This window comes from Ostrea edulis, chromosome 1, assembly GCF_947568905.1.
Source record: "Ostrea edulis chromosome 1, xbOstEdul1.1, whole genome shotgun sequence".
NCBI lineage: Eukaryota > Metazoa > Mollusca > Bivalvia > Ostreida > Ostreidae > Ostrea > Ostrea edulis.
Window position 1 is genome coordinate 318,964 of NC_079164.1, and position 121,693 is coordinate 440,656.

At 35.2% G+C, this 121,693-nt stretch overlaps 6 protein-coding genes across 24 annotated transcripts; 5 read left to right on the forward strand and 1 right to left on the reverse strand.

Moving 5' to 3' along the window:
* Positions 1–11,816: 11,816 nt before the first annotated feature.
* On the forward strand, positions 11,817–14,956 carry LOC130048223 (uncharacterized protein F54H12.2-like). The gene is made up of 3 exons (XM_056144648.1): positions 11,817–13,118; positions 14,386–14,563; positions 14,742–14,956. The coding sequence occupies exons 1-3, from the start codon at positions 11,817–11,819 to the stop codon at positions 14,954–14,956; spliced, it is 1,695 nt and encodes a 564-aa protein (XP_056000623.1).
* A 4,258-nt stretch (positions 14,957–19,214) lies between these two features.
* LOC130051232 (uncharacterized) lies at positions 19,215–20,252 on the forward strand. Its single transcript, XM_056152833.1, has 3 exons — positions 19,215–19,419; positions 19,550–19,686; positions 19,811–20,252. Exons 1-3 carry the CDS (start codon positions 19,301–19,303, stop codon positions 20,128–20,130), a joined length of 576 nt encoding a protein of 191 aa, XP_056008808.1. The 5' UTR covers positions 19,215–19,300; the 3' UTR covers positions 20,131–20,252.
* A 202-nt stretch (positions 20,253–20,454) lies between these two features.
* On the reverse strand, positions 20,455–21,581 carry LOC125675260 (uncharacterized). The gene is made up of 3 exons (XM_056152832.1): positions 21,340–21,581; positions 21,083–21,210; positions 20,455–20,993 (listed from the first exon to the last, which is right to left on the reverse strand). The coding sequence occupies exons 1-3, from the start codon at positions 21,488–21,490 to the stop codon at positions 20,925–20,927; spliced, it is 348 nt and encodes a 115-aa protein (XP_056008807.1). The 5' UTR covers positions 21,491–21,581; the 3' UTR covers positions 20,455–20,924.
* A 16,324-nt stretch (positions 21,582–37,905) lies between these two features.
* LOC125672706 (uncharacterized) lies at positions 37,906–51,209 on the forward strand. Its single transcript, XM_056152831.1, has 10 exons — positions 37,906–38,023; positions 39,427–39,576; positions 44,322–44,372; positions 44,485–44,628; positions 44,744–44,842; positions 45,955–46,071; positions 46,888–46,939; positions 47,165–47,593; positions 50,330–50,525; positions 51,004–51,209. Exons 1-7 carry the CDS (start codon positions 37,987–37,989, stop codon positions 46,890–46,892), a joined length of 603 nt encoding a protein of 200 aa, XP_056008806.1. The 5' UTR covers positions 37,906–37,986; the 3' UTR covers positions 46,893–46,939; positions 47,165–47,593; positions 50,330–50,525; positions 51,004–51,209.
* Positions 51,210–66,026: 14,817 nt separating this feature from the next.
* On the forward strand, positions 66,027–93,742 carry LOC130051231 (uncharacterized). 8 transcript variants are annotated; one of them, XR_008799651.1, is made up of 12 exons: positions 66,027–66,186; positions 67,590–67,739; positions 72,512–72,562; positions 72,675–72,818; positions 72,934–73,032; positions 73,695–73,811; positions 91,322–91,438; positions 92,016–92,033; positions 92,258–92,330; positions 92,589–92,852; positions 92,983–93,095; positions 93,529–93,738. XR_008799651.1 is itself a non-coding variant. In XM_056152828.1 (10 exons), coding segments are annotated over exons 1-10 (807 nt in total). In that variant the 5' UTR covers positions 66,027–66,149; the 3' UTR covers positions 92,590–93,245. The 8 variants fall into 8 exon arrangements, 1 of the variants encoding a protein (XP_056008803.1); XR_008799650.1 differs by having other exon boundaries at positions 92,589–93,095; positions 93,529–93,742; XR_008799653.1 differs by lacking the exons at positions 91,322–91,438; positions 92,016–92,033; positions 92,258–92,330; ... (1 more) ...; positions 92,983–93,095; positions 93,529–93,738 and adding exons at positions 77,196–77,392; positions 77,483–77,534; positions 78,439–78,645; positions 82,276–82,465.
* A 5,796-nt stretch (positions 93,743–99,538) lies between these two features.
* Positions 99,539–113,277, forward strand: LOC125664559 (uncharacterized). Of its 12 annotated transcripts, none has more exons than XR_008799664.1 (10): positions 99,548–99,894; positions 101,298–101,447; positions 106,126–106,176; positions 106,289–106,432; positions 106,548–106,646; positions 107,761–107,877; positions 108,657–108,708; positions 108,934–109,377; positions 112,315–112,500; positions 112,980–113,272. XR_008799664.1 is itself a non-coding variant. In XM_056152829.1 (7 exons), exons 1-7 carry the CDS (start codon positions 99,858–99,860, stop codon positions 108,313–108,315), a joined length of 606 nt encoding a protein of 201 aa, XP_056008804.1. In that variant the 5' UTR covers positions 99,548–99,857; the 3' UTR covers positions 108,316–108,343. The 12 variants fall into 12 exon arrangements, 1 of the variants encoding a protein (XP_056008804.1); XR_008799665.1 differs by having other exon boundaries at positions 109,161–109,377; XR_008799661.1 differs by lacking the exon at positions 108,657–108,708 and having other exon boundaries at positions 99,547–99,894; positions 109,161–109,377; positions 112,315–112,511; positions 112,983–113,277.
* The last annotated feature ends 8,416 nt before the right edge of the window (positions 113,278–121,693 follow it).

Sequence of the window (121,693 nt, forward strand, 5' to 3'; positions counted from 1 at the left end):
CCATTGTATTATGATTTGTGCAGCAATCAATATCTGAAATCAATGCAACCCTTTATATCTTAAAAGAAATGAATATAGTTGCTGTCTTCTGGTTTCTTCGGGAAAACAGAGTGGATGATGATAATGCCTTATGTTTACTCATATTGAAGTGAAAATATGTACTGATGCAACAATATACTGTTCGTAAAGTTCACAGCTACTCGAAGTATGGAAAGTCAGAAAACATACACGTCACAAATTTGTCTCTATGTTGCCAAACTTCACGTCGTTACGTAGATGTTAATTTTATAGATATCTCACTTACCAGAGAGGATCCTTTTTTATTGTCCGACGTAACCTGATATTTATACAATCAAAAGGTCATAACATAAATCACTTATCACTGGTGAATGATCCGAAAACATTGAAATATAAAGTACAGTGATCCCCTGCTATATTGCCCCCCGTTATAATGCCAAAAAGTTCAAAGTCCCGATTTCCTCAATATGTAGAACCCCGTTATATTGCCATCCCCCGCATACGGTCATCCGCCAACCTACTTATATAGGTACAATTTGGTCAATTACCATTATAATCACCCCTGCTAATTATTGCCAATCAACTGCAGGAAAATTGCAATATTGTTTTTTTTAAATCTGAGAATGGCGGATACACCGAAGTCTAAGCGTGCTGGACATAAAACAAAAACTGGAAATCCTTAAATACCCCTACTATTACGAGTCATTTACGACCACTGGACGCCGGGATTATCCAGGCATACAAAGCACAATGTAGTAGATAAAATGTGTTTGATTTCTTATGACAGCTGTACACATACCCCCTCCCCCGATATAATGCCTCCCCCGTTATAATGCCAAAATTGCCGAGGTACAAATGTCGGCGTTATAATGGAGGATTACGGTATATAGAGCAGTAAATCTTAGTTACATTTACTTGAAAATTCCTTCGTTTATTAACATTCCTAGCATCTTCAAATATGAGGGTATTATTCCGCAAACAATCATTATTATTAGTGTGATACAGGATTTATAACTCGTTAGATATAATGCAAAATTATTTTTAGAGTGCTGTACAGGATTATAAAACATGTACAGGTAAATAAAATTAATCAAAAATCTATAAAAATTAAAATCAACAAATAATAATAATAATAATGATAATAATATTTATTTATATAGTGCCATATATGACTATAAATAACCACTCTAAAGCGCTGCACACAATAAAAATGATACAGCATGTTATAAAAGTAGTAAAAGGAAATTATAATAGCATTAAGACAGATAATATCAAAACAATGCTAGAAAAACATCAATAATGTGAAGTAAAATTACTAAAATAAAGAACATGATATTGTAGCGTGTATTCCTATTAATTCGCAAAATGCGGCGGTTGAGATCCCTCAGATAACTTGCTGAGGATTCTAGCAGTTCAATATATACATGTAAATGATTGAAGTAACGTATTTACAATTTTATTAATCAATTATGTACAAATTCCGGCTCTTGACTTTACTGTCGTGGCTCTGTTTGGTTCCCGGCTCTTGGCTCAATCCGGCTCTCGGCTCTGGTAGCTCGGCTCACTTTGGCTCCCGGCTCTTACAGCGAGGCTCAATTGGCTCTTTTGAGTCCCAGCTCTTACAGCTCGAGTTTTGATTATTACGATTAATTAAAACAGGAAAGACTTGTTCAGTCACGTCTGATTTTTAATCAAAAGAAATAAACAATATGAATATTACCTTTTATCTACGGTACTGCCGATCTTCTCACTCTGGAGTCAAGTGCAAAAATGATGTTGAATCCACCGTCTCGCTTCTTTATATACCCTTTAGCGAGACTAACGCCACCTATCGGTCATACTCTAAAATTAAATCCTACACGATCGGAATATCTTTCTCCGGATTGTCTCATTACCCACGCCTCAAAATTCATGCGACCTCGCATGATATATATATCTATATATTTTCTTTTTTTTTAAAAGGCATACAAAATTAGCTATCTGCTTTTATGAGCATAAATTCCACAATATATTTGAATATAACTTTCTCTCAAAGGTTCATTTATATCTTTATTTAAATCAACAGTATTTCTCTCAGTTCTGTTTAACCGCAGAACTATATGAAAATTCACAATTCAAACTATGTTCTCCTTGAACACGAATTAACTCTCTCATGCCTGTCGGATATCATAATTGTCTTATTTATCTTCCTCAATCATAACAATATGTTCAATGTCTTTGTCACCCTCTTTCCATTTTGTAATGGTCCACTCGACCTTATGCACGCTCCTCCCTTCTGTCTGAGTACCTGTTTCCGTCAAATGTTGTCTTTTAATAATAGGTCGGGCAGGAACTCCGGTAGAAGATGATAGAGGTTGCTTCCGTTTTGGAGTTGTGACCGGTATGGGTGTAGTTGGCTTTCTCAGTACCCTTCCAACGTATAAAGGGTTCTTTGCTGCTTCTCCCTCCGCGCTCAGCTTTTCATCCTTTCTAATGACGGTTACCTCCGCTTCAGATTCTGAAATTTCCCCTAATATACTCCGCAAATCTCCAAGATCAGCATTCTCCCAGTCATCATCTGAAAGTTTTCTTCCTTCTATTGTGTCTTTAGATCCATTCTTTCCATTATCGCTCTGAGAAGCATTGGACAACGAAATGGTAACTTTCTGTTGTTCCAAATCAAAATGTCTCTTCTTGTGTCTGTTGAGGTTCCCTAGCTTATTAGTATTAAAACTGCATTCAGCCCGATCACAAAGATATTTTTTGTCCATCTGTTTTAGTCAACATTCAGTAATGTGCTTTGTGATCTCCACCATATCAAAGCTCCTAAACCTGCACATGGGACACCTGTGTTCTTTACGTGGAGTTAACTTTGTTTGAGGCATCTTCTGAAAAACATTAGAAAAAAATACATAAAGAGCGTTACTACTTGGGGAATGTATAATATTTGTGTTACTGCATTTTGATAAAGGAAAACAATAAAATGGTTGCTATATCAGAGGTCGACAATGTAGTCTCTCAAGTATTTCGGCCTACGCTGTTTTTGTTTTCCCCGAGCATTTTCTTGATCATGCTCATTGTCTTTTTCAAAGAGCTCTGTATTTTCTTCACTGGCATCATCTGTCACTGAACAAGTAGTATCAGCAACTACTTGGCTTTCACCTCTCAGAAGTTAAGGATGCTTCATTCTCATACGGTCTACATGTATGATTTGAAATTTCCCATACGCACCACAGTTTACTTTGTAGGTCACTTCTGAACACCTTTCTTCTACTACAAAGGGTCCTCGCCAAAATTGAGTCAACTTAGGAGACTTCCCAACTGCATATCGTGGGAAGTGTACATAGACTTCATCTCCGTTTTTAAAGGTTTGCCAATTTAATCTTGTGTCATAAAGGCTCTTCTGCCTTAGCATGTAACCGATGGCATTTTCCCGCACAAATGAATGCGCCAATTCCAGCTTTTCCTTCAGTTTCCAAACCCACTGTTGGACAGGTATTTCATTCATTGCTGGTGGCATCTCAAATGCAATGTCAAGAGGTGTTCTGACCTCTCTTCCCAACATTAAATAATTGGGGCTGAATCCAGTGGACTCGTGTTCCACTGACCTATATGCCACCAGCACGTATGGTAACAGTTCGTCCCAGTTTGATTGGTATTTATCAACCAGAGTATTTAGCATTGTTAACAGAGTTTTGTTAAATCTTTCCACGAGACCATCACACTGAGGATGATAGGGACTTGTTCTGGTTTTCTTAATGTTCAAAATTTTACACATTTCAGTGAAAATCTTTCCCTCAAACTGTTTACCTTGGTCTGAGTGAATGGACACAGGCACTCCAAACCTTGATACCACCTCCTGAACCAACAACGAAGCAATGGTGATTGTCTCCACATTAGGCATTGGAAATGCTTCCACCCATTTTGTAAAATAATCACAAATAACAATTATATACCGGTTGCCATTTTCTGTTTCTGGAAGCTCGCCAACTATATCCAGAGCTTTTCTATCCATTGGCATTCCGGCTCCCAATGTTTGCATTGGAGCTCTTTTGTTTTGGGCTAGTGGCTTGGACCTGCAGCATACTTCACATCCTTTAATGTAATATCTCACATCTCTTTGCAATCCAGGCCAGTAGAATTTCTGTCTTATTTTGCTCAATGTTTTCCTGACCCCTAGATGTCCAGACGTCTAATATGCTGTTCTAACTCTGGAATGGATTCCGAAGCTCTTTGTCTGCGCTCTCTCAACTGCGTTCTGTATAAATCTATTTGATCTGGTGGAGCGAATCTATCATCCAAAGCAGATACAAGCTCATCATAGCTCATTTCCCTACCATCATATATGTTTCCGAGAATACCTTGTGCACTTCCTCTTAATGATACGGAGAGGTATAGATCTTTTGTCGTCTCATCCCATTGGCACAGCTTCGCACACGCTTCAAAGTGTGATTTGTAATCTAGCCAAAATGTAGAACCATCGTAAGTCGCTGGCTTTATGTTCAGGATGCTCTGTCGTCCCTTTGTTGCATAGGAGCTGTGCGTCTCATATTTTGGTCTTGCACTGGAATACGACTTATGAGCCTGAGGTCGTCTCATTGTTACATTTCTGTCTTCCTTATTAAGATAAAGGCTAAGGTCGTATTCATCGCGTTCTGTGTCTGTCTTGTGAATGTCGTGAGATGAATCTTCAAATCTCACAGATTTTCTCCTGGCTCCTGATTGCTCTTCTGGCTCACTGTCAGTAACTGTGCAAGTTGTTCTAAACCCGGAGTCCATTCCGATTTGGCTGGGTGCACTAACAGGTTTTAAAGGTGTCGAGTGGCTATGCCTAGAGAACTCCAGTTCATAAGAGGCAATTTGTTGCTCAAGTTCCCTTATCGTGGCATTTATATCATCCATGATATAAAAAAGATAATTGACACTGCTAGAATGTAATCCCACCGCTGCCACCAAAATTTGTAGCGTGTTTCCCTATTAATTCGCAATATGCGGCGGTTGAGATCCCTCAGATAACTTGCTGAGGATTCTAGCAGTTCAATATATACATGTAAATGATTGAAGTAACGTATTTACAATTTTATTAATCAATTATGTACAAATCCCGCCTCTTGACTATACTGTCTTGGCTCTGTTTGGCTCCCGGCTCTTGGCTCAATCCGGCTCTCGGTTCTGGTAGCTCGGTTCACTTTGGCTCCCGGCTCTTACAGCGCGGCTCAATTGGCTCTTTTGAGTTCCAGCTCTTACAGCTCGAGTTTTGATTATTACGATTAATTAAAACAGGAAAGACTTGTTCAGTCACGTCTGATTTTTAATCAAAAGAAATAAACAATATGAATATTACCTTTTATCTACTCTAAAATTAAATCCTACACGATCGGAATATCTTTCTCCGGATCGTTTCAATATGCATGGAAAACAAGCTTCACGCCTTAAAATCAAATGATATAAAATACAATAGTTGAAATAGATATACAATTATACACTTGAAAAAGTCATGTTAAAATGATGGTAAAGAAACCATAAAGATTTAATCACCTATAATAATATGCAAGTCTAAAAAGATGTTTTAAATGCTTTTTAAAAGTGTTCAAATTCTGACAACGGCGGAGGGTATCAGACAGAGGGTTCCAGAGTGTAGCTGCTGCCACAACCAAGCGTATGTTTCCATATGTGGAGGTTCGACATCTAGGTCTAACTAATGTCAGTGAATTTTCAGATCTTAGAGAACGATTTGGTTTGTAAACAGTGATCACCTCCTCCAAGTCTTCTGAATCACCTTATATGAGTAGATTATAGTTTTGTATTGGCTGCGCCTGTCAATGGGAAACCAATGTAAAGAAATCAGCACTGTGTTTTCCATCTTATTTTTCGGGCAATGCATTACCACATAGTAGCGGCAGGCACATGAAACCGCCTATTTCTGAATGTTTTGGTGTGTACGGACAAGAAACATCGAGTTTTCAGAACATAGTGATAGTGCTGGTGTATGCACGTTATCGTGTTCTTGATGAAAAAGTGGTGATCTTCCTTGTAAATCCTTAAAATATAGTTTGTACTAGGTTCATTGTTCGAGAGAGAGAGAGTGATGTCGTTAAAATATCTATACTTCAAAAACACTTTGCGTTATATAGTTCCGATTTATAACTAATCATAAAGTCAATCAAATTTAACGTACATTTTTTATTTCAATCATCATAATCATGTCACGAAATGTACATGGTAAATGTACATATAGTCGACGAATTTAGGATATTATTCTTTGTTATCTTTGTTATCAGTAACATTTACAAATCAAGAACAATGAAACATTGTCAATACAATTCATAAAACAAATGTAGATTCAGTCGAAGTACATACGGTGAGTTGGCATCATAAAACACTTTCGAAAATATTTCTTAAGTTATATGCACAACAATAGGTGATTTCATTGGTAAAAGCCAGGAGATTCCGGGGACTTCGTCCCCTGGGACCCCACCAAGACCTCCTAGTAACTACAGGTTGGATTTGTAAATTAGATCATTTTAATGACCATATAATTTATGAAATGAGGATTTTAAACGAAACTGTTGAAACCCCTGCATCATCAACATGTTTGTCAGTAGCTTACCTCGATTTAAAAACTGACTATACACAGAACAAGCTCCTGTGTATCGAATCAATTCAGATACATAAACACCGTATGCAGGTGATAATGGAATATTGCTACATAAATATGGAACGTTAACGACGAAGAAGTTGCAATTATCCCGTTTGTCAGAATGTTGAGTTATTAGTTTGCCGTTAATATCTATTTGCAATAAAATATCTAAGTACGAAGCAGAAGTGGTTGACTCTGTGGTGTCTTTTATTTCGAGCTCACAGGGATATATCGAATAGACATATGAATGAAATTTATTATTGTTAATATACAAAACGTAGTCGATAGATCTAAATGTCGAATTCAAGGCCACAACCTAGGTATGAAGTGACCGATGCACTAACAGTTGCAAAAGTAACGGTATATATGTACCAGTCCATCAGTCACACCCGACTAAATGCGTATGTCTTGATCAGTTAAACATAGTAATTTGTAGTCAAAATCAGTGTACCAAGAACTGCCTAGCAATCGGTATGAAACATGGCAGGAGCATTTGACCAAATGATACGTTGTAGTGGCAAACTAGATTATCATAACGACCACGTAATTGGCAAAATACGGACTTTGAACGAGACTGTTTCAACATCTATAACATCAACTTGTTTGTCTGTAGCCTGTCTCGATTTAAAAACTGTTCATAAGCAGACCAATCTCTTGTGTATCGAATCAGTTAAGATATATAAACACCAAAGGGAATTTGACGATGAAGAAGCTGACATCATTCCGTTTGTCATATAGTTAAGTTGTTAGTTTGCCATCAATATCCCTTTTCAATAAAATATCTAAGTATGGAGCAGTTGTGAAGGACTGAGGTGTCTTTTATCTCGTGTTCACGGGGATATATCGAACAACATATGAATGAAAATGGTTATTGTTAATAGCTAAAACGTCGTTGATATATCTAAATGTTGAGTTGAAGGCCTCAGCATTATATTTTTTTCTTCTCATGCCGAAACTTTTTAATAAACTCTGCCTCACAAGAATATAAGAACATGTCCTCTAACAAAGGAGCAAAATTCGTGTACATGGGATTTCAACACCGACTATTTGATCAGGCTAATATTCAGGGGATGCTTACTCCTCCTAGGCACCTGACCCATCTCTGGTGTGTCCAGGGTCCGTGAGTAGTAATAGAATGGCGGTACTAAAACAGATTAAACTCCTCCTACTTTACTATATAAGTTATACCAATTATGTAAATAACTTGGAAGGCTCAACAACCTCCACTATATAGCCATACCAATTATGTAAATAAATTGGAAGGCTCGCATTTAAACTCCACCCACTTTTACTATATAAGTTATACCAATTATTTAAAATAACTTGCAAGATTCAACAACCTCCTCTACACTAATTATACCAATTATGTAAATAAGCAGATGTCAATTACATATAGCGGTTAAATTAAACCCCGCTCACATTTAATATGCGTAAATAAATTGGAAGGCACATATATAAACTCCGCCCACCTTCATTTTACAAGTTATACCAATTATTTAAATTAACACGGAAGGTTCGACAGTCCTCCTACTTTACTATATAAGTTATACCAATTATGTAAATAACTTGGAAGGCTCGACAACCTCCACTATATAGCCATACCGATTATGTAAATAAATTGGAAGGCTCGGATTTAAACACCACCCACTTTACTATATAAGTTATAGCAACTATTTAAAATAACTTGCAAGATTCAACAACCTCCTCTACACTAAGTATACCAATTATGTAAATAAGCAGATGTCAATTACATAAATCGGTTAAATTAAACCCCGCTCACATTTAATATGTGTAAATAAATTGGAAGGCACAGATATAAACTCCGCCCACTTTCATTTTACAAGTTATACCAATTATTTAAATTGATATGGAAGTTTCAACAACCTCCACCACACTAATTACATATCAATTATAAGCATATGTTAATTAAATTGAAACGTTCAGATTAAACTCCACATTGAATATGTATATATGTCAATTATGTAAATAATTTGGAAGCTTCAACAACCTATATAAATTATACCAAGTATGTAAATAAGTGTATATGTCAATTACCCCAATTATGTAAAATAAATTGAAAGGTTCAACAATCTCCACTATACAGGTAATGTACACAATTTGTATAAACTTAGGAGGTGTGTACAAACTCATTCAATTATGTAAATATTCTAGAAGTCTTAATGAGAAGTGCCAAAGGCTTACAATAATATATATCAGTTTATGTTACACAATCAGACAATCATTTTGATTCAGTTTCTGCAAAGGGTGGTACACTGCGTAGGTAAAATAATGGAAAGTGTAACAGTAGTTTCTAATTTATTGGAGGTGGGATGTGATGATGAATGTAGAAAAACATTCAGGAAACAAAAGTTGGGCTTTATACTATTCTATTTTATTTCATTCACTGTTATAATACTTCTCTGTACGAATACGATTTTGTTGGATGATTTAGAGAGCAAAAAGAAGCTTAGAATGGGAGAACATATTCAACACAACAGCGAGAACTTAACATATGTTATACCAAAATGTCTATATGTAGACAAATATCCACTTGGAGATGAAGTTTACGTCAGAATATGTCAGTCCAATGATACACTAGATATTCGCCATTTCAAAGATGGAGAAGAGATGTTAAATGGAATTCAAATTACTAAAATGCAGTGGCAATATTTGAAGGGCTCAATGAACCATATCGATTCTTCTATACTGAAAACAACTAATGGAGGGAATTAAGCAATTGATATATTACAACACGATTTAGCAACGATATAAGCAAACTGCATTCCACATCAATCTGATAAACTACTTATCAACGATGGAAGTTACATACAGATATTACGAACTTCTTGTTTCCATTTGTGCTGAAACTATTTGGAATAAAATTCATGAACTATCTGAAGAAAGATGTAGCGGGTGTGAAACAGAACATCCTTCACAATGGGAACATTCATGTCTGATGGATTCAAAACAAATGAAACTGATAATGTTATTTGATTTGGCCTATATGAAACTGCACATTCGAGAAGTTCTGAACAACATGTTAAAGAATCATGACTGTGGTTGGAGTGAAATAGTATCATTATGGGAATATATGAAAACATATCGTTTTACAGATATTTGGAAGAGTGAATTATATTCACAATTGGAGAAGGAAGCAAGCGGTGAATAGTGTGAAAGATGAGTGAAAAAGAAAAAGCAGAGTATTTGGAGAATTACTACTACAACATTAGTAATCCAGCGGCATATACAACACCTGGAAAACTCTATCAAACGCTGAAATCAAACAAAGACTTTAAATTCAGCAAATATTTTATTTCAAAGTGGTTGAGAAAGCCAGATGCATACACTTTACAACGACAAGTTCGACGAACCTCAAAATTACCTAATATACGTGTTAGCGGTCTAAATGTTCAGTGGAGCATGGACTTAATGGATGTTCAGAATCTGTCAAAAGAAAATGATGACATTAGATTCCTGCTGATATTGATAGACACTCTTTCAAAATATTTGCGAATTGGTGTACTTAAACGAAAATCAGCAGGAGATGTTTTGAATGCTATTAAACTAGTATTTGAGTCTGGCATTAAGTGTAAGACATTAAGAAGCGATCGCGGGGGTGAATTTAGAAATCATCAACTACAAAATTATTTGCAAAAAGAGGGAGTTCGATTATTTTTTGCTAATCAGAACTCAAAAGCCTCTATCGCGGAGAGAGTCATTCGAACTATTCGTGGGAGATTATATCGATACTTTCAAAAAAATAGAACCAATAGATATGTAGATATCTTACCAGATCTTGTTGCAAATTACAATGCAACACCTCATAGAAGTCTTAAGGGTCTTGCACCGAAGGAAGTGACAAAGGATAACGAGGCAAACGTTTGGGCTACTCTGTATTTAAAAAAAGCTAAAACTATAGGTAAAAGAATTAAAACAACTAAGAAAAAGATTCGACACACAATCAAATATCGATATAAAATAGATGATTTGGTAAGACTTTCGCATTTAAAACATGTCTTTCAACGGGGATATAATCAACAATTTACCGGTGAAGTGTTTAAAATTGTGAAACGATTTCACTTGCAAGGAATACCATTGTACAAGGTAAAAAGACTTCAATGACGAATTGATTGAGGGAGACTTTTATGAAAGCGATTTACAAAAAGTTGATAAAGACGAAGATTCTCTGTGGTTGGTGGAAAAAATTATCAAAAGAAGGAGGCGGAAGGGGATGGAAGAGGTTTTAGTGAAATTTGAATCTTGGCCCAGCAAGTTCAATCAGTGGATTAAGGAATCAGATATCATTGATCTGCGCTCTAAGTAATGGAAAAGTACATATTTCTCCGTTCAAATGACTCTTTGAACTACTTTCCTGATAACAAACCCCATGATTTCAAAATTCATCTTGAGAATGCAATTGATTTACATGGATATTGGAAAATAGGAATATGCGAGTTTTTTACCTTGGCAACAAAAAAAAAAACTATCATTGACCAGGAAACATCAAAATCTATTAAGATATTAATCAATAAACCAGTATTTGTTCGAATGTGTGTGACTTCTCAACAGTCGGCGGACAGGAACAACCATTACTGTGAGTAATTCAAGCCGATCCTTCTGATGGATGGAACGAAAAATTTTATCCCGTGTACTATATTCCCCTTAGAGTCAAAAACCTGTCTGACATACACATGTATTTAAAGGATGATACTCACTCACCAGCCACATTTATAGATTCGGAGGTGTGGATGACACTTCATCTGACTCGCTATCCTTTTTAATCATGGATCTGAATAAAACACTCTATATCCCCGATGCAAGAAAATGGACAAACTTCTATAGAGAAATATATAAAGGAAATATGAGTACATATGCCGATCATACCATGAAAGGTTATCAACGTGGTGGTGGATTGCGAAATAAATCATCGCCATTTATGGTATCCATCGACAAATATGCAAAAATGGATGATAAAGATATTCACTTAAACGTGACTTCTCCTGCAGAACAGGTAGTAGAACAAGCAAAAAGTGAAATTAAAAGGGACAAAAATGTTGAAAAGGGAAAGCGTCCCATGAAGCGTGTCACTGAGAAATCATCATCCACGAAGGACGGACGTGTAGCAAAGAAGAGAAAAGTCGTTAAAATAAAATCGGACGTATTTGGATTATATTGAATCATGTCCATCTTATCAAATGAAATGTTTAAGGAGGCCATGCCTAGTCAGCTTTCTCTGTTTGACCTGCCACCAACTCAGACTGCCGTAGAAAATATTTACTTTCAGGATGTGAGCCCTATATCACAAATTTCAGACAGTTCACCAATTGAATTTCAACTTTCAGCTCAAAATGGAATGGATTATGTTGATCTCAAAAGAAGTAGACTGTATGTTAAACTAAAAGTAACGAATGGCGAAAAAGCACTTGCAAGCGAGGATATAGTGGGACCAGTGAATTTACTTTTACCATCACTTTTTAGTCAGCTGGATGTATCTATGCAAAATAAGCCCATTAACAGTTCAGGAGCGCATTATCCGTACTTGAGTATGTTGAGCACTCTCATCAACTATGGAGCTGATGCAAAGTCATCACAATTGACTTCACAGTTATGGGAGAGTGATACTGCCGGAGAATTTGACGATGCCAATGCTAAAAATGGGGAAAATGCTGGTCTTTTAAGAAGGGCTGTATTCGTCAAGGGAAGTAAGAGTGTAGACCTTGAAGGACCGATTATGCATGAGCTGTTTCAAATGGATAGATATATTCTTAATCAAGTTGGCATATCTCTAAATTTTTACCGTACACGAGCTGAGTTTTGTCTCATGTCAACCATCGCTAGTGGGAAAAATTATCAAATACAACTAGAAGAAGTTATTCTTCGCGTTTGTAAATGTAAAATAAATCCCGCCGTGATACTCAGTCATGCTAAAATGTTGGAGACAACAACTGCCAAATATCCATTCAAAAAGAGCATTGTCAAAATGTATAATCTTGCCAAAGGTCTTCTCAATGTTTCTCTGGAAAACATGTTTTCCGGAACAAGACCAGACCGTCTCTACATTGCGTTTGTATCATCACTGGCTGCGGCTGGAGATTATTCAAAGAATCCATATAATTTTCAACATTTCAACATCTCTCAAATTGCATTGTATAGCGATGGAAATCCAGTGGGAAATACCCCTATCAAATTAAATTTTGATGCAGCGAGTGGGAAGAACGTTGTCGCAGCATATGTAAATTTATTTGATAATGCCTCAAAATGGCTTTTCGATGGAGGAAATGCAATAACTAGAAAGCAATTTGCTGAGGGTGGGAATGTTATATTCTGCTTTGATCTTGAACCCACATTTGAGCAGGGTGAATATCTTACATTACTTAAACAGGGGAATGTGCGCATAGAGGCACAGTTTAGTGTAGCCCTACCAGAGACCGTGACAGCCATTGTTTGGGGACAATATTCCGCTCTTTTTGAGATAAATCAGGCAAGAGACATTATTACAGTGTAAATGATGTTTGCTCTTAGCAATGAACAATTGAAATGCATGATAAGATGCGATCCCCAGATGAGAAAAAACATCGTTGGAGTCTTTCCAGCAGATCACATAACGAAATTAAGTGATGGGCAGGGATTAATATTGAATACAAAACCACATGGACATGAAGGACAACATTGGATTGCAGTTTACAACGATAGAAATCGTGTGGAAGTTTTTGATAGCCTAGGAGTTTTTAGCGATAAAGGTCAAATTGACTTTTATACATTATCTAACAATTTATATTTCAATCAAACATCTATTCAATGTATTGATTCTCTTGTATGTGGTCATTATTGTATTTTTTATTTGTTTCTAAGAGTGCGCGCTCTTTCATTTCACGATTTTTTAAAGTTTTTCTCAGTCAATTGTGAAGAAAGCGATGCTTACGTATTCAATTTTATCAATCGCACATTTCCATTATGTTTAACACAACACATATGACAGAACGATGTGTAATGATTCAATAGTGCTTCATAATATGAAATAAACCATGCATAACATATATGTATATGTAAAGTAGATGGAATAAATATGTAACAACATCTTTCTTGCACTCATTTCATGATCAAATGCTTGGGAATAATGTTGGGTACAGAGATCGAGACGTTGAATAAATTCAAAGCTAACTCTAACATCATTGTGACTGGACAGTCACATGCGGGAAAATCTACATTTGTATTTGCGTTATTAAAACATTTGGATCTATTCGAATCGAGTATAAAACATATACTCTACGTATATGGAATATGGCAACCATTATTTGAGCGAATGGAGAGGGAAATTAACTCAATTACTTTTCTCAAGGGGATTCCAAATAAGGAAATTTTAGAAAGATTTTCTGGTGATTACGGAAACATTCTACTGGTGTTGGATGATGTCATGGGAGAGGGAACGAATAATGTAGAATTAATGAATCTATTTACAACATATTCCCATCACATGGGTATAACAGTTATCTTTTTGCTACAAAACATTTTCCCTCCAGGAAAGTATATGCGTACCGTCTCTTTGAATGCTCACTATATTATATTGTTTAAGAATCCGAGAGATGAGTTGCAGGTGAAGACTTTGGGTAGACAGATTTTTCCTAACCAATCAAAGTATTTCATGGATGCATATAAAAAAACGGCCGATATTCCGTATTCTTATTTGTGTGTGACGCTTTATCCAGGCACAGCAGAAAAATATCGTTTATCATCTAACATTTTTCCAGAGGAGGAGACCATATTATACCTACCAATGTAAAGGTATGACTGCATCTGTTAAAAAACATCGGGAGTTTCTCAGATTGTTGACGACAACCCACAAGATTCAGCGAGTGCACATGCTTCAAACCATCAGAAACAATCAATTTAACATTTTAGTGGAAATAGTGTACAACATTCTTCATGGTATTTGTCCTCTGACTAAAGACGAAGAAGTAAAACTTAAAAAATATAAAACTCTACTGCGAAAATTGATAGAAAAAAAATTGGCTAAACGCATTAAGAAGAATATCTTGCTTCAGATTCAACAAATCGTACCAACTTTATTATCATCAGTGCAACGATATTTATCTTGTAATGGCAGCTGAGGTTGTATTAGTTCCAAAAGAAAAATACCAGAAATTGTTAGAAAATCACGAACGAATTTTAAATGATGCAAGTGATAAGGATAGCTTGAAAATGTGTGGAGAGGGGGGAGGGACACAGAATAAGGTGGATGACGTGAATGATGGACAGAAAGAAATTAACATCGAGCGTGATGAAAAGTCTGACACAGATCTTGAGGACACGGAGATCTAGCTGCAATAATGTAGCCCTATCCAATTTTTTTTAATTCTGACGTTTTCGGGATAGGGCTACAATTCCATAGGATCTCCGTAATGGTGCAAAATAATTTTATAAATAACCGATAATAAACTCTGTGTATTAGTCCCAAATGTTGTTTACACCAAAAGGAGTACCAACTTTGTGCTCGGGCATGTCTAATAAAGGTGTTTTTCATTAAATATAATGTACAGCATGCAAAATTCTTCGTCTGCTCCGCCATGCTTGTTATCGCGAGATCTCGTAGGTGGATCTAATGAAAAACCTAAGCATTGACAATCAGCGCGAAAATGTAGTTACTCGAGCCACTTCGACAAAGAAAGTAAAATCATATTGTTGCAGAAAGAATTTACACTCGGCTGTTCGGTTTTTAACTTGATATTAAATTCAAACCTTTTCAATACCGACGAAATAGCTTTCGCCTCCATACTTTTCCATTGAAGTAAATACTACCTTATATGGCATATGCAAATGACTTGACAATCGGAAGTTTATACTTCAGTACATCAAACATGGCGCACAAATATGAATCGAGAAATTGGAATTTATCGAAATTGTTGAAAACGGTAGAATAGAGCCTCACAAACCTTAAGTTGCAGGTTGTAAATTTATATATTGACTAAGAAACATAGAATATCATTTTATTTACGTAAAGAAAGTCAGCAAATGTTTAGAATGAGCGCAAATGTTGCGGGAGTGAATCACTCCCGCATTTGCACCATTACGGAGATCCTAAGGAGTTGTAGCCCTCTCCTAAAAAAAAAAAAAAAAATCAGAGAGGGCTACATTATTGCAGCTAACGGAGATCCATCACCAAGTTAAACGAAAGTTCAGTGACATGCATGAGAATTACATTGAAAACACATTAAAGAATCCAAAAACAATGCAAGAGGATGGCAGTACCAGGAAATTATCAAACAAACAGGGCGTTTATAATGAGACAATAAATCAATTTGATGACATTGCTTCAGATTTGGCAGTCTATAAATCGACTAGCGCAATAACAAAACGTCAGAAGCCATCTTCTAGAAAACGAAGAAAAAAATGGCTAAAATATAAATGAGCAGCATGGATAACAGTGAGCAAAGATTTCAATGTGTGGATTGCAAAAAGTGTTATAAAAGGAAATCAGAATTAAACAGACACATTAGATCGAAACGAGAAAAAATTGTTTGTAACATTTGCAATCGTCAATTTAACAGGAAGGATAACTATAGAACTCACCATCGACGATTTCATGAATCAGCTTCTAATCTTCAAATTGGAGGTAATTCTAAGTCTTCATCATCAACAAAATCGACAGAGAGGGGGAGTGGAAGTGAAAATCCTTCTACATCGTTCACAGAGTCATCAGAGAGTGGAAGCGTTAATCATGAAATAACACAGTCAATTAATGCACATGTAAACTCAATAAAAATTAAACCGAGAGAAAATGAGAAATTTGATCTACTTGTTTTTTATGCAAACATTACAGACAAAATCACATCATTAATTGTCTCACACTCGCCAGAAAGGAAAGGATTAAAATGGTATCTTACTACAAGGGTTGAATTTACAAGAGAAAGAGATGGAGAAATCGAAAAAGTCATACCACATTTTCGAAGTATCACATATTGCCATTTAAGTTCTGAAGGATTTGAGTTTCAACATTTAAACGAGGCATTCCAAAAATTGTTTTCCGCTAAAGAAGAGTTTATCATGAAAGGTTCGGACTGGATTTTATCCAAAGTTATTTATGTTGAATTGTGTTATGTCATATACTCACCATTGAAGGGTGGAACTTGCATACGAGAACCAATCGAATTGAGAAATAGCAGATCGTTAGTGAATGTAAAGAGTAAAGATCAAAAATGTTTTTTATACTCTGTTTTAGCAAAATTGTATCCTGCGAAGAACAACCCTTCGAGAGTGAACCATTATCATGCATACCTGAACAAGGTGAATATGCGTGGAATCCAGTATCCAGTCCCTTTATCACAGATATCAAAATTTGAAAATCAAAATGACATTTCAGTAAATGTTTTCGGATATGAAGAAAAGGAGATATTTCCAATGCGTATTACAAAATCCAAAAAGAAATCCCACGTTGATTTGCTATATCTTAAAGAAAGAGATGTTTTTCATTACTGTTTAATAAAACATTTGAATCGATTTCTTTATCGAACAGAGGGTGGAACATCTAAACATCCCCATAACTATTGTCCATATTGTTTGCATGGATTTATAAAGAGACAAACACTGGATAAGCATATCAACTTTTGCATGTCCCTCGGTATGCAGAAAATTGAAATGCCAATACCAGGAGAAAATGATATAGTAAAATTTACTGAAATTGTGAAACAACTTAAAGTATCTTTCATCATTTATGCAGATTTTGAAACATTTGTGAAATCAATTCAAACTTGTGACCTCAATCCAAATTCTTCACATACTTCCAACCTTTCTGAATTTGAACCATGTGGATTTGCTTATCATATAGTTAGCACAGACAGAAGATATTCCAAACCGTCTTATGTTTATCGAGGTGATGACGTAGTTGAAACCTTCCTTATTCGATTACTTGAGGAAGAAGAAAGAATTATGGATTTGCTGCATAGAATAGAACCAATGCAGACTAGTATCGAAACGGAAAAAGATTTTCGCAAAGCCACACACTGTCATCTATGTGGATCAAGTTTTGAAAATGAACATGATAAATTAGAAATCATGATCATTTCACAGGTGAAATTTACGGTGCCGCACATAAAAACTGTAATTTACAATTTAAACAAGTGCATTTTATACCTGTTGTGCTACACAATTTGAGAGGATTTGATGCACATCTAATCATGCAAAGACTCGGTAAATTCAAGGAAAAACGTGTCGATGTAATCGCAAACACGAATGAGCGTTATGTTTCTTTCACAATTTCAAAACTTAGATTCATTGATTCCTTTCAATTTCTTTCAACGTCTTTGGATACTTTGGTGCAGAATTTGAAATCAAGCGTTGAATATCACTTCTACCAATTTAACGAACATTTCAAATCTGATCAACATAGAAAACTCTTATTGCAGAAAGGCGTTTACCCATACTCATTTGTTACAGACGCTTCAAAGTTTTTGGTTACCAAACTACCTCCCAAACATGAGTTCTACAACACAATAAGTAAACAACACATTTCAGATGAAAATTATGCACATGCTGAAGTTGTATGGGAAAAGATGAATATTCAAACAATGGGGGAATATCATGATTTATATCTTTTATGTGATGTTTTGCTCCTAGCCGATGTTTTTGAACGATTCAGAAGTGTATCTTTGAAAAGTTTTCAACTAGATCCAGTACAATACTACACCTTGGCTGGCATGTGTTGGAGTGCTTGTTTAAAGATGACTGGTGTAGAACTAGAATTGCTAACTGATATTGAACAGTATCAGATGATTGAGAAGGGTGTACGTGGAGGTGTGTCAATGATGACTATGCGCTATGCTGAAGCAAACAATCCCTACATTGGAGAATGTTATGACTCCACTAAACCAAATGTTTACTTAGGCTATTTTGATATGAATAATTTGTATGGGGGAGCTATGGTTGAAGCTCTTCCCACGAATGATTTTCAATGGCTTAGCGATGAGGAAATATCAGATCTTGAAGTGATGAGTGTAGAAAAAGATGCAAAAACAGGATATATATTGGAGGCTACATTGGATTATCCATCCCATTTGCATGATTTTCACAATGATATGCCATTAGCACCAGAGTCTTTATCCATCAAAGTTGAAGATTTGTCACCATACTGTCGCAACCTTTTTCAAAAGCTCAATAAACAGAAAAATACAGGGAAAATTTCAAAGAAACTTGTTCCCACGTTAAGAACGAAGGAGAAATATGTTGTTCACTACAGAAATCTGCAATTCTATCTTCAACACGGACTTGTATTAAGAAAAATACATCGTGTTCTTAGTTTCAAACAGACTCCGTGGTTGAAACCATACATTGAGTACAATACCAAAATGAGGCAGCAAGCTCAAAACGATTTCGAAGTTTCTCTTTACAAAGCATACAACAATATAGTATTTGGGTAAGTTCACACAATCGGTGGTCTGAGATGTATATGCGATATATTACTATATTTTATGAAGACATTTTTGTTCTTTCAGAAAAACCATGGAGAACATTCGGAATAGACTGAATTTCAATTCAGTGCATACGAAGAAACGTTTACAGAAGCTAGTCAGTAAACCTAGTTTCGAAACGTTTACCATATTTGATCCACATTTAGTTGGGGTGAAAAACAAAAAAATAAAACTATTACTTAACAAACCCATATATACCGGCATGGCAATATTGGACATTTCTAAGTTATTCATGTACCAAATCCATTATGATTTCATCAAGAAACAATACAAGGAAAAGGCAAAATTATTGATGACTGACACCGATTCTCTGTTTTACAGGTAAATTAATTCATATTGTAATACCTTCATACACTTATAACATAGCGCATCACTACATTTCTTTTTTCATATGTTTGCATCATAACATAGCACATCACTACATTTCTTTTTTCATATGTTTGCACCATAGATTTGAGGTCCAAGATCTGTATAATGAGATACATCAACATATGGATCTGTTCGATACCTCAAACTACCCAAGAGAGCACTTCTTATTTAGTGACAAAAACAAGAAGGTGGTTGGCAAAATGAAAGATGAAACAGCTGGTAAGTTTAACATATTACAAGTACAAATGTTAATAACCTATTCCAATGAAAATCTCCAAAATATTCATTATTTTCCCAGAACGTTGAATTCTTTTTTCCAAAATAATGTGGGATTCTTTTATAGGAACTGTCGTGAGGGGATTTGCGGGTCTACGACCAAAAATGTATTCCTTTGTCGTCAACGATGGAAAAGAAGTTAAGAAAGCTAAAGGCGTTTCAAAAACCGTGGTTAGCAAAGAAATCATGTACAAACAATATGTCGACTGCCTTTCTAACGGTGAATATGAAAGACATAATATGCGCTCTATACGAAGTGACAACCATAACTTGTATCTAAAATCCATCCATAAGGTATCTCTCTCATCATTTGACGACAAACGATATTGGCTAGAACCATGTGGAATTGAGGGTTATTCCTATGGTCATTATAAAATAAATGAATAAGTTTTCATGTTTGTATTCACATATTTATTGCAAACATTCTTGTTACAATGTATATAATGAATTAAAGGTTTTACAAATAATGATCTCTTTAATTTATTCACAAAGTGAGGTATGGTCTATATATGCTTTTGCGTGGAACTGGTTGGTGTAGAACTCTCATTACCCTATGATTGACAGAAGCAGAATTTAACGCTGTACTGTTTAAGACGTTCTATAATTATTCGAACCTGTTTCCCACCCTTTTCTATTTCTTGAAGTTTGCTGTCAATATCTTGAAACTAATAGAGACATTTCCGCTATTTCCTCTTTCTCTTTTTCACCATATTTTTCATTCCCACAATTCAGCGATTGGCAGAAACAGTACTGTTTAAAGCATAGTTGATTTAAATAGTTCATAATAATTAGAGTTTGCTTCTCACTCTTCTCAATTTCTTGGAGTTTGCTGTCAATATCTTGAAGCAAATGATGTACTAAGCGAAACATTTCCTCAACTTCCTTTTTCTCTTTTCCCTCCATTTTTTCTTTCCCACAATTCACAACCTATCAATTTTAATTTTTTTTTTTTAGAATAATTAGTTTCATCAATATACGAATAAGCCATTCTCCCACGTTACAAATAAAAAATTAGCCTCCTAGTTTCAATTTTTTAAAAATATATATGTGAATATACATTTGTTGATATAGAGCATCTTGAGTAAAAAGTTATTGCAATAAACCATTCCCCATATTACAAGAATAAATGTTCTTTTAAAATAAGATATCAAATGGCGAGAATTTCGTCCTCGTTGTCACCGTCAGAATCCTCTGCAACCATTTTTTTTCTTAAAAAACACCCTCCTTTTTTTGGCAGGAGGTAGCGCTATCTGCAACGTAAATTTATCCCGTTTAGAGAAGTGAAGCTCGTCGATTACCCACAGACAATGCAAAGATTATACATCTAACTATTACTCACCAATGGTGGGGATGGTGGACCTGCAAAATTCAGGAGTGTATCCGCTGCTGCCTGTATTTCCTCCCTAATTTCAAACAGACCATGCATGGCCGTCATGGGGAAGCTAGTCTGTGTCCCCTTCTTATTGTCTACCAAAGATAATTGAAACTAAAGTAAATTATGATGACCTTTTCTTCAGAAATAAAAAGATAGAGGTATAGAATATTTATAGATATTAACATCAAGATTTAAACAAAATTATCTACACATAAACTTACTTTGCAGATGGCAGTAGACTTTCCCCATAAATAGGGACATCTGTACTGAAAACTGTCCAGATTGTTGATCTGAGGAGTTCCTACTAACAAACTGCGGGGCAGCATCCCCGGATTTGGCAAATTTTAGTTCAAAATTTATTTTGGACGTCATTCTCCGGGTATGCAAATATCAATTGTTCAATGCGGCTGATGTGGAACTTCAAAATTAGTGGTGTATATATATACATTTTCACACTCTATAGAAAAACGTGTACAATGAATAGAGATCTTTGTCACATAAGGAAATTACTTTGTCACGAAAGAAATAATTTATTAAAGAAAATCACTCATTTTCCAATAAATCAATCAAAATAGACGCGAGTATGTACATTTTTCCATAGAAAATGGCATACAGTGAATGGTACTCTTTGTTACATGGGGGAATGATAAATACAAATGTAAAAATCAAGTCGATCAAAATAGGTGTATGTACATATTCCCATCATATGATAACACGGATCCTATGTAGCACAGTATTTTAGTTTTGCATGTCATGTGTGAACTGTGACATCTATCGCCAATTTATTTTTACATAATAAACAACTCTTTCACTCAATACATGTCTCAACTGAAAATATAAAGATGTTCAGAATTTTGCTAAGTGTGATCTTATTACAACTGAAAACTCAACATTATTTCATTACTTCTCTTAATTTTCGCTATGTTTTTGCTTTTAAATTTGAAACCTCCTAATTCGTTGCTTTAAAATAGTTGCATTCTATTTATTTCTGTCAGTTACAAACTGAACTCTGAACGGGATAACATTTTTTTCACAATTGTGGTAGCATTGGAACGCTGCAGGTTGTATTTCCATAAATAGTGTGACATCATAGTAACCCCATTTTCAAATATATATATATATATATGTGTGACGCTCTCACAACAGTGCTCGAGCTGGGCTTCGCCATTTTCGCAAATGGCGAATTTTTTTCAAAAATGGCGAAAAAAAATTGAAAGTGGCGAAAATCCCTTTTTGCAATAAATTGTATTTTTAATCCTTTGTCAGTGACACATTATCGCCTGTTTGTTTATGCAGTCAAAATCTGTTTATTCAGTCAACGCGTGCGACCGGAAATCTCGCGTCGCTCCAGTGCACACAGAGCTGGTCACAGCCTCAGGTAATTTATGGCTGCAAAAAAGTCGGTGATTATGTAATAAAGTACATCGGACAGCTGTTGACCCTGCTTTGGTCAATTGTTTAACATTTAAAGTCTTATTCATTACCGTGTTATCATCTCCACATTAATGTGAATTCTTAACCAGAGAACCGACCGGTAATTAAATTGGTCGTATTATTGTGTATAATGTATATATGAATACATCAATTGTTTGTTTTTGCGGCCAAACTCGTTGATTACAAGATTTTGATGTGCTTGATTTTAGTTCGAATATTTCATAAACAATGCGGTCGGTCACCATTGATATGGCCATAGCAATTTTAATAAATAATTTTCTTTGAAGTTTGGTGCGCAACAGTATAAAAATGCTAATCTCATAAGACTATGCACCCCATTCTATTTTGACACTAAACTTGTAGCTTCTGGCCCTAGTCAGTCTAAAATTTAAAAAAATATCTATGTTTGGCTTTACAGTCAACCCCACCTGCTCAAACATCTGATTCTGTCCAACTTGCAAAATCTTCCATACAAAAACGGAAATTTAATAGGGAATGGTTGAGATACGACTCTAAATTGGGCTTGATGTTTTGTGATATCTGCATTTCGGCCAATGTACACAATGTTTTCACTGAGAGGTGTAGCATCATAAAGTTTATATTTATATGATTTATTATCTGAATTTTGATTTCCATAATAGAATTTATCAAACAAATCAACTTTTTATTATTACAGAAAGAAATGTTTAGGTATGGTAGCTGGATATGAATAAGTAATGTAACTGATTCAAAATGCTAAAACAAGTGTAATGAATAAAATAATACATTATATGATGGAAATAATTGTAAAGCATGTGATTATTTGTGTCGCGCAGCTCCCCGAAAAAGTGGCGAAAGGGAATTCTGGTCCAGTGGGAGCACTGTCTCACAAGCGATCACTCATAAACAGATGGTCACATACATTGATATCTGTTTGTTTATTCATATTAACGAAAACATCAATTCATAAGATGCTTACAGAGCATTAAGAATTAAACAAAATTGAGTCTACAGATTTTTAACAAACCAACATTCCATCAAATAAGGAACTTTATTCCTCCCATGTATAAAATCTAAATAAATCGATGATTTGCAAATTTTGATGATGATGTATAGGATGAGGAAACTACTTTGACACACAATAAATAAATCCATGATTTGCAAATTTGATGATGTATAGGAGGAGGAAACTACTTTGCCATGCAATACCCATTAAACTTCATTTATGATTAATCTTAATTAATATCAATGTATGCAATAAACAGAAACAAATTAATGTATATGTCAATTATCCTAAAAAAGAAAAAATTAAACCATATTTAAATCGTAGGGGGATAGGAGCTATATATACTGAAGTGCATTGTGTAGTTTTAATCACTTTGAATTCATTGAGAAAAAAATGACTGCTAGTTCGAGCGATGCATATGTTGTGTGCTTCTTCGACAGATGTCATGTTATTTTGGCACATGCTGCTAATTTTGATGCATCAGATGTGCATTTTGACAAATAATGTCTCTTCAGTGATGTTCAAGTCTAAAACAGTGGAAATGTGCTAAAACTTGTAGTCATTATATTCTTAAGTAATTCAATATTTATTATTTTTCATGAGAGAAAGTGAGTATACATTTTTATATTTACAGCTGGTTTCTCTGTGAAGCTCCCACTTACAACTACATGTATTTACAGCATGTCTATGTACTCTTTATAACCTCACTTATTTACTTACTTTTGCGGGTTGACATCATCATTTTTTTTTTTTTTTTATTTTTTTTTTTTTTGCTAGAAATATATAAAACTTTTGATTAAGCTTTCATTCCAATTAATAATCATTTTACGTAAATATTTAATTTCTCCTGATTTGTATGAATTTATAGTTTTGATTAAGCATTCATTCCAATTAATAATCATTTCATGTAAATATTTAATTTCTCCTGATTTGTACAAATTTATAGTTTTGTCCAAGCTGCTTCATGCCATCATTGTGTGCTAATATTTTGGTTTGCATTTTTTATTCCTATTATTATTTTTCATGAGAGAAGGTGGACATACATTTTTATATTAACAGCTGGTTTCTCTGTGAAGCTACCACTTATAAAACTTTTGATTAAGATTTCATTCCAATTAATAATCATTTCATGTAAATATTTAATTTCTCCTGCTTTGTATAAATTTATAGTTTTGTCCAACGTGTTTCATGCTATCATTGTGTGCAAATATTTTGTTTTGCATTTTTTATTCCCCATTGCGTGGCTTTTGCTTTAAACTTAGATTATTTTCTTATCTAATCACTAGTTAATCAGCAATTATTTACCTTTTAATCATTTTCATCCTACTGAAGGTTTATTGATTTTAATTAATGATTTTCCACTATGATAATTTCCATTCTAATTAACAATTTTCGTTCTAATATATAATCCTTCACATTTTAATATCCCGTGAATTTATTGATTTGTGCCTAATGAGTGCTACTTCCTATGTTAGCAATCACTAATCATACTGTAATATATTGATTTATATTATGTTACATATTTTTTATTTCTTTAATAAACAAATTAAGAAATATCTGTTTTACCTTATTCTTCAATGATGTTGTATAGAAGAAATATTACACATTTTAGCATCATTTGCAATGGAAATGTGTGATGACCGCTGTTCAACGTTTCAAAGATTTGTTGAAAGTGAATAAATGTGTCATCTTATTTGTCACTTGCTGAGTTATCTCTCTTTACCCGATAGTCATCTTTACATTTTAATTGACATATGTTTATTTACATAATTGGTACAGTTAGTGTTGTGGAGGTCGTTGAACCTTCCGAATTATTCTAAATAATGTTATACTAATTATACCAATTATGTAACTAAGCATATATCATCTTTATAGTGGAGATTGTTGAACCTTCCAATTTATTTTACATAATTGAGGTAATTGGCATATATGTTTATTTACATACTTGGTATAATTTATATAGCTTGTTTAACCATCCAAATTATTTACATAATTGATATATACACATATTCAATGTGGGTTGAGTTTATTCTGAACGTTTCAATTTGATTGATACATGCTTATAATTGGTATGTAATTAGTGTGGTGGAGGTTGTCGAACCTTCTGTGTTAATTTAAATAATTGGTATAACTTGTAAAATGAAGGTGGGCGGAGTTTATATCTGTGCCTTCCAATTTATTTACACATATTAAATGTGAGCGGGGTTTAATTTAACCGCTATATGTAATTGACATCTGCTTATTTACATAATTGGTATAATTAGTGTAGAGGAGGTTGTTGAATCTTGCAAGTTATTTTAAATAATTGGTATAACTTATATAGTAAAAGTGCGTGGAGTTTAAATGCGAGCCTTCCAATTTATTTACATAATTGGTATGGCTATATAGTGGAGGTTGTTGAGCCTTCCAAGTTATTTACATAATTGGTATAACTTATATAGTAAAGTAGGAGGAGTTTAATCTGTTTTAGTACCGCCATTCTATTACTACTTCCGTGTTTGCCCAACTATCTATTTTGTATTGTTTATAGGAGTTATGAGATTGATCACTGTTCGTTATCTTCACCTTGCATTCAGTTGGGATAGCTCCTCCGGAATGCGAAATCGAGAGATCACGTATTGATCAATTGGTTGTTAGAGAAATAAAGCAACAAAAACTTATATTCCAAAAAAAATACTTCTTGTTGTCTTCTTTTTTAGTTGAAGGCCTCAGCATGATATTTTTTCTTTTCATGCTGAAACTTTTTAATAAACTCTGCTTCACAAGATCACTGGATCAGGACCCTATGCACTGCATTTCCATATGGATGTAATAATTATGTGTATGATGTGGGAAATTTGACTAGTCCACAGGGAAATAACGTGAATGTGACTTTTTCCCAATACCCAAAGACGAAAACGCAGTCATGGACATCGTTCATATAAAAGACCAAGTATAAATGATGTCACGTTTGATTCACTTTTGCCTTAAGTCAACAGATAATTATGTCCATATCATATTCGTACAAAACTTTACTGTATTCCATTGAGAGTTTTACACACGTTATTTGAAGAACCTATGGCTAGTCTATACTTAGATTTTTCAACACCTGAATATAGACTGAACTTTATGATTATGGATGTTGCCTACCACAGGCTCTATGAACCAGCATGGACCATGGGTGATATTCCTTCCAAATCATGCCACCAGTTCCTTAAGTTCCAATTTACAAATAAAGGAATAGATGCTGTCAACATAAGCAACATTCTTCGTCGTAAAAGGATTCAGTCGTGTATTCCAACTCATTTCAAGTTAAAGTCTACACCCTGTATTTCCTACAGCTATACTTCTACTATTGCATCCAAACTTTTTAATTATAAACAAGCTTTGCAGTGCCTAGATATAGACCATGTTATACGTAATCCACCAACATGTTCTTGTTCTTCATCTTCTTTCAACTATAGTCCAGCTGGACATGTCATTACTGGTGATGTTGATACAGTTGAAAATGAGGATCTGAAATCACTTATTCTAAAAGGTCCTAAATACAGAGAACCTCGGTCTTTTAATTGGCGACAGAACTTCATCTCTATTATGATTTCTGTCGAAGATTATGCCAGACGATGGGCTAAATATGAAAAAGAAGAACTTGATACATTGTCAGAATGGGTTAAAAGCATAGGAGGGATATCAAAATCCCGCATTAGACACATGAAAACAGAAGTACGTACCATCTATCCTTCTGTGTTTAGTAAACCAGAAGTGATAAAAGAATTAAATAGGTTACATGAGGAATATGTTTTGGTTCCAGCTGAAAAAGCTAGTAACAACATTGTCTTTGTTTGTAAGGCTCATTATTACAACTGTATTTTAAACGAATTTGGCATTAATGCCACTTTTGGTATTCATACTTATACTCCAACTGGCCTTTCAAAGATGAAACTACAATATCCATAGGTCTCTCTAATGAAACCCTGACGATATGTAAAATTACCTTTCACTTTACATGTCAAATACCGGTATACACAAATTACTGTTATTATATTGAGTCATGTAAGAAAACAATATACCAAGTCACATGTATGGGACTATCAAGTATATAGTTTACTTTAATATATTAATCAAATCGTTGGCAAAGGTGGGGTCCATTAGGGGTGCTTTGTTGTATGAAAATATACCATGTAGAACAATACAGCTACTAAGAATTTATCAATTTCTTATTAACGGCGGGTGTAACAGGTCTACATTGGATGCTTACTCCAACTACGCATCTGATCCCACCTCTGATATGTCCAGGGGTGTGTGTTTTCCCAACTTTCTATTTTGTATTCCTTATAGAAGTTATGAGGTTGATCACTGTTCGTTATCTTCACCTTTCCAACAACTCTCCGTAATGTTGTCTTTTATCTTGCAGGTGAAAATTCCAGTATTTATATCACCTTTTGTTTTTATGTGTATTGTAATGGTACAACACATACAGATATGGATTGTGTGGAATGTGACCCTCAAGAAAGCAATGGTGTCGAAAACGGTAAATGATAGTGAAATAGCCTGTTTCTGTAGATATTACTTAGATTTGAGCCTCTTTTGTGTGTTATGCAACGAATCAACTTACTATACTAACCTCAATGGATAGAAAAACATACTAACCTAAATAAATGTTTCTATATGGACTCTTGGGCCACTTCTCTAACGACTTGTTTTTGTAAACGTTTAACATTCACAAAGGATTGACCGTTGTTGAATGTGTGTGTTGATAGTGTGATAGTGTTATTTGATGTTGATTTTTTTATTCTATTTTTTTTTTTAGATGTTATTGAAAGTTATGAAATAACTTTCAATAATACGTAACTATTTTAAAAAACAATTAAGTCCTCTTAAAATTATAATTAAGCAGTCAGATAAATATATTAAACAAATTCATATTGAAGCATAGCCTACCAAATATAAACTTTAACTTTAAACTCTTAACCCTTGATTAAATATTCCAAAGCCAATCGGTTAGTTTTTTCCCGCCAAGGCTTTTAACCTCTTTGTCTATGAGTAGAGTTCTACATTTGATTAGACTGTACAGGTAATGGTAGAAGGATATTTCTTACAGGATTTGGAATCACTGACAGTAAGTTGAATTTGACATTTCATACTTTTAACATTTCAGATATAACTAATTTAATATTAATCTATGATTAATATTGTGAAAAGAGATTATGAGAGATATAAATTAGTTACTGTTTTAAACATGTTATTGTCATAGGGTTTCAGTGATCAAGGATATTTTTCTAAGTTTGTGTATACGTTTGTATTATAAGACACTGTAGTAAAGTCTATGGTATTGTTTGTAGATCGTATTACATATAGAGATTTATTACCAATATATCACTCGAATCTTCTGGGAAAGGATTCAGCCCATAGTTGGTATGTTACTTGTAAAATAATCATACACTTGTATCTTTGTATTTAATATAAAGGATGAAAGTTATCTCCAGATATAAGTTCACACTATAGTATTTCAATGATATTGTGTAAAGGGGAATAACTCTAGCATTACCGTTTGTATAGTAATGTATGTGTCTATGTTTTATATAAATTAGTCTAAAATGTACATATATATTTATAATGTTCTGTCCATATACTGATTGATATGCATGTACTTAATTTCTCTTTATATGATGTTTTGCAGAATCCAAATAAGTAAATGAACGACTATATGCCAGAATAAACCAATAGAAAATACCAATCCATCTTATCATTTACCACCACAACGCCGTTATAATGGTACAAGCGCATTAAGGCGTGTACTCAATTATGAGACCATATTTTACCCATAACGAAATGGTTCCAATAATGGAGACAGGATTTCGGATCTTTTAGGATTTATAGTCACATTTATGGGACCAAGAAATGTGAAGTTTATTTTAATATATCAATCAAATCTTTGGCAAAGGTGGGGTTCATTAGGCATGCTTTATTGCATGTTATTATAACATATAATACAAATCATCTACTAGTATTTGTACTACTAGTTCTCTAAATTATTTCTAAAACTTTTCGCATTATTGTATTTTTTCTTCCAGGTGAAAATTTCGGTGTCTATATCACTACTTGCTTTAGTGAATATGATACTCGTAAAACACAGACATGGATTTTGTAGAATGTGACTCTCAAGAAAGCAATGGCATCGGGAACGGTAAATGATAGTGAAATAACCTGTTTCTATACGATCGTACATCGATTTGAGCCTATTTTGTGTGTAATACAATGAATCAACTTAATATGCTAACGTGGATGTATACAGAAATATTCTGACCTTTGATACCGGTAACTCCTTCCACATGGATTCTTGGACCATTCTGCTTACAACTTGTTTTGTAAAGGTTTGACATTTACAAATGGTCAGTCGTTGTTGAATATTTGTTTCGACAGTACAACACGTGCATTAAGGTATATCACATTCCTTGACTGTGCTGAATCCCTACTGTGTAGACTTAATTAAGAGACGAGATGATGTAGAGACTATATCGAAATGGTTTTTTGTCCTGATTAGACGTTGTATATGGTCAAATGCAAATTTATTCATATCTTTTTAAAAGTTTAATAATTTTTCTCCATTCATATTGTAGCAAATTAAACTCTATCTTGTTTGAGACCTCTTAAAATTCAAATATCCTGTATTGAACCTCAATGTACTGAACCATTAAACCGCCAGTCCGTGCTTTCAGTAGGGTCCAGCGAGAATGACTCATTCACCTTCTCTGTACTGACTACATATATTAAAGTATTTATGATGTACCTGCTAACATACCTGCAAGATTTTACAGCAAGTTAAAGCCAGTATGCTGTAAACCATAACCATTCTGCTTGTCTAAGGTGAGTAATATATAATCATTTTATAAAGGTTCACACCAGAGATTTGGAGTAATGTCAATTCTTTGGGAAGTGTATTTTTGATTTCTACATTGAAGGATGATCAGAAAATTAAAAAGAATTTCGGGGGTTGCAACGCTTCTTATTGAGGTACAGTATTCTGAACATGACCTTTTTGCACTTAAAATTTATTCAATTTGACTTGATATGTCGTTGGTGTCAACACAACATAAGCACTACAAATCAATCATTACATGGTGGACTGTTAGTCCCCGAGGCTCTCTACAGCCCAGTAGCTAAGTACTTCGTTACTAGCTTGAAAATACGAATGTATATTTAATTGCTGTTATAAAATTTAGAAATTCATTTCAAAATTAAGGATCATCTCCCTCATGCATAGCTCTTATCCTTGGACGAATTTGGCTCCACTTGTTTGGCAAGCTGTTTTGGCTATATTTAGATCTAAAACTTCATAGTTGTTTCGGATTTCAAACATTTCAGTTGAGCATCACTGAAGAGACATTATTTGTCGAAATGCGCATCTGGTGCATCAAAATTGGTAACGTATAAGTTTTACATTATGACCCCTAGGTCGAGGCCTCTGCTGGTGGACTGTTAGTCCCCGAGGGTCTCTACAGCCCAGTAGCTAAGTACTTCGTTACTAGCTTGAAAATATGGATGTATATTCAATTGCTGTTATAAAATTTAGAAATTAATTTCAAAATTAAGGATTATCTCCCTCATGTATAGCTCTTATCCTTGGGCGAATTTGGCTCCACTTGTTTGACACGCTGTTTTTGGCTATATTTAGATCAAAAACTTCATAGTTGTTTCGGATTTCAAACATTTCGGTTGAGCATCACTGAATTTGTCGAAATGCGCATCTGGTGCATCATAATTGGTACCGTATAAATTTTACATACAATACATACATAACCTTTAACTCTACAGATTAATTTTTTTATAATAGTGATGCAATAATGACCTTTTTGCGCTTGATATACGAAAAACTTTATATCTAAATTGAGAGTTTCAAAGGACATATTAGGAGTCGTGTCAATTTCTAAATTTGTCGAGATCAAATTTTTGAATTTTTCGCGAAATACTTAATTTCTATACAAATTTTAAAGTAAATTAGTGATTTGTTTTTAAGAATCAGTGTTGAGTTTTTGGAAAAATATATCAACCAAGTTAATAAATTACAACAGTTCCAAGTCCCAACTACCAGTATCATAAATGATAAAACTAAGATAAAACTGAAATAACGTATAGTAGTATAAGAATAGACGATATATTAGATGAAACAGAAACTGTTATATCATGTAGATTTAGAACTTTTTGATTAATGAATCATTCCGCCACAAAATATAATCCCTGCCAAACCCTTTCAAAATTTGAAATGCCACCAAATTTTTCAACTGAATAGGGCTCGGTGAGAGATGTGTAATATGTTTGCACCAATAGGATCAGTATTGAACCAGTAAATACTTAGTTGTAGCATCCTGCACAATTGTGCTCGAAAGCTCAGGAGCTAACTTCAACGTATTTTCTTTGTTGAAATGGTTCTAAAGCTTCCAAGTACCGTTATGTGTACTTTATGCTTCAAAAGGTGTATGTTTAATGCTGGTTTAATTTTTGCATGAACACGTGTACGTTAGTGCTGACGTGCAGCATATATGCCATAATTATTATGGGTAGTTCTTTGAAAGTATTGTGTAAAATGTCGTCTATGTAATATATAATATAAAGTAACATATATTATATTACATTCTATAGTGTCCATGGAGAATTTAAAGTCAGAATTCAACCTCACAACTTGTATGTGTATATATATTTAGTGTATATTTAGTATGCACTTTATTTTGGCAGGTTCTGGCATACAGTTTGTACCAACAAGTACAATTGTAGTAACTAACATTTCAGCAGTTAAGGAGCATAAATATTAATGTGGGGTGTGTCCATGTGTACTCTCAATACATCAGCCAGCAGGAGGGTTGACAACAGTATCAAGGACGGATGCCAAATCTAGGGCAATCTACACATCATGTAGTACCGCAAAACAGGATAAAGAAACGAACTACATGTATTTTCATTTCATGTTAACAAAAATAAATATGTAATATTGTTAATCTAGTTTTATATTATCACATTCAAACACAGTAATCCGTGACTATTGTTAGACCGTTCTTGGCACACTGAGTCCGACTACGGATTGCTCCGTTTGGCTGGTTGGGATGTGGGGTGTACGGCGGGTGTGACATGTCGACACGGGACTCTTACTCCTCCTAAGCACCTGATCCCAACTCTGGTATATCCAGGGGTCCGTGTTTGCCCAACCCTCTGCTTTGTATTCCTTATAGGAGTTTTGATATTAATCACTGTTTGTTTTCTTCACCTTTTCATTTATAAAGGATAGCTTTCATTTAACAAGAAATCGGTAATCTGCATTCCAAGATCTAAACAAAAGTGTTGATATACATACAAGATGAATATCTTCTTGAGTGTGTAACTTAACTGGGCAGTTAAATTAGAGCAGAGGAGATAATTATATCAACATCAAACTAAATACTTTAAATGTGTTACAAAATAGTAGACCCTACACCTTATGATTATATGATGATTGGGTCAATCTCAGGGCTCATATAAGCAATACCAAATAGGGAGTTGGGCAAACACGGAGCCCTGGACACACCAGAGGTGGGATCAGGTGTCTAGGAGGAGTAAACATTTCTTCTCGATCGGTCACACCCACCGTGAGCCCTATATACTGATCATGTAAACGGGTTCATCTGCAGTCAAAATCAGTGTGCCAAGAACGGTCTAACAATCGGTATGAAACTCGTCAGACAGTATTTGACCCAATGTACATAGAACTTTCCTTGAACTAATCATGCTCCTACCGGATGTACTTAATATGCGTGTTTTAGGGCATGCGCCATACGTAAATAGGTAAGAAAATATCAACATCCGGTGTATTTTTAGAAGCGGAAGCACGTGTATGTAAATTTTAAGTAAACGATGTCTTGGCGATTTCTATCTTCCCTGAGCTGAGTCTAGTAATGCTACGTACATGGCGAAAAGTAGAGTTGGAAATTAAAAATTTTACTTATCCACCTCAAGAAGAAAATTCATATATGAAATTAAAAATAGAAGAATTATCATACGGTGAAGTAATCTAGTTACATGCTCAGAGGGGGCGCTAGGTGCCAAACGAATGAAAGAATCATCTTGACTTACAACAAATTTTGATTTCCTTGTTACGAAATCTGATGTCTCAATATAGGCCATGCCATTGGCAAAATAATCTCTTCAGGATTAGCATTCCCCCCTCTTCAGTCAACAGCTTGTAGTCTTTGTACAAAATATTGAATGCAGAGGGCTGGATAAAAACACATTTAGCTTAGCACATCAGATGATTTTTAAATTTTGATATAAATGAAAGCAAGTGGACAATAAACATTGTTGACTGTGGTGTAGGGGCAATAAGTAAAACAGTTCAGATAGGCACTGCCCCATCTGCCAGAACAAGTCATTATTGAATCTTGACGAAGATAACTGATGATTTTCTTTTATTGTATGGGGGTTTGTATAGAAATGGGAGCTAAAATCAAGTGTATTCCCTAAATTTGAAAACTTTAGAGATAAGAATGCATATTTGAATCAAATTCTCTTTGAAATATCATTTCAAAAGCCGAGAAAAATTTAAAAATCTAACGAAAAATTACGTTTAATAATGAAAACAATCAACCGGAAGTAGTATTTTTCTCAAAATTTGCTGTAAGGAAATATGATTTACCCAGAAAATGAGGAAAAAACTCTGAATCGGACTTACTGTAACTTAATCGTCAGAGGAAATTCAAGCTACTTACAAAAATCGAAGATTCAAATCAAAATATTCCCATAACAATTATTAGTTTAATCACCGAGTTGAGAGTATATCAATCTCTTTAATCACAACCAGTCGAAAATATTAAAAAATTCATTAAAAATTTATTTCTTGATCAATTTCTATAAATTTTTTCCCAACGAAGCGCTTATTTATATTCTCTCAATTTCAGATCAGTGCGCATGTGCAAAGGGAAAATCCCGTCTGAAAATAGAAATGCGCATACCTGATAGGGTCGTATCAATATACGGCCCGCTTCAATGTTGCGACGTCATAGGTCACCTAATTTGCATTAATTATTCATAGTTACAAGGAGCAAGGAAAGTTCTATGTGCAGTGATAGGTTGTATGATCAATGAATATCCTAAAAACTTTGTCATATATTTATCAAATTTGCGCAGCAATCATTATCTGAAATCACCGCAGCCCTTTATATCTAAAAAGAAGTGATAATTGTTGTCCTCTGGTTTGTTCTGCAAAAATGAGTGGATGATGATAGTCACATATGTTTACTCCTATTGAAGTGAAAATATGTACTGATGCAACAAAATACTGTTAGAAAAGTTCACAGTTACCCGAATTATGGAAAGTCAGTACAATATACACGTCACAAATTTGTCATTATGTTGCTAAAATTCACGTCGCTATGTTCATTATATAGATATCTCATTTACCAAAGAGGATCCTTTTTCATTCTCAGACCTGACCTGATATTTATACAATCTAAAGGTCATAAAATAAATCACTTAGCACAGTTGAAAGATCCCAAAACATTGAAATACAAAGTATATAGAGCGGTAAAGCTTAGTTAGATTTATTTGAGAATTCCTTCGCAAAATTATGAACATTCCTAGCATCGTAATATTAAACCACAATTGTCGAGCATCTTCAAATTTGAGGGTATTATTCCGCAAAAAATCATTATCATCAGTGTGATACAGGATTTATTTAGCGTTAGATATAATGCAAAATTATTTAGTGTTATACAGGATTATAAAAAATGTACAGGTAAATAACATAAATTAAAAATCTATAAAAATTAAAACCAACACAATGTGTTTCCCATCTTATTTTTCCACATAGAAGCGACAGACGCGCCTACTTCCAAATGTTCTGCTCCGTACGGACAAGAATCATCGAGTTTTCAAAACATACTGATCGTGCTGGTGCATACACATTGTCGTGTTCTTGTAGAAAAAGCGGGGATGTTCCTTGTAAATCCTTAAAATATAGCTCCCACTAGGTTCATTGTTCGATGGGAAGCTACCTATACGAAACTACACAATTTTGCGTACATATGCAAGGTGAAAATAACGAACAGTGATCAATCTCATAACTCCTACAAGCAATACAATAGTTGGGCAAACACGGACCCCTGGGCACACCAGAGGTGGGATCAGGTGCCTAGGAGGAGTAAACATCACCTGTTGACCGGTCACACCCACCGTGAGCCTTATATCCCCATCAGGTAAACGGAGTTATCCGCAGTCAAAATCAGTGTGTCAAGAACGGCTTAACAATCGGTATGAAACACGCGCGCGAACGCGAGAGAGAGAGAGAGAGAGAGAGAGAGAGAGAGAGAGAGAGAGAGAGAGAGAGAGAGAGAAAATGAACACCAAAGGGAAGTTGACGATGAAGAAGCTGAAATCATCCCGTTTTTCATAAAGTTGAGTTGTTAGTTTGCCGTCAATTTTCCTTTTCAATAAAATATCTTAGTATCAAGTAGTTGCAGAGAACTGAGGTGTCTTTTATCTCGTGTTCACAGGGATATATCTAACAACATATTAATGAAAATGGTTATTGTTGATAGATAAAACGTCGACGATATACCTAAATGTTGAGTTGAAGGCCTCAGCATTATATTTTTTCTTCTCATGCAGAAGTTGTTTTTTTAAATACACACTTCTTCACAAGAATATAAAAACATGTCACTTAACAAAGGAGCAAAAGTTGTGCCCATGGGAATTTAAGACCGACTATTTGATCAGACTTGGATCCAGATGGGATAGCTCCCCCCAGAATGAGAAATCGAGAGATCACCTGTTGATAAATTGGATGTTGGAGAAATAAAGCAACAAAACCTAATGTTGCAAACAAATACTTCTTGTTGTCTTAATTAACAGTTTGATCAAGGATTTAGAAATAATTTTAAAAAAGACATGCTTATGACATGTTTATTATCTACAACATCAAATTTCATTAGTATCTAAATATGGTTTACAAATTCTGTACAATGTAGATCCTTTATGGTAAGACAATTCATTTCATGACATGATTTGTTACCTTGTGAAGTTGTATTATGTCTATATTGTGGCCCTTCAGGAATAGGTTGGAGTCACAACATGAGGTAAAACTTTTCATGGAAATGAAGATTGAAAAACATCTTATGAAATGTACAACAGCTGAACAGCAGGACCAAGGTGACTCATTTGAGCGATGTAGCCCAGCGAATTATTGTTAAATCATTTATCATGCTTGTATTTTACAGGTAGTGTAATATCTATAATAAAAACGATGTTTAGCAACTCTAATTTTAACGTAGGTGGTTACTTGCGGATGCACTTGACGTATGTGCTGATTATTTTACAAGTACTTGAGAAAGAAAACAATCACATGACAACTGGATATGAGAACATGATGAAATGATGTGATAATATTTATTTATAGTTTTAATTAACTATTGCAGTGCAAACGGAGCTATAATGTAAATTGATCGATGAGTAATTTAATATTCAATTGAATCCTAATTGACAAATAAGTATATTTCTAAAGGAAATGTTCACTAGAAATACTGATTATATGTAACTGACACGTTCATTTAATTGGCAACTGTTGTACATTTAACCTGAACCCCCTTTTCATACATAGCGTCATTCTGACAACTTCTTTCTCTATTTAGATGGCGAAATGAAGATTTAAAGAACAATTGACACTGAATTGGCGAGAAAAATCTTAATCGCGGCAGGCTACTGACAAATACGTTGTTACAAGAGTTTCAACAGTCTCGTTTAAATGCAACATTTTACAAATTCTATACTCGTTATAACGATCTAATTTACAAATATCTGTTACTAGGTCGAATACTGTCTGATATGTTTAATATCAATTGTTAGTCATTTCCTTACACGCTGATTTTGACTACGGATTATTCCGTTTACCCCATTGAGATATAGGGCTCACGCTGGGTGTGACTGGTCAACAGGGGATGCTACTCCTCCTATGTACCTGATCCCACGTTTGATATGTACAGGTGTCCATGTTTGCTATACTCCTTTATGAGAGTTATGAGATTGATCACGTTTCATTATTTTCAATTGTTCATGTCAAATTCAGGAAATTGGGGCATGAATGATCATTCTATATATGGAAAGGAAATATGTGATGAAACACTTCATTGTGTGTCGATTGTTCAGTCTTGTATGGTGAGGGGTGCTTCAGAAAAAACAAAAGACATTTCAAAAATTGCAAGCCGTGGAGGAATGATCAGAATATTTGATTTGTTTACCGCTTACACCGGCCTTGAACCTTCTATTTTGATCTGGTATACGAAGAAAAGAGCGATCGAAACGGGAAGTTGATGACAGAAAAGCACATGTACATACACACACATTTTAGTGTTTCAGTCACATGTATATCCATCGTATGAATAGAAATAAGGACATTCTGTATTTCAGAACGGATGAAGAACATTCACCAGGATAAATAAAATTATCATCATAAATGGCTGGATTAAAACACACAATAATATGCATTACTGGTAAGTTTGTATCCCTGTGATGAATAAAGTCAAGATGATTCTACGAGATTCCTGTTTATATGATGAATTTATCAATTGTAGGATACATTACAACTACTTTTGATATAAAACTACATATTTATGTGATGCTTAAGTTGTAAAAGATAACAAAATTCAAATTTCTACAGATTTAGAAATAATCAAATGAATTTTTTTCTCGCGGTGATACTTTCGTTGTAAGAAAGAAAAATAAGTAACTTATATTCATATTCTTCTAAAGTAGAAATTTTACTTTTAAAACAATAAAAATCTATACACAGTTTTTATATGCAATTTATCAAAACAAATAAAGAACAAATGCATCGCCAAAATATGCCTAACGTATCGTCATATTAACTTAAATTAACATATAATCAATCACACATGCAAATTAATCCTCGGCAGGAGTGACCGATATACAGGGGATGCTTACTTTCCCTAGGTACCTGACCCACCTCTGGTATATCCAAGGGTCAGTGTTTTCCAACTCTTACTTTTGTATTCCTAATAGTTGTTATGATATTGATCACTCTTCGCTATCTTCACCTTTTCTTGCTTTAATTTGTGGAAATGACTTAATGACACAATTCAATTGATGTACGAAAGGCGAAGATAACAAACAGTGATCAATCTCATAACTCCTACAAGCAATACAAAATAGATAGTTGGGCAAACACGGACCCCTGAACACACCAGAGGTGGGATCAGGTACCTGGGAGGAGTACGCATCCCCTGTCGACCGGTCACACCCGCCATGAGCCCTATATCCTAATCAGGTAAACGGAGTTATCCGCAGTCAAAATCAGTGTGCCAAGAATGGCTTAACAATCGGTATGAAACACGTCAGACAACATTTGACATTTTATTTTTGTACCAAAACTGGTTATTTGTACATATAACAAATGTTTGATATCTCGAAGAATAATCCGAGAGGCACCAACCAATCTGTTAGACTCAATGTCCATTGTAGACTCCGCAGAGTGATAACGTATTATACAGGGCGACATCTATCGTGTGGTTATTGTTTATACTTAAATTAACATATAATTAATCATACATGCAAATTAATAGTCGGCGGGTGTGACCGGTCGACAGGGAATGCTTACTCCTCCTAGGCACCTGATCCCACCTCTGGTGTGTCCAGGGGTCCGTGTTTGCCCAACTATCTATTTTGTATTGCTTGTAGGAGTTATGAGATTGATCACTGTTCGTTATCTTCACCTTGCATTCATGGAACAACAACAATCCTCAGGGAAAGAGTATCCACCAGCAGAAATACGTGTTGAATCCTTAAATAAAACAGTAAAGATAACGAATGTTGATCAATCTAGTATCCAATGAGTATATCTTCACAGATGATTTAACAAATGTTTATTTATTTGTAGTTATCTGTTGGGGGTCAGTCGTATCCATAAATACCAATTGGAGAAACGCGATGGGCACCTGTATATTCAATAATCAACAGCCTTCATCAGAGGACAATGCTACAAAGAATGGTTCTTGGGTGGGCAAAGTGAAATATTCGTTCCCTTGCGGTAAACAAACTTTTATACTTCTTTCACATTCTTTGGTATATGAGTACTTTAGCAGAAACTGTCAGATGTTGATTGTAGTTGTAATTAAAAGATTTATATAGCGCCCTGTCAACATTAGTTCTCTAAAGTGCTTAACAAATGTTAGAGAAAAGATCATATAAAATCGATGTGCATATACATGTGAATAATATATTCATAATGTCAGAATTAAAATGCATAAATATTATTATTAATATATAGCGCCTAATGTACATGTAATGATATTATTACCCTAATAACATATAAAACAATTTAAAACAACCCTTGGGAATAATGAAATACATAGAAAGGACATAAGTATAATAACAAACTACAGTTCAAATAGCAACTGAAGGACTTTCTGTGCGGGTGTTTTGATTGTTCGGTTTTTTTTAATGAACCCTTTTCATTTTTCGTGGTTCAGGGTATCTCTTTGTATTGATTGTGTCATTTGTGTTCTTAACATTTCAATAATTTTTTTTCAACTTTTTAACAAAAAGTTAAATACTTTACATCATACTCAAATCTATCACTGTCAGTTGTAGGAAACAATAGTTTGATGTCATGTGTAAGAAATACTAAGTCGTACACTGTACATGATAAAAAAAAAAAGTTCTACGCACGATTTTTTGTTTACATTGATACGTTTTCGTAATATCATTATATTTTATAATTTGCAATACTGTAAAAATATAGATACTGAGCTACATGTGTAATTTTGAAGTACATGAAATTACCCATAATATTCAAAAATATCTACCTATGTCCCACTGCAGAGAAAAATCTGTCTAACGGGAGAATATAAACGTTGACAGGGAATGTGAGTCAATGTACCCAGCCAAGAATCCATATAACTAATAATATAATGATCTAAATCCTTCCCACCTAAAACTTTATTTCAATACTTAAAAGGTCATTTTCAAAGGGTGGTATTACACAGGTGTTGCATGAAAGATCGATAAAATAAAGTTATAGTAAATATGAGGTCTTAGGTGACCCAGTAAACCCCGTAAGTACCCACAGAACTTACCCGGGCATTGCGTTGTTAGTCTTTTCCTTAGTATCGGTACTATAGTTCTTTATGAATGACTTCTACCTGTCTATCGCTCTAGCTCTCATCCAAAAGTACCTCTCAGCGGGAACTGTCATCGGGGTACCGAAAGTCGTCTACCAAACAGGTCGTAATGGGGAAGACTTCCCAGATACTAGAAAGTTATTCAAATAAATGATAACACCATTTGGAATGTATGTTTTGATTCAAAAAAATTTTAAAATAAGTTTAAAAGACGTGTGCCCAGGGGTCCATGTTTGCCCAACTATCTATTTTGTATTGCTTGTAGGAGTTATGAGATTGATCACTGTTCGTTATCTTCACCTTGTATTGACAAAAATTAGCCAAAATATTTTGAGTTTCAATCAAGCAATAAGCGATTTTTATGATTTTTTAGCGTTGAAATAGAGAGATATCCCCGAATTTCAGAAAGACTGCCTCCGTGAATCAAAATAGATTTAGCATGAACATGTTCTTCGAGTTTGGGGTTTTTTAACTTTCGCTTTAAAATTTTGTTTCACGAGGACTTTTTTGTAAATTTATAAAAAATGAAAACAGCACCGATATTATTTTCAACTTCACCCGTACGTTAATTTCCCTTAGTCAAGTGTGGTCTAGCGCGTAGTTCAGTGGGAAACGTCGTCAACTTTTATATGTGAAGATGCTTCCTTTTTTTAAAACGATCGGGTTCGAATCCCTCACGAACACAATTTTTTCGTATTACGTTTTCCTTCTAGATTTGTTCTTAATTGAAACATGCTTCTAGTTTTTATAAATGTTTCATGTCAAATCCCTGTTTATTATAATGTGCCAAGTTTGAAATAAGCTTCCAACATGGACACTATTATGCCAGAACTTTTGCAGATAGTATAACCCAGGGTCATGTACAAGACGGTGCGCTGTCTTTATTATGCACTTAATGAGGTAAAAGACTGAAACAAACAAGAGAAGTAATAAATGGACGGCTAATTACAAATATCGATGTACATAACGGTTAAAGGTATTACGTGAGTATTCTAAAGTAATAAGCATAGTTGTTTTGACAATACTAAATTACAAGTACACAGATAAATTGTATTTAAAAAACTAAGAAATATTACATAATGAAAATATTTAGAATTTGAATTTGATTTTATCATAAACTTGCTTCCATAGAAAAATTAGTTAAGCTCTTACATATTGTAAATTAAACATATGACACCAATGACACTCCATAGAAATTATTCAGAAATATGTTACTTCTATAAATGCATGATATACAAAACTCGAAAACCAAAATAGATAAATCAGTATTCAAAATACTAAGAGAATCATATATTGAAATGCAAAAGACTAATTACACTGTGTGCCAGCTCTAAGTAGACAAAAAGAATGATTGGAACAATCGACAATGCATTGCATGAACACACTCACAGGTAAACAGGAAATACATGTTCGTAGATTAACTCTAAACGGTTTGAAGATAAGACAATATTATAAGGAAAGATAATTCATTATCAAAAACTATATCAACAAATAACGATAACTCTTCACAGACACTGTTTAGCTAGTGAACAGGACTCGCAACAAACACGCCGAATACAGCTCGCAATACCTGTGTTTTAATAATCAAGGTTGTTGACGATAAGTTATATGTTTTTCTAAATGAAAGTTATTGATGAAGCATAGTGCCTTTTACGAAAAACCTTTGTGAACTTTGCAAAGATTTGGAAGAATTTTTTAAGGCCAAACAAGGTAAATAACCGTTAAACTATTTGAATGAAGAAGATGATATGTATTCCAGAAGCAAATTGATATGGTGAATCGATTTTTACAGGTACATGCATGTACTTCGAATTATGTTGAACTTTAGTAATGCGTATCAAACTTCCCATATTTTGTTTTGTGTTCAGAGTCATGTACAATTGACATCTGTTGGATGTAGAAAATGATACATACGAGTATAAGAGCTTTTAGATTGCAGTAGTAGAGAACATTAAATATTTGATACACTCGTAACATGTAACCGTATGTAGTGCATCTGATACTCCGAAGAAAAAAGACAATTCAATTATCACGAAATTAAAAATTATGTTTAGACTACATGTATAATGTATTGACACATAAAATGTATTGGGTTTGTCCTTAGTACTGGGGAATCCTACAGGTATTTAAAGGAAAAGACAACCCAAAATATTTTTACATGATAAATGATAGGATTAATCATATGATAAAGATTTTTCATACAATTCTGTTGATATATGGGCTAAATAAGTTTCAGTACTAATTTGAAAACGTCAAAAATTGAAATTCCCACGATCTATAGAGGCTGCCATCAAGACCACAAAAATCAATAATTTTGACGTCACACCGTCTGTTTCGCTTTTGATGAGATACTAAGATCATCCACAGGTGCTTGGGTACAACCCCTACGAATAAGTTACATGAGTTGATTTAATTATTTTTTTTCTTGAAAATATTTCTAATGCATGTCAACAACATCTTGCATACCCATCAAGTCCAAAATAATTCAAAATAAGCCCTTTAAAAATACCGTCACTGGTTATTATAACAGAACTTACGATAACCAGTGAGGGTAATTTTTTTTTAAAAGGGCTTATTTTGAATTACATGTATTTTGGACTTTATGGGTATTCAAGACGTTGACATGCATTAGAAATATTTTCAACAAAAAATTAATTAAATCAACTCGTGTAGCTTATTCGGAGGGGGTGTCCTCAACCCAAGCACCTGTGAGACCATCAAAGTTGTGCATGTGGTAGATTTTACGAATAAATATGCTGATGCCTTCCTGGCAAGCAGTTAATTACACTAATGCGAAGGGGAGATGTGAAAAACGTTTGTTTGTTTTGGGGTTTTTTTTATTCGAAATTACCGATTCAACTAAGTCATTTGAAAAGAAAAGACTACGTAAAATGTGGATCCATCCTTTGCGTAATGACAAGTTGAGGTTCAAGACATTTGTATGAAGAATGTTTACCGTCTGTCTTGTCTGCGACTCGACTGAACGTCTTCATTTCTCAATTTCGTCTTGCGAAAGAACGGGCTCAAATCCATACAGCTCCAAACTTAACTGTTCGTGTTTACAGTGCTGCTGATGAAATAAAGCGGAATAGACGATGTAACGTCATAAATTAAACTTCATTGGTTACTCTCTTAGCAGCAGGTAATTTAAAATGCATGGTAGATTAATATTGATTTATTTGTTAATCAAGGATTTTTGTTGTTAAAGACTGTCAATTACGATATCAGTAAGTAATACTTTATTCATAAAAGCAAATACTGTATATGGTTAGGGTTGCCTTTCCCTTTAAAACGCAATAAGATGAAGGTCAGTTCTACGTCACGAGTGCTGACACGGAGCTCCGATTAGGAAAAGTTACCGCTTTTGTGCAACACCCTCTTTTTGTTACCATGTCTGTGTTGTGAAAAGAAATCACAAATATTATGAAATAAGGAAAAAACTTAGATAACAGTCTGCCTTTTGTTCTTCAGAGACCTCCCCCATAATAAATAATCCCTTCCAAAAATTGAAGGTTCTCTGATGCATCTAAAGATTTTAAGTGAATATATACAGCAAGTACATGTAGTGCATCATTTGAATATTCTGTTAAAATGAATTTCTGATGCATGTAATCAGGGTAAATAAATCTGGATAAATATTTTTGTTTTGAAGGTTACGGGATTTTGCAGATACAGACGGTCAACAAAAATAATACGTGTTCAGGTAAAATGAATTGAGTTCAGTTGAAATCGTGAAAGAAAAGAAAATTCATTTTAAGAACTGTTCCTGAATACAGTCGTGTATTTAGAATATAAAGGCCGTCTTTTCTTCTTAGATTGTGATGCCCAGGGAAATCAGTGCGAATTTTGTAATCATCGTATCCAGCTAAATGGTAGTGTTGCAATCTTTGAAGTTCTAAGAAGTTTGAAGTCCGGAAGACATTATATACTTGCTGAGTTTGGAAAACAATCTTTAATTGGTAAATACATATTCCGTTGATACATATAAATAATAATTATTAAACCATGTCTGTCTCACTTTCAATAGCTTGTAGCTGACTAACTAGATCATAATTTTATGTTTCATTCACACAGGACTACCTCCACCCACACAGTGTATGGTACACAGAGGCGCTTCACATACCGAATATGTCTCTTGCAATGAAGAGTATGAAGATGGATGTAAGAAATCGGGTACGATAACTACTTTATGCCTCCTCCTTACACCCACCAGCAGATCCTAACACTACACGCAGCTATCTAGTACTAGTGTGCAGAATGAACATACAGATCACAAAATTGTAACAAACAACTTACACATCCACATACTACATCAACTAGACAACTATAAACCACAATCTCTATAGGTCTGTCTAATAAAACCCTGACGATGTGTAAAATTACCTTTACATGTCAAATACCGGTATACACAAATTACTGTTATTACATTGAATCATGTAAGAAAAAGAAATATCCAGTCACATTTGTGGGACCAACAAATATGAAGTTTATGTTAATATATCAATCAAATCGTTGGCAAATGTGGGGTCCATTATGGGTGCTCCGATGTCATGTGTAAGAAGTACTAAGTATGTACCATGTAGAACAATACAGTTACTAAAAATTGTGCCAATTTCTTATTAACGGCGGGTGTAACCGGTCTACAGTGGATGCTTACTCCTCCTACGCATCTGATCCCACCTCTGGTGTGTCCAGGGGTCCGTGTTTTCCCAACTCTCAATTTTGTATTCCTTACTTCGGTTGAGCATCACTGAAGAGACATTATTTGTCGAAATGCGCATCTGGTGCATCAAAATTGGTACCATATAAGTTATACATTATAGGAGTTAGGAGGTTGATCACTGTGTGTAAATATCTAGTACATGTGTGCAGAATGAACATACAGATCAGAAAATTGTAACAAATAACTTCAAAAACATACACATTCACACACTATATCAACTAAACAACTATAAACTACAGTCTGGATAGGTTTGTCTGATAAAACCCTGACGATGTGTAAAATTACCGTTCACTTTACATGTTAAATACTGTTACACACAAATTACTGTTATTACATTGAGTCATGTAAGAAAAACAAATATCCAAAGTCACATTTGTGGGACAAACAAATATGAAGTTTATGTTAATATATCAATCAAATTGTTAGAAAATGTGGAGTCCATTAGGTATGTTTGATTGCATGTTAATATACCGTATATTATAAATCATCTACTATTATTTGTACTACTAGTACTCTAAATCATTTCTAAAAACTTTTCGAAATTTTGTGTTTTATCTTGCAGATGAAAATGTCGGCATCTATATCACTATATGCTTTAGTGAATGTGGTACTGGTAAAACACAAACAGACATGGATTTTGTACAATGTGACTCTCAAGAAAGTACTGGTGTTGGAAACGGTAAGTTATCGTAAAATAACCTGTTTCTATAGATAGTACATCGATTTGAGCCTATTTTGTGCGTAATGCAATCAATCAACTTGATATACTAACCTGAATGTATACAGAAATATTCTGTCCTTTGATACCGGTAACTCCTTCCACATGGATTCTTGGGCCACTCCTCTTACAACTTGTTTTGTAAAGGTTTGCCATTTACAAATTAATGATCAGTCGTTGCTGAATTTTTGTTTCGACGGTACAGCACGTGCATTAAGATATATCACATTGCTGGACTGTGCTGAATCCCTAATTTGTTTACTTAATCAAGAGACGATATATAAACTATATTGAAATGGTTTTTTGTCCTGATAATACGTTGTGTATTGTCAAATGCAAATTTATTCATATCTTTTTATAGTTTAATTATTTTTCACGATTCATGTTGAAGCAAATTAAACTTTATCCTGTTTGGGACCTCTAAAAATCCGAATATCCTGTATTGAACCCCAGTTTACTGGACCATTAAACCGCCAGTCCGTGCTCTCAGTAGACTGGACCATTAAACCGCCAGTCCGTGCTCTCAGTAGGGACGGAGCAGTCCAGCGAGAATTATGCGTTCACCTTCTCTGTACTGACTACATATATTAAAGTATTTATGATGTACCTGCTAACATGCCTGTAAGATTTCATAGCAAGTTAAAGCCAGTATGCTGTAAACCACTACCATTCTTCTGCTTCTCTGAGGTGAGTAATATATAATCATTTTAAAGAGGTTCACATCTGAGATTTGGAATAATATCTTTGGAAAATGTATTATTTATTTCTACATTGAAGGATAACTAGAAAATCAAAAAGCATTTTGGGGGTCGCAACGCTTGTTATGGAGGTACAGTATTCTGAACATGACCTTTTTGCACTTAAAATGTATTCAATTTGACTTGATATGTCGTTGGTTTCAACACAACATAAGCAATACAAATCGATCATTACATAAAATACATACAGAACCTTCTAACTCTACAGATTAAATATTTTTATAATAGTGATGCAATAATCGAGATTATTTGAGTTTATATCAAATAGTCCGTATTAATTTTGATACACCCTGTAGGTCGGGTCTACGTGACTTTAGGGGCTAGATAGTACAAGTTAATTTGTATGCACTACGTCACACTCGGTACTCCCTGTGATCGACCCTTTCACTACACTTTTTCCAACCGAAGCAGCAACGTGGTTCTTGTATTTGAGGCGGAAACCAAGCATGTGGCCGAGTTTTTTCTCCCTTTTTTGGATTTATTCCCTACACATAGCTTCTTGACAATTTTACCTGCATTAGGAATGCCACCTAAAAAACGAACAGAGACCCCCGGCCAGGGGGGTCGGGATGAAACGTAATCGTCGGACAACAGCTCAACTCCAGGAACGAATTCCAAATCACACGGCCACCTCTTGGACGGATCGACTAGCCCCTGCAGAGGGGCAGCCACAGCCCCCTGAGGAGATCCTCGATTCCCAATGGATAATACACAGGATAACCCGGGTGAGTTTTTCAATTTTTTGTTCGACCAAGTGGCCTATTTACCCCTATCTTGTCAAATTACATCTAGATACGATGATATCGGCAGTCATGTCCCGCTTAAACTCAAGCAAACAATATGGGAGGGGGATTTATTGATCTGTCTGTCTTACTCAAATCAGCTCCGGAATTGGATCAATTTTGAGTCCCACGGAGATGTGCAACTTGTCAATGGCAAGCTATGCGTAGTCAAGCGCCAACTTACCTCCTTTTTTTAGCATAAAAAAGTGGACATCATCCTTCATGATTTACATGAGCATCGTACTTCAACATAGTCAAACGGTCTAAGCAATGCTTAAGTACATGTGAGATATAAGGCTTGCAGCTAATCGTTCACAAAACTGGCAAAAGTATGACGAGCAATTCCGACTCCGTAAGGTCTCCAACCCTGCTATGTCTTGGCGCAATATTCACAGCGAATTCTGGTTGATGTACATAAACAACCAATCATTTCTCTCATCCCTAGAAGGTGTCAAGCGGTCTATAGGCGTCTCAATATATCAGACTTCCTATATCGTACCAATTATTTGTTAAAATCTTTCATGCATTAACATCAGTATGTCGCTCGCCTATTTATACCCCCCATTACTTATATATTGTTCTTTTCATGCGGATGGCACTCCTACGACACGTTTTCAGTACCTAGAAGATATTGGCATTTTGCCCATAGTTGCATGATAAAAAATCATGGCTAACTAGGTTAGAAGTCTGTACATAGGACACGACCCTGTCATCAAGGCTACTGAGATTGAGTTGTTCCGAACAGATGGCACTCATCTGTATGTCGGTCCTGGGAAATCAATTATTTCTCAACAATATTCAAGCGGCCTTGGAATATTTTTTTTTATTTTGCATTTTTTTTCAAACGTCAAGGTTTTTCTTACCCGCCGCACAAGTAATTTAATATTTCGTGTTTCCTGCTGTTTGTCAATTGTGCGTTTACTGTAATTTTTGTGCAACTCCAGGTTCAAGTACTGTGGTTTAATGACTTATTCTTATCCATGTAACTCTTTACTGTATTTTGATTTTCACTCAGTTTTTGATCCTACAAGTTTTTTTTTTTTTTGTTTTTTTTTTTTTTTTTGTGTGGGGGACATTGTTCCAATGTATGTTGCCGAACTGGGGAGTCGGTAATGGTATGTGATGACTGTTTCTGCTCCAAAACCTGGTTGTTTCCCCCACCTGCTTCTAAAACAGGGGGCAATTTACAGTACTAAGTCGTACAAGTTAAAACAAGTAAACTAATAGTGGGGCCACCACCGGGGACGGTTGGGGCCATATCCACCTTACTTCAGTGAGGGGATGTTACAGTCTGATGCATATTAGGGGCTTATGTCCAACATGATAATGTACATACCAGGTAGCACTGCAGGAGACAGGGTGAGAAGGGCGGGTCTCGCTTACCTCTTTAGAACGCTGTCGTCCGTTCAGGTCTGGGCACTGAATATTTTACTCCCCCCCCCAGTGTACCCCTTACAAGTTAAGTTGAACTGGCGCACTGGGCGACTCCCCAGTTACCCCACAAAATTTTCACATACGGCCGATATTGTCCAATTCAGTATAACCCGAATGTGTCATTGCTGTTATATGAATAAATTGGTAAACGTTGCTTCTGTCTGTAATTTACTGCAATGAGTCATGGACTGTTATTACAGCTTTTTTTTTTTTCTTTTTTTTTTTTGGTTTTGGTTTTTATCTATCAGGCGGATTCTTTAATTAATGACCTCTTTGTTCTTGATATACGAAAAACTTCATGTCAAAATTGAGAGTTTAAAAGGACATATTAGGAGTCGTATCAATTTCTAAAATTTTCGAGATCAAATTTTTTAATTTTTTGCGAAATATTTAATTTTTATACAAAATTTCAAGTAAATTAGTTAAAAAAAATTTAATAATCAGTGTTCTGTTTTTGGAAAAATATATCAACCAGGTTGATAAATTACAACAGTTGAACTTGTTCCAAGTCTCAACTACATGTATCATAAATCATAAAAATAGAATAAAACTGAAATAACGTATAGTAATATAAGAATAGACGATACATTGGATGAAACAGCAACTGTAATATCATATAGATTTAGAACTTTTTGATTAATGAATCATTCCGCCACAAAATATAATCCCAACCAAACCCTTTTAAACTTTGAAATGACACCAAATTTTTCAACTGAATAGGGCTCGGTAATAGATGCGTAATATATCTGCACCAATGGGATCAGTATTGAACCAGTAAATACTTAATTGTAGCATCCTGCTCAATTGTGCTCGAAAGCTCAGGAGCTAACTTAAAGACCCAACTTTAAGTTAACACCCCCGAATTGTTAGTCGTCTGTCAATCAAACATTTAACAATATATCTCAGGTGGAGTGACATCTGTGGACTGTGGTATGGAGGGACCCCAGAGAGGAGTTTAATAACAATAACGACCAGTACCTACTACCATTCTTTAGATCTTGAGGAAGCCCTGTATTCTAGAGTTTTGATAGCATTGACCTGTCCACAACTGCTATTTTCTCGTGATTCAATTGTTTTTAAAAACACCCCTGAACAACGCAATTTTGATATAATAGTAATTTCACCCTCTATACACATGTATTATAAATTACACAATCAGAAATCAAACAATAATTTGCCCATTTATTTCTAAAACTTGTAACTTATTGAAATAATTTATATTATCAATCTATGATATTTCTATAGTTATAAAAGAAATTATTCATTGAGCCAATGACTGAGAGGAAAAGAGGAGACAGAGGGGTAGTGTAGACTGTGTGTCATCTCGCCATAGGGACACAACTATTATACAAACACTATGACCACAGAAACCATGCAGACGGCCCTGTGACCCTTCATATGTACATCAAAAGTATACACAGCACCCTGATCTCTTGGCTAGGTAAATTTCAGGTAGATAACAATGACTATAGATGAACTCCGCCCACATTCAGAGATCCGTAAAGAAACCGTACGGTATTTTATTTGGGTCTTTAAACGTATTTTCTTTGTTGAAATGGTTCTAAAGCTTCCAAGTACCGTTATTTGTACTTTATGCTTCAAAAGGTGTATGTTTAATGCTGGTTTAATTTTTGTATGAACACATGTACGTTAGTGCTGACGTGCAGCATATATGCCATAATTATTATGGGTAGCTCTTTGAAAGTATTGTGTAAAATGTCGTCTATGTAATATATGATATAAAGTAACATATATTCTATTACATTATATAGTGTCCATGGATAATTTAAAGTAAGAATTCAACCTGACAACTTGTATGTGTATATATATTTAGTGTATATTTAGTATGTACTTTACTTTAGTAAGTCCTAGCATACAGCTTGTGCCAACAAATACAATTGTAGTAACTAACATTTCAGCAGTTGAGGAGCATGAATATTGATGTGGTGTGTGTCCACGTATACTCTCAATACATCAGCCAGCAGGAGAGTTGACAACAGTATCAAGGACAGATGCCAAATCTAGGGCAATCAACACATCATGTAGTACCGCAAAACAGGATAAAGAAACGAACTACATGTATTTTCATTTCATGTTAACAAAAATAAATTTGTGATATTGTTAATCTTGTTTTAGATATTCACATTCAAGCACAGTAATCCGTGACAATTGTTAGACCGTTCTTGGCACACTGATTCCGACTACGGATTGCTCCGTTTGCCTTGTTTCGATGTGGGTTTTACGGCGGGTGTGGCCGGTCGACACGGGATGCTTACTCCTCCTACACACCTAATCCCAACCCTAGTATATCCAAAGGTCCGTGTTTGCCCAACTCTCTGCTTTGTATTCCTTATAGGAGTTTTGAGATTAATCACTGTTTGTTTTCTTCACCTTTTCATTTATAAAGGATATCTTTCATTTCACAAGAAATCAGTAATCTGCATTCCAAGATCAATACACATCTAAACAAAAGTGTTGATATACATACAAGATGAATATCTTCCCGAATGTGTAACTTAACTGGGCAGTTAAATCAGATCAGAGGAGATAATTACATCAACATCAAACTAAATAGTTTAAATGTGTTACAAAATAGTAGACCCTACACCTCATGATTGTATGATCATTGGGTCAATCTCATAACTCCTATAAACAATACAAAATAGGGAATTGGGCAAACACGGACCCCTAGACTCACCAGAGCTGGGATCAGGTGTCTACGAGGAGTAAGCATTTCTTATCGACTGGTCACACCCACCGTGAACCATATATCTTGATCAGGTAAACGGAGTCATCCGCAGTCAAATCAGTGTGCCAAGAACGGCCTAACAATCGGTATGAAACACGTCAGACAGCATTTGACCCAATGATCAATGGATATGCTAAAACTTTGTCATATATTTATCCCATTGTATTATGATTTGCGCAGCAATCAATATCTGAAATCACTGCAACCCTTTATATCTTAACAGAAATGAATATAGTTGCTGTCTTCTGGTTTCTTCGGGAAAACAGAGTGGATGATGATAATGCCTTATGTCTACTCATATTGAAGTGAAAATATGTACTGATGCAACAAAATACTGTTCGTAAAGTTCACAGCTACCCGAAGTATGGAAAGTCAGACAACATACACGTCACAAATTTGTCTCTATGTTGCCAAACTTCATGTCGCTACGTAGATGTTAATTTTATAGATATCTCATTTACCAGAGAGGATCCTTTTTTATTGTCCGACGTAACCTGATATTTATACAATCTGAAGGTCATAACATAAATCACTTATCACAGGTGAAAGATCCGAAAACATTGAAATAAAAGTACAGTGATCCCCTGCTATATTGCCCCCCGTTATAATGCCACCCTGCACATCGCCAAAAAGTTCAAAGTCCCGATTTCCTCAATATATAGAACCCCGTTATATTGCCATCCCCCGCATACGGTCATCCGCCAACCTACTTATATAGGTACAATTTGGTCAATTACCATTATAATCACCCCTGCTAATTGTTGCCAATCAACTGCAGGAAAATTGCAGTATTGGTTTTTTAAATCTGAGCATGGCGGATAAACCGAAGTCTAAGCGTGTTGGACATAAAACAAAAACTGGAAATCATTAAATACCCCTACTATTACGAGTCATTTACGACCACTGGACGCCGGGATTATCCAGGCATTCAAAGCACGATGTAGTAGATAAAATGTGTTTGATTTCTTATGACAGCTGTACCCCTTCCCCCGATATAATGCTTCCCCCGTTATAATGCTAAAATTGCCGAGGTACAAATGTCGGCGTTATAATGGGGGATCACTGTATATAGAGCAGTAAATCTTAGTTACATTTACTTGAAAATCCCTTCGCTTATTAACATTCCTAGCATCGTCAAATATGAGGGTATTATTCCGCAAACAATCATTATTATTAGTGTGATACAGGATTTATAACTCGTTAAATAAAATGCAAAATTATTTTAGAGTGCTGTACAGGATTATAAAACATGTAGAGGTAAATAACATAAATCAAAAATCTATAAAAATTAAAATCAACAAATAATAATAATAATAATGATAATAATATTTATTTATATAGTGCCATATATGACTATAAATAACCACTCTAAAGCGCTGCACACAATAAAAATGATACAGCATGTTATAAAAGTAGTAAAAGGAAATTGTAATAGCATTAAGACGGATAATATCAAAACAATGCTAGAGAAACATCAATAATGTGAAGTAAAATTACTAAAATATAGAACATGATATGCATGGAAAAAAAGTTCCACGCCTTAAAATCGAATGATATAAAATACAATAGTTGAAATAGATATACAGTTATACACTTGAAAAAGTCATGTTAAAATGATGGCAAAGAAACCATAAAGATTTAACCACCTATGATAATAATAATATGCAAGTCTAAAAAGATGTTTTAAATGTTTTTTAAAAGTGTTCAAATTCTGACAACGGCGGAGGGTATCAGGCAGAGGGTTCCAGAGTGTAGTTGCTGCCACATCCAAGCGTCTGTTTCCATATGTGGAGGTTCGACATCTAGGTCTAATTAATGTCAGTGAATTTTCAGATCTTAGAGAACGATTTGGTTTGTAAACAGTGATCACTTCCTCCAAGTATTTTGGTGCCATCTTCTGAATCACCTTATATGCGTAGATTATAGTTTTGTATTGGCTGCGCCTGTCAATAGGAAACCAATGTAAAGAAATCAGCACTGTGTTTTCCATCTTAATTTTCGGGCAATGCATTACCACATAGTAGCGGCAGGCACATGAAACCGCCTATTTCTGAATGTTTTGGTGCGTACGGACAAGAAACATCAAGTTTTCATAACATAGTGATAGTGCTGGTGTATGCACGTTATCGTGTTCTTGATGAGAAAGTGGTGCTCTTCCTTGTAAATCCTTAAAATATAGCTTGTACTAGGTTCATTGTTCGATGGGAAGCTACTAACACGAAAGTACACAATGTTGAGAGAGAGAGAGAGAGAGAGAGAGAGAGAGAGAGAGAGAGAGAGAGAGAGATGTCGTTAAAATATCTATACTTCAAAAACACTTTGCGTTATATAGTTCCGATTTATAACTAATCATAAAGTCAATCAATTTTAACGTTCATTTTTTATTTCAATCATCATAATCATGTCACGAAATATACATGGTAAATGTACATATAGTCGACGAATTTAGGATATTATTCTTTGTTATCTTTGTTATCAGTAACATTTACAAATCAAGAACAATGAAACATTGTCAATACAATTAATAAAACAAATGTAGATTCAGTCAAAGTACATACGGTGAGTTGGCATCATAAAACACTTTCGAAACTATTTCTTAAGTTATATGCACAACAATAGGTGATTTCATTGGTAAAAGCCAGGAGATTCCGGGGACTTCGTCCCCTGGGACCCCACCAAGACCTCCTAGTAATTACAGGTTGGATTTGTAAATTAGATCATTTTAATGACCACATAATTTATGAAATGAGGATTTTAAACGAAACTGTTGAAACCCCTGCATCATCAACATGTTTGTCAGTAGCTTACCTCGATTTAAAAACTGACTATACACAGAACAAGCTCCTGTGTATCGAATCAATTCAGATACATAAACACCGTATGCAGGTGATAATGGAATATTGCTACATAACTATGGAACGTTAACGACGAAGAAGTTGCAATTATCCCGTTTGTCAGAATGTTATGTTATTAGTTTGCCGTTAATATCTATTTGCAATAAAATATTTAAGTATGAAGCAGAAGTGGTTGACTCTGTGGTGTCTTTTATTTCGAGCTCACAGGGATATATCGAATAGACATATGAATGAAATTTATTATTGTTAATATACAAAACGTAGTCGATATATCTAAATGTCGAATTGAAGGCCACAACCTAGGTATGAAGTGACCGATGCACTAACAGTTGCAAAAGTAACGGTATATATGTACCAGTCCATCAGTCACACCCGACTAAATGCGTATGTCTTGATCAGTTAAACAGAGTAATTTGTAGTCAAAATCAGTGTACCAAGAACTGCCTAGCAATCGGTATGAAACATGGCAGGAGCATTTGACTAAATGATACGTTGTAGTGGCAAACTAGATTTTCATAACGGCCACGTAATTGGCAAAATACGGACTTTGAACGAGACTGTTTCAACATCTATAACATCAACTTGTTTGTCTGTAGCCTGTCTCGATTTAAAAACTGTTCATAAGCAGACCAATCTCTTGTGTATCGAATCAGTTGAGATATATAAACACCAAAGGGAATTTGACGATGAAGAAGCTGACATGATTCCGTTTGTCATATAGTTAAGTTGTTAGTTTGCCATCAATATCCCTTTTCAATAAAATATCTAAGTATGGAGCAGTTGTGAAGGACTGAGGTGTCTTTTATCTCGTGTTCACGGGGATATATCGAACAACATATGAATGAAAATGGTTATTGTTAATAGCTAAAACGTCGTTGATATATCTAAATGTTGAGTTGAAGGCCTCAGCATTATATTTTTTCTTCTCATACCGAAACGTTTTAATAAACACAAGAATATAAGAACATGTCCTCTAACAAAGGAGCAAAATTCGTGCACATGGGATTTCAACACCGACTATTTGATCAGGCTAATATTCAGGGGATGCTTACTCCTCCTAGGCACCTGACCCATTTCTGGTGTGTCCAGGGTCCGTGTTTGCCCAACTATCTATTTAGTATTGTTTATAGGAGTTATGAGATTGATCACTGTTCGTTATCTTCACCTTGCATTCAGTTGGGATAGCTCCTCCGGAATGCGAAATCGAGAGATCACGTATTGATCAATTGGTTGTTAGAGAAATAAAGCAACAAAAACTTATATTCCAAAAAAAATACTTCTTGTTGTTTTCTTGTTGAGTTGAAGGCCTCAGCATGATATTTTTTCTTCTCATGCTGAAACTTTTTACTAAACTCTGCTTCACAAGATCACTGGATCAGGACCCTATGCACTGCATTTCCATATGGATGTAATAATAATGTGTATGATGTGGGAAATTTGACCTAGTCCACAGGGAAATAACGTGAATGTGACTCTTTCCCAATACCCAAAGACGAAAACGCAGTCATGGACATCGTTCATATAAAAGACCAAGTATAAATGATGTCACGTTTGATTCACTTTTGCCTTAAGTCAACAGATAAGTATATCCACATCATATTCGTACAAAACTTTACTGTATTCCATTGAGAGTTTTACACGTTATTTGAAGAACCTATGGCTAGTCTATACTTAGATTTTTCAACACCTGAATATAGACTGAACTTTATGATTATGGATGTTGCCTACCACAGGCTCTATGAACCAGCATGGACCATGGGTGATATTCCTTCCAAATCATGCCACCAGTTCCTTAAGTTCCAATTTACAAATAAAGGAATAGATGCCGTCAACATAAGCAACATTCTTCGTCGTAGAAGGATTCAGTCGTGTATTCCAACTTATTTCAAGTTCAAGTCTACACCCTGTATTTCCTACAGCTATACTTCTACTATTGCATCCAAACTTTTTAATTATAAACAAGCTTTGCAGTGCCTAGATATAGACCATGTTATACGTAATCCACCAACATGTTCTTGTTCTTCATCTTCTTTCAACTATAGTCCAGCTGGACATGTCATTACTGGTGATGTTGATACAGTTGAAAATGAGGATCTGAAATCACTTATTCTAAAAGGTACTAAATACAGAGAACCTCGGTCTTTTAATTGGTGACAGAACTTCATCTCTATTATGATTTCTGTCGAAGATTATGCCAGACGATGGGCTAAATATGAAAAAGAAGAACTTGATACATTGTCAGAATGGGTTAAAAGCATAGGAGGGATATCAAAATCCCGCATTAGACACATGAAAACAGAAGTACGTACCATCTATCCTTCTGTGTTTAGTAAACCAGAAGTGATAAAAGAATTATATAGGTTACATGAGGAATATGTTTTGGTTCCAGCTGAAAAAGCTAGTAACAACATTGTCTTTGTTTGTAAGGCTCGTTATTACAACTGTATTTTAAACGAATTTGGCATTAATGCCACTTTTGGTAATCATACTTATACTCCAACTGGCCTTTCAAAGATGAAACTACAATATCCATAGGTCTCTCTAATGAAACCCTGACGATATGTAAAATTACCTTTCACTTTACATGTCAAATACCGGTATACACAAATTACTGTTATTATATTGAGTCATGTAAGAAAACAATATACCAAGTCACATGTATGGGACTATCAAGTATATAGTTTACTTTAATATATTAATCAAATCGTTGGCAAAGGTGGGGTCCATTAGGGGTGCTTTGTTGTATGAAAATATACCATGTAGAACAATACAGCTAATAAGAATTTATCAATTTCTTATTAACGGCGGGTGTAACCGGTCTACATTGGATGCTTACTCCAACTACGCATCTGATCCCACCTCTGATATGTCCAGGGGTGTGTGTTTTCCCAACTTTCTATTTTGTATTCCTTATAGAAGTTATGAGGTTGATCACTGTTCGTTATCTTCACCTTTCCAACAACTCTCTGTAATGTTGTCTTTTATCTTGCAGGTGAAAATTCCAGTACTTATATCACCATTTGTTTTGATATGTATTGTGATGGTACGACACAAGCAGGCATGGATTGTGTGGAATGTAACTCTCAAGAAATCAATGGTGCTGAAAACGGTAAATCATAGTGAAATAGCCTGTTTCTGTAGATATGACTTAGATTTGAGCCTCTTTTGTGTGTTATGCAACGAATCAACTCACTATACTAACCTCAATGGATAGAAAAACATACTAACCTAAATAACTGCTTACATATCGATTTTTGGGCCACTCCTCTAACGACTTGTTTTTGTAAACGTTTAACATTCACAAAGGATTGACCGTTGTTGAATGTGTGTGTTAATAGTGTGATAGTGTTATTTGATGTTGATTTTTTTATTCTATTTTTTTTTTTTTTTTAGATGTTATTGAAAGTTATGAAATAACTTTCAATAATACGTAACTATTTTAAAAAACAATTAAGTCCGCTTAAAATTATAATTAAGCAGTCAGATAAATATATTAAACAAATTCATATTGAAGCATAGCCTACCAAATATAAACATTAACTTTAAACTCTTAACCCTTGATTAAATATTCCAATAAAGCCAATCGGTTAGTTTTTTCCCGCCAAGACTTTTAACCTCTTTGTCTATGAGTAGAGTTCTACATTTGATTAGACTGTACAGGTAATGTTAGAAGGATATTTCTTACAGGATTTGGAATCACTGACAGTAAGTTGAATTTGACATTTCATACTTTTAACATTTCAGATATAACTAATTTAATATTAATCTATGATTAATATTGTGAAAAGAGATGTCTGAGAGAGATAAATTAGTTACTGTTTTAAACATGTTTTTGTCATAGGGTTTCAGTGATCAAGGATATTTTTATAAGTTTGTGTATACGTTTGTATTATAAGACACTGTAGTAAAGTATATGGTATTGTTTGTAGATCGTATTACATATAGAGATTTATTACCAATACATCACTCGAATCTTCTGGGAAAGGATTCAGCCCATAGTTGGTATGTTACTTGTAAAATAATCATACACTTGTATCTTTGTATTTAATATAAAGGATGAAAGTTATCTCCAGATATAAGTTCAAACTATAGTATTTCAATGATATTGTGTAAAGGGGAATAACTCTAGCATTACCGTTTGTATAGTAATGTATGTGTCTATATAAATTAGTTTAAAATGTACATATATATTTATGATGTTCTGTCCATATACTGATTGATATGCATGTACTTAATTTCTCTTTATATGATGTTTTGCAGAATCCAAATAAGTAAATGAATGACTATATGCCAGAATAAACCAATAGAAAATACCAATCCATCTTATCATTTACCACCACAACGCCGTTATAATGGTACAAGCGCATTAAGGCGTGTACTCCATTATGAGACCATAGTTTACCCATAACGAAATGGTTCCAATAATGGAGACAGGATTTCGGATCTTTTAGGATTTATAGTCACATTTATGGGACCAAGAAATGTGAAGTTTATTTTAATATATCACTCAAATCTTTGGCAAAGGTGGGGTTCATTAGGCATGCTTTATTGCATGTTATTATAACATATAATACAAATCATCTACTAGTATATGTACTACTAGTACTCTAAATTATTTCTAAAACTTTTAGCATTATTGTATTGTTTCTTCCAGGTGAAAATGTCGGTGTCTATATCACTACTTGCTTTAGTGAATATGATACTCGTAAAACACAGACATGGATTTTGTAGAATGTGACTCTCAAGAAAGCAATGGCATCGGAAACGGTAATTGATAGTGAAATAACCTGTTTCTATACGATCGTACATCGATTTGAGCCTATTTTGTGTGTAATGCAATGAATCAACTTAATATGCTAACGTGGATGTATACAGAAATATTCTGACCTTTGATACCGGTAACTCCTTCCACATGGATTCTTGGACCATTCTGCTTACAACTTGTTTTGTAAAGGTTTGACATTTACAAATGGTCAGTCGTTGTTGAATATTTGTTTCGACAGTACAACACGTGCATTAAGGTATATCACATTGCTTGACTGTGCTGAATACCTACTGTGTAGACTTAATTAAGAGACGAGATGATGTAGAGACTATATCGAAATGGTTTTTTGTCCTGATTAGACGTTGTATATGGTCAAATGCAAATTTATTCATATCTTTTTAAAAGTTTAATAATTTTTCTTTATTCATATTGTAGCAAATTAAACTCTATCTTGTTTGAGACCTCTTAAAATCCAAATATCCTGTATGGAACCTCAGTGTACTGAACCATTAAACCGCCAGTCCGTGCTCTCAGTAGGGTCCAGCGAGATTGACTCATTCACCTTCTCTGTACTGACTACATATATTAAAGTATGTATGATGTACCTGCTAACATACCTGTAAGATTTCACAGTAAGTTAAAGCCAGTATGCTATAAACCATAACCATTCTGCTTGTCTAAGGTGAGTAATATATAATCATTTTATAAAGGTTCACACCAGAGATTTGGAGTAATGTCAATTCTTTGGGAAGTGTATTTTTGATTTCTACATTGAAGGATGATCAGAAAATTAAAAAGAATTTCGGGGGTTGCAACGCTTGTTATTGAGGTACAGTATTCTGAACATGACCTTTTTGCACTTAAAATTTATTCAATTTGACTTGATATGTCGTTGGTGTCAACACAACATAAGCAATACAAATCAATCATTACATGGTGGACTGTTAGTCCCCGAGGGTCTCTACAGCCCAGTAGCTAAGTACTTCGTTACTAGCTTAAAAATACGAATGTATATTTAATTGCTGTTATAAAATTTAGAAATTCATTTCAAAATTAAGGATCATCTCCCTCATGCATAGCTCTTATCCTTGGACGAATTTGGCTCCACTTGTTTGGCACGCTGTTTTTGGCTATATTTAGATCTAAAACTTCATAGTTGTTTCGGATTTCAAACATTTCGGTTGAGCATCACTGAAGAGACATTATTTGTCGAAATGCGCATCTGGTGCATCAAAATTGGTACCGTATAAGTTTTACATTATGACCCCTGGGTCGAGGCCTCTGCTGGTGGACTGTTAGTCCCCGAGGGTCTCTACAGCCCAGTAGCTAAGTACTTCGTTACTAGCTTGGCTGGTTGGGATGTGGGGTTTACGGCGGGTGTGACATGTCGACACGGGACGCTTACTCCTCCTAAGCACCTGATCCCAACCCTGGTATACCCAAAGCTCCATGTTTGCCCAACTCTCTGCTTTGTATTCCTCATAGGGGTTTTGATATTAATCACTGTTTGTTTTCTTCACCTTTTCATTTATAAAGGATATCTTTCATTTAACAAGAAATCGGTAATCTGCATTCCAAGATCTAAACAAAAGTGTTGATATACATACAAGATGAATATCTTCTTGAGTGTGTAACTTAACTGGGCAGTTAAATTAGAGCAGAGGAGATAATTATATCAACATCAAACTAAATACTTTAAATGTGTTACAAAATAGTAGACCCTACACCTTATGATTATATGATGATTGGGTCAATCTCAGGGCTCATATAAGCAATACCAAAGAGGGAGTTGGGCAAACACGGAGCCCTGGACACACCAGAGGTGGGATCAGGTGTCTAGGAGGAGTAAACATTTCTTCTCGATCGGTCACACCCACCGTGAGCCCTATATACTGATCATGTAAACGGGTTCATCTGCAGTCAAAATCAGTGTGCCAAGAACGGTCTAACAATCGGTATGAAACTCGTCAGACAGTATTTGACCCAGTGTACATAGAACTTTCCTTGAACTAATCATGCTCCTACCGGATGTACTTAATATGCGTGTTTTAGGGCATGCGCCATACGTAAATAGGTAAGAAAATATCAACATCCGGTGTATTTTTAGAAGCGGAAGCACGTGTATGTAAATTTTAAGTAAACGATGTCTTGGCGATTTCTATCTTCCCTGAGCTGAGTCTAGTAAGGCTACGTACATGGCGAAAAGTAGAGTTGGAAATTAAAAATTTTACTTATCCACCTCAAGAAGAAAATTCATATATGAAATTAAAAATAGAAGAATTATCATACGGTGAAGTAATCTAGTTACATGCTCAGAGGGGGCGCTAGGTGCCAAACGAATGAAAGAATCATCTTGACTTACAACAAATTTTGATTTCCTTGTTACGAAATCTGATGTCTCAATATAGGCCATGCCATTGGCAAAATAATCTCTTCAGGATTAGCGTTCCCCCCTCTTCAGTCAACAGCTTGTAGTCTTTGTACAAAATATTGTATGCAGAGGGCTGGATAAAAACACATTTAGCTTAGCACATCAGATGATTTTTAAATTTTGATATGAATGAAAGCAAGTGGACAATAAACATTGTTGACTGTGGTGTAGGGGCAATAAGTAAAACAGTTCAGACAGGCACTGTCCCATCTGCCAGAACAAGTCATTATTGAATCTTGACGAAGATAACTGATGATTTTCTTTTATTGTATGGGGGTTTGTATAGAAATGGGAGCTAAAATCAAGTGTATTCCCTAAATTTGAAAACTTTAGAGATAAGAATGCATATTTGAATCAAATTCTCTTTGAAATATCATTTCAAAAGCCGAGAAAAATTTAAAAATCTAACGAAAAATTACGTTTAATAATGAAAACAATCAACCGGAAGTAGTATTTTTCTCAAAATTTGCTGTAAGGAAATATGATTTACCCAGAAAATGAGAAAAAAACTCTGAATCGGACTTACTGTAACTTAATCGTCAGAGGAAATTCAAGCTACTTACAAAAATCGAAGATTCAAATCAAAATATCCTCATGACAATTATTAGTTTAATCACCGAGTTGAGAGTATATCAATCTCTTTAATCACAACCAGTCGAAAATTCCATTCATTAAAAATTCATTTCTTGATCAATTTCTATAAATTTTTTCCCAACGAAGCGCTTATTTATATTCTCTCAATTTCAGATCAGTGCGCATGTGCAAAGGGAAAATCCCGTCTGAAAATAGAAATGCGCATACCTGATAGGGTCGTATCAATATACGGCCCGCTTCAATGTTGCGACGTCATAGGTCACCTAATTTGCATTAATTATTCATAGTTACAAGGAGCAAGGAAAGTTCTATGTGCAGTGATAGGTTGTATGATCAATGAATATCCTAAAAACTTTGTCATATATTTATCAAATTTGCGCAGCAATCATTATCTGAAATCACCGCAGCCCTTTATATCTAAAAAGAAGTGATAATTGTTGTCCTCTGGTTTGTTCTGCAAAAATGAGTGGATGATGATAGTCACATATGTTTACTCCTATTGAAGTGAAAATATGTACTGATGCAACAAAATACTGTTAGAAAAGTTCACAGTTACCCGAATTATGGAAAGTCAGTACAATATACACGTCACAAATTTGTCATTATGTTGCTAAAATTCACGTCGCTATGTTCATTATATAGATATCTCATTTACCAAAGAGGATCCTTTTTCATTCTCAGACCTGACCTGATATTTATACAATCTAAAGGTCATAAAATAAATCACTTAGCACAGTTGAAAGATCCCAAAACATTGAAATACAAAGTAAAAAGAGCGGTAAAGCTTAGTTAGATTTATTTGAAAATTCCTTCGCAAAATTATGAACATTCCTAGCATCGTAATATTAAACCACAATTGTCGAGCATCTTCAAATTTGAGGGTATTATTCCGCAAAAAATCATTATCATCAGTGTGATACAGGATTTATTTAGCGTTAGATATAATGCAAAATTATTTAGTGTTATACAGGATTATAAAAAATGTACAGGTAAATAACATCAATTAAAAATCTATAAAAATTAAAACCAACACAATGTGTTTCCCATCTTATTTTTCCACATAGAAGCGACAGACGCGCCTACTTCCAAATGTTCTGGTCCGTACGGACAAGAATCATCGAGTTTTCAAAACATACTGATCGTGCTGGTGCATACACATTGTCGTGTTCTTGTAGAAAAAGCGGTGATGTTCCTTGTAAATCCTTAAAATATAGCTCCCACTAGGTTCATTGTTCGATGGGAAGCTACCTATACGAAACTACACAATTTTGCGTACATATGCAAGGTGAAGATAATTGGGCAAACACGGACCCCTGGGCACACCAGAGGTGGGATCAGGTGCCTAGGAGGAGTAAGCATCCCCTGTTGACCGGTCACACCCGCCGTGAGCCTTATATCCCCATCAGGTAAACGGAGTTATCCGCAGTCAAAATCAGTGTGCCAAGAACGGCTTAACAATCGGTATGAAACACGCGCGCGAACGAGAGAGAGAGAGAGAGAGAGAGAGAGAGAGAGAGAGAGAGAGAGAGAGAGAGAAAATGAACACCAAAGGGAAGTTGACGATGAAGAAGCTGAAATCATCCCGTTTTTCATAAAGTTAAGTTGTTAGTTTGCCGTCAATTTTCCTTTTCAATAAAATATCTTAGTGTCAAGTAGTTGCAGAGGACTGAGGTGTCTTTTATCTCGTGTTCACAGGGATATATCTAACAACATATTAATGAAAATGGTTATTGTTAATAGATAAAACGTCGACGATATACCTAAATGTTGAGTTGAAGGCCTCAGCATTATATTTTTTCTTCTCATGCAGAAGTTGTTTTTTTTAAATAAACACTTCTTCACAAGAATATAAAAACATGTCATTTAACAAAGGAGCAAAATTTGTGCCCATGGGAATTTAAGACCGACTATTTGATCAGACTTGGATTCAGATGGGATAGCTCCCCCCAGAATGAGAAATCGAGAGATCACCTGTTGATAAATTGGATGTTGGAGAAATAAAGCAACAAAACCTGATGTTGCAAACAAATACTTCTTGTTGTCTTAATTAACAGTTTGATCAAGGATTTAGAAATAATTTTAAAAAAGACATGCTTATGACATGTTTATTATCTACAACATCAAATTTCATTAGTATCTAAATATGGTTTACAAATTCTGTACAATGTAGATCCTTTATGGTAAGACAATTCATTTCATGACATGATTTGTTACCTTGTGAAGTTGTATTATGTCTGTATTGTGGCCCTTCAGGAATAGGTTGGGGTCACAACATGAGGTAAAACTTTTCATGGAAATGAAGATTGAAAAACATCTTATGAAATGTACAACAGCTGAACAGCAGGACCAAGGTGACTCATTTGAGCGATGTAGCCCAGCGAATTATTGTTAAATCATTTATCATGCTTGTATTTTACAGGTAGTGTAATATCTATAATAAAAACGATGTTTAGCAACTCTAATTTTAACGTAGGTGGTTACTTGCGGATGCACTTGACGTATGTGCTGATTATTTTACAAGTACTTGACAAAGAAAACAATCACATGACAACTGGATATGAGAACATGATGAAATGATGTGATAATATTTATTTATAGTTTTAATTAACTATTGCAGTGCAAACGGAGCTGTAATGTAAATTGATCGATGAGTAATTTAATATTCAATTGAATCCTAATTGACAAATAAGTATATTTCTAAAGGAAATGTTCACTAGAAATACTGATTATATGTAACTGACACGTTCACTTAATTGGCAACTGTTGTACATTTAACCTGAACCCCCTTTTCATACATAGCGTCATTCTGACAACTTCTTTCTCTATTTAGATGGCGAAATGAAGATTTAAGGGGAAAATTGACACTGAATTGGCGAGAAAAATCTTAATCGCGGCAGGCTACTGACAAATACGTTGTTACAAGAGTTTCAACAGTCTCGTTTAAATGCAACATTTTACAAATTCTATACTCGTTATAACGATCTAATTTACAAATATCTGTTATTAGGTCGAATACTGTCTGATATGTTTAATATCAATTGTTAGTCATTTCCTTACACGCTGATTTTGACTACGGATTATTCCGTTTACCCCATTGAGATATAGGGCTCACGCCGGGTGTGACTGGTCAACAGGGGATGCTACTCCTCCTATGTACCTGATCCCACCTTTGATAGGTACAGGTGTCCATGTTTGCTATACTCCTTTATGAGAGTTATGAGATTGATCACGTTTCATTATTTTCAATTGTTCATGTCAAATTCAGGAAATTGGGGCATGAATGATCATTCTATATATGGAAAGGAAATATGTGATGAAACACTTCATTGTGTGTCGATTGTTCAGTCTTGTATGGTGAGGGGTGCTTCAGAAAAAACAAAAGACATTTCAAAAATTGCAAGCCGTGGAGGAATGATCAGAATATTTGATTTGTTTACCGCTTACACCGGCCTTGAACCTTCTATTTTGATCTGGTATACGAAGTAATGTCCAGTGAAAATTAGTATACAAAGAGCGATCGAAACGGGAAGTTGATGACAGAAAAGCACATGTACATACACACACATTTTATTAGTCACATGTATATCCATCGTATGAATAGAAATAAGGAAATTGTGTATTTCAGAACGGATGAAGAACATTCACTACGATAAATGAAATTATCATCATAAATGGCTGGATTAAAATACACAATAACATTCATTACTGGTAAGTTTGTATTCCTGTGATAAATAAGATCAAGATGATTCTACGAGATTCGTGTTTATATGATGAATTTATCAATTGTAAGATTCATTACAACTACTTTTGATTTAAAACTACATATCTATGTGTTGGTTAAGTTGTAAAATATGACAAAATTCAAACTTCTACAGATTTAGAAATAATCAAATGAAGTTTTTTCTCGCGGTGATACTTTCGTTGTAAGAAAGAAAAATAAGTAACTTATATTCATATTCTTCTAAAGTAGGAATTTTACTTTTAAAACAATAAAAATCTATACACAGTTTTTATATGCAATTTATCAAAACAAATAAAGAACAAATGCATCGCCAAAATATGCCTAACGTATCGTCATATTAACTTAAATTAACATATAATCAATCATACATGCAAATTAATACTCGGCAAGAGTGACCGGTCGACAGAGGATGTTTACTTTCCCTAGGTACCTGACCCACCTCTGGTATATCCAAGGGTCTGTGTTTTCCAACTCTTACTTTTGTATTCCTAATAGTTGTTATGATATTGATCACTCTTCGCTATCTTCACCTTTTCTTTCTTTAATTTGTGGAAATGACTTAATGACACAATTCAATTGATGTACGAAAGACGAAGATAACAAACAGTGATCAATCTCATAACTCCTACAAGCAATACAAAATAGATAGTTGGGCAAACACGGACCCCTGAACACACCAGAGGTGGGATCAGGTACCTGGGAGGAGTACGCATCCCCTGTCGACCGGTCACACCCGCCGTGAGCCCTATATCCTAATCAGGTAAACGGAGTTATCCGCAGTCAAAATCAGTGTGCCAAGAATGGCTTAACAATCGGTATGAAACACGTCAGACAACATTTGACATTTTATTTTTGTACCAAAACTGGTTATTTGTACATATAACAAATGTTTGATATCTCGAAGAATAATCCGAGAGGCACCAACCAATCTGTTAGACTCAATGTCCATTGTAGACTCCGCAGAGTGATAACGTATTATACAGGGCGACATCTATCGTGTGGTTATTGTTTATACTTAAATTAACATATAATCAATCATACATGCAAATTAATAATCGGCGGGTGTGACCGGTCGACAGGGATTGCTTACTCCTCCTAGGCACCTGATCCCACCTCTGGTGTATCCAGGGGTCCGTGTTTGCCCAACTATCTATTTTGTATTGCTTGTAGGAGTTATGAGATTGATCACTGTTCGTTATCTTCACCTTGCATTCATGGAACAACAACAATCCTCGGGGAAAGAGTATCCACCAGCAGAAATACGTGTTGAATCCTTAAATAAAACAGTAAAGATACCGAATGTTGATCAATCTAGTATCCAATGAGTAAATCTTCACAGATAATTTAACGAATGTTTATACATTTGTAGCTATTTGTTGGGGGTCAGTCGTATCCGTAAATACCAACTGGAGAAAAGCGATGGAGACCTGTATACTAACAGATCAACAGCCTTCATCTGAGGACAATGCTACAAAGAATGGTTCTTGGGTGGGCAAAGTTAAATATTCGTTCCCTTGGGGTAAACAAACTTTTATACTTATTTCACATTCTTTGGCATATGAGTACTTTAGCAGAAACTGTCAGATGTTGATTGTAATTGTAATTAAAAGATTTATATAGTGCCCTATCAACATTAGTTCTCTAAAGTGCTTAACAAATGTTAGAGAAAAGATCATATAAAATCGATGTGCATATACATGTGAATAATATATTCATAATGTCAGAATTAAAATGCATAAATATTATTATTAATATATAGCGCCTAATGTACATGTAATGATATGATTACCCTAATAACATATAAAACAATTTAAAACAACCCTTGGGAATAATGAAATACATAGAAAGGACATAAGTATAATAACAAACTACAGTTCAAATAGCAACTGAAGGACTTTCTGTGCGGGTGTTTTGGTTCTTCGTTTTTTTTTAATGAACCCTTTTCATTTTTCGTGGTTCAGGGTAGCTCTTTGTATTGATTGTGTCATTTGTGTTCTTAACATTTCAATAAATTTTTTTCAACTTTTTAACAAAAAGTTAAATACTTTACATCATACTCAAATCTATCACTGTCAGTTGTAGGAAACAATAGTTTGATGTCATGTGTAAGAAATATTAAGTCGTACACTGTACATGATAAAAAAAAGTTCTACGCACGATTTTTTTTTTTACATTGATACGCTTTCGTAATATCACTATATTTTATAATTTGCAATACTGTAAAAATATAGATACTGAGCTACATGTGTAATTTTGAAGTACATGAAATTACCCATAATATTCAAAAATATCTACCTATGTCCTACTGCAGAGAAAAATCTGTCTAACGGGAGAATATAAACGTTGACAGGGAATGTGAGTCAATGTACCCAGCCAAGAATCCATATAACTAATAATATAATGATATAAATCCTTCCCACCTAAAACTTTATTTCAATACTTAAAAGGTCATTTTCAAAGGGTGGTATTACACGTTTCATGTTAATTTCCCTAAAGGTGTTGCATGAAAGATCGATAAAATAAAGTTATAGTAAATATGAGGTCTTATGTGACCCAGTAAACCCCGTAAGTACCCACAGAACTTACCCGGGCATTGCGCTGTTAGTCTTTTCCTTAGTATCGGTACTATAGTTCTTTATGAATGACTTCTACCTGTCTATCGCTCTAGCTCTCATCCAAAAGTACCTCTCAGCGGGAACTGTCATCGGGGTACCGAAAGTCGTCTACCAAACAGGTCGTACTGGGGAAGACTTCCCAGATACTAGAAAGTTATTCAAATAAATGATAACACCATTTGGAATGTATGTTTTGATTCAAAAAAAATTTTAAATAAGTTTAAAAGACGTGTGCCCAGGGGTCCGTGTTTGCCCAACTATCTATTTTGTATTGCTTGTAGGAGTTATGAGATTGATCACTGTTCGTTATTTTCACCTTGTATTGACAAAAATTAGCCAAAATATTTTGATTTTCAATCAAGCAATAAGCGATTTTTATGACTTTTTAGCGTTGAAATAGAGAGATATCCCCGAATTTCAGAAAGACTGCCTCCGTGAATCAAAATAAATTTAGCATGAACATGTTCTTCGAGTTTGGGGTTTTTTAACTTTCGCTTTAAAATTTTGTTTCACGAGGACTTTTTTGTAAATTTATAAAAAATGAAAACAGCACCGATATTATTTTCAACTTCACCCGTACGTTAATTTCCCTTTGTAAAGTGTGGTCTACCGCGTAGTTCAGTGGGTAACGTCGTCAACTTTTATATGTGAAGATGCTTCCTTTTTTTAAAACGATCGGGTTCGAATCCCTCACGAACACAATTTTTTCGTATTACGTTTTCCTTCTAGATTTGTTCTTAATTGAAACATGCTTCTAGTTTTTATAAATGTTTCATGTCAAATCCCTGTTTATTATAATGTGCCAAGTTTGAAATACGCTTCCAACATGGACACTATTATGCCAGCACTTTTGCAGATAGTATAACCCAGGGTCATGTACAAGACGGTGCGCTGTCTTTATTATGCACTTAATGAGGTAAAAGACTGAAACAAACAAGAGAAGTAATAAATGGACTGCTAATTACAAATATCGATGTACATAACGGTTAAAGGTATTACGTGAGTATTCTAAAGTAATAAGCATAGTTGTTTTGACAATACTAAATTACAAGTACACAGATAAATTGTATTTAAAAAACTAAGAAATATTACATAATGAAAATATTTAGAATTTGAATTTGATTTTATCATAAACTTGCTTCCATAGAAAAATTAGTTAAGCTCTTACATATTGTAAATTAAACATATGACACCAATGGCACTCCATAGAAATTATTCAGAAATATGTTACTTCTATAAATGCATGATATACAAAACTCGAAAACCAAAATAGATAAATCAGTATTCAAAATACTAAGAGAATCATATATTGAAATGCAAAAGACTAATTACACTGTGTGCCAGCTCTAAGTAGACAAAAAGAATGATTGGAACAATCGACAATGCATTGCATGAACACACTCACAGGTAAACAGGAAATACATGTTCGTAGATTAACTCTAAACGGTTTGAAGATAAGACAATATCATAAGGAAAGATAATTCATTATCAAAAACTATATCAACAAATAACGATAACTCTTCACAGACACTGTTTAGCTAGTGAACAGGACTCGCAACAAACACGCCGAATACAGCTCGCAATACCTGTGTTTTCATAATCAAGGTTGTTGACGATAAGTTATATGTTTTTCTAAATGAAAGTTATTGACGAAGCATAGTGCCTTTTACGAAAAACCGTTGTGAACTTTGCAAAGATTTGGAAGAATTTTTTAAGGCCAAACAAGGTAAATAACCGTTAAACTATTTGAATGAAGAAGATGATATGTATTCCAGAAGCAAATTGATATGGTGAATCGATTTTTACAGGTACATGCATGTACTTCGAATTATGTTGAACTTTAGTAATGCGTATCAAACTTCCCATATTTTGTTTTGTGTTCAGGGTCATGTACAATTGACATCTGTTGGATGTAGAAAATGATACATACGAGTATAAGAGCTTTTAGATTGCAGTAGTAGAGAACATTAAATATTTGATACACTCGTAACATGTAACCGTATGTAGTGCATCTGATACTCCGAAGAAAAAAGACAATTCAATTATCACGAAATTAAAAATTATGTTTAGACTACATGTATAATGTATTGACACATAAAATGTATTAGGTTTGTCCTTAGTACTGGGGAATCCTACAGGTATTTAAAGGAAAAGACAACCCAAAATATTTTTACATGATAAATGATAGGATTAATCATATGATAAAGATTTTTCATACAATTCTGTTGATATATGGGCTAAATAAGTTTCAGTACTAATTTGAAAACGTCAAAAATTGAAATTCCCACGATCTATAGAGGCTGCCATCAAGACCACAAAAATCAATAATTTTGACGTCACACCGTCTGTTTCGCTTTTGATGAGATACTAAGATCATCCACAGGTGCTTGGGTACACCCCCTACGAATAAGTTACATGAGTTGATTTAATTATTTTTTTTCTTGAAAATATTTCTAATGCATGTCAACAACATCTTGCATACCCATCAAGTCCAAAATAATTCAAAATAAGCCCTTTAAAAATACCGTCACTGGTTATTATAACAGAACTTACGATAACCAGTGAGGGTATTTTTTTTTAAAAGGGCTTATTTTGAATTACATGTATTTTGGACTTTATGGGTATTCAAGACGTTGACATGCATTAGAAATATTTTCAACAAAAAATTAATTAAATCAACTCGTGTAGCTTATTCGGAGGGGGGTGTCCTCAACCCAAGCACCTGTGAGACCATCAAAGTTGTGCATGTGGTAGATTTTACGAATAAATAGGCTGATGCCTTCCTGGCAAGCAGTTAATTACACTAATGCGAAGGGGAGATGTGAAAAACGTTTGTTTGTTTTTGGGTTTTTTTTATTCGAAATTACCGATTCAACTAAGTCATTTGAAAAGAAAAGACTACGTAAAATGTGGATCCATCCTTTGCGTAATGACAAGTTGAGGTTCAAGACATTTGTATGAAGAATGTTTACCGTCTGTCTTGTCTGCGACTCGACTGAACGTCTTCATTTCTCAATTTCGTCTTGCGAAAGAACGGGCTCAAATCCATACAGCTCCAAACTTAACTGTTCGTGTTTACAGTGCTGCTGATGAAATAAAGCGGAATAGACGATGTGACATCATAAATTAAACTTCATTGGTTACTCTCTTAGCAGCGTGTAATTTAAAATACATGATAGATTAATATTGATTTATTTGTTAATCAAGGATTTTTGTTGTTAAAGACTGTCGATTACGATATCAGTAAATAATACTTTATTCATAAAAGCAAATACTGTATATGGTTAGGGTTGCCTTTCCCTTTAAATCGCAAATACGCAATAAGATGAAGGTCAGTTCTACGTCACGAGTGCTGACACGGAGCTCCGATTAGGAAAAGTTACCGCTTTTGTGCAACACCTTCTTTTTGTTAATATGTCTGTGTTGTGAAAAGAAATCACAAATATTATGAAATAAGAAAAAAACTTAGCTAACAGTCTGCCTTTTGTTCTTCAGAGACCTCCCCCAAAATAAATAATCCCTTCCAAAAATTGAAGGTTCTCTGATGCATCTAAAGATTTTAAGTGAATATATACAGCAAGTACATGTAGTGCATCATTTGAATATTCTGTTAAAATGAATTTCTGATGCATGTAATCAGGGTAAATAAATCTGGATAAATATTTCTGTTTTTAAGGTACCGGGATTTTGCAGATACAGACGGTCAACAAAAATAATACATGTTCAGGTAAAATGAATTGAGTTCAGTTGAAATCGTGAAAGAAAAGAAAATTCATTTTAAGAACTGTCCCTGAATACAGTCGTGTGTTTAGAATATAAATGCGGTCTTTTCTTCTTAGATTGTGATGCCCAGGGAAATCAGTGCGAATTTTGTAATAATCGTATCCAGCTAAATGGTAGTGTTGCAATCCTTGAAGTTCTAAGAAATTTGAAGTCCGGAAGACATTATATACTTGCAGAGTTTGGAAAACAATCTTTAAGTGGTAAATACATATTCCGTTGATACATATAAATAATAAGTATTAAAGCATGTCTGTCTCACTTTCAATAGCGTGTAGCTGACTAACTAGGTCATAATTATATGTTTCATTCACACAGGACTACCTCCACCCACACAGTGTATGGTACACAGAGGCGCTTCACATACCGAATATGTCTCTTGCAATGAAAAGTATGAAGATGGATGTAAGACATCGGGTACGATAACTACTTTACCGTCTCCTCCTCACACCCACCAGCAGATCCTAACACTACGCGCAACTATCTAGTACATGTGTGCAGAATGAGCATATAGATCACAAAATTCTAACAAATAACTTACAAATCCACATACTACATCAACTAGACAACTATAAACCACAATCTCTATATGTCTGTCTAATAAAACCCCGACGATGTGTAAAATTACCTTTCACTTTACATGTCAAATACCGGTATACACAAATTACTGTTATTACATTGAGTCATGTAAGAAAAACAAATATCCAGTCACATTTGTGGGACCAACAAATATGAAGTTTATGTTAATATATCAATCAAATCGTTGGCAAATGTGGGGTCCATTATGGGTGCTTTGATGTCATATGTAAGAAGTACTAAGTATATACCATGTAGAACAATACAGTTACTAAGAATTGTGCCAATTTCTTATTAACGGCGGGTGTAACCGGTCTACAGTGGGTGCTTACTCCTCCTACGCATCTGATCCCACCTATGGTGTGTCCAGGGGTCCGTGTTTTCCCAACTCTCTATTTTGTATTCCTTATAGGAGTTAGGAGGTTGATCACTGTTCGTTATCTACACCTTCGTCATCTTCACCTCTCCAACAACTCTCTGTAATGTTGTCTTTTATCTTGCAGGTGAAAATTCCAGTACTTATATCACCATTTCTTTTGATATGCATTGTAATGGTACAACACAAGCAGACATGGATTTTGTGAAATATGCCCCTGAAGAAAGCACTGGTGTCGAAAACGGTAAATGATAGTGAAATAGCCTGTTTCTGTAGATATTACTTAAATTTGAGCCTCTTTTGTGTGTTATGCAACGAATCAACTTACTATACTAACCTCAATGGATAGAAAAACATACTAACCTAAATAACTGCTTACATATCGATTTTTGGGCCACTCCTCTAACGACTTGTTTTTGTAAATGTTTAACGTTTACAAATGATTGACCGTTGTTAAATGTTTGTTAAGGCATACTACATTGTTGAATCCCTTATTCGTGTACTCAATTGTGAGACCATATTTTACCTATAAAGAAATGGTTTCAATTATCGAGACAAGATTTCGGATATTATAGGATTTCATCACGTGACTAATTGTATTTTACATTCCAAGGAAAGTTTGAAATTACTATAGCATTTTTAAAATATTGTTAATCATTGAGTAGTTTACCAACAGGTCTATCCAAAGGGTAATAAATTCATTTAGTAATGAGAGACATTATTTGTCGAAATGCGCATCTTGTGCATCAGAAATGGTACCGTATAAGTTTTACATAATGTTTCTCAATCAATGAGAGTCGACTTATTTACATGAAAGTAGGATATAAAGATAATGGCGATCCTCTTCTTCCAGCCCAAGTAAAAGTAATTGATCGCATGATGTTTGTAGGGTATGTACTGCGTTCTTTCAAACCGACAGAGAAGAAAAATCGGAATCTTTCTCATTGCAGTTTCCGGTCTATGAGTATGTGTTTAGGAGTTCTGATAGCCGTAGTTTGTTGACAAAATCGGTATTCTAATCTACATTTGGTTCACATGCTTCTGACACAAATATGAACTCTGATAACTAAAATTCGAGGTTCATCTCAGGTGAAAATTGCGTCTCTGTTGATGCGAAGATGGTGATTTTAGCAACTGGCTTTATGAAATATATATATGCAAACTTCAAATCATTTGTTAGAAATGAAAAGATGAAGATAACGAACACTGATCAATCTCATAACTTCTATTACAAATACAAAATTAAGAGTTGGTCAAACACATATCCCTGGATCAGAGGTGAGATCAGGTGCTTAGGAGAAGTAAGTATCCCCTGCTGACCGGTCACACCCGCCGTGACCCCTATATCTTGATCAGATAAACGTAGTAATCCGTACTCAAATTCAGTGTGCCAAGAACGGCCTAAGAATTGGTATGAAACACGTCAGACAGCATTTGACCCAATGATAGGTTGTATTTGTAAACTAAATCGTTATAATAACCATAGAATTTGCAAAATTCTAACTGTTCAAACTCCTGTAGCATTTGTTTTGAAGAAGTAACAGTCTATGATGTTAAAAGCTATTCTCTTTAATTCATCGTGAAATTTATTTTTGAAAAGTCGTACATTTTGATGTTATTGATTTGAGAAGAGTTTTACTAAACGTTCTCTGAAATGTGGTGAGTCACAAACCATTAAGTTGAAAAGCTGATATAAATTAAGTAAAAATATGTTTACACTTAAAACATCAACATGCCAGAAGAGAAATAATTACATTGTTGTCGATCTCGAGAAGTTGAAAAATAAACTGTCGATTGCCCCTCGGACTCGGATGCTTCTTTTCCCCGTTTTTCGTATGTCCGTCTTTATGTAAAAACTTTTGCCTTTGCCAAAACATTTCAATGCAAGGTGAAGATAACGAAGAGTGATCAATCTCATAACTCCCACAAGCAATACAAAATAGATAGTTGGGCAAACACGGACCCCTGGAAGGCGATAAAGCTTTCATTTCTAGCATGGAGAGTTTTCCTTGAAACAAGACATCTCTAACTTCTTGACCTCATGCCCTTGACCTTGGTTTTGACATGCTCTTGAAATAACTTTAACCTTGGTCAATTTTTAACGTTTAGTGCTAGGGCTTTCATCACATGAAAGGTGAAGATAACGAACAGTTATCAATCTCATAACTCATATAAGCAATACAAAATAGATAGTTGGGCAAACACGGACCCTGGACACACCAGAGATGGGATCAGGTGCCTAGGAGGAGTAAGTATCCCCTGTCGACCGGACGTGTGTATTCCTTGTGACAAGACCTTTCTTCGGGTGCCAAAGTTATTGACATCGTAATTTTGAGCTTGGGGTTTCACCTACTTTTGTTAATTTTAACCTTGGTCATCATCAACTTTACTACAATACGGGGGCATCAGTTTTTATGCTTTTTTAAACATTCAGTATTACTACAAATCATCGTCAATATACAGAAGTGAAGTAATGCAATTTTCATCTCGTTCGCCAACGAGAAATACTATTTTATCAAACGGAAATACGCCAAAAATAATATATGTATTGTTGTCTGTTGTTTTCTTCAATTGAAACCGTCTCCTTTAGTGCATGTGTTTTATATCAACGAGCACATTAGAGAATGTGATTTACTATATGTATGTATCAATTGAATCAAGTCGCTTTTCATTTGCGGAAAGGAACTCGGTAGAAAATACCACCATTCTTATTTCAGATATGAAAGAAAAGATACGTCAATTATTCTGCAATATATACCGATTATGTCATCAAAAGAACATCAGAACAGTGATGCACATTTATGAAGTTATACAAGAAAAACAAATATATGAGTTTAAAATATCATACTTATTTAGATCATATCGGTTACACATCTTTGACCTGACTGGAAGTTGTGCATAAAGGATATTTGAAATTCAACAAGAAATCAGTCCGAGATCGATACATATGTAAACAAACATGGCGATGCACAGACAAGTTAAACCTCTTCCACGTATGTGTAGCTTTCTTGAACTGCGTATTCAGAGCAGATCAGATAATTACATCACATCAATATCAAACTAAATACTTGAAACATCTTTCAAAATAGTAAACCCTACACCATCATTTCGTGAGCTAAAACATCAGAGGCTGTCGTGACGTCATGAAATGACCTACTTCCTAGCTGACTTTTTCTAAAAACTTCCTGTTTTTGTGGGTCAGGTGCGAATTCAGACGAAATTGCTCCCGGTGGTCAGAGAGAGAGAGAGAGAGAGAGAGAGAGAGAGAGAGAGAGAGAGAGAGAGAGATCAACTATTGAATTGATCAATTGGTTATTTAAGAAATAAAAGAACGACAAAGACCAGTTCTGAAAATAATTTTTCTCGGTGTCCTGATTAACAGTTTGATCAAAGATTTACAAATCGTGAAAGAGGAAATGCTAATGAATATCTTTAACTATTGAGAGCAAGCAAGTAAAGAAAATTTCAAAATCCTGCATATTCCTGATTATACGTTGTGTATTGTCAAATGCAAATTTATTCATATCTTTTTATAGTTTAATTATTTTTCACGATTCATATTGAAACAAATTAAACTTTATCCTGTTTGGGACATCTAAAAATCCAAATATCCTGTATTGAACCTCAGTTTACTGGACCATTAAACCGCCAGTCCTTGCTCTCAGTAGGGACGGAGCAGTCCAGCGAGAATTATGCATTCACCTTCTCTGTACTGACTACATATATTAAAGTATTTATGATGTACCTGCTAACATACCTGTAGGATTTCATAGCAAGTTAAAGCCAGTATGCTGTAAACCATTACCATTCTTCTGCTTCTCTGAGGTGAGTAATAGATAATCATTTTAAAGAGGTTCACATCTGAGATTTGGAATAATGTCTTTGGAAAATGTATTTTTTATTTCTACATTGAAGGATAACTAGAAAATCAAAAAGAATTTTGGGGGTCGCAACGCTTGTTATGGAGGTACATTATTCTGAACATGACCTTTTTGCACTTAAAATTTATTCAATTTGACTTGATATGTCGTTGGTGTCAACACAACATAAGCAATACAAATCAATCATTACATAAAATACATATAGAACCTTATAACTCTACAGATTAAATATTTTTATAATAGTGATGCAATAATCGAGTCCATTATCACCTGCATATGGTGTTTATATACCTCAACTGATTCGATATGCAAGAGCTTGTTTTGGGTATAGTCAGTTTTTAAATGGAGGTAAGCTACTGACAAACAAGTTGATGGTACAGGGATTTCAACAGTCTCGATTGAAGTCAGCATTTCGCAAATTCTATGGTCGTTATAACGATCTAGTTCGTCAATACAACCTCGCATTGGGTCAAATGCTGTCTGACGTGTTTCATACCGATTGTTAAGCCGTTCTTGGCACACTGATTTTGACTGCGGATAACTCCGTTTACCTGATCAGGATATGGGGTTCACGGCGGGTGTGACCGGTCAACAGGGGATGCTTACTCCTCCTAGGCACCTGATCCCACCTCTGGTGTGTCCAGGGGTCCGTGTTTGCCCAACTATCTATTTTTTATTGCTTGTAGGAGTTATGAGATTGATCACTGTTCGTTATCTTCACCTTGCATCAAGTAGTCCGTATTAATTTTGATACACCCTGTAGGTCGGGTCTACGTGACTTTAGGGGCTAGATTGTACAAGTTAATTTGTATCCATTATGTCACACTCGGTACTCCCTGTGATCCAACCCATTCACTACACTTTTTCCAACCGAAGCAGCAACGTGGTTCTTGTATTTGAGGCGGAAACCAAGCATGTGGCCGAATTTTTTCTCCCCTTTTTTGGATTTATTCCCTACACATAGCTTCTTGACAATTATACCTGCATTAGGAATGCCACCTAAAAAACGAGCAGCGACCCAGAGACCCCCAGGGGGTTGGGATGAAACGTAATCGTCGGACAACAGCTCAACTCCAGGAACGAAGTCCAAATCACACGGCCACCTCTTGGACGGATCGACTAGCCCCTGTAGAGGGGCAGCCACAGCCCCCTGAGGAGATCCTCGATTCCCAATGGATAATACACAGGATAACCCGGGTGAGTTTTTCAATTTTTTGTTCGACCAAGTGGCCTATTTACCCCTATCTTGTCAAATTACATCTAGATACGATGATATCGGCAGTCATGTCCCGCTCAAACTCAAGCAAACAATATGGGAGGGGGATTTATTGATCTGTCTGTCTTACTCAAATCAGCTCTGGAATTGGATCAATTTTGAATCCCACGGAGATGTGCAACTTGTCAATGGCAAGCTATGCGTAGTCAAGCGCCAACTTACCTCCTTTTTGAGCATAAAAAAGTGGACATCATCCTTCATGATTTACATGAGCATCGTACTTCAACATAGTCAAACGGTCAAAGCAATGCTTAAGTACATGCGAGATATAAGGCTTGCAGCTAATCGTTCACAAAACTGGCAAAAGTATGACGAGCAATTCCGACTCCGTAAAGCCTCCAACCCTGCTATGTCTTGGGGCAATATTCACAGCGAATTCTGGTTGATTTACATAAACAACCAATCATTTCTCTCATCCCTATAAGGTGTGAAGCGGTCTATAGGCGTCTCAATATATCAGACTTCCTATATCGTACCAATTATTTGTTAAAATCTTTCATGCATTAACATCAGTATGTCGCTCGCCTATTTATACCCCCATTACTTATATATTGTTCTTTTCATGCGAATGGCACTCCTACGACACGTTTTCAGTACCTAGAAGATATTGGCATTTTGCCCATAGTTGCATGATAAAAAATCATGGCTAACTAGGTTAGAAGTCTGTACATAGGACACGACCCTGTCATCAAGGCTACTGAGATTGAGTTGTTCCGAACAGATGGCACTCATCTGTATGTCGGTCCTGGGAAATCAATTATTTCTCAACAATATTCAAGCGGCCTTGGAATATTTATTTTTTTTATTTTGCATTTTTTTTCAAACGTCAAGGTTTTTCTTACCCGCCGCACAAGTAATTTAATATTTCGTGCTTCCTGCTGTTTGTCAATTGTGCGTTTACTGTAATTTTTGTGCAACTCCAGGTTCAAGTACTGTGGTTTAATGACTTATTCTTATCCATGTAACTCTTTACTGTATTTTGATTTTCACTCAGTTTTTGATCCTACAAGTTTTTTTTGTTTTTTTTTTTTTGTTTTTTTTTTTTGTGGGGGACATTGTTCCAATGTATGTTGCCGAACTGGGGAGTCGGTAATGGTATGTGATGACTGTTTCTGCTCCAAAACCTGGTTGTTTCCCCCACCTGCTTCTAAAACAGGGGGCAATTTACAGTACTAAGTCGTACAAGTTAAAACAAGTAAACTAATAGTGGGGCCACCACCGGGGACGGTTGGGGCCATATCCACCTTACTTCAGTGAGGGGATGCTACAGTCTGATGCATATTAGGGGCTTATGTCCAACATGATAATGTACATACCAGGTAGCACTGCAGGAGACAGGGTGAGAAGGGCGGGTCTCGCTTACCTCTTTAGAACGCTGTCGTCCGTTCAGGTCTGGACACTGAATATTTTACTCCCCCCCCCCCCCAGTGTACCCCTTACAAGTTAAGTTAAACTGGCGCACTGGACGACTCCCCAGTTACCCCAGAAAATTTTCACATACGGCCGATATTGTCCAATTCAGCATAACCCGAATGTGTCATTGCTGTTATATGAATAAATTGGTAAACGTTGCTTCTGTCTGTTATTTACTGCAATGAGTCATGGACTGTTATTACAGCCATTTTTTTTTTATTTTTTTTTTTTTTTTGGTTTTGGTTTTTATCTATCAGGCGGATTCTTTAATTAATGACCTCTTTGTTCTTGATATACGAAAAACTTCATGTCAAAATTGAGAGTTTAAAAGGACATATTAGGAGTCGTATCAATTTCTAAAATTTTCGAGAACAAATTTTTTAATTTTTTGCGAAATATTTAATTTTTATACAAAATTTCAAGTAAATTAGTTTAAAAAATTTAATAATCAGTGTTCTGTTTTTGGAAAAATATATCAACCAGGTTGATAAATTACAACAGTTGAACTTGTTCCAAGTCTCAACTACATGTATCATAAATCATAAAAATAGAATAAAACTGAAATAACGTATAGTAATATAAGAATAGACGATACATTGGATGAAACAGCAACTGTAATATCATGTAGATTTAGAACTTTTTGATTAATGAATCATTCCGCCACAAAATATAATCCCAACCAAACCCTTTCAAACTTTGAAATGACACCAAATTTTTCAACTGAATAGGGCTCGGTAATAGATGCGTAATATATTTGCACCAATGGGATCAGTATTGAACCAGTAAATACTTAATTGTAGCATCCTGCTCAATTGTGCTCGAAAGCTCAGGAGCTAACTTAAAGACCCAACTTTAAGTTAACACCCCCGAATTGTTAGTCGTCTGTCAATCAAACATTTAACAATAGATCTCAGGTGGAGTGCCATCGGTGGACTGTGGTATGGAGGGATCCCAGAGAGGTGTTTAATAACAATAACGACCAGTACCTACTACCATTCTTTAGATCTTGAGGAAGCCCTGTATTCTAGAGTTTTGATAGCATTGACCTGTCCACAACTGCTATTTTCTCGTGATTTAATTGTTTTTAAAAACACCCCTGAACAACGCAATTTTGATATAATGTAGAACTTATACGGTACCAAATTTGATGTACCAGATGCGCATTTCGACAATTAATGTCTCTTCAGTGATGCTCAACCGAAATGTTTGAAATCCGAAATAACTATGCTGCTTTAGAGCTAAATATAGCCAAAAACAGCGTGCCAAAAAAGTGGAACCAAATTCGTCCAAGGCTAAGAGCTCTGCATGAGGGAGATAATCCTTAATTTTGAAATGAATAGTAATTTCACCCTCTATACACATGCATTATAAATTACACAATCAGAAATAAAACAATAATTTGCCCATTCATTTCTAAAACTTGTAACTTATTGAAATAATTTATATTATCAATCTATATTTCTATATTTATAAAAAAGTATTCATTGAGCAAATGACTGAAAGGAAAAGAGAGACAGAGGGATGGTGTAGACTGTGTGTCATTTCGCCATAGGGATACAAATATTATACAAACACTATGACTACAGAAGCACTACAGACGGCCCTGTGACCCTTCATGTGTATATCAAAAGTATACACAGCACCCTGATCTCTTGGCTAGGTAAATTCCAGGTAGATAACAATGACTATAGATGAACTCCGCCCACATTCAGTGATCCGTAAAGAAACCGTACGGTATTTTATTTGGGTCTTTAAACGTATTTTCTTTGTTGAAATGGTTCTAAAGCTTCCAAGTACCGTTATTTGTACTTTATGCTTCAAAAGGTGTATGTTTAATGCTGGTTTAATTTTTGTATGAACACGTGTACGTTAGTGCTGACGTGCAGCATATATGCCATAATTATTATGGGTAGTTCTTTGAAAGTATTGTGTAAAATGTCGTCTATGTAATATATGATATAAAGTAACATATATTCTATTACATTATATAGTGTCCATGGAGAATTTAAAGTAAGAATTCAACCTGACAACTTGTATGTGTATATATATTTAGTGTATATTTAGTATGCACTTTACTTTGGTAAGTCCTAGCATACAGCTTGTACCAACAAGTACAATTGTAGTAACTAACATTTCAGCAGTTGAAGAGCATGAATATTGATGTGGTGTGTGTCCACGTATACTCTCAATAAATCAGCCAGCAGGAGAGTTGACATCAGTATCAAGGACGGATGCCAAATCTAGGGCATCATGTAGTACCGCAAAACAGGAAAAAGAAACGAACTTCATGTATTTTCATTTCATGTTAACAAAAATAAATATGTGATATTGTTAATCTTGTTTTAGATATTCACATTCAAGCACAGTGATCTGTGACAATTGTTTGACCGTTCTTGGCACACTGATTCCGACTACGAATTGTTCCGTTTGCCTTGTTTGGATGTGGGGTTTACGGCGGGTGTGACCGGTCGACATGGGATGCTTATTCCTCTTACGCACCTAATCCCAACCCTGGTATATCCAAAGGTCCGTGTTTGCCCAACTCTCTGCTTTGTATTCCTCATAGGAGTTTTGAGATTAATCACTGTCTGTTTTCTTCACCTTTTCATTTATAAAGGATATCTTTCATTTCACAAGAAATCAGTAATTTGCATTCCAAGATCAATACACATCTAAACAAAAGTGTTGATATACATACAAGATGAATCTCTTCCCGAATGTGTAACTTAACTGGGCAGTTAAATCAGAGCAGAGGAGATAATCACATCAACATCAAACTAAATAGTTTAAATGTGTTACAAAATAGTAGACCCTACACCTCATGATTGTATGATCATTGGGTCAATCTCATAACTCCTATAAACAATACAAAATAGGGAATTGGGCAAACACAAGCATTTCTTATCGACTGGCCACACCCACCGTGAACCCTATATCTTGATCAGGTAAACGGAGTCATCCGCAGTCAAAATCAGTGTGCCAAGAACGGCCTAACAATCGGTATGAAACACGTCAGACAGCATTTGACTCAATGATCAATGAACATGCTAAAACTTTGTCATATATTTATCCTATTGTATTATGATTTGCGCAGCAATCAATATCTGAAATCACTGCAACCCTCTATATCTTAAAAGAAATGAATATAGTTGCTGTCTTCTGGTTTCTACGGGAAAACAGAGTGGATGATGATAATGCCTTATGTTTATTCATATTGAAGTGAAAATATGTACTGATGCAACAAAATACTGTTCGTAAAGTTCACAGCTACCCGAAGTATGGAAAGTCAGAAATAATACACGTCACAAATTTGTTGCCAAACTTCACGTCGCTACGTAGATGTTAATTTTATAGATATCTCATTTACCAGAGAGGATCCTTTTTTATTGTCCGACGTAACCTGATATTTATACAATCTAAAGGTTATAATATAAATCACTTATCACAGGTGAAAGATCCGAAAACATTGAAATATAAAGTACAGTGATCCCCTGCTATATTGCCTCCCGTTATAATGCCACCCCTGCACATCGCCAAAAAGTTCAAAGTCCCGATTTCCTCAATATGTAGAACCCCGTTATATTACCATCCCCCGCATACGGTCATCCGCCAACCTACTTATATAGGTACAATTTGGTCAATTACCATTATAATCACCCCTGCTAATTGTTGCCAATCGACCATATGCACGCTCCTCCCTTCTGTCTGAGTACCTGTTTCCCTCAAATGTGGTCTTTTAATAATAGGTCGGGCAGGAACTCCGGTAGAAGATGATAGAGGTTCCTTCCGTTTTGGAGTTGTGACCGGTATGGGTGTAGTTGGCTTTCTCAGTACCCTTCCAACGTGTAAAGGGTTCTTTACTGCTTCTCCCTCCGCGCTCAGCTTTTCATCCTTTCTAATGACGGTTACCTCCGCTTCAGATTCTGAAATTTCCCCTAATATACTCCGCAAATCTCCAGGATCAGCATTCTCCCAGTCATCATCTGAAAGTTTTCTTCCTTCTATTGTGTCTTTAGATTCAGTCTTTCCATTATCGCTCTGAGAAGCATTGGACAACGAAGTGGTAACTTTCTGTTGTTCCAAATCAAAATGTCTCTTCTTGTGTCTGTTGAGGTTCCCTAGCTTATTAGTACTAAAACTGCATTCAGCCCGATCACAAAGATATTTTTTGTCCATCTGTTTTAGTCAACATTCAGTAATGTGCTTTGTGATCTCCACCATATCAAAGCTCCTAAACCTGCACATGGGACACTTGTGTTCTTTACGTGGAGTTAACTTTGTTTGAGGCATCTTCTGAAAAACATTAGAAAAAAATACATAAAGAGCGTTACTACTTGGGGAATGTATAATATTTGTGTTACTGCATTTTGATAAAGGAAAACAATAAAATGGTTGCTATATCAGAGGTCGACAATGTAGTCTCCCAAGTATTTCGGCCTACGCTGTTTTCGTTTTCCCCGAGCATTTTCTTGATCATGCTCATTGTCTTTTTCAAAGAGCTCTGTATTTTCTTCACTGGTATCATCTGTCACTGAACAAGTAGTATCAGCAACTACTTGGCTTTCACCTCTCAGAAGTTGAGGATGCTTCATTCTCATACGGTCAACATGTATGATTTGAAATTTCCCATACGCACCACAGTTTACTTTGTAGGTCACTTCTGAACACCTTTCTTCTACTACAAAGGGTCCTCGCCAAAATTGAGTCAATTTAGGAGACTTCCCAACTGCATATCGTGGGAAGTGTACATAGACTTCATCTCCGTTTTTAAAGGTTTGCCAATTTAATCTTGTGTCATAAAGGCTCTTCTGCCTTAACATGGAACCGATGGCATTTTCCCGCACAAATGAATGCGCCAATTCCAGCTTTTCCTTCAGTTTCCAAACCCACTGTTGGACAGGTATTTCTTTCATAGCTGGTGGCATCTCAAATGCAATGTCAAGAGGTGTTCTGACCTCTCTTCCCAACATTAAATAATTGGGGCTGAATCCAGTGGACTCGTGTTCCACTGACCTATATGCCACCAGCACGTATGGTAACAGGTCGTCCCAGTTTGATTGGTATTTATCAACCAGAGTATTTAGCATTGTCAACAGAGTTTTGTTAAATCTTTCCACGAGACCATCACACTGAGGATGATAGGGACTTGTTCTGGTTTTCTTAATGTTCAAAATTTTACACATTTCAGTGAAAATCTTTCCCTCAAACTGTTTACCTTGGTCTGAGTGAATGGACACAGGCACTCCAAACCATGATACCACCTCCTGAACCAACAACGAAGCAATGGTGATTGTCTCCACATTAGGCATTGGAAATGCTTCCACCCATTTTGTAAAATAATCACAAATAACAATTATATACCGGTTGCCATTTTCTGTTTGGGGAAGCTCGCCAACTATATCCAGAGCTATTCTATCCATTGGCATTCCGGCTCCCAATGTTTGCATTGGAGCTCTTTTGTCTTGGGCTAGTGGCTTGGACCTGCAGCATACTTCACATCCTTTAATGTAATGTCTCACATCTCTTTGCAATCCAGGCCAGTAGAATTTCTGTCTTATTTTGCTCAATGTTTTCCTGACCCCTAGATGTCCAGACGTCTAATATCCTGTCCTAACTCTGGAATGGATTCAGAAGCTCTTCGTCTGCGTTCTCTCAACTGCGTTCTGTATAAATCTATTTGATCTGGTGGAGCGAATCTATCATCCAAAGCAGATACAAGCTCATCATAGCTCATTTCCCTACCATCATATATGTTTCCGAGAATACCTTGTGCACTTCCTCTTAATGATACGGAGAGGTATAGACCTTTTGTCGTCTCATCCCATTGGCACAGCTTCGCACACGCTTCAAAGTGTGATTTGTAATCTAGCCAAAATGTAGAACCATCGTAAGTCGCTGGCTTTATGTTCAGGATGCTCTGTCGTCCCTTTGTTGCATAGGAGCTGTGCGTCTCATATTTTGGTCTTGCACTGGAATACGACTTATGAGCCTGAGGTCGTCTCATTGTTACATTTCTGTCTTCCTTATTAAGATAAAGGCTAAGGTCGTATTCATCGCGTTCTGTGTCTGTCTTGTGAATGTCGTGAGATGAATCTTCAAATCTCACAGATTTTCTCCTGGCTCCTGATTGCTCTTCTGGCTCACTGTCAGTAACTGTGCAAGTTGTTCTAAACCCGGAGTCCATTCCGATTTGGCTGGGTGCATTAACAGGTTTTAAAGGTGTCGAGTGGCTATGCCTAGACAACTCCAGTTCATAAGAGGCAATTTGCTGCTCAAGTTCCCTTATCGTGGCATTTATATCCTCCATGATATAAAAAAGATAATTGACACTGCTAGAATGTAATCCCACCGCTGCCACCAAAATTTGTAGCGTGTTTCCCTATTAATTCGCAATATACGGCGGTTGAGATCCCTCAGATAACTTGCTGAGGATTCTAGCAGTTCAATATATACATGTAAATGATTGAAGTAACGTATTTACAATTTTATTAATCAATTATCTACAAATCCCGGCTCTTGACTTTACTGTCTTGGCTCTGTTTGGCTCCCGGCTCTTGGCTCAATCCGGCTCTCGGCTCTGGTAGCTCGGCTCACTTTGGCTCCCGGCTCTTACAGCGCGGCTCAATTGGCTCTTTTGAGTCCCAGCTCTTACAGCTCGAGTTTTGATTATTACGATTAATTAAAACAGGAAAGACTTGTTCAGTCACGTCTGATTTTAATCAAAAAAAATAAACAATATGAATATTACCTTTTATCTACGGTACTGCCGATCTTCTCACTCTGGAGTCAAGTGCAAAAATGGTGTTGAATCCACCGCCTCGCTTCTTTATATACCCTTTAGCGAGACTAACGCCACCTATCGGTCATACTCTAAAATTAAATCCTACACGATCGGAATATCTTTCTCCGGATCGTCTCAATATGCATGGAAAAAAAGCCCCACGCCTTAAAATCAAATGATATAAAATACAATAGTTGAAATAGATATACAATTATACACTTGAAAAAGTCATGTTAAAATGATGGTAAAGAAACCATAAAGATTTAATCACCTATAATAATATGCAAGTCTAAAAAGATGTTTTAAATGCTTTTTAAAAGTGTTCAAATTCTGACAACGGCGGAGGGTATCAGGCAGAGGGTTCCAGAGTGTAGCTGCTGCCACATCCAAGCGTCTGTTTCCATATGTGGAGGTTCGACATCTAGGTCTAACTAATGTCAGTGAATTTTCAGATCTTAGAGAACGATTTGGTTTGTAAACAGTGATCACCTCCTCCAAGTATTTTGGTGCCATCTTCTGAATCACCTTATATGCGTAGATTATAGTTTTGTATTGGCTGCGCCTGTCAATGGGAAACCAATGTAAAGAAATCAGCACTGTGTTTTCCATCTTATTTTTCGGGCAATGCATTACCACATAGTAGCGGCAGGCACATGAAACCGTCTATTTCTGAATGTTTTGGTGCGTACGGACAAGAAACATCGAGTTTTCATAACATAGTGATAGTGCTGGTGTATGCACGTTATCGTGTTCTTGATGAAAAAGTGGTGCTCTTCCTTGTAAATCCTTAAAATATAGTTTGTACTAGGTTCATTGTTCGAGAGAGAGAGTGATGTCGTTAAAATATCTATACTTCAAAAACACTTTGCGTTATATAGTTCCGATTTATAACTAATCATAAAGTCAATCAAATTTAACGTTCATTTTTTATTTCAATCATCATAATCATGTCACGAAATGTACATGGTAAATGTACATATAGTCGACGAATTTAGGATATTATTCTTTGTTATCTTTGTTATCAGTAACATTTACAAATCAAGAACAATGAAACATTGTCAATACACTTCATAAAACAAATGTAGATTCAGTCGAAGTACATACGGTGAGTTGGCATCATAAAACATTTTCGAAAATATTTGTTAAGTTATATGCACAACAATAGGTGATTTCATTGGTAAAAGTCAGGAACTTCCGGGGACTTCGTCCCCTGGGACCCCACCAAGACCTCCTAGTAATTACAGGTTGGATTTGTAAATTAGATCATTTTAATGACCACATAATTTATGAAATGAGGATTTTAAACGAAACTGTTGAAACCCCTGCATCATCAACATGTTTGTCAGTAGCTTACCTCGATTTAAAAACTATCTATACACAGAATAAGCTCCTGTGTATCGAATCAATTCAGATACATAAACACCGTATGCAGGTGATAATGGAATATTGCTACATAAATATGGAACGTTAACGACGAAGAAGTTGCAATTATCCCGTTTGTCAGAATGTTGAGTTATTAGTTTGCCGTTAATATCTATTTGCAATAAAATATTTAAGTATGAAGCAGAAGTGGTTGACTCTGTGGTGTCTTTTATTTCGAGCTCACAGGGATATATCGAATAGACATATGAATGAAATTTATTATTGTTAATATACAAAACGTAGTCGATATATCTAAATGTCGAATTGAAGGCCACAACCTAGGTATGAAGTGACCGATGCACTAACAGTTGCAAAAGTAACGGTATATATGTACCAGTCCATCAGTCACACCCGACTAAATGCGTATGTCTTGATCAGTTAAACAGAGTAATTTGTAGTCAAAATCAGTGTACCAAGAACTGCCTAGCAATCGGTATGAAACATGGCAGGAGCATTTGACTAAATGATATGTTGTAGTGGCAAACTAGATTATCATAACGACCACGTAATTGGCAAAATACGGACTTTGAACGAGACTGTTTCAACATCTATAACATCAACTTGTTTGTCTGTAGCCTGTCTCGATTTAAAAACTGTTCATAAGCAGACCAATCTCTTGTGTATCGAATCAGTTGAGATATATAAACACCAAAGGGAATTTGACGATGAAGAAGCTGACATGATTCCGTTTGTCATATAGTTAAGTTGTTAGTTTGCCATCAATATCCCTTTTCAATAAAATATCTAAGTATGGAGCAGTTGTGAAGGACTGAGGTGTCTTTTATCTCGTGTTCACGGGGATATATCGAACAACATATGAATGAAAATGGTTATTGTTAATAGCTAAAACGTCGTTGATATATCTAAATGTTGAGTTGAAGGCCTCAGCATTATATTTTTTCTTCTCATGCCGAAACTTTTTAATAAACTCTGCCTCACAAGAATATAAGAACATGTCCTCTAACAAAGGAGCAAAATTCGTGCACATGGGATTTCAACACCGACTATTTGATCAGGCTAATATTCAGGGGATGCTTACTCCTCCTAGGCACCCGACCCATCTCTGGTGTGTCCAGGGTCCATGTTTGCCCAACTATCTATTTTGTATTGTTTATAGGAGTTATGAGATTGATCACTATTCGTTATTTTCACCTTGCATTCAGTTGGGATAGCTCCTCCGGAATGCGAAATCGAGAGATCACGTATTGATCAATTGGTTGTTAGAGAAATAAAGCAACAAAAACTTATATTCCAAAAAAAATACTTCTTGTTGTCTTCTTGTTGAGTTGAAGGCCTCAGCATGATATTTTTTCTTCTCATGCTGAAACTTTTTAATAAACTCTGCTTCACAAGATCACTGGATCAGGACCCTATGCACTGCATTTCCATATGGATGTAATAACAATGTGTATGATGTGGGAAATTTGACTAGTCCACAGGGAAATAACGTGAATGTGACTCTTTCCCAATACCCAAAGACGAAAACGCAGTCATGGACATCGTTCATATAAAAGACCAAGTATAAATGATGTCACGTTTGATTCACTTTTGCCTTAAGTCAACAGATAATTATGTCCATATCATATTCGTACAAAACTTTACTGTATTCCATTGAGAGTTTTACACACGTTATTTGAAGAACCTATTGATAGTCTATACTTAGATTTTTCAACACCTGAATATAGACTGAACTTTATGATTATGGATGTTGCCTACCACAGGCTCTATGAACCAGCATGGACCATGGGTGATATTCCTTCCAAATCATGCCACCAGTTCCTTAAGTTCCAATTTACAAATAAAGGAATAGATGCCGTCAACATAAGCAACATTCTTCGTCGTAGAAGGATTCAGTCGTGTATTCCAACTTATTTCAAGTTCAAGTCTACACCCTGTATTTCCTACAGCTATACTTCTACTATTGCATCCAAACTTTTTAATTATAAACAAGCTTTGCAGTGCCTAGATATAGACCATGTTATACGTAATCCACCAACATGTTCTTGTTCTTCATCTTCTTTCAACTATAGTCCAGCTGGACATGTCATTACTGGTGATGTTGATACAGTTGAAAATGAGGATCTGAAATCACTTATTCTAAAAGGTACTAAATACAGAGAACCTCGGTCTTTTAATTGGCGACAGAACTTCATCTCTATTATGATTTCTGTCGAAGATTATGCCAGACGATGGGCTAAATATGAAAAAGAAGAACTTGATACATTGTCAGAATGGGTTAAAAGCATAGGAGGGATATCAAAATCCCGCATTAGACACATGAAAACAGAAGTACGTACCATCTATCCTTCTGTGTTTAGTAAACCAGAAGTGATAAAAGAGTTAAATAGGTTACATGAGGAATATGTTTTGGTTCCAGCTGAAAAAAGCTAGTAACAACATTGTCTTTGTTTGTAAGGCTCATTATTACAACTGTATTTTAAACGAATTTGGCATTAATGCCACTTTTGGTAATCATACTTATACTCCAACTGGCCTTTCAAAGATGAAACTACAATATCCATAGGTCTCTCTAATGAAACCCTGACGATATGTAAAATTACCTTTCACTTTACATGTCAAATACCGGTATACACAAATTACTGTTATTATATTGAGTCATGTAAGAAAACAATATACCAAGTCACATGTATGGGACTATCAAGTATATAGTTTACTTTAGTATATTAATCAAATCGTTGGCAAAGGTGGGGTCCATTAGGGGTGCTTTGTTGTATGAAAATATACCATGTAGAACAATACAGCTACTAAGAATTTATCAATTTCTTATTAACGGCGGGTGTAACCGGTCTACATTGGATGCTTACTCCAACTACGCATCTGATCCCACCTCTGATATGTCCAGGGGTGTGTGTTTTCCCAACTTTCTATTTTGTATTCCTTATAGAAGTTATGAGGTTGATTACTGTTCGTTATCTTCACCTTTCCAACAACTCTCCGTAATGTTGTCTTTTATCTTGCAGGTGAAAATTCCAGTATTTATATCACCTTTTGTTTTTATGTGTATTGTAATGGTACAACACATACAGATATGGATTTTGTGAAATGTGCCCCTGAAGAAAGCACTGGTGTCGAAAACGGTAAATGATAGTGAAATAGCCTGTTTCTGTAGATATTACTTAGATTTGAGCCTCTTTTGTGTGTTATGCAACGAATCAACTTACTATACTTACCTCATTGGAGAGAAAAACATACTAACCTAAATAACTGCTTACATATCGATTTTTTGGGCCACTCCTCTAACGACTTGTTTTTGTAAACGTTTAACATTCACAAAGGATTGACCGTTGTTGAATGTGTGTGTTAATAGTGTGATAGTGTTATTTGATGTTGATTTCTTTCTTCTATTCTTTTTTTTTTTAGATGTTATTGAAAGTTATGAAATAACTTTCAATAATACGTAACTATTTTAAAAAACAATTAAGTCCGCTTAAAATTATAATTAAGCAGTCAGATAAATATATTAAACAAATTCATATTGAAGCATAGCCTACCAAATATAAACATTAACTTTAAACTCTTAACCCTTGATTAAATATTCCAATAAAGCCAATCGGTTAGTTTTTTCCCACCAAGGCTTTTAACCTCTTTGTCTATGAGTAGAGTTCTACATTTGATTAGACTGTACAGGTAATGGTAGAAGGATATTTCTTACAGGATTTGGAATCACTGACAGTAAGTTGAATTTGACATTTCATACTTTTAACATTTCAGATATAACTAATTTAATATTAATCTATGATTAATATTGTGAAAAGAGATGTCTGAGAGAGATAAATTAGTTACTGTTTTAAACATGTTTTTGTCATAGGGTTTCAGTGATCAAAGATATTTTTATAAGTTTGTGTATACGTTTGTATTATAAGACACTGTAGTAAAGTATATGGTATTGTTTGTAGATCGTATTACATATAGAGATTTATTACCAATACATCACTCGAATCTTCTGGGAAAGGATTCAGCCCATAGTTGGTATATTACTTGTAAAATAATCATACACTTGTATCTTTGTATTTAATATAAAGGATGAAAGTTATCTCCAGATATAAGTTCAAACTATAGTATTTCAATGATATTGTGTAAAGGGGAATAACTCTAGCATTACCGTTTGTATAGTAATGTATGTGTCTATATAAATTAGTCTAAAATGTACATATATATTTATGATGTTCTGTCCATATACTGATTGATATGCATGTACTTAATTTCTCTTTATATGATGTTTTGCAGAATCCAAATAAGTAAATGAATGACTATATGCCAGAATAAACCAATAGAAAATACCAATCCATCTTATCATTTACCACCACAACGCCGTTATAATGGTACAAGCGCATTAAGGCGTGTACTCAATTATGAGACCATAGTTTACCCATAACGAAATGGTTCCAATAATGGAGACAGGATTTCGGATCTTTTAGGATTTATAGTCACATTTATGGGACCAAGAAATGTGAAGTTTATTTTAATATATCAATCAAATCTTTGGCAAAGGTGGGGTTCATTAGGCATGCTTTATTGCATGTTATTATAACATATAATACAAATCATCTACTAGTATTTGTACTACTAGTACTCTAAATTATTTCTAAAACTTTTCGCATTATTGTATTGTTTCTTCCAGGTGAAAATGTCGGTGTCTATATCACTACTTGCTTTAGTGAATATGATACTCGTAAAACACAGACATGGATTTTGTAGAATGTGACTCTCAAGAAAGCAATGGCATCGGAAACGGTAAATGATAGTGAAATAACCTGTTTCTATACGATCGTACATCGATTTGAGCCTATTTTGTGTGTAATGCAATGAATCAACTTAATATGCTAACGTGGATGTATACAGAAATATTCTGACCTTTGATACCGGTAACTCCTTCCACATGGATTCTTGGATCATTCTGCTTACAACTTGTTTTGTAAAGGTTTGACATTTACAAATGGTCAGTCGTTGTTGAATATTTGTTTCGACAGTACAACACGTGCATTAAGGTATATCACATTGCTTGACTGTGCTGAATACCTACTGTGTAGACTTAATTAAGAGACGAGATGATGTAGAGACTGTATCGAAATGGTTTTTTGTCCTGATTAGACGTTGTATATGGTCAAATGCAAATTTATTCATATCTTTTTCAAAGTTTAATAATTTTTCTTCATTCATATTGTAGCAAATTAAACTCTATCTTGTTTGAGACCTCTTAAAATCCAAATATCCTGTATGGATCCTCAGTGTACTGAACCATTAAACCGCCAGTCCGTGCTTTCAGTAGGGTCCAGCGAGATTGACTCATTCACCTTCTCTGTACTGACTACATATATTAAAGTATTTATGATGTACCTGCTAACATACCTGTAAGATTTCATAGCAAGTTAAAGCCAGTATGCTGTAAACCATAACCATTCTGCTTCTCTGAGGTGAGTAATATATAATCATTTCATAAAGGTTCACACCAGAGATTTGGAGTAATGTCAATTCTTTGGGAAGTGTATTTTTGATTTCTACATTGAAGGATGATCAGAAAATTAAAAAGAATTTCGGGGGTTGCAACGCTTGTTATTGAGGTACAGTATTCTGAACATGACCTTTTTGCACTTAAAATTTATTCAATTTGACTTGATATGTCGTTGGTGTCAACACAACATAAGCAATACAAATCAATCATTACATGGTGGACTGTTAGTCCCCGAGGGTCTCTACAGCCCAGTAGCTAAGTACTTCGTTACTAGCTTGAAAATACGAATGTATATTTAATTGCTGTTATAAAATTTAGAAATTCATTTCAAAATTAAGGATCATCTCCCTCATGCATAGCTCTTATCCTTGGACGAATTTGGCTCCACTTGTTTGGCACGCTGTTTTGGCTATATTTAGATCTAAAACTTCATAGTTGTTTCGGATTTCAAACATTTCGGTTGAGCATCACTGAAGAGATATTATTTGTCGAAATGCGCATCTGGTGCATCAAAATTGGTACCGTATAAGTTTTACATTATGATCCCTGGGTCGAGGCCTCTGCTGGTGGACTGTTAGTCCCCGAGGGTCTCTACAGCCCAGTAGCTAAGTACTTCGTTACTAACTTGGCTGGTTGGGATGTGGGGTTTACGGCGGGTGTGACATGTCGACACGGGACGCTTACTCCTCCTAAGCACCTGATCCCAACCCTGGTATATCCAAAGCTCCATGTTTGCCCAACTCTCTGCTTTGCATTCCTCATAGGGGTTTTGATATTAATCACTGTTTGTTTTCTTCACCTTTTCATTTATAAAGGATATCTTTCATTTAACAAGAAATCGGTAATCTGCATTCCAAGATCTAAACAAAAGTGTTGATATACATACAAGATGAATATCTTCTTGAGTGTGTAACTTAACTGGGCAGTTAAATTAGAGCAGAGGAGATAATTATATCAACATCAAACTAAATACTTTAAATGTGTTACAAAATAGTAGAACCTACACCTTATGATTATATGATGATTGGGTCAATCTCAGGGCTCATATAAGCAATACCAAATAGGGAGTTGGGCAAACACGGAGCCCTGGACACACCAGAGGTGGGATCAGGTGTCTAGGAGGAGTAAACATTTCTTCTCGATCGGTCACACCCACCGTGAGCCCTATATACTGATGATGTAAACGGGTTCATCTGCAGTCAAAATCAGTGTGCCAAGAACGGTCTAACAATCGGTATGAAACTCGTCAGACAGTATTTGACCCAGTGTACATAGAACTTTCCTTGAACTAATCATGCTCCTACCGGATGTACTTAATATGCGTGTTTTAGGGCATGCGCCATACGTAAATAGGTAAGAAAATATCAACATCCGGTGTATTTTTAGAAGCGGAAGCACGTGTATGTAAATTTTAAGTAAACGATGTCTTGGCGATTTCTATCTTCCCTGAGCTGAGTCTAGTAAGGCTACGTACATGGCGAAAAGTAGAGTTGGAAATTAAAAATTTTACTTATCCACCTCAAGAAGAAAATTCATATATGAAATTAAAAATAGAAGAATTATCATACGGTGAAGTAATCTAGTTACATGCTCAGAGGGGGCGCTAGGTGCCAAACGAATGAAAGAATCATCTTGACTTACAACAAATTTTGATTTCCTTGTTACGAAATCTGATGTCTCAATATAGGCCATGCCATTGGCAAAATAATCTCTTCAGGATTATCGTTCCCCCTCTTCAGTCAACAGCTTGTAGTCTTTGTACAAAATATTGTATGCAGAGGGCTGGATAAAAACACATTTAGCTTAGCACATCAGATGATTTTTAAATTTTGATATAAATGAAAGCAAGTGGACAATAAACATTGTTGACTGTGGTGTAGGGGCAATAAGTAAAACAGTTCAGACAGGCACTGCCCCATCTGCCAGAACAAGTCATTATTGAATCTTGACGAAGATAACTGATGATTTTCTTTTATTGTATGGGGGTTTGTATAGAAATGGGAGCTAAAATCAAGTGTATTCCCTAAATTTGAAAACTTTAGAGATAAGAATGCATATTTGAATCAAATTCTCTTTGAAATATCATTTCAAAAGCCGAGAAAAATTTTAAAATCTAACGAAAAATTACGTTTAATAATGAAAACAATCAACCGCAAGTAGTATTTTTCTCAAAATTTGCTGTAAGGAAATATGATTTACCCAGAAAATGAGGAAAAAACTCTGAATCGGACTTACTGTAACTTAATCGTCAGAGGAAATTCAAGCTACTTACAAAAATCGAAGATTCAAATCAAAATATCCTCATAACAATTATTAGTTTAATCACCGAGTTGAGAGTATATCAATCTCTTTAATCACAACCAGTCGAAAATATTAAAAAATTCATTAAAAATTCATTTCTTGATCAATTTCTATAAAATTTTTTCCCAACGAAGCGCTTATTTATATTCTCTCAATTTCAGATCAGTGCGCATGTGCAAAGGGAAAATCCCGTCTGAAAATAGAAATGCGCATACCTGATAGGGTCGTATCAATATACGGCCCGCTTCAATGTTGCGACGTCATAGGTCACCTAATTTGCATTAATTATTCATAGTTACAAGGAGCAAGGAAAGTTCTATGTGCAGTGATAGGTTGTATGATCAATGAATATCCTAAAAACTTTGTCATATATTTATCAAATTTGCGCAGCAATCATTATCTGAAATCACCGCAGCCCTTTATATCTAAAAAGAAGTGATAATTGTTGTCCTCTGGTTTGTTCTGCAAAAAATGAGTGGATGATGATAGTCACATATGTTTACTCCTATTGAAGTGAAAATATGTACTGATGCAACAAAATACTGTTAGAAAAGTTCACAGTTACCCGAATTATGGAAAGTCAGTACAATATACACGTCACAAATTTGTCATTATGTTGCTAAAATTCACGTCGCTATGTTCATTATATAGATATCTCATTTACCAAAGAGGATCCTTTTTCATTCTCAGACCTGACCTGATATTTATACAATCTAAAGGTCATAAAATAAATCACTTAGCACAGTTGAAAGATTCCAAAACATTGAAATACAAAGTATATAGAGCGGTAAAGCTTAGTTAGATTTATTTGAAAATTCCTTCGCAAAATTATGAACATTCCTAGCATCGTAATATTAAACCACAATTGTCGAGCATCTTCAAATTTGAGGGTATTATTCCGCAAAAAATCATTATCATCAGTGTGATACAGGATTTATTTAGCGTTAGATATAATGCAAAATTATTTAGTGTTATACAGGATTATAAAAAATGTACAGGTAAATAACATAAATTAAAAATCTATAAAAATTAAAACCAACACAATGTGTTTCCCATCTTATTTTTCCACATAGAAGCGACAGACGCGCCTACTTCCAAATGTTCTGGTCCGTACCGACAAGAATCATCGAGTTTTCAAAACATACTGATCGTGCTGGTGCATACACATTGTCGTGTTCTTGTAGAAAAAGCGGTGATGTTCCTTGTAAATCCTTAAAATATAGCTCCCACTAGGTTCATTGTTCGATGGGAAGCTACCTATACGAAACTACACAATTTTGCGTACATATGCAAGGTGAAGATAACGAACAGTGATCAATCTCATAACTCCTACAAGCAATACAAAATAGATAGTTGGGCAAACACGGACCCCTGGGCACACCAGAGGTGGGATCAGGTGCCTAGGAGGAGTAAGCATCCCCTGTTGACCGTGAGCCTTATATCCCCATCAGGTAAACGGAGTTATCCGCAGTCAAAATCAGTGTGCCAAGAACGGCTTAACAATCGGTATGAAACACGCGCGCGAACGCGCGAGAGAGAGAGAGAGAGAGAGAGAGAGAGAGAGAGAGAGAGAGAGAGAGAGAGAGAGAGAGAGAGAGAGAAAATGAACACCAAAGGGAAGTTGACGATGAAGAAGCTGAAATCATCCCGTTTTTCATAAAGTTGAGTTGTTAGTTTGCCGTCAATTTTCCTTTTCAATAAAATATCTTAGTATCAAGTAGTTGCAGAGGACTGAGGTGTCTTTTATCTCGTGTTCACAGGGATATTTTTAACAACATATTAATGAAAATGGTTATTGTTAATAGATAAAACGTCGACGATATACCTAAATGTTGAGTTGAAGGCCTCAGCATTATATTTTTTCTTCTCATGCAGAAGTTGTTTTTTTAAATAAACACTTCTTCACAAGAATATAAAAACATGTCATTTAACAAAGGAGCAAAATTTGTGCCCATGGGAATTTAAGACCGACTATTTGATCAGACTTGGATTCAGATGGGATAGCTCCCCCCAGAATGAGAAATCGAGAGATCACCTGTTGATAAATTGGATGTTGGAGAAATAAAGCAACAAAACCTGATGTTGCAAACAAATACTTCTTGTTGTCTTAATTAACAGTTTGATCAAGGATTTAGAAATAATTTTTAAAAAGACATGCTTATGACATGTTTATTATCTACAACATCAAATTTCATTAGTATCTAAATATGGTTTACAAATTCTGTACAATGTAGATCCTTTATGGTAAGACAATTCATTTCATGACATGATTTGTTACCTTGTGAAGTTGTATTATGTCTATATTGTGGCCCTTCAGGAATAGGTTGGGGTCACAATATGAGGTAAAACTTTTCATGGAAATGAAGATTGAAAAACATCTTATGAAATGTACAACAGCTGAACAGCAGGACCAAGGTGACTCATTTGAGCGATGTAGCCCAGCGAATTATTGTTAAATCATTTATCATGCTTGTATTTTACAGGTAGTGTAATATCTATAATAAAAACGATGTTTAGCAACTCTAATTTTAACGTAGGTGGTTACTTGCGGATGCACTTGACGTATGTGCTGATTATTTTACAAGTACTTGACAAAGAAAACAATCACATGACAACTGGATATGAGAACATGATGAAATGATGTGATAATATTTATTTATAGTTTTAATTAACTATTGCAGTGCAAACGGAGCTGTAATGTAAATTGATCGATGAGTAATTTAATATTCAATTGAATCCTAATTGACAAATAAGTATAAAGTCTAAAGGAAATGTTCACTAGAAATACTGATTATATGTAACTGACACGTTCACTTAATTGGCAACTGTTGTACATTTAACCTGAACCCCCTTTTCATACATAGCGTCATTCTGACAACTTCTTTCTCTATTTAGATGGCGAAATGAAGATTTAAGGGGAAAATTGACACTGAATGGGCGAGAAAAATCTTAATCGCGGCAGGCTACTGACAAATACGTTGTTACAAGAGTTTCAACAGTCTCGTTTAATGCAACATTTTACAAATTCTATACTCGTTATAACGATCTAATTTACAAATATCTGTTACTAGGTCGAATACTGTCTGATATGTTTAATATCAATTGTTAGTCATTTCCTTACACGCTGATTTTGACTACGGATTATTCCGTTTACCCCATTGAGATATAGGGCTCACGCCGGGTGTGACTGGTCAACAGGGGATGCTACTCCTCCTATGTACCTGATCCCACCTTTGATATGTACAGGTGTCCATCTTTGCTATACTCCTTTATGAGAGTTATGAGATTGATCACGTTTCATTATTTTCAATTGTTCATGTCAAATTCAGGAAATTGGGGCATGAATGATCATTCTATATATGGAAAGGAAATATGTGATGAAACACTTCATTGTGTGTCGATTGTTCAGTCTTGTATGGTGAGGGGTGCTTCAGAAAAAACAAAAGACATTTCAAAAATTGCAAGCCGTGGAGGAATGATCAGAATATTTGATTTGTTTACCGCTTACACCGGCCTTGAACCTTCTATTTTGATCTGGTATACGAAGTAATGTCCAGTGAAAATTAGTGTACAAAGAGCGATCGAAACGGGAAGTTGATGACAGAAAAGCACATGTACATACACACACATTTTATTAGTGTTTCAGTCACATGTATATCCATCGTATGAATAGAAATAAGGAAGTTCTGCATTTCAGAACGGATGAAGAACATTCACCAGGATAAATAGAATTATCATCATAAATGGCTGGATTAAAATACACAATAACATTCATTACTGGTAAGTTTGTATTCCTGTGATAAATAAGATCAAGATGATTCTACGAGATTCCTGTTTATATGATGGATTTATCAACTGTAGGATACATTACAACTACTTTTGATATAAAACTACATAGGTATGTGATGCTTAAGTTGTAAAAGATAACAAAATTCAAATTTCTACAGATTCAGAAATAATCAAATGAAGTTTTTTCTCGCGGTGATACTTTCGTTGTAAGAAAGAAAAATAAGTAACTTATATTCATATTCTTCTAAAGTAGGAATTTTACTTTTAAAACAATAAAAATCTATACACAGTTTTTATATGCAATTTATCAAAACAAATAAAGAACAAATGCATCGCCAAAATATGCCTAACGTATCGTCATATTAACTTAAATTAACATATAATCAATCACACATGCAAATTAATCCTCGGCTGATGTGACCGGTCGACAGGGGATGCTTACTTTCCCTAGGTACCTGACCCACCTCTGGTATATCCAAGGGTCTGTGTTTTCCAACTCTTACTTTTGTATTCCTAATAGTTGTTATGATATTGATCACTCTTCGCTATCTTCACCTTTTCTTTCTTTAATTTGTGGAAATGACTTAATGACACAATTCAATTGATGTACGAAAGACGAAGATAACAAACAGTGATCAATCTCATAACTCCTACAAGCAATACAAAATAGATAGTTGGGCAAACACGGACCCCTGAACACACCAGAGGTGGGATCAGGTACCTGGGAGGAGTACGCATCCCCTGTCGACCGGTCACACCCGCCGTGAGCCCTATATCCTAATCAGGTAAACGGAGTTATCCACAGTCAAAATCAGTGTGACAAGAATGGCTTAACAATCGGTATGAAACACGTCAGACAACATTTGACATTTTATTTTTGTACCAAAACTGGTTATTTGTACATATAACAAATGTTTGATATCTCGAAGAATAATCCGAGAGGCACCAACCAATCTGTTAGACTCAATGTCTATTGTAGACTCCGCAGAGTGATAACGTATTATACAGGGCGACATCTATCGTGTGGTTATTGTTTATACTTAAATTAACATATAATCAATCATACATGCAAATTAATAATCGGCGGGTGTGACCGGTCGACAGGGAATGCTTACTCCTCCTAGGCACCTGATCCCACCTCTGGTGTATCCAGGGGTCCGTGTTTGCCCAACTATCTATTTTGTATTGCTTGTAGGAATTATGAGATTGATCACTGTTCGTTATCTTCACCTTGCATTCATGGAACAACAACAATCCTCGGGGAAAGAGTATCCACCAGCAGAAATACGTGTTGAATCCTTAAATAAAACAGTAAAGATAACGAATGTTGATCAATCTAGTATCCAATGAGTAAATCTTCACAGATAATTTAACAAATGTTTATTTATTTGTAGTTATCTGTTGGGGGTCAGTCGTATCCATAAATACCAATTGGAGAAACGCGATGGACATCTGTATATTAGGACATCAACAGCCTTCATCTGAGGACAATGCTTCAAAGAATGGTTCTTGGGTGGGCAAAGTGAAATATTCGTTCCCTTGCGGTAAACAAACTTTTATACTTCTTTCACATTCTTTGGCATATGAGTACTTTAGCAGAAACTGTCAGATGTTGATTGTAGTTGTAATTAAAAGATTTATATAGTGCCCTATCAACATTAGTTCTCTAAAGTACTTAACAAATGTTAGAGAAAAGATCATATAAAATCGATGTGCATATACATGTGAATAAAATATTCATAATGTCAGAATTAACATGCATAATTATTATTATTAATATATAGCGCATAATGTACATGTAATGATATGATTACCTTAATAACATATAAAACAATTTAAAACAACCCTTGGGACTAATGAAATACATAGAAAGGACATAATTATAATAACAAATTACAGTTCAAATAGCAACTAAAGGATTTTGTCTGCGGGTATTTTGGTTGGGTTTTTTAATGAACCCTTTTCATTTTTCATGGGTTAGGGTATCTCTTTGTATTAATTGTGTCATTTGTGTACTTAACATTTCAATATTTTTTTTCAACTTTTTAAATAAAAATAAAATACTTTACATCATACTCAAATCTATCACTGTCAGTTGTAGGAAACAATAGCTTGATGTCATGTGTGAGAAATACTAAGTTGTACACTGTACATGATAAAAAAAAAAGTTCTACGCACGATTTTATTTTAACATTTATACGCTTTCGTAATATCACTATATTTTATAATTTGCAATACTGTAAAAATATAGATACTGAACTACATGTGTAATTTTGAAGCACATGAAATTACCCATAATATTCAAAAATATCTACCTATGTCCTACTGCAGAGAAAAATCTGTCTAACGGGAGAATACAAACTTTGACAGGGAATGTGAGTCAATGTACCCAGCCAAGAATCCATATAACTAGTAATATAATGATCTAAATCCTTACCACCTCAAATTTCATTTCAATACTTAAAAAGGTCAATTTCAAAAGGTGGTATTACACGTCTCATGTTAATTTCCCTAAAGGTTTTGCATGAAAGATCGATAAAATAAAGTTATAGTAAATATGAGGTCTTAGGTGACCCAGTAAACCCCGTGAGTACCCACAGAACTTACCCGAGCATTGCGTTGTTAGTCTCTTCCTTAGTATCGCTACTATAGTTCTTTATGAATGACTTCTACCTGTCTATCACTCTAGCTCTCATCCAAAAGTACCTCTCGGCGAGAACTGTCATCGGGGTACCGAAAGTCGTCTACCAAACAGGTCGTACTGGGGAAGACTTCCCAGATATTACAAAGTTATTTAAATAAATAATAACACCATTTGGAATGTATGTTTTGATTAAAAAAAATTTAAAAATAAGTTTTAAAAATGTGTATCAACAAAAATTAGCCAAACTATTTTGAGTTTCAATCAAGGAATAAGCGATTTTTATGATTTTTTAGCGTTGAAATAGAGAGATATCCCCGAATTTCAGAAAGACTGCCTCCGTGAATCAAAATAAATTTAGCATGAACATGTTCTTCGAGTTTGTTTGGGGTTTTTTAACTTTCGCTTTAAAATTTTGTTTCACGAGGACTTTTTTGTAAATTTAAAAAAAAATGAAAACAGCACCGATATTATTTTCAACGTCACCCGTACTTTAATTTTCCTTAGTAAAGTATGGTCGACCGCATAGTTCAGTGGGTAACGTCGTCGACCTTTATATGTGAAGATGTTTCCTTTTTTTAAAACGATCGGGTTCGAATCCCTCACGAACACAATTTTTTCGTATTACGTGTTCCTTCTAGATTTGTTCTTAATTGAAACACGCTTCTAGTTTTTACAAATGTTTCATGTCAAATCCCTGTTTATTATAATGTGCCAAGTTTGAAATAAGCTTCCAACATGGACACTATTATGCCAGCACTTTTGCAGATAGTATAACCCAGGGTCATGTACAAGACGGTGCACTGTCTTTATTATGCACTTAATGAGGTAAAAGACTGAAACAAACAAGAGAAGTAATAAATGGACTGCTTATTACAAATATCCGATGTACATAACGGTTAAAGGTGTTACGTGAGTATTTTAAAATAATAAGCATAGTTGTTTTGACAATACTAAATTACAAGTACACAGATAAATTGTATTTAAAAAACTAAGAAATATTACATAATGAAAATATTTAGAATTTGAATTTGATTTTATCATAAACTTGCTTCCATAGAAAAATTAGTTAAGCTCTTAAATATTGTAAATTAAACATATGACACCAATGGCACTCCATAGAAATTATTCAGAAATATGTTACTTCTATAAATGCATGATATACAAAACTCGAAAACCAAAATAGATAAATAAGTATTCAAAATACTAAGAGAATCATATATTGAAATGCAAAAGACTAATTACACTGTGTTCCAGCTCTAAGTAGACAAAAAGAATGATTGGAACAATCGACAATGCATTGTAAGAACACACTCACAGGTAAACAGGAAATACATGTTCGTAGATTAACTCTAAACGGTTTGAAGATAAGACAATATGATAAGGAAAGATAATTCATTATCAAAAACTATATCAACAAATAACGATAACTCTTCATAGACACTGTTTAGCTAGTGAACAGGACTCGCAACAAACACGCCGAATACAGCTCGCAATACCTGTGTTTTAATAATCAAGGTTGTTTACGATAAGTTATATGTTTTTCAAAATGAAAGTTATTGACGAAACATAGTGCCTTTTACGAAAAACCGTTGTGAACTTTGCAAAGATTTGGAAGAATTTTTTAAGGCCAAATAATGGTAAATAACCGTTAAACTATTTGAATGGAGAAGATGATGTGTATTCCAGTAGCAAATTGATATGGTGAATCGATTTTTACAGGTACATGCATGTACTTCGAATTATGTTGAAGTTTAGTAATGCGTATCAAACTTCCCATATTTTGTTTTGTGTTCAGAGTCATGTACAATTGACATATGTTGGATGTAGAAAATAATACATACGAGTATAAGAGCTCTTAGATTGTAGTAGTAGAGAACATTAAATATTTGATACACTCGTAAGATGTAACCGTATGCATTGTATCTGATACTCCGAAGAAGAAAGACAATTCAATTATCACGATTTCAAAAATTATGTTTAAACTACATGTATAATGTATTGACACATAAAATGTATTAGGTCTGTCCTTAGTACTGGGGAATCCTACAGGTATTTAAAGGAAAAGACAACCCAAAATATGTTTACATGATAAATGATAGGATTAATCATATGATAAAGATTTTTCATACAATTCTGTTGATATATGGGCTAAATAAGCTTCAGTACTAATTTGAAAACGTCAAAAATTGAAATTCCCACGATCTATAGAGGCTGCCATGATGTGTAACTCTTTTGTATTCAAGACCACAAAAATAAATAATTTTGACGTCACACCGTCTGTTCCGCTTTTGATGAGATACTAAGATCATCCACAGGTGCTTGGGTACACCCCCTACGAATAAGTTACATGAGTTGATTTAATTTTTTTTTTCTTGAAAATATTTCTAATGCATGTCAACAACATCTTGCATACCCATCAAATCCAAAATAATTCAAAATCAAACAGAACTTACGATAACCAGTGAGGGTATTTTTTTTAAAAGGGCTTATTTTGAATTACATGTATTTTGGACTTTATGGGTATGCAAGACGTTGACATGCATTAGAAATATTTTCAACAAAACATTAATTAAATCAACTCGTGTAGCTTATTCGGAGGGGGTGTCCTGAACCCACGCACCTGTGAGACCATCAAAGTTGTGCATGTGGTAGATTTTACGAATAAATAGGCTGATGCCTTCCTGGCAAGCAGTTAATTACACTAATACGAAGGGGAGATGTGAATAACGTTTGTTTGTTTTTTGGTTGTTTTTTTCCCTCGAAATTACCGATTCAATTAAGTCATTTGAAAAGAAAAGACTACGTAAAATGTGGATCCATCCTTTGCGTAATGACAAGTTGAGGTTCAAGACATTTGTATGAAGAATGTTTACCGTCTGTCTTTTCTGCGACTCGACTGAACGTCTTCATTTCTCAATTTCGTCTTGCGAAAGAACGGGCTCAAATCCATACAGCTCCAAACTTAACTGTTCGTGACTTATCATGTTTACAGTGCTGCTGATGAAATAAACCGGAATAGACGATATGACGTCATAAATTAAACTTCATTGGTTACTCTCTTAGCAGCGGGTAATTTAAAATGCATGATAGATTAATATTGATTTATTTGTTAATCAAGGATTTTTGTTGTTAAAGACTGTCAATTACGATATCAGTAAGTAATACTTTATTCATAAAAGCAAATACTGTATATGGTTAGGGTTGCCTTTCCCTTTAAAACGCAATAAGATGAAGGTCAGTTCTACGTCACGAGTGCTGACACGGAGCTCCGATTAGGAAAAGTTACTGCTTTTGTGCAACACTCTCTTTTTGTTAATATGTCTGTGTTGTGAAAAGAAATCACAAATATTATGAAATAAGAAAAAACTTAGATAACAATCTGCCTTTTGTTCTTCAGACACCTCCCCCACAATAAATAATCCCTTCCAAAAATTGAAGGTTCTCTGATGCATCTAAAGATTTTAAGTGAATATATACAGCAAGTACATGTAGTGCATCATTTGAATATTCTGTTAAAATGAATTTCTGATGCATGTAATCGGGGTAAATAAATCTGGATAAATATTTTTGTTTTGAAGGTTACGGGATTTTGCAGATACAGACGGTTAACAAAAATAATACGTGCTCAGGTAAAGTGAATTGAGTTCAGTTGAAATCGTGAAAGAAAAGAAAATTCATTTTAAGAACTGTCCCTGAATACAGTCGTGTATTTAGAATATAAAGGCCGTCTTTTCTTCTTAGATTGTGATGCCCAGGGAAAGCAGTGCGAATTTTGTAATAATCGTATCCAGCTAAATGGTAGTGTTGCAATCTTTGAAGTTCTAAGAAGTTTGAAGTCCGGAATACATTATATACTTGCAGAGTTTGGAAAACAATCTTTAAGTGGTAAATACATATTCCGTTGATACATATAAATAATAATTATTAAAGCATGTCTGTCTCACTTTCAATAGCTTGTAGCTGACTAACTAGGTCATAATTATATGTTTCATTCACACAGGACTACCTCCACCCACACAGTGTATGGTACACAGAGGCGCTTCACATACCGAATATGTCTCTTGCAATGAAGAGTATGAAGATGGATGTCGAAATGCGGGTAAGATAACTACTTTACCGCCTCCTTCTCACACCTACCAGCAGATCCTAACACTACACGCAACTATCTAGTACACTAGTGTGCAGAATGAACATACAGATCACAAAATTGTAACAAACAACTTACACATCCACATACTACATCAACTAGACAACTATAAACCACAATCTCTATAGGTCTGTCTAATAAAACCCTGACCATGTGTAAAACTACCTTTACATGTCAAATACCGGTATACACAAATTACTGTTATTACATTGAATCATGTAAGAAAAAGAAATATCCAGTCACATTTGTGGGACCAACAAATATGAAGTTTATGTTAATATATCAATCAAATCGTTGGCAAATGTGGGGTCCATTATGGGTGTTCTGATGTCATGTGTAAGAAGTACTAAGTATATACCATGTAGAACAATACAGTTACTAAGAATTTACCAATTTCTTATTAACGGCGGGTGTAACCGGTCTACAGTGGATGCTTACTCCTCCTACGCATCTGATCCCACCTCTGGTGTGTCCAGGGGTCCGTATTTTCCCAACTCTCAATTTTGTATTCGTTATTTCGGTTGAGCATCACTGAAGAGACATTATTTGTCGAAATGCGCATCTGGTGCATCAAAATTGGTACCATATAAGTTATACATTATAGGAGTTAGGAGGCTGGTCACTGTGTGCAACTATCTAGTACATGTGTGCAGAATGAACATACAGATCAGAAAATTGTAACAAATAACTTCAACAACATACACATTCACACACTATATCAACTAAACAACTATAAACTACAGTCTGGATAGGTTTGTCTGATAAAACCCTGACGATGTGTAAAATTACCGTTCACTTTACATGTTAAATACTGCTACACACAAATTACTGTTATTACATTGAGTCATGTAAGAAAAACAAATATCCAAAGTCACATTTGTGGGACAAACAAATATGAAGTTTATCTTAATATATCAATCAAATTGTTAGCAAATGTGGAGTTCATTAGGTATGTTTGATTGCATGTTAATATACCGTATAGTATAAATCATCTACTATTATTTGTACTACTAGTACTCTAAACCATTTCTAAAAACTTCTCGAAATTTTGTGTTTTATCTTGCAGGTGAAAATATCGGCATCTATATCACTATTTGCTTTAGTGAATGTGGTACTGGTAAAACACAAACAGACATGGATTTTGTACAATGTGACTCTCAAGAAAGCACTGGTGCTGGAAACGGTAAATTATCGTAAAATAACCTGTTTCTATAGATAGTACATCGATTTGAGCCTATTTTGTGCGTAATGCAATCAATCAACTTGATATACTAACCTGAATGTATACAGAAATATTCTGACCTTTGATACCAGTAATTCCTTCCACATGGATTCTTGGGCCACTCCTCTTACAACTTGTTTTGTAAAGGTTTGCCATTTACAAATTAATGATCAGTCGTTGCTGAATTTTTGTTTCGACGGTACAGCACGTGCATTAAGATATATCACATTGCTGGACTGTGCTGAATCCCTAATTTGTTTACTTAATCAAGAGACGATAGATAAACTATATCGAAATGGTTTTTTGTCCTGATTATACGTTGTGTATTGTCAAATGCAAATTTATTCATATATTTTTATAGTTTAATTATTTTTCACGATTCATGTTGAAGCAAATTAAACTTTATCCTGTTTGGGACCTCTAAAAATCCAAAGATCCTGTATTGAACCTCAGTTTACTGGACCATTAAACCGCCAGTCCGTGCTCTCAGTAGGGACGGAGCAGTCCAGCGAGAATTATGCATTCACCTTCTCTGTACTGACTACATATATTAAAGTATTTATGATGTACCTGCTAACATACCTGTAAGATTTCAAAGCAAGTTAAAGCCGGTATGCTGTAAACCATTACCATTCTTCTGCTTCTCTGAGGTGAGTAATATATAATCATTTTAAAGAGGTTCACATCTGAGATTTGGAATAATGTCTTTGGAAAATGTATTTTTGATTTCTACATTGAAGGATAACTAGAAAATCAAAAAGACTTTTGGGGGTCGCAACGCTTGTTATGAAGGTACAGTATTCTGAACATGACCTTTTTGCACTTAAAATTTATTCAATTTGACTTGATATGTCGTTGGTGTCAACACAACATAAGCAATACAAATCGATCATTACATAAAATACATACAGAACCTTCTAACTCTACAGATTAAATATTTTTATAATAGTGATGCAATAATCGAGATTATTTGAGTTTATATCAAATAGTCCGTATTAATTTTGATACACCCTGTAGGTCGGGTCTACCTGACTTTAGGGGCTAGCTGGTACAAGTTAATTTGTATGCACTACGTCACACTCGGTACTCCCTGTGATCGAACTCATTCACTACACTTTTTCCAACCGAAGCAGCAACGTGGTTCTTGTATTTGAGGCGGAAACCAAGCATGTGGCCGAGTTTTTTCTCCCCTTTTTTGGATTTATTCCCTACACATAGCTTCTTGACAATTTTACGTGCATTAGGAATGCCACCTAAAAAACGAGCAGCGACCCAGAGACCCCCGGCCAGGGGGGGGGGGTCGGGATGAAACGTAATTGTCGGACAACAGCTCAACTCCGGGAACGAAGTCCAAATCACACGGCCACCTCTTGGACGGATCGACTAGCCCCTGCAGAGGGGCAGCCACAGCCCCCTGAGGAGATCCTCGATTCCCAATGGATAATACACAGGATAGCCCGGGTGAGTTTTTCCATTTTTTGTTGGACCAAGTGGCCTATTTACCCTTATTTTGTCAACTTACATCTACATACGATGATATCGGCAGTCATGTCCCGCTTGAACTCAAGCAAAAAATATGGGAGGGGGATTTATTGATCTGTCTGTCCTACTCAAATCAGCTCCGGAATTGGAGTAATTTGAGTCCCACGGAGATGTGCAACTTGTCAATGGCAAGCTATGCGTAGTCAAGCGCCAACTTACCTCCTTTTTGAGCATAAAAAAGTGGACATCATCCTTCATGATTTACATGAGCATCGTACTTCAACATAATCAAACGGTCCAAGCAATGCTTAAGTACATGCGAGATATAAGGCTTGCAGCTAATCGTTCACAAAATTGGCAAAAGTATGACGAGCAATTCCGACTCCGTAAGGCCTCCAACCCTGCTATGTATTGAGGCAAAATTCACAGCGAATTCTGGTTGATGTACATAAACAACCAATCATTTATCTCATCCCTAGAAGGTGTCAAGCGGTCAATAGGAGTCTCAATATATCAGACTTCCTATATCGTACCAATTATTTGTTAAAATCTTCCATCCATTAACATCAGCATGTCGCTCGCCTATTTATACCCCATTACTTATATATTGTTCTTTTCATGCGGATGGCACTCCTACGACACATTTTCAGTACCTAGAAAATATTGGCATTTTGCCCATAGTTGCATGATAAAAAATCATGGCTAACTAGGTTAGAAGTTTTTACATTGGACACGACCGTGTCATCAAGGCTACTGAGATTGAGTTGTTCCGAACAGATGGCACTCATCTGTATGTCGGTCCTGGGAAATCAATTATTTCTCAACAATATTCAAGCGGCCTTGGAATATTTTTTATTTTTATTTTTTTCATTTTTTTTCAAACGTCAAGGTTTTTCTTACCCGCCGCACAAGTAATTTAATATTTCGTGCTTCCTGCTGTTTGTCAATTGTGTGTTTACTGTAATGTTTGTGCAACTCCAGGTTCAAGTACTGTGGTTTTGTCAAATGACTTATTCTTATCTATGTAACTCTTTATTGTATTTTGATTTTGATCCTACAAGTTTTTTGTGGGGGACATTGTTCCAATGTATGTTGCCGAACTGGGGAGTCGGTAATGGTATGTGATGACTGTTTCTGCTCCAAAACCTGGTTGTTTCGCCAACCTGCTTCTAAAGCAGGGGGCAATTTACAGTACTAAGTCGTACAAGTTAAAACAAGTAAACTAATAGTGGGGCCACCACCGGGGACGGTTGGGGCCATATTCACCTTACTTCAGTGAGGGGATGCTACAGTCTGATGCATGTTAGGGGCTTATGTCCAACATGATAATGTACATACCAGGTAGCACTGCAGGACACAGGGTGAGAAGGGCGGGTCTCGCTTACCTCTTTAGAACGCTGTCGTCCGTTCAGGCCTGGACACTGAATGTTTTACCCCCCCCCCCCAGTGTACCCCTTACAAGTTAAGTTAATCTGGCGCACTGGGCGACTCCCCAGTTACCCCAGAAAATTTTCACATGCGGCCGATATTGTCCAATTCAGTATAACCCGAATGTGTCATTGCTGTTATATGAATAAATTGGTAAACGTTGCTTGTGTCTGTTATTCACTGCAATGAGTCATGAACTGTTATTACAGCTAGTTTTTTTGTTTTTTGGTGGGTTTTTTTTTTTTTTTTTTTTGGTTTTTATCTATCAGGCGGATTCTTTAATTAATGACCTCTTTGTTCTTGATATACGAAAAACTTCATGTCTAAATTGAGAGTTTAAAAGGACATATTAGGAGTCGTATCAATTTCTAAAATTTTCGAGATCAAATTTTTTAATTTTTTGCGAAATATTTAATTTTTATACAAAATTTCAAGTAAATTAGTTAAATTATTTTAATAATCAGTGTTCTGTATTTGGAAAAATGTATCAACCAGGTTGATAAATTACAACAGTTGAACTAGTTCCAAGTCTCAACTACATGTATCATAAATCATAAAAATAAAATAAAACTGAAATAACGTATAGTAATATAAGAATAGACGATACATTGGATGAAACAGAAACTGTAATATCATGTAGATTTAGAACTTTTTGATTAATGAATCATTCCGCCACAAAATATAATCCCAACCAAACAATTTCAAACTTTGAAATGACACCAAATTTTTCAACTGAATAGGGCTCGGTAATAGATGCGTAATATATTTGCACCAATGGGATCAGTATTGAACCAGTAAATACTTAATTGTAGCATCCTGCTCAATTGTGCTCGAAAGCTCAGGAGCTAACTTAAAGACCCAACTTTAAGTTAACACCCCCAAATTGTTAGTCGTCTGTCAATCAAACATTTAACAATAGATCTCAGGTGGAGTGACATCGGTGGACTGTGGTATGGAGGGACCCCAGAGAGGTGTTTAATAACAATAACGACCAGTACCTACTACCATTCTTTAGATCTTGAGGAAGCCCTGTATTCTAGAGTTTTGATAGCATTGACCTGTCCGCAACTGCTATTTTCTCGTGATTTAATTGTTTTTAAAAACACCCCTGAACAACGCAATTTTGATATAATGTAAAACTTATACGGTACCAAATTTGATGCACCAGATGCGCATGTCGACAAATAATGTCTCTTCAGTGATGCTCAACCGAAATGTTTGAAATCCGAAATAACTATGCTGCTTTAGAGCTAAATATAGCCAAAAACAGCGTGCCAAAAAAGTGGAGCCAAATTCGTCCAAGGCTAAGAGCTATGCACGAGGGAGATAATCCTTAATTTTGAAATGAATAGTACTTTCACCCTCTATACACATGCATTATAAATTACACAATCAGAAATCAAACAATAATTTGCCCATTCATTTCTAAAACTTGTAACTTATTGAAATAATTTATATTATCAATCTATATTTCTATATTTATAAAAGAAAGTATTCATTTCGACAATGACTGAAAGGAAAAGAGAGACAGAGGGATGGTGTAGACTGTTTGTCATTTCGCCATAGGGATACAAATATTATACAAACACTATGACCACAGAAGCACTACAGACGGCCCTGTGACCCTTCATGTGTTCATCAAAAGTATACACAGCACCCTGATCTCTTGGCTAGGTAAATTTCAGGTAGATAACAATGACTATAGATGAACTCCGCCCACATTCAGTGATCCGTAAAGAAACCGTACGGTATTTTATTTGGGTCTTTAAACGTATTTTCTTTGTTGAAATGGTTCTAAAGCTTCCAAGTACCGTTATTTGTACTTTATGCTTCAAAAGGTGTATGTTTAATGCTGGTTTAATTTTTGTATGAACACTTGTACGTTAGTGCTGACGTGCAGCATATATGCCATAATTATTATGGGTAGTTCTTTGAAAGTATTGTGTAAAATGTCGTCTATGTAATATATGATATAAAGTAACATATATTATATTACATTCTATAGTGTCCATGGAGAATTTAAAGTCAGAATTCAACCTGACAACTTGTATGTGTATATATATTTAGTTGTATATATAGTATGTACTTTACTTTGGTAAGTCCTAGCATACAGCTTGTGCCAACAAGTACAATTGTAGTAACTAACATTTCAGCAGTTGAGGAGCATGAATATTGATGTGGTGTGTGTCCACGTATACTCTCAATACATCAGCCAGCAGGAGAGTTGACAACAGTATCAAGGACGGATGCCAAATCTAGGGCAATCAACACATCATGCAGTACCGCAAAACAGGAAAAAGAAACGAACACATGTATTTTCATTTCATGTTAACAAAAATAAATTTGTGATATTGTTAATCTTGTTTTAGATATTCACATTCAAGCACAGTAATCCGTGACAATTGTTAGACCGTTCTTGGCACACTGATTCCGACTACGGATTGCTCCGTTTGCCTTGTTTGGATGTGGGGTTTACGGCGGGTGTGACCGGTCGACACGGGATGCCTACTCCTCCTACACACCTAATCCCAACCCTGGTATATCCAAAGGTCCGTGTTTGCCCAACTCTCTGCTTTGTATTCCTTATAGGAGTTTTGAGATTAATCACTGTTTGTTTTCTTCACCTTTTCATTTATAAAGGATATCTTTCATTTCACAATAAATCAGTAATCTGCATTCCAAGATCAATACACATCTAAACAAAAGTTTTGATATACAAACAAGATGAATCTCTTCCCGAATGTGTAACTTAACTGGGCAGTTAAATCAGAGCAGAGGAGATAATCACATCAACATCAAACTAAATAGTTTAAATGTGTTACAAAATAGTAGACCCTACACCTCATGATTGTATGATCATTGGGTCAATCTCATAACTCCTATAAACAATACAAAATAGGGAATTGGGCAAACACGGACCCCTAGACTCACCAGAGGTGGGATCAGGTGTCTACGAGGAGTAAACATTTCTTATCGACTGGTTACACCCACCGTGAACCCTATATCTTGATCAGGTAAACGGAGTCATCCGCAGTCAAAATCAGTGTGCCAAGAACGGCCTAACAATCGGTATGAAACGCGTCAGACAGCATTTGACCCAATGATCAATGAACATGCTAAAACTTTGTCAAATATTTATCCCATTGTATTATGATTTGTGCAGCAATCAATATCCGAAATCACTGCAACCCTTTATATCTTAAAAGAAATGAATATAGTTGCTGTCTTCTGGTTTCTTCGGGAAAACAGAGTGGATGATGATAATACCTTGGGTTTACTCATATTGAAGTGAAAATATGTTCTGATTCAACAAAATACTGTTCGTAAAGTTCACAGCTACCCAAAGTATGGAAAGTCAGAAAACATACACGTCACAAATTTGTCTCTATGTTGCCAAACTTCACGTCGCTACGTAGATGTTAATTTTGTAGATATCTCATTTACCAGAGAGGATCCTTTTTTATTGTCCGACGTAAACTGATATTTATACAATCTAAAGGTCATAACATAAATCACTTATCACAGGTGAAAGATCCGAAAACATTGAAATATAAAGTACAGTGATCCCCTGCTATATTGCCACCCGTTATAATGCCACCCCTGCACATCGCCAAAAAGTTCAAAGTCCCGATTTCCTCAATATGTAGAACCCCGTTATATTGCCATCCCCCGCATACGGTCATCCGCCAACCTACTTATATAGGTACAATTTGGTCAATTACCATTATAATCACCCCTGCTAATTATTGCCAATCAAATGCAGGAAAAATGCAATATTGTTTTTTTTTTAAATCTGAGAATGGCGGATACACCGAAGTCTAAACGTGTTGGACATAAAACAAAGAATGGAAATCATTAAATACCCCTACTATTACGAGTCATTTACGACCACTGGACGCCGGGATTATCCAGGCATTCAAAGCACGATGTAGTAGATAAAATGTGTTTGATTTCTTATGACAGCTGTACACATACTCCCTCCCCCGATATAATGCCTCCCCCGGTATAATGCCAAAATTGCCGAGGTACAAATGTCGGCGTTATAATGGGGGATCACGGTATATAGAGCAGTAAATCTTAGTTACATTTACTTGAAAATTCCTTCGCTTATTAACATTCCTAGCATCGTCAAATATGAGGGTATTATTCCGCAAACAATCATTATTATTAGTGTGATACAGGATTTATAACTCGTTAAATATAATGCAAAATTATTTTAGAGTGCTGTACAGGATTATAAAACACGTACAGGTAAATAGCATAAATCAAAAATCTATAAAAATTAAAATCAACAAATAATAATAATGATAATAATATTTATTTATATAGTGCCATATATGACTATAAATAACCACTCTAAAGCGCTGCACACAATAAAAATGATACAGCATGTTATAAAAGTAGTAAAAGGAAATTATAATATCATTAAGACAGATAATATCAAAAGAATGCTAGAAAAACATCAATAATGTGAAGTAAAATTACTAAAATATAGAACATGTAGCGTGTATCCCTATTAATTCGCAAAATGCGGCGGGTGAGATCCCTCAGATAACTTGCTGAGGATTCTAGCAGTTCAATATATACATGTAAATGATTGAAGTAACGTTTTTACAATTTTATTAATCAATTATGTACAAATCCCGGCTCTTGACTTTACTGTCGTGGCTCTGTTTGGCTCCCGGCTCTTGGCTCAATCTGGCTCTCGTAGTTCGGCTCACTTTGGCTCTCGGCTCTTACAGCGCGGCTCAATTGGCTCTTTGAGTCCCAGCTCTTACAGCTCGAGTTTTGATCATTACGATTAATTAAAACAGGAAAGACTTGTTCAGTCACGTATGATTTTAATCAAAAGAAATAAACAATATGAATATTACCTTTTATCTACGGTACTGCCGATCTTCTCACTCTGGAGTCAAGTGCAAAAATGATGTTGAATCCACTGCCTCGCTTCTTTCTATACCCTTTAGCGAGACTAACGCCACCTATCGGTCATACTCTAAAATTAAATCCTACACGATCGGAATATCGGATCGTCTCAATATGCATGGGGAAAAATGCTCCACGCCTTAAAATCAAATGATATAAAATACAATAGTTGAAATAGATATACAATTATACACTTGAAAAAGTCATGTTAAAATGATGGTAAAGAAACCATAAAGATTTAACCACCTATGATAATAATAATATGCAAGTCTAAAAAGATGTTTTTAAATGTGTTTTAAAAGTGTTCAAATTCTGACAACGGTGGAGGGTATCAGACAGAGGGTTCCAGAGTGTAGCTGCTGCCACATCCAAGTGTCTGTTTCCATATGTGGAGGTTCGACATCTAGGTCTAACTAATGTCAGTGAATTTTCAGATCTTAGAGAACGATTTGGTTTCTAAACATTGATCACCTCCTCCCAGTATTTTGGTACCATCTCCTGAATCACCTTATATGCGTAGATTATAGTTTTGTATTGGCTGCGCCTGTCAATAGGAAACCAATGTAAAGAAATCAGCACTGTGTTTTCCATCTTAATTTTCGGGCAATGCATTACCACATAGCAGCGGCAGGCACATGAAACCGCCTATTTCTGAATGTTTTGGTGCATACGGACAAGAAACATCGAGTTTTCAGAACATAGTGATAGTGCTGGTGTATGCACGTTATCGTGTTCTTGATGAGAAAGTAGTGATCTTCCTTGTAAATCCTTAAAATATAGCTTGTACTAGGTTCATTGCTCGATAGGAAGCTACTAACACAAAAGTACACAATGTTAAGTACAAACCCTGAGAGAGAGAGAGAGAGAGAGAGAGAGAGAGAGAGAGAGAGAGAGAGAGAGAGAGAGAGATATCTATACTTCAAAAACAATTTTCTTTATATAGTTCCGATTTATAACTTATCATAAAGTCAATCAAATTTAACGTTCATTTTTTATTTAAACCGTCATAATCATGTCACAAAATGTACATGGTAAATGTACATATAGTCGACGAATTCAGGATATTATTCTTTGTTATCTTTGTTATCAGTAACATTTACAAATCAACAACAATGAAACATTGTCAATACAATTCATAAAACAAATGTAGATTCAGTCGAAGTACATACGGTGAGTTGGCATCATAAAACACTTTCGAAACTATTTCTTAAGTTATATGCACAACAATAGGTGATTTCATTGGTAAAAGCCAGGAGCTTCCGGGGACTTCGCCCCATGGGACCACATTTTAATGACCACATAATTTGTGAAATGATGATTTTAAACGAAACTGTTGAAACCCCTGCATCATCAACATGTTTGTCAGTAGCTTACCTCGATTTAAAAACTGACTATACACAGAGCAAGCTCCTGTGTATCGAATCAATTCAGATATATAAACACCGTATGCAGGTGATAATGGAATATTGCTACATAAATATGGAACGTTAACGACGGACAAGTTGCATTATCCCGTTTGTCAGAATGTTGAGTTATTAGTTTGCCGTTAATATCTATTTGCAATAAAATATCTAAGTATGAAGCAGAAGTGGGTGACTCTGTGGTGTCTTTTATTTCGAGCTCACAGGGATATATCGAATAGACATATGAATGAAATTTATTATTGTTAATATACAAAACGTAGTCGATATATCTAAATGTCGAATTGAAGGCCACAACCTAGGTATGAAGTGACCGATGCACTAACAGTTGCAAAAGTAACGGTATATATGTACCAGTCCATCAGTCACACCCGACTAAATGCGTATGTCTTGATCAGTTAAACGGAGTAATTTGTAGTCAAAATCAGTGTGCCAGGAACTGCCTAGCAATGGTATGAAACATGTCAGAAGCATTTGACCAAATGATATGTTGTAGTGGCAAACTAGATTTTCATAACGACCACGAAATTGGCAAGATACGGACTTTGAACGAGACTGTTTCAACATCTATAACATCAACTTGTTTTTCTGTAGCCTGTCTCGATTTAAAAACTTATCATAAGCAGACCAATCTCTTGTGTATCGAATCTGTTGCGATATATAAACACCAAAGGGAATTTGACGATGAAGAAGCTTACATCATCCCGTTTGTCATATAGTTAAGTTGTTAATTTGCCATCAATATCCCTTTTCAATAAAATATCTAAGTATGGAGCAGTTGTGAAGGACTGAGTGTCTTTTATCTCGTGTTCACGGGGATATATCGAGCAACATATGAATGAAAATGGTTATTTTTAATAGCTAAAACGTCGTCGATATATCTAAATGTTGAGTTGAAGGCCTCAGCATTATATTTTTTCTTCTCATGCCGAAACTTTTTAATAAACTCTGCCTCACAAGAATATAAAAACATGTCCTCTAACAAAGGAGCAAAATTCGTGCACATGGGATTTCAACACCGACTATTTGATCAGGCTCATATTCAGGGGATGCTTACTCCTCCTAGGCACCTGATCCCATCTCTGGTGTGTCCAGGGTCCGTGTTTGCCCAACTATCTATTTTGTATTGCTTATAGGAGTTATGAGATTGATCACTGTTCGTTATGTTCACCTTGCATTCAGTTGGGATAGCTCCCCCGGAATGCGAAATCGAGAGATCGTGTATTGATCAATTGGTTGTTTGAGAAATAAAGCAACAAAAACTTATCTTCCAAAAAATACTTCTTGTTGTCTTCTTGTTGAGTTGAAGGCCTCAGCATGATATGTTTTCTTCTCATGCTGAAACTTTATAATAAACTCTGCTTCACAAGATCACTGGATCAGGGCCCTATGCACTGAATTTCCATATGGATGTAATAATAATGTGCATGATGTGGGAAATTTGACAAGTTCACAAGGAAGTAACGTGAATGTGATTGGACTTTTTCCCAATACCCAAAGACGGAAACGCAGTCATGGACATCGTCCATATAAAAGACCAAGTATAAATGATGTCACGTTTGATTCACTTTTGCCTTAAGTCAACAGATAATTATGTCCACATCATATTCGTACAAAACTTTACTGTATTCCATTGAGAGTTTTACACACGTTATTTGAAGAACCTATGGCTAGTCTATACTTGGATTTTTCAACACCTGAATATAGACTGAACTCTATGATTATGGATGTTGCCTACCACAGGCTCTATGAACCAGCACGGACCATGGGTGATATTCCTTCCAAATCATGCCACCAGTTCCTTAAGTTCAAATTTACAAACAAAGGAATAGATACCGTCAACATAAGCAACATTCTTCTCGTAAAAGGATTCAGTCGTGTATTCCAACTTATTTCAAGTTCAAGTCTACACCCTGTATTTCCTACAGCTATACTTCTAATATAGGATCCAAACTTTTTAATTATAAACAAACTTTGCAGTGCCTAGATATAGACCATGTTATACGTAATCCACCAACATGTTCTTGTTCTTCATCTTCTTTCAACTATAGTCCAGCTGGACATGTTATTACTACTGATGTTGATACAGTTGAAAATGAGGATCTGAAATCACTTATTCTAAAAGGTCCTAAATACAGAGAACCTCGGTCTTTTAATTGGCGACAGACCTTCATCTCTATTATGATTTCTGTCGAAGATTATGCCAGACGATAGGCTAAATATGAAAAAGAAGAACTTGATACATTGTCAGAATGGGTTAAAAGCATAAGAGGGATATTAAAATCCCGCATTAGACACATGAAAACAAAAGTACGTACCATCTATCCTTCTGTGTTTAGTAAACCAGAAATCATAAAAGAATTAAATAGGTTACATGACGAATATGTTTTGGTTCCAGCTAAAAAAGCTAGTAACAACATTGTCTTTGTTTGTAAGGCTCATTATTACAACTGTATTTTAAACAAATTTGACATTAATGGCACTTTTGGCAATTATACTTATACTCCAACTGCCCTTTCAAAGATGAAATTCTTCACACCCATGCTTCAGTTTTAGACACATTTAATATCCCAGTCAATGGGTCGAATGAATATGATTTACCATACCTATACTGGATTCCTAAACTACATAAAAACCTTTACAAACAAAGATACATTGCTGGATCCAGTAAGTGCTCTACCAAGCCCCTATCTTTGCTCCTCACGAAAATATTAACAGCTGTGAAAGAGAAACTGCCAACTTCCTATGTGACTACATATGCCAGAAGTGGTGTTAATCAAATGTGGATTCTAAAAAAATCTAAAGAACTTTTAGCTTGAAATCGCAGAATTTTTCCCAAATCAATAACATTAAAACCTATGACTTTTCGACACTATACATGACCATTCCTCACGATAAAGACTAGACTTTTTGACATCATAGACAGTTGCTTCTTCAACAAAAACGGTAAAGGGATATATTCATATCTAGTGATCAGTCATTCAAAAACTTACTTTGTTAAACACCACTCTGATTCCAAGCACAAGCACTGTGAAGCTGAAATAAAAATTATGCTAGAGTTCCTCATTGACAATATCTTCGTGGTCTTTGGTGCTCAGGTCTTCCAACAGTCTGTTGGAATTCCCATCGGCACGAATCCTGATCCTTTGTTAGCTGACCTGTTTCTATATTCATATGAAGCAGAATTTATTCGAAAACTTCTACGTGAGAAGAAAAACTATCTCGCTGTGGCCTTCAATTCGACATCTAGATATATTGATGACGTTTTGTCTATTAACAATAATAAATTTCATTCATATGTCGATTTGATATATCCCTGTGAACTCGAAATAAAGGACACCTCAGAGTCGTCCACTTCTGCTTCATACTTAGATATTTCATTGAAAGTAGACATTAACGGCAAACTGACAACTCAACTGTATGACAAACAGGATGATTTCAGTTTCTCCATCTTCAACTTTCCATATTTATGTAGCAATATTCCATTATCACATGCACATGGTGTTTATATATCTCAACTGATTCGATATGCAAGAGCTTGTTCTGCGTATAGTCAGTTTTTAAATCGAGGTAAGCTACTGATAAAGAAGTTGATGGTACAGGGGTTTCAACAGTCTCGATTGAAGTCAGCATTTCGAAAATTCTATGGTCGTTATAACGATCTAGTTCGTCAATACAACCTCGCATTGGGTCAAATACTGTCTGACGTGTTTCATACCGATTGTTAAGCCGTTCTTGGCACAATGATTTTGACTGCGGATAACTCCGTTTACCTGATCAGGATATAGGGCTCACGGCGAGTGTGACCGGTCAACAGGGGATGCTTACTCCTCTTAGGCACCTGATCCAACCTCTGGTGTGTCCAAGGGTCCGTGTTTGCCCAACTATCTTTTTTGTATTGCTTATAGGAGTTATGAGATTGATCACTGTTCGTTATCTTCACCTTGCAATTAACAGCTTGATCAAGGATTTACAAATTAATAAAAAAGACATGGTAATGACATGTTTATTATCTACAACATCACGAGGTCAAATTTTATTGATATCTAGATATGGTTTATAAATTATGTATAACATAGATCCTTTATGGTAAGACAATTCATTTCATGACATGATTTGTTATCTTGAGAAGTTGTATTCTGTCTATAACGTGACCCTTCAGGAATAGGTTGGGGTCACAATATAAGTTAAACTTTTCATGGAAATAAAGATTGAAAAAGAATATAATGAAAAGAGGTAACTCGGGTAAGCGGTGTGGCCCAGTGGACTCTTGTTAAATCTTTTATTAAGGTGATATATTACAGGTAGTATAACATATATGATAAAAACGAGAACATGATGAACTGATGTGACAATGTTTATTTTTAATTAATTATTACAGTGCAAACGGAGCTGTAATGTAAACTGATAGATGAGAAGTTTGATATTCAATTGAATCCTAAGTGACAAATAAGTATATAACACAAGGAAATGTGCACTAGAAATGCTGTTTATATCTAACTGTCACGTTCATTTAATTG

Excerpts from the sequence above, each read along its gene's own strand:
- LOC130048223 (XM_056144648.1), top strand. The coding sequence starts at position 11,817 with ATGTCCATCTTATCAAATGAAATGTTTAAGGAGGCCATGCCTAGTCAG. Across the intron at positions 13,119-14,385 it reads CTCTTTTTGAGATAAATCAG|AGGAGGAGACCATATTATAC; the intron begins GCAAGAGACATT and ends ACATTTTTCCAG. Across the intron at positions 14,564-14,741 it reads AGTGTACAACATTCTTCATG|CTGAGGTTGTATTAGTTCCA; the intron begins GTATTTGTCCTC and ends TTGTAATGGCAG.
- LOC130051232 (XM_056152833.1), top strand. The coding sequence starts at position 19,301 with ATGGCAATATTGGACATTTCTAAGTTATTCATGTACCAAATCCATTAT. Across the intron at positions 19,420-19,549 it reads ACCGATTCTCTGTTTTACAG|ATTTGAGGTCCAAGATCTGT; the intron begins GTAAATTAATTC and ends TTTGCACCATAG. Across the intron at positions 19,687-19,810 it reads AATGAAAGATGAAACAGCTG|GAACTGTCGTGAGGGGATTT; the intron begins GTAAGTTTAACA and ends ATTCTTTTATAG.
- LOC125675260 (XM_056152832.1), bottom strand. The coding sequence starts at position 21,490 with ATGACGTCCAAAATAAATTTTGAACTAAAATTTGCCAAATCCGGGGAT. Across the intron at positions 21,211-21,339 it reads AGTCTACTGCCATCTGCAAA|ACAATAAGAAGGGGACACAG; the intron begins GTAAGTTTATGT and ends TATCTTTGGTAG. Across the intron at positions 20,994-21,082 it reads GTCCACCATCCCCACCATTG|ATAGCGCTACCTCCTGCCAA; the intron begins GTGAGTAATAGT and ends TTTACGTTGCAG.
- LOC125672706 (XM_056152831.1), top strand. The coding sequence starts at position 37,987 with ATGGCTGGATTAAAACACACAATAATATGCATTACTG. Across the intron at positions 39,577-44,321 it reads GAAATATTCGTTCCCTTGCG|GTTACGGGATTTTGCAGATA; the intron begins GTAAACAAACTT and ends TTTGTTTTGAAG. Across the intron at positions 44,629-44,743 it reads TGGAAAACAATCTTTAATTG|GACTACCTCCACCCACACAG; the intron begins GTAAATACATAT and ends TCATTCACACAG.
- LOC130051231 (XM_056152828.1), top strand. The coding sequence starts at position 66,150 with ATGGCTGGATTAAAATACACAATAACATTCATTACTG. Across the intron at positions 72,563-72,674 it reads CAAAAATAATACATGTTCAG|ATTGTGATGCCCAGGGAAAT; the intron begins GTAAAATGAATT and ends TTTTCTTCTTAG. Across the intron at positions 73,033-73,694 it reads AGATGGATGTAAGACATCGG|GTGAAAATTCCAGTACTTAT; the intron begins GTACGATAACTA and ends TTTATCTTGCAG.
- LOC125664559 (XM_056152829.1), top strand. The coding sequence starts at position 99,858 with ATGGCTGGATTAAAATACACAATAACATTCATTACTG. Across the intron at positions 99,895-101,297 it reads CACAATAACATTCATTACTG|TTATCTGTTGGGGGTCAGTC; the intron begins GTAAGTTTGTAT and ends ATTTATTTGTAG. Across the intron at positions 101,448-106,125 it reads GAAATATTCGTTCCCTTGCG|GTTACGGGATTTTGCAGATA; the intron begins GTAAACAAACTT and ends TTTGTTTTGAAG.